Below are 144,179 nucleotides of genomic sequence, written 5' to 3' on the forward strand. Positions count from 1 at the left end.
AGGTCTGGAGAGTCAAAACCGCTGTGTCATATTGTATCATAAGGGCGTTCGATACGATACGCATAAAACTCATTCACGATGTTGATGGGTCAGGGTCTGTGACTGCCTGCTTATAGTAATTGGCATGTCTTCATTAATGGGTGTCTATGCCTGCGTGCCTCGAGTGAGGACAGTAGGGCGCCTGCCAGTGTAGCAGGAGGTGCAGAGAGAAGCATTTATGGGTGGAGCAGTAAATTAGGCAGCACTCAGGTACACATTAACTGTCAAACTGAGCACATCTAGGTTGTGATCTGTGATCATATCATTAACAATTAACAAGTGCTTTAGTAGAAAGGGATCTAATATTCGGCAAGCCAAACTTTATCAATTGTTCATTTAAGTGATCTCCAGAATCCTTGCAATAGAGAGCAACAGTCAAGTTTTGGAAGTAAAACTCTCCATAGTGAAATTGATTTTTGGCGATAACATATTGCAACTGGTATCTAAAATAATTATTTCTAAAATGACCGTGTGTAACAGCAGATTTTGTGGTGTAAAAACTACATTACCCATAATTTCAGGGTGATTTCTGTACAGAAAATTCCACCAATCAGAGAGCCGCGACAAGCAAAACACGCCTAAAGAGCTCTTTTAACTCTGCTCACTCCCATGAAGCACTATGAATGATGTAATCAAGTCAGTCTCCCTATGCCCTCAAAATACTTAAATATTTGTTCATAATGCTTCGTGGGATTGTAGTTCTTTTCCTCACTAAAGCCGTTAAGTACACGGTCTTGTACCTTTGCATTTTTGTCTAATTTTCAAATACTTTTTTGCTTTAAATCAAAGTTTGTGATGTTATGATTCACCTCATAGCTGGTTGGTTTGGTTCATTGCTTATAATACTTTAACAGAAACTTTTTAAAAATCCCAAAGGGAAAAATGAATGGAAAAAATACTTCCAGAACCAACGCCACTGAAAAAGTGGGCAGGCACTAATGCACCAAGAGAGAAAACACTGTCGGAACAACATTGTGTTCCATAAAAGGAAGATAAACTACATTTGAAGTGAATTGCTAAAAGAAAAAATTCCAAAGACAGCACAGTGAAATAAACCATCTTTATGAAGATAAGAAATTTGAGGATTGATGACACAGGAGCATCCTTTAGACACAACAGTGATACAGAACTACAACCCTTCTAATATGTTTGGATTGCACATTTCATTGCCTCTACTATAAAACTGGTTTCCTGTTTTAAAATTTGTAATGTTTTCAATATTTAGCCTAAAAATAAGGCAAAAATAGAAACAGACACAGACAAACTATTATCTCCCCTTAATCCCAAAGTACATTTAAAAGATATCAGAACATCCTTTTTCATTAAGGAACTGATAAAGCTGTCCAAGGTCCATATGGTTTCCTCTGGTAGCTTCAAAAATAGCTTCATGAAATCCAGTGAACTTGCGAAGGGAGTCAGTTCTCTCCTCTATCGAGCTGTTTTCCAAAGGGACATCCTCTCTGTGATGAAGCATAATTGTTTTCCATGTTAATACTTTCACCCTGAAAATATATTTAAAAAAATGCATCAATAATAAAAATCCGCTTTGCCATCACAGGAATATATATATTAAAATATATTTAAATATAAAAGTTATTTTAAATTGTAATATTTCATTCACAAATATTACAGTTTTTTTTAATTAAATAAATGCAGCCTTGGTGAACATAAGGGACTTTCAAAACATTAAAAAAATCTCCTTCGGACTTTGACCATTAGTTTAATATAATATAATAATTAAAAACAATTTGAAAATGAAATTAAGATTGTTTGTGTCAACCATAAAGTACGGTCAATTATTAGTTGCAGAGAACATAAAACCATCAAAATTCAAAGTTAATCTACTCTATATGAATTTGGGAGATCGCCTGTAAAACCCAACAAGTTAACTCATCTCAAACCGATTGAGGAAACTGATTGCGGCAAACCATTTAAGTTTAAAAATAAATACATATGAGTATTGAGAACTTATATATATTGAGTCATAATCACTCATAATTTAGTGTTGGTTTAGTCAATCATTTTGAGTATATGAATATTTTAAGTTCATTCCATTAAACTTTTAAAGTAATTTAAACCATTTAAACTAACTGGTTTGAGTTAATTTAATAAATCTAATCAAGTCTTAACAACTAAATAGCTACTCAAATGGTTTTAGGAAACCAACTGCCGTAAATGATTTAAGTTGATTAAACTCAAATTAATAAAGTTATATAAGACAAAGGAAAAACATTGGTATAAAGCAATGGTGAAAGAAAAGGATGCAATTATTAACAGTATTTATTGAAAAATCAGTTATTTTACAAAAAGTTCTTAGGCATGACTGAGTTGTGAAAGATGGTCAGTCAGTCTCCTCACTGTCAAATATACAAAATTGCACAGGACTTCTGTCTGCCGAACTGTGAAAAAAAATAAAAAATAAAAATAATTCCACTGACAAAACTGGTTTACTCACAGCATAAATGCTAGAATAGAGGTTATGCGTGTGATGTCACAGTCGGCCGGAGTGACTGCGGTTACGCCCACTAAGTGGCAAAAAGACAGAGCGGTATTTATTTATTTGTTTATTTGTATAGGGACAGTACAAAAAAACATGATCCCAGTCAAAACTGAAAAAAATATGTATTGCACATAGAGAGTATAGCAAAAGCTAATTTGCATCTCAGGTCCCTAGAAAGGCTTTTCTAATAAAAAAAATAAAAATAAAATAAAACTATTACTCATAGAATAAAACTACCACAATATGTCACTTATAGACATTCAAATACCTACCTAAATTATAGAATGGAGCTTTAAAAAAATTAAAATGTACCTAAACAATTGTTACATTTAAATATGCGTGCAGTTCTGGTTTATTTTAAACCACCGCTTTACCTTCAATGTAAAGGACTTTATTTCAAGTATTGCCTTAAACTTACATAGAACAGATGGTGCCTTATTGTGCAAACATTTAAAAATCAATTTTATATATGACAGATTTTTAACATTTGTAAAGCTTAGTATATTACATTTTTTTGTGATGCCATCGATTTGGCTTTTTATCCATTATTTTTAGAGCTCGATTATACAACATTTAATTTTTTTAAATTAAGGAATCACTTGTTTGAGTCCAAACTGTAATACAGTATGAAATGCGGGACAAGATCATTGCATGCATAAAAATATGTGCTGCCTCAATTGAGATATATTTTCTAATAAGTCTGAAACAATTTAGGTTAATCCTTACCATTTTTGAGAGCTTTTTTATGTTTATCAAATTTAAGTTGTGAATCTAAAACAATAACTAAAAAATTTAACTGATCTACCTCCTCTATTTCTTTATTATTTACTCTAATTATTACTTTTTCTTTTTGCTTTCTATTAGAAAAGCACATAAAGACAGTTTTCTTAACATTCAGAGTAGGATGATTTTTCTGGAGCCATATAGATATCCTTTCCATTTGTTCATTTAAAACTGCAGCAACCTTGGCAGATGACTTAGCCAATGTATAAATTACTGTGTCATCAGCATAAAGCTGACATTCAACATCTGGACAACAACATGGTAGATCATTTATAAACAAACTAAAAAGCAAGGAGCCTAAGATTGAGCCTTGTGGTAAGCCCATTTTGTTTCTCATAAACAATGATTTTGTATCCTCGATTTTAACACACTGATCTCTTAGATTTAAATAAGAGGTAAACCACTCAATTGAACGTTTACTAAAATTAAATGCACTTAATTTAGATAAAAGAATAGTGTGGTTAACTGTATCAAATGCCTTTTTTAGGTTAATGAATACTGCTCCCATCACATGTCCGTGATCCAAAGAATGTCTAGCTTTTTCCAAGAAATAACATATAGCTGTTTCTGTGGAATGCTGGGCTCTAAAACCAAATTGACGTTTATGTTGTAAGTTATTACTCTTTAGACAGTTTATTAATTGTTCAGCTACAACCTTCTCCAAAACCTTTGACATAACCAGCAAGATTGATATTGGTCGATAATTTGAAATCAGGCTTGGATCCCCTGATTTAAAGAGCGGTGTAACTACAGCCTTTTTCCATGTGTTAGGGAAAACACAGTCTCTAATTGTTTTACTCGCGTTTTCTCAGTTTCCCTGTTAACTCCAGTCATGCTGCAGCTTTTTAGCCACTCAGTCTGACTTAGGGGGGCGTGTTCCGGCAGGAAAGTGATGTCAGTGCATACCCTTTATATCTCAATTTCAAGGTACACATTTTACATTCTTATCAGTTCTCAGTTCTTGCTTTCTTTAGTTTTTGCCGTGTGAATGACAGTCGCTGGAGGATAGTCAGTCAGTCTTCTCACTGATATAGATCCAAAAATGCGCAGGACACGTTTGTCTATGCCGAACTGTGAAAAAAAAAAAAAAAAAAAAAAAACCACGCAAAAAAAAATATTAATACATTTTCCACTGACAAAATGTAAATTACTCACAGCATAATAAATAATAGAATAGGTCAGCTTATAGTACCTTTTCCTTTAGTTTTTGCCACGTGAATGACAGTCGATGTGGAGGATAGTCAGTCAGTCTCAAGCGTGCCGCACAAGCCCTGAAAAGTGAAGCCAAAACGTCTCGATCGCCCCCCGGTGACTGGTCCTAGTATAGGTCATAAGCCCCGCCTCCCCGTGTTACCCCCAATTTCCACCAGATGCGTAACGGCTGCGGAACGGCTCCGCTGCGTGACAGCTCCGTGTTCCGTCATCCGTCAATACCCACCAGGTCCGGATTTGTTGCGGAACGGCTGCGTCCATGACTGACAGCTGAAGTCACGAGGACCCACGAGATCTCGCTAATTCACGTATGATCGCGCGATATATAGTTTCTATAAACAGAACGTTATGAGGAATGGCATATTATGACTTTTTCAAGGTGTAGTGTAGGGAAATATGATCCGCCATGATCACGGTGTATTTTATTTAGAAAATTAACCGGATCTTTTATTTTGTTTTGGTTTGTTCTGTTTTTTTGCTCGACTTCCTGTCCTGCGCATTCTGCCCTGTAGTGCTGCGGAGCTCTCCGGCATCCGGCAAAAATAGAAGCTCTGCGTATCTGCTCCGGAGGGCTGCGGATCGCCGGAGTCGGAACGCAGCTGTACCGCATTCAGTGGAAATACACTCATTGACTTTAATGGAAACCTATTGCCTCCGCCGCCGTGCCGGAGCCGCAACGCAGCCGTAACGCAGCCGGTGGAAATTGGGGGTTATTCAACGGGACGTGAGACCAACTAAACAATTAAATTACACTTCAAATACCTTTTTTCCAAAGGTGGTTTCTTTCATTTGCTGTCGTTTTTATCACGCTGATGTAAGTTCAAGTGTCTGTTTCAAAAATAAGTTGGTTTTTAGTTAGTTACGTGATGCGGTGGTGTAACGTCATGATGGACAGCTGTGATTGACAGGTTCTCTGAGCGAAGTAGTCACTGAAGCACCAACGGACATTTTTTTCGGGATCTTCGGAGGACTGAGGAGATTTACTTTATTTGAACAAGCCTCTTGTCGTACTGCAATAAATTTTTAAAAAAGTGTGCAGAATCCACTCTCCCTGAGTGCATTCGGCGAGAGTGAGGGCGGAGCGTTGATTTCGCGGCTTTACTTCCTGCTCACTACTGCGCAGGTCTGGTCCCAAGATCGCTACTGCGCAGACTCAAGTTCCAATATGTCAGCGCCATATCGGGACACTGGCGGCTTAAGTTCTCATCAATGGAAGAGAGCGAAGGGGCGTCGTCCATCTTTTTTTACAGTCTATGGTCAGTCTCCTCACTGATATAAACCCTAAATTGCACGGGACACATTTGTCTATGCAAATACGTGAGAAAACACAAAAATATTAATGACTCTTCCACTGACAAAACTGTAGTTTTCCATGGTCAAAAAAATTGGTTTACTCAAAGCATAATAAATAAAGGAATAGGTCAGCTTGTATTACCTTTTTCTGTAGTTGTTGTCATGTGAATGATGGTCGGTGGATGGTAGTCTCATCACTGATCCAAAATTGCTCGGGACACTTTTGTCTAAGCAAAAATGTGAGAAAACACACAGAAATGAATTAATCTTCCACTGAAAAAAATTAAGTTTACTCACAGCATTATAAATGAAGAAATAGGTCAGCTTGTTGTATTACCTTTTTTATTTAGTTTTTGCCGGGTGAATGTCGCTTGGTGGATGATATTCTCCTCACGGATATCCAAAATTGCGCGGGTCTACGCTAAAATATGAAAACACAGAACTAAAATTTTCCACTGACGAATCTGTGGTTTACTCACAGCATAGGCTAATAAATAAAAGAGTATCTCAGCTTGTATTACCTATTTCTTTAGTTTCTGCCGTGTGAATGACGGTTAGTGGAGTCAGTCTCCTCACTGATAAATATCCAAAATTGCGCGGGACACGATTGTCTGTAAAAATATGACAAAACGCACACAAATATAAATTACTTTTCCACTGACAAAATTGTCGTGTACTCACAGCACAACTAAGTTAACGTTACTGCCCCTGATTAAAAAAAAAATCTCTGAGTAAGTTAAATGCAATTTCGCGTTGGCTTGTGTCTATGACGTGACACAAATTAACTTACTACAGTAGTAAGTACTTTAGCTAGTCGGTCTTCATAAGATGAAGAGTCACGACAATACAACGTTAAACGTATAAAAGTGCTCTAAAGAGGACGAAGCAGTTTGCCGTGCTTACCTGTTAAATCTCTTCATGGCCGCCATCCTTACTCCGTGTGAGCTGTGGGGAATGGGCAGATTGAAATAAATACGCGGGGTTTTCCGGTGCGTGAGGGAGAACGTCGTAAAGAGACCTATGCTTCGAATGAAGCTAAAAACTTTAAATGTATTTATTTATGTGTTTATTTAATGCGCTATGAAAACTATAAAAGTATAGGCCTTATACAAAAGTAATTTCTTGAAAAATAAAATTTAAAAGAAATTAGAAATTGTAAACCCACCCACTGGTTTCTAATTTAGCCTACTTTTAATATTAATTTTATTTTCAACCATAAACAAGATTAAATTAATTAAATTCAACTTAAATGCTTAGAGCTAAAATAACAAATAGGTTATTCATAACTTATTCGGTTTAAGTTCTGCTTAATACATTGCAGTTTTTGAGTTAATATCATATATTTTATTAAGTTAAATGAACTTTAAAACACTTTCACTTTCAAAAAAACACTTTCAGTGTTAGGTTTTAATTTAAGCACTTAAACATACAGTGAGGAAAATAAGTATTTGAACACCCTGCTATTTTGCAAGTTCTCCCACTTGGAAATCATGGAGGGGTCTGAAATTGTCATCGTAGGTGCATGTCCACTGTGAGAGACATAATCTAAAAAAAAAATCCAGAAATCACAATATATGATTTTTTAACTATTTATTTGTATGATACAGCTGCAAATAAGTATTTGAACACCTGTCTATCAGCTAGAATTCTGACCCTCAAAGACCTGTTAGTCTGCCTTTAAAATGTCCACCTCCACTCCATTTATTATCCTAAATTAGATGCACCTGTTTGAGGTCGTTAGCTGCATAAAGACACCTGTCCACCCCATACAATCAGTAAGAATCCAACTACTAACATGGCCAAGACCAAAGAGCTGTCCAAAGACACTAGAGACAAAATTGTACACCTCCACAAGGCTGGAAAGGGCTACGGGGAAATTGCCAAGCAGCTTGGTGAAGAAAGGTCCACTGTTGGAGCAATCATTAGAAAATGGAAGAAGCTAAACATGACTGTCAATCTCCCTCGGACTGGGGCTCCATGCAAGATCTCACCTCGTGGGGTCTCAATGATCCTAAGAAAGGTGAGAAATCAGCCCAGAACTACACGGGAGGAGCTGGTCAATGACCTGAAAAGAGCTGGGACCACCGTTTCCAAGGTTACTGTTGGTAATACACTAAGACGTCATGGTTTGAAATCATGCATGGCACGGAAGGTTCCCCTGCTTAAACCAGCACATGTCAAGGCCCGTCTTAAGTTTGCCAATGACTTTGACCAATGACCAATTGAAGATGGGTCGAGGCTGGGTCTTCCAACATGACAATGACCCGAAGCACACAGCCAGGATAACCAAGGAGTGGCTCTGTAAGAAGCATATCAAGGTTCTGGCGTGGCCTAGCCAGTCTCCAGACCTAAACCCAATAGAGAATCTTTGGAGGGAGCTCAAACTCCGTGTTTCTCAGCGACAGCCCAGAAACCTGACTGATCTAGAGAAGATCTGTGTGGAGGAGTGGGCCAAAATCCCTCCTGCAGTGTGTGCAAACCTGGTGAAAAACTACAGGAAACGTTTGACCTCTGTAATTGCAAACAAAGGCTACTGCACCAAATATTAACATTGATTTTCTCAGGTGTTCAAATACTTATTTGCAGCTGTATCATACAAATAAATAGTTAAAAAATCATACATTGTGATTTCTGGATTTTTTTTTTTTTAGATTATGTCTCTCACAGTGGACATGCACCTACAATGACAATTTCAGACCCCTTCATGATTTCCAAGTGGGAGAACTTGCAAAATAGCAGGGTGTTCAAATACTTATTTTCCTCACTGTATGTCCAAGTTCAAGAAATGTTTTATAGTCATCTAAACAGCCATGAAACACATACACACACAGGCCCCTAACATAATAAATGAGATCCTTATTTTGGACCTAACAAGTATAGTCAAACACACACAGGCACACAAACAAAACCTATTTTAAATTAGGTATTAAACTCATCTTTGGTATTTTGAGTTTGCACGTGTTCACAAAAGAGTAAGAGTAGACCCTATTGATTTGGTTTAGATTTCAATTCATACCTGGCACAGAACTCATCACAAGCAGACTGCAGACCCTCCACACACACAATACTAGGCTTTCCCGGCATACTGAACCCAGAAAGGTTCAGCTCCTTTGCCCATTCCAGAATGTTCTTCCTCTTCATCTTATTGTAGATATAATGGCTGTAGATCCAGAGTGAAGGTCTCTTTTGACTGCATTGAATAATTGCGGACAGGAGCACTTTTACTGATATATCCCTGTGCATTTTCATTGATCCACTGCACAGCCGACAGAATACACACACCACCACTGCAGTTTTCAGACAGGTAGATTTATTTATTTTTTTATATTTATATCAATTCTGTAATTGTATTATATTGTGCATTTTTTAAGGAATACTTTTTTAAGGTTAATTTTGAGGAATATTGAATCTGTTTGGTGAGTGTCAAAGAAAAAAACACTTGCAGAAAACAGCATCTGTTGTTATATTTAAGCATACACATACATTTTGCTATGAATATAATTCAAACCAATCTTTCCATGAACCCATACAGATTTTTTCTTATTCTAAAATAAAATTAACTATGCATTACTGCATTAGCTACAGTAAAACAAAGGCTATTGCTATTATTTATTCTTTTGGATATTTTTCTTTAATAAAAAGTAATTTAATGATATGACAGCAAAATAAAATCACACACATACATATTCATCAACCCATTTCAGAATGCATTGCAAATAGGCCTAGTTGTGCAAAGTAAATGAGTGTACGAAAGATTTTACAGTGTCAGTCAAGTCAAGTCACCTTCATTTATATAGCGCTTTTAACAATATAGATTGTTTCAAAGCAGCTTTACAGAGATAATTGGAAATTAAAGTAATAGATTGTTTTGGCTTTACAGCAGCTCTTGAAAAAAGTTAGTCCAGCTAAAGTTAGTTTTTGATTGATTCACTTCCATTGCAAAGATCATTAGTTATTAAAGGCACACTATGCAGTTTCCGTTTTTCTCAAACAGCGACCCCTACTAAATGTTTTATAACTACATGAATTAATCATGAATTACAGTAGGAATACGTGTTAATAAAGCATTTATTAACACACTGAACAACTATTAATATATGTCTAAATAATAAGATGTATAAATGTACATTTAAATAGTTTATTAATCATTTATTTCCACTTTTTAAATTATTTTATGAACCAATGACAACTCCTAAATAACAGGTTTGTAAATAATGTAATCATTTAAAAATGATAAATTGATCATTAATAAAGTATGAAAATACAATTATTAAAGACATTATACTTATAAATAAATATAACAAGAATAAATCATTAATAGCTGTATTCATAAACTGCTTATTAATTTCTATTAATGCTTTATAAATAATGAATTAACTATACTAATGCTTAACTAATGATTCATAGCATGCCGTTATTATAAAGTGTTACCAAATTGGGATTAAAGAGAAGTTTCAAGCCGTGAGTTCCTTGAGGAAAAAAAGCATGCCTTATTGTTTCAATAAAAAAATCATTATGTAGGATTAATGTTTTTCTCTCTTCTAAAAAGATTTCCCTCAAAATAATCAGGATGCTTGATTTGGCAAGCACCCCCAATAATGACATTTGAAACAAGTGTTATTCATTGATGCATTTAATAGAGAGGAAGGATAAACTAAACAGTGTTCAAACAGAAACCAGAATTTAATTTCCATTTTCATAAAACAGTGTGTACAGATCAAAAATAGATGTTTTTAATCTAACTTGGCCAATCTGGTTGACCAATAGAAAACAGAAAAGTACTGAATATTCAAGTTGTAGCATTCAGGAAGGGATTGTAAAGAAGTCTAGACAAAAATCAAACACTCTCAGTAAGAAGTTGTGCCTGCGGCACTGCGATTAGAGAAGCATTCCAACAGGAAATTAAGCCGTCTGTCTGTCTGTCCGACTAAGTGTCCAGAAACCTATGGGAGCTGTGTGAGGTGTTTATATTTGCCCCAGCATCTGTAAAACATAAGATCATTACAATAAAAGTTCAGGCAATATGCACCAGAAATTAACATAGAGTGCAGTGCAGAACATTGACATTCAACTTACTCCTCCCTCTTCTCAGAATGGTGTTGAAAACATCTGTGAGAGTCGTTCTGTTGGAAGAACTGCTGTGGGTATAGACTTCATAGCTCTGTGATAGGAAAGATGGCATTGTGTTTTCAATAAACATTTTTGCAGGAAAAACTTGAAGGAAACAAATGAGGAAAATGTGTTTACATGTGAGGCACGGGGTCCAGTGAGTCTAGCGAATCTCGCTTTAAGTGTCTGCCGAACCTTTTTGGAAAAAATAAAGCGTCTCAGACAACAAATAATTAGAACGTAATGTCAAGAACAACTCATAAAGCAAGAAACTCAGCTCTTACCCTCTTTTCCATCAGTAATCCAACGACCAATATTAAGAAGCCCTGAAATTAGTGAACAGGCCATACGAGTTAGTAGTTGTTTTTTTCTAATAAACTGTAATAATGTTTGAATGTGAAATGTATGAATCTTTGAAGGAATATTCCAGGTTCAGTACAAGCATTTGTGGCATAATGTTGAATTCTTTAAAGTTGCGATGAAGCGACATCTGAGTGTAATGAATTATGAAAATAGAAAAATATTTAGGGTGGGGACTCAATCTATCGGTTGTTGATTGGACGGAGGCATGCCAATTTGATTGAAGTTGTTTAAATCATTTTAGCAGTTGTTTTATGGTTTTAGGGTTTACAGCATTGTCACGTTATCATGTCAACAAAGGTGTAAACCATGATATAACGTCACACAAAATATTTTTTCACACTATCATGTTAAAGGGGTAGTTCACCCATAGTTTTTAATTGTCATCACTTACTCACCCTCAAGTTGTTCCAAACCTGTATGAATTTCTTTCTTATGTTGAACACAAAAGAATATATATAAAAAAAATGGTAACCAGACAGTTACTGGGCCCTATTGACTTCCATAGTATTTTTTTAACTACTATGGAAGTCAATGGCTACCGTCAACTCTTTGATTACCAACATTCTTTAAAATATCTTCTTTTGTGTTCAACAGAAGAAAGAAACACAAACAACTTGAGGGTGAGTAAGTGATGACAAAATGTTCATTTTTGGGCAAACTATCCCTTTAAAACTCATATTGTTTACATCTTGTAGCTATACTATTGAAACTGTGAATATTTGTACCTTTATGGATTGGTCCATTCACTTCCACAGTACATGCCTCACAGTAAGCTTGAAATGTATTTTTGTGGTAATCAACACTAGATAGATAATTGAGCTTCACTACTGAACCAAGAATATCTTAAAATGAATCGATTCTTAAGATTTATATCTAAGTGATCATTTATACCTGCAAGGAGTTGAAGATTGTAAACAAGTAGTGGAGGGCCAAAGCTTTAGGCTGTATCACAATGCCCAATCCGAGACCCCATGTGATGCCGAAGATGGGCGTCAAAATGGCCACACTTCTGAGAATGACCACCAAGATGTTCTTTTCATCTCTGGTGCTCTCTCCCACTCTTTCCCTGAGCATTTTCACCATGACTAGAATCACGACAATAATATTGACAACCACAATGACCAGAGCTGGTATGACAAAAGCCAGAAGGGTCCTGGAAATGTCCCAGTTCAGCCAGCATGTCCCATTCTGTGTGACGTATTTTTGACTTCCGGCGGTGGAGGCGACGGTAATAACTGCGATGAGGAGAGGTGCGCCATAGCCCACGACGAAGGCAACTGCCATCATTACCGATGTGGAAATCTGAGAGAAAACCGAGATGGTGCGGTAGAGGAGCAGAAGGGCTGAGACCATCATCCAGAAGAAGAGGGCCAGGTAGAAGAAGTGGGTGAAAAACACTGCAGCGCTACACGAGTTAATATAGTCCTCCCCGGGCTTTGCGATAGCAGCCGCGATAATGAAGCATATGTCAGCGATCAGGAGAGAAAGAGCAATATTGACTAAGGATACATGCCGGATATATGACGTAGAGTTTCTGGATATTTCCTTCCAGATGATCATTTCGATGATCAGGCACACAACCAAGCTGGCTATCGAAATACCAACACCAACGTACGTAATGACAGACAAGGCAAGATCTTCAGGAGCAGAAGGGGACATCAATATTGAAAATGAAGTGGTGTGATTACAATGACAAGTGACAAGTTTGTTTATCTGTTTGAGCTCACATCCTGTTGAGTCCCATCCTCCAGTCCTATTAAAAAGGTTAAATTCCCAGAAAGCACATTGAGGGTTCCCTAATTTTACTGAATTATTGTTTCGAGCTACCGTATTGCTAAGTTTTTCAAAGCTTAGCTCTATGTTGTTAATAGGTTTGCTTGTATTCACTACAACAATGAGTCCATTGATGACATTTTCAGTCTCATTTAGGTTATCTGTATAATTTCTTGCAGGCATAACATTGCGCAAGGAAGAGAAGGCCACTGCTGTGATGGTAACATTTTGACGAGTGGATGTAATATCTGGGATGAATATTTCAGCGGTCGAGTTGAGCCTCAATACATCCCTAAAGTCTACGGATGTTGTTACTTTTTTGAACAGGAATGAGTTGGATGGACTCGTTATGTTGAAATTTGTGTCGGATGTCGCTTTTATAACATTTTCAATGGAATTCAGGAGTTGAGAGCTGTTGCCTTGGCTTGCAGCATTTGAATTTAACTCTACCCATACAAGTTTAGCTGACTCTGATGAAATGACATCCACGATATTGAGGAAACTCTGGAAGATAAATGATGTAAGATTGGAAAAATGTTAAAATGCATCACATTTAGATAACCTAAAAATACCCATTAGAGGCTTATTTTTAGCTTTTGCAGTTTCTCTTCTAAAAACAAGACACCTGCATGAAATGAAAAATACTAGATTCATAGACACTTCCACTTTAAAAGCTCATGTCAACAGGTGTGTGGCCTAAATAGAACTGCAGCAATACAGTCATGCAAGTAACAAAGTATAACAGCAATAAATTTGAGCTTACCGTTAATACAACTTCATCCAGCGTAAAATTTTGGGAGACGGCTGCAACATTGTTTAGTATTCCCACAATTGTCGAAACTGTAGCTTGAGATTGAACTACATCTCTGCTATTGTCTGTGGTGGCATTTTTCACTTTAATTACAAAATCCGTTAAAGTTGCAGGATCCACAACCTTTGGAAAAAGAAAACAAAAAAAGGTTTAAGCAACAAAAAAAGGGGGTTTGCTGTATTTTGCAAGTGGAGTCTGAATTCCTGGATTGAGCGATAATTGTGTCATTAACAAATATCACTTTCCCTATTTCGTCTTTCAGATCTACTCAACATACAAGTATTTACAAAAATTGGATACACTTAAAAAATACCTTTTAGAAGTTTTAAATAAAACAATGATTATTGGAGTTTTACAAGAGAACACGATTTGTCTTTCTACTTCAGAATCTCACATTTAATGCAATGTGTTACTTGCCAATTCTTTGTAATTATTTGTAAAATGTACTAGCAATTTCTGAGTGAAAAAAACTTTCTACAACACATTTTTTTCTCAGTGAAACTATATGTATTTCTCTAATATTTTACACCAAATAACTGGTGTTGTGATGCATGGGTAATAGACTTCTTGTGCTTTATAAGTGTAACAGAGGCCAGCTAGTGAGAGCTGTGGGTGTAAACCTCACTCCCCTGATCTCAAGAGGCACACTAGTGACTGACACTAGAGACTGCAGTTTTTAGTGAACTTGTTAGCACACCCGCCAGTTCGAGTCCCGTTTGGAGCAGGTCGAGTAGGACCGGAGGTGTTACATAAGCAACATGGCAGGCAGTAAAACTGAAAAGCAAACCTTTGATTCCTGTTCCAGTGCATCAATGATACGAAGAACACAGTTGTCCTTTACAGTTTTCCAAAAGCCATTGGATTGACACACTCCTTCTCTGAAGCCAACTTTATTTTTCTCACAGTCTCCCACCACAGGCGGATCACCAAATTTTCCAAAACCATACACTTGATCAAAGCATGTGACAGCTATGAAAAGAGGCAGAAAATTATGTTTAGGCCAAGACGAATAACTGATTTATAAAACATAATATTATTGTGATACTATTATGAAAGAGTTAATAATGTGATAACATGTTGTTCCAGAGTCGTCATTGTGGGTGACTGAAAGCGAGCACCACTAAGGCACCGCATCTATGGTACTCTGGACCCTGTGAATTTCAGTGACGGCCCAGAATTGGTGGAAACAGAATTTGAACTTACTGCTGTCTGAGGGTAGAGGGTTGTAAACAAATAGTTCCACAGCCCTTGAGCTGTATGAGAATTTAAGTAGATCTGTATTGTCCAATTTGCAGGTGAATATGCTATTTTTCCCGCATGAACTTTCACTCAAGATATTAAACTGTTGTGTAATACATTTCAGTGAATCAGTTTCTGGAAATACAAGATGCAGATGAAAGACATCACAGATGTGGCTACTAACATACTTCAATTAAAATAAATAAATAAAATTGTCCCATTGCGGTTTTAAGACTGAATTTGTAAAATTACAAAAGGACTGTTTCCATTTCTGATACTTACTGCTGCTCAGCATTTTTTTGTCCTGCACCCACTTAATGGAGTAATCAGAATTCACACAGCAGACGAGCTCAACCAACTGATTTTCACATTTGTATGTCTTATTAGTAGGTACTTGCATACTAGGATATGGCTTAATGTAGTCAATCCTGTCCCAAGTAATATGCAGCCCTGTGGTTGTATTGTACACACATTCGTAACGACCTGCAAAAACAAAAACATTTAATTTCAGTTTCAAAGACGGTTAAAACAGAGTTTCTAGTAGATCTACATTTAAAAATGATTTTGAAAATCGATTAATCTGTCGATTTGTTTTTGGATTAATTGGATATTCAGATGGGAAAAAAATCAATAATTACTAATTATTAAAAATTAAACATTTTATTAAAAACAAATAATTATTTGAATTGTGCCAAGCAGAGCGGGCCGAGAGCTCTGAGAGAGAGACCAGAAGAATGAGTGCAAATGATTGACACCTGCGAAGCACACCAGAGGAGTGCCGACAGTGGAGGAAGATAGAGGGAGCTACATTTATGTTGCGGTTTCTTTTGTGATTGAGATAATATACTATATATTTCAGCAGCTTTGATCTGCCATGGGCGCAAAGACTCACCATTATCTCTGATGGTAACACTCTTGACAGTGAGGGAGAGACGATCTAATGAAAACGCATAACGCATGCTTTGCTGTACGATTTCTCCTTGAAATTTCCAAGCTATATTTCCAAGGACGTTGGTGGCAGGGCAGGAGAGTATTATATCTTGTTCAGGAAAAACAGGATCTCTTGGTCGCAGGTTTGTGTTATCTGGAACATACAAGGACAGATATGGACATGTTAGAGCTCCAAGAAAGCATATACTACAAACACTGCTGTGCTTACATGTTCAAAAAATATTATTTTGAAATATACTGGTTATTGAACAACATGTCTTTTGTCTCGCATATCTGACATCTTTTTGCATATTTGTTCTTTAGAAAAGTACAGCATAATCTTTTACCAGTTTCAGCGACTGAAGTTGGATCAACTTTGAATTTGGCATCTTTCATGTTGGTGTAAATTGCTTGGTTTATCTCCCCAGTAATCTGTATCACCTCATCTGACGTAATAAAGAAGTCTACTATCACACTTCCAGGCCTGTTCAAACACAAAAAGATACGAGAAAATGTTTATTATGCATTTGAACTAACAAAAGCCTAATGACCATTTCAAAGCAAAAATCATAGGGAGAAAAAATATCATACCTGAAACCAGTGACAGTAGCAGAAATGAAACCTTTTACACCCTTGTAGCTGCTGCCGATCTACATGAGACAAAGCCGTGTCAGAATTTAAAAAAAATAATAATTTATTTTAATATTGTGTTATCACAATGATGTTCTTACAGTTTTTGTTTATAAATGTTAAAATGTCAAGCACTTTTCTCTTTACATTCATCTAATTACAGTCTCTTGACAAATGAAACTAGAGTAAAACCCATGATAATTTTACTAAATGGCTGAATTAATACCCTAACACAAGAACATTGATTATATTTCATAATAAAATTCCAAATTGCATTTGGTACAATATGTTTTTATTTAACACTTACTGCTTTCTCAATATCTGATTTGTATTTCTTGAATTTGCCACTGTTCGGATTATTCAGGACTGCATCAAAAATCTCGTCTATTGACAGTGATATCTTACGTTTTACTGGAGTAAAAGAGAAAGAAAAAGCAATAACAAAATGTTGATACAAGCAGATTTTATAAGCATGAAAAGACCATAACCCCATTAGGCCATAAGTTATAACTGAGATTTATAACTGAGATATTTCCTGAGACAGTCAGACAACTGAGTGTGAAAATTGATATCAAATAAATATTCAATTAAAAAAAATCTCTGCACCAACAAACCACAAGCACCCAATTTTCATTTCAGAAATCTTTTTAATTTCAGGCATTATGTTTTCATGACATTCATAATAGAGTAAACTTCTTTGTCTTTAGATTTCCTTTGGTGTAATCAGTACTTACCAAAAGGTGTTGGTGTTGGTGTTGGTATTGTTGTTACCGGTGCTGCTATTGGTGGCTTTGTTGTTGCTTTTGTTGTTAGTACAGTTGTTGGTGGTTTTGTTTTGGTAGATTGACCTAAGAATAGAGGGTTTATTTTTCCATTAAAATAAGTACATTCCATATATTAAATATGTAATTACAAACTTAAAGTAAAATTTTGTCCCCCTGAAATTAAAATTGAAGTTTTCTAGCTGTTAGTATGAATATGTTTGAGGATATATGCATATATGCATTTTTGAAGTTTTAGTTTTAGCTGTTAGTATGAATATGTTTGAGGATATATGCATATATGCATTTTTGAAGTTTTCTAGCTGTTAGTATGAATATGTTTGTGCTCCAGAACAAAGACAAAATCTGCATTTAGAGGATATATGCATTTAAAATGTAAAGTCTCTCTCTACCACTAATAAGAATCAACAATGTTGACATCATTCATAGAAAATAATCATTAATCTTGAAATTAGCTGATGATAAATAAAATGCAGCTAATCTGTTGCTTTCGCTGACGTGAACTCCGCATATAGCGCGGGAATTGAAGATCGGATTTATATTTGTTTTATGTGGGAAAATGTAAATGGAACGTTTTAACAAATCATAGCTATCCGATCATTAAAAACGCATGAAATGAGCAGGTGTAAACAGGTCCAAGACACCACAATTAGATCCAAATGATTTAGCAAATTACAGACCCATTTCAAATCTTCCATTTACGTCAAAAATACTAGAAAATGTTGTGTCCACTCAATTGTGCTCCTTGCAAAAAATGATATCTATGAAAAATTTCAATCTGGATTCAGCCCCATCATAGCACATGAAAACTGTGCTCATTAAAATTACAAATGATTTCAAGCTTCTAACCAAGGCTGTATCTCAATACTAGTTTTACTTGATCTTAGTGCTGCGTTCGACACTATAGATCATAAAATACTCTTTGATCGACTACAAAATTACAGTGGTATTCAGGGACAGGCATTAAGGTGGTTTTTAGATAGTATCTATCAGACCGTTACCATTTTGTCTATTTAAACAGGGGAACATATAAGATAACACCAGTAAATGATGTAGTGCCACAAGGATCTGTGTTAGGCCCTTTGCTATTTTCAATATATATACTGCCACTTGGTAATATTATAAGAAAACATGGAATTAGTTTCCACTGTTGTGCCGATGATACTTATATTTCAGACCAGATGAAATCCCTAAATTATCCAAGTTTGCAGAGTGTGTTAAAGATATACATTATTGGATGACCTGTAATTTTCTAAATTCAGATAAGACTGAGGTTTTACTTACTGGACCAAAAACCTGTACACAGAATCTCTTAGAATACAATTTGCATTTAGAAGGATGTACTGTTACTTCATCCTCTACAGTTAAAGACCTGGGTGTTATTAGACAGCATATGATTGTCTTTCGAAAATCATGTCATATGTTACAAAAACAGCCTTCTTCCACCTCAGAAACATCGCTAAGCTACAGAACATGCTATCTGTTTCTGATGCAGAAAAGTTAGTTCACGCATTCATGACCTCAAGACTAGATTAGTGTAATGCATTACAACGTATGTGGTTGCTCTGCATCCTCAATAAACAAGCTACAATTAAACCAAAATGCAGCTGCTAGAGTTCTTACTAGGTCAAGAAAATATGATCATATAACTCCAATTTTATCATCTCTACACTGATTACCTATTAAAAGTGCTGTCTGTAAGATTGACAGCTAGTGAGCGAAATAGGTACTGCAGTCCAGATTCAAAATATCAGAGATCGTTGTTTTCCCCGCCCCCTCCTCCTCAGACTCAATGCTCACGCGGGTTGCCAGTTTGAGGGCACGCAACAGGAATGAGCGCAATTGACAATGAAAACTGAGGAGACGAGGGTGCAAGGCTGCAATACACTGCGTTTCCTGCCAACTGGCAGGAAATACTATTGGGTGAACTGACAGTGGGCGAGATCACACAGACCAAAACAAAAACCGACTGACAACACGGAAAATAATAAGTAAAATAACTGGCTGTAGAAGTGTTTTTCAGAGAAACGAGTATGTGAACTTAGCATGTTTCCTAAATATCTGCAAACATAGTATGCTTAGTAGAGAAATCCTTATCAATTACAAAATATTGCTACAGGCCTATAAGGCCCTAAACGGTTAGGTTCTGTGTATTTAACCAATCTTCTATCTCCCTAAAATCCATCATGCTGTGTAAGGTGACAAACCTCTGGGCTTTTGGTAGTACCTACGTCCACTAAAGGAGGGAGAGCGTTTTTGCATTTGGCTCCTAAACTCTGGAATAGCCTTCCTGATAATGTTTGGGGCTCAGACTCACAGTTTAAATCTAGATTAAAGACACATCTCTTTAGCTAAGCATTCACATAATGCATATTATAACCTTGTACTCCAGTTATATCAGATAATGCACATAATTATCTTTACTTAATGTTATGAATAGCAGCTACGCTAATTATTTTCCATTTGCTTTATCTCAGGATGCCCGAGGTAACTAGAGAGTATGTCAGCTCAAGTTTGTTTCCAGCCACTTATGAAGGCACGTCTCATGATCTGATCCGATTTTCACTTTTCTCAGCATTATTGCCATTTGAGTATTACTGATAACATAATAGATAGCAGCAGGTCTAATAACTTGCATTCGCATTTATGCACAGATCTATTTTAACATATCAGATGTTTTTGTGCTGTCCAACACATAATTGACTGTGTTTACATTAATTTCACAACATAAAATCATTTGGAAATGTAAGTGCATTTGTTGTGGGGAATTACCATTTTAAAAACACATTTACAAGCAATACGAATAAGAACAATAATGTGAAATAAACAAAAAATAAAACAAATAATATAAACTGGAGTCTGATTTAGCACACACAGAAACATTTGTCCTACATGAAGAGGTTTGCAGGATCACCTACTTGTTACTGTTGTTGAGGTAGACATCAGAGCACTTGTCACGGCTGTTGTGCTCTCAGTTGTGTTTGGGGTTGAAGGGATAGTAAACTCTATGAAAAGCAAAGGTTTTGATGATCAGACAAGTACAAGCTTGATAGTCAAGAATTAAGGATAGTCTGGTAACTATTGAAAGTCTCGGTTACTACTGTAACTTCCGTTCCCTGATAGAGGGAACAAGACGTTGTGTCGAGACAGGGGCATCTTTAGGTACTTGAACTTCCCTTGAACTTCCCAGGCATCAAGGGAAGTTCCTGCCTCAATCCCAGCTCTTTTAGAGCTTTGGACATGCAGGATGGACATGGCATGCAGGGCGGAGGCGGCCTCGACTGGGCGGAGCGTGCGTGACAAATAATTGGAGGTCTGTGGGGATTGACCCGGCGGAAAGGCTTCCATTGTTGCTGCCTATTGTTGTGCATAGCAGAAAGACCGGGAAGAGGAGCAACTGAGGTGACTCTCTCAAACCAGAGAAGAGAATTGTGAGCGCAACGTTGCCATGGTCATGTTCTCTCAGTGAGGACATGAACCATCAACAAACGCTGTCTCAGTGTGGGTACGGCCCAAACACTTAAGACAGCAATCATGGCCGTTTGAGGATGAGAGGTACGGGCCGCATCCAGAAACACACAGGCTTGAAGGCAACGTTTTCTGTCTGCATTTGCTCTTTTAGGGAAATCTGCTCTTTTATTGCTGAAGCGCCCAGGGGAGCTCTCTGCACTTGTCTGTGCCTTAGAGAGGGGGGAGAGAGACCGCTGCAATGCGCCATGTACACCAGCTTTGGTAGAAGATTCCCTTGTATAGATGTGAATGAAATGAACGATGGTTGTAAACACAAACACATTGCTCTGAAGAACAAGTCTGAATGAGTTGATGCACGGCATCTCCTTTTATACCCGTACATTTGGGAGAGTGGCACATGCAAATGTGTCTGTGATCAGGGTTGAAAGGCTTGTAACATCTACAAAATCAAATATCTAATTTAAACTGAAATGAGAAGTAATTAATTATCATCCAACAACTACTAAACAATATGTAAACATGGTAAGTGCTAAACACATCTCTGAAGGTTTTAGTTGTTGAGCTAAACAGCCCCGCCCAACACTCCAAAAGGCTGCTTCTTACACCTTTGTCTAGCAACACTAACAAGCTGAAACCAAAGTGTTCTTTCAAGTTTTGTTGCTGCCTGTTTAATTAGGATTGTAGGTCACTTGATATTTGTGAAAACAAGACTTTTGTTCAAATGGAAACATAGTGTTTAAGAATCTAGGCTTCTAACACTAATCTAATCTTTAAATGTGGAGCACTGCTAAACACACTGCAGCTGATTTTAGTTGTGTGAGTATGTAATACTTACTTGTTTGTATGTAATATGTATGTATTACAGTATATTAAACCAGAACTCCAGTATTTTCACACAAATTGCCGGTTTTGTTGTAGCACTAATAATTGCTGTTGATACAATTGTTCAATAAAGTCAAACCTATACTATAACCAAAGAAAACTTGTCATACATATAACAAACCTCTTGAAAGCTTTGTATGATCACATGCCTGGTGTTTTTTTGTTATTCGAGTAGATAAAGCACCTTGTATTGTTGTACTGTCAGTTGTGTTTAGGGATCAGGGTTGAAAGGCTAACATCTTTTAAGATTCTAGTTGTTGGTGACAACGCCACGTGAATAAAATGATATAATCACTTACTTGTTGTTTCTACTTTTGGAGTAAATGCTGGAGTGCTTGCTATTGTTGTACTGTCAGTTGTGTTTGGGATCAGGGTTGAACGGCTTGTAACATCTACAAAATCAAAAAGAGGTAATGTATATCTTCTGGCAACTACTGAACAATAAGTAAACATGGTAAGTGATAAACTCATCTCTAAAGGTTTTAGTTGTTGGTGATGATGCCATTTAAATACAATTATATGATTACTTGTTGTTTGTACTGTTGGAGTAGATGCTGGAGTGCTTGCTATTGTTGTACTGTCAGTTGTGTTTGGGATCAGGGTTGAACGGCTTGTAACATCTACAAAATCAAAAAGAGGTAATGTATATCTTCTGGCAACTACTGAACAATAAGTAAACATGGTAAGTGATAAACACATCTCTAAAGGCTTTAGATGTTGGTGACGATGCAATTTAAATAAAATTATATGACTGCTTACTTGTTTGTACTGTTGGAGTAGATGCTGACGCACTTGTTATTGTTGTACTGTCAGTTGTGTTCGGGATCAGGGTTGAAAGGCTTGTAACATCTACAAAATCAAAAAGAATGAATATTGTGCATGTTGTAAGATCTAGAAAAATCTAATTCAAACAGACATGAGAAGTAATTAATATTGTCTAGCAACTACTGAACAATAAGTAGACATGGTATGTGCTAAACATCTCTGAAGGCTTTAGATGTTGGTGATGATGCCATTTAAATAGAATTATATGATTACTTGTTGTTTGTACTGTTGGAGTAGATGCTGACGCACTAGTTATTGTTGTACTGTCAGTTGTGTTCGGGATCAGGGTTGAACGGCTTGTAACATCTACAAAATCAAAAATCAAAAAGGTAATGAATTTCTTCTGGCAACTACAGAACAATAAGTAAACATGGTAAGTGAATCGTGATAAACGCATCTCTGAAGGTTTTGGTTTTTGGTGACGTACCACGTAAATAACATTTTATTATCACTTACTTGTTTGTACTGTTTGTACAAAATCAAAGAGCTAATGAATATCTTCTGGCAACTACTGAACAAAAATGAATCATGGTATGTGCTAAACATCTCTGAAGGCTTTAGATGTTGGTGATGATGCCATTTAAATAAAATTATATGATTACTTGTTGTTTGTACTGTTGGAGTAGATGCTGGAGCACTTGTTATCGTTGTACTGTCAGTTGTGTTCGGGATCAGGGTTGAAAGGCTTGTAACATCTACAAAATCAAAAAGAATGAATATTGTGCATGTTGTAAGATCTAGAAAAATATCAAAAATCCAATTCAAACTGACATGAGAAGTAATTAATATTGTCTAGCAACTACTGAACAATAAGTAAACATGGTATGTGCTAAACATCTCTGAAGGCTTTAGATGTTGGTGATGATGCCATTTAAATAGAATTATATGATTACTTGTTGTTTGTACTGTTGGAGTAGATGCTGGAGCACTAGTTATTGTTGTACTGTCAGTTGTGTTCGGGATCAGGGTTGAAAGGATTGTAACATCTACAAAATCAAAAAGAATGAATATTGTGCATGTTGTAAGATCTAGAAAAATCTAATTCAAACAGACATGAGAAGTAATTAATATTGTCTAGCAACTACTGAACAATAAGTAGACATGGTATGTGCTAAACATCTCTGAAGGCTTTAGATGTTGGTGATGATGCCATTTAAATAGAATTATATGATTACTTGTTGTTTGTACTGTTGGAGTAGATGCTGACGCACTAGTTATTGTTGTACTGTCAGTTGTGTTCGGGATCAGGGTTGAACGGCTTGTAACATCTACAAAATCAAAAATAAAAAAGGTAATGAATTTCTTCTGGCAACTACAGAACAATAAGTAAACATGGTAAGTGAATCGTGATAAACGCATCTCTGAAGGTTTTGGTTTTTGGTGACGTACCACGTAAATAACATTTTATTATCACTTACTTGTTTGTACTGTTTGTACAAAATCAAAGAGCTAATGAATATCTTCTGGCAACTACTGAACAAAAATGAATCATGGTATGTGCTAAACATCTCTGAAGGCTTTAGATGTTGGTGATGATGCCATTTAAATAAAATGATATGATTACTTGTTGTTTGTACTGTTGGAGTAGATGCTGGAGCACTTGTTATCGTTGTACTGTCAGTTGTGTTCGGGATCAGGGTTGAAAGGCTTGTAACATCTACAAAATCAAAAAGAATGAATATTGTGCATGTTGTAAGATCTAGAAAAATATCAAAAATCTAATTCAAACTGACATGAGAAGTAATTAATATTGTCTAGCAACTACTGAACAATAAGTAGACATGGTATGTGCTAAACATCTCTGAAGGCTTTAGATGTTGGTGATGATGCCATTTAAATAGAATTATTTGATTACTTGTTGTTTGTACTGTTGGAGTAGATGCTGACGCACTTGTTATTGTTGTACTGTCAGTTGTGTTCGGGATCAGGGTTGAAAGGCTTGTAACATCTACAAAATCAAAAAGAATGAATATTGTGCATGTTGTAAGATCTAGAAAAATATCAAAAATCTAATTCAAACTGACATGAGAAGTAATTAATATTGTCTAGCAACTACTGAACAATAAGTAGACATGGTATGTGCTAAACATCTCTGAAGGCTTTAGATGTTGGTGATGATGCCATTTAAATAGAATTATTTGATTACTTGTTGTTTGTACTGTTGGAGTAGATGCTGACGCACTTGTTATTGTTGTACTGTCAGTTGTGTTTGGGATCAGGGTTGAACGGCTTGTAACATCTACAAAATCAAAAATAAAAAAGGTAATGAATTTCTTCTGGCAACTACAGAACAATAAGTAAACATGGTAAGTGAATCGTGATAAACGCATCTCTGAAGGTTTTGGTTTTTGGTGACGTACCACGTAAATAACATTTTATTATCACTTACTTGTTTGTACTGTTTGTACAAAATCAAAGAGCTAATGAATATCTTCTGGCAACTACTGAACAAAAATGAATCATGGTATGTGCTAAACATCTCTGAAGGCTTTAGATGTTGGTGATGATGCCATTTAAATAAAATGATATGATTACTTGTTGTTTGTACTGTTGGAGTAGATGCTGGAGCACTTGTTATCGTTGTACTGTCAGTTGTGTTCGGGATCAGGGTTGAAAGGCTTGTAACATCTACAAAATCAAAAAGAATGAATATTGTGCATGTTGTAAGATCTAGAAAAATATCAAAAATCCAATTCAAACTGACATGAGAAGTAATTAATATTGTCTAGCAACTACTGAACAATAAGTAAACATGGTATGTGCTAAACATCTCTGAAGGCTTTAGATGTTGGTGATGATGCCATTTAAATAGAATTATATAATTACTTGTTGTTTGTACTGTTGGAGTAGATGCTGGAGCACTAGTTATTGTTGTACTGTCAGTTGTGTTCGGGATCAGGGTTGAAAGGATTGTAACATCTACAAAATCAAAAAGAATGAATATTGTGCATGTTGTAAGATCTAGAAAAATCTAATTCAAACAGACATGAGAAGTAATTAATATTGTCTAGCAACTACTGAACAATAAGTAGACATGGTATGTGCTAAACATCTCTGAAGGCTTTAGATGTTGGTGATGATGCCATTTAAATAGAATTATATGATTACTTGTTGTTTGTACTGTTGGAGTAGATGCTGGAGCACTAGTTATTGTTGTACTGTCAGTTGTGTTTGTGATCAGGGTTGAACGGCTTGTAACATCTACAAAATCAAAAATAAAAAAGGTAATGAATTTCTTCTGGCAACTACAGAACAATAAGTAAACATGGTAAGTGAATCGTGATAAACGCATCTCTGAAGGTTTTGGTTTTTGGTGACGTACCACGTAAATAACATTTTATTATCACTTACTTGTTTGTACTGTTTGTACAAAATCAAAGAGCTAATGAATATCTTCTGGCAACTACTGAACAAAAATGAATCATGGTATGTGCTAAACACATCTCTAAAGGTTTTAGATGTTGGTGACGATGCAATTTAAATAAAATTATATGACTGCTTACTTGTTTGTACTGTTGGAGTAGATGCTGACGCACTTGTTACTGTTGTACTGTCAGTTGTGTTCGGGATCAGGGTTGAAAGGCTTGTAACATCTACAAAATCAAAAAGAATGAATATTGTGCATGTTGTAAGATCTAGAAAAATCTAATTCAAACAGACATGAGAAGTAATTAATATTGTCTAGCAACTACTGAACAATAAGTAAACATGGTATGTGCTAAACATCTCTGAAGGCTTTAGATGTTGGTGATGATGCCATTTAAATAAAATTATATGATTACTTGTTGTTTGTACTGTTGGAGTAGATGCTGGAGCACTAGTTATTGTTGTACTGTCAGTTGTGTTCGGGATCAGGGTTGAAAGGCTTGTAACATCTACAAAATCAAAAAGAATGAATATTGTGCATGTTGTAAGATCTAGAAAAATATCAAAAATTCAATTCAAACTGACATGAGAAGTAATTAATATTGTCTAGCAACTACTGAACAATAAGTAAACATGGTATGTGCTAAACATCTCTGAAGGCTTTAGATGTTGGTGATGATGCCATTTAAATAGAATTATTTGATTACTTGTTGTTTGTACTGTTGGAGTAGATGCTGACGCACTTGTTATTGTTGTACTGTCAGTTGTGTTCGGGATCAGGGTTGAAAGGCTTGTAACATCTACAAAATCAAAAATCAAAAAGGTAATGAATTTCTTCAGGCAACTACTGAACAATAAGTAAACATGGTAAGTGAATCGTGATAAACGCATCTCTGAAGGTTTTGGTTTTTGGTGACGTACCATGTAAATAACATTTTATGATCACTTACTTGTTTGTACTGTTGGAGTAGATGCTGATGCACTTGTTATTGTTGTACTGTCAGTTGTGTTTGGAATCAGGGTTGAAAGGCTTGTAACATCTACAAAATCAAAAAGAAGTAATGAATAACTTGCATGTTGTAAGATCTAAAAAAATACATAATCTAATTCAAACAGACATGAGAAGTAATCAATATTTTCTGGCAACTACTGAACAGTAAGTAAATATGGTATGTGCTAAACATCTCTGAAGGTTTTAGTTGTTGGTGATGATGCCATTTAAATAGAATTATATGATTACTTGTTGTTTCTACTGTTGGAGTAGATGCTGGAGCGCTTGTTATCGTTGTACTGTCAGTTGTGTTCGGGATCAGGGTTGAACGGCTTGTAACATCTACAAAATCAAAGATCTAATGAACATCTTCTGGCAACTACTGAACAAAAATGAATCATGGTATGTGCTAAACACATCTCTAAAGGCTTTAGATGTTGGTGACGATGCAATTTAAATAAAATTACATGACTGCTTACTTGTTTGTACTGTTGGAGTAGATGCTGACGCACTTGTTATTGTTGTACTGTCAGTTGTGTTTGGAATCAGGGTTGAAAGGCTTGTAACATCTACAAAATCAAAAAGAAGTAATGAATAACTTGCATGTTGTAAGATCTAAAAAAATACATAATCTAATTCAAACAGACATGAGAAGTAATCAATATTTTCTGGCAACTACTGAACAGTAAGTAAATATGGTATGTGCTAAACATCTCTGAAGGCTTTAGATGTTGGTGATGATGCCATTTAAATAGAATTATATGATTACTTGTTGTTTGTACTGTTGGAGTAGATGCTGACGCACTTGTTATTGTTGTACTGTCAGTTGTGTTTGGGATCAGGGTTGAACGGCTTGTAACATCTACAAAATCAAAAATCAAAAAGGTAATGAATTTCTTCAGGCAACTACTGAACAATAAGTAAACATGGTAAGTGAATCGTGATAAACGCATCTCTGAAGGTTTTGGTTTTTGGTGACGTACCATGTAAATAACATTTTATGATCACTTACTTGTTTGTACTGTTGGAGTAGATGCTGGAGTGCTAGTTATTGTTGTACTGTCAGTTGTGTTCGGGATAAGGATTGAACGGCTTGTAACATCTACAAAATCAAAAACAGGTAATGAATATCTTCTTCTGGAACTACTGATTAAAAATGAAACATGGTATTGTAGGTGCTAAACATCTCTGAAGATTTTAGTTGTTGGTGATGATGCCATGTAAATACAATTATATGACTGCTTAGCCTACTTGTTTGTACTGTTGGAGTAGATGCTGATGCACTTGTTATTGTTGTACTGTCAGTTGTGTTTGGAATCAGGGTTGAAAGACTTGTAACATCTACAAAATCAAAAAGAAGTAATGAATAACTTGCATGTTGTAAGATCTAAAAAAATAAATAATCTAATTCAAACAGACATGAGAAGTAATCAATATTTTCTGGCAACTACTGAACAGTAAGTAAATATGGTATGTGCTAAACATCTCTGAAGGTTTTAGTTGTTGGTGATGATGCCATTTAAATACAATTATATGGTTACTTCTTGTTTCTACTGTTGGAGTAGATGCTGGAGCACTAGTTATCATTGTACTGTCAGTTGTGTTTGGGATCAGGGTTGAACGGCTTGTAACATCTACAAAATCAAAGATCTAATGAATATCTTCTGGCAACTACTGAACAAAAATGAATCATGGTATGTGCTAAACACATCTCTAAAGGCATTAGATGTTGGTGACGATGCAATTTAAATAAAATTACATGATTGCTTACTTGTTTGTACTGTTGGAGTAGATGCTGACGCACTTGTTATTGTTGTACTGTCAGTTGTGTTCGGGATCAGGGTTGAAAGGCTTGTAACATCTACAAAATCAAAAAGAATGAATATTGTGCATGTTGTAAGATCTAGAAAAATATACAAAATCGGTAACACTTTAGAATACTGTTCCTTCATTAATGAATAACTACACAGGAACAAATGAGTAATGGATTAGTAACACTCTAGTAACTACTATTAACTAACAAGAAACTCTGGTTAACGAATTAGTAAGTAATAGTGCACAGTCGAATGTGGTAGTTCACTATTAGCTAATCAATAACTACTATTTTTCATACCTCACTGAAGACTATAAGAACTACTATATACAGGTTAATAATTAATATTTATAATGCACAATGCTTAATATAAGGTAATGGTAGCCCATTAGTAATGAATCAAGTGTTACTACATCTTTCTAAAGGAACAACTAACAATTTGGATCAGTATTCTAAAGTGACACATCTCTGAAGGCTTTAGTTGTTGGTGATGATGCAATTTAAATAAAATCATATGATTACTTGTTTCTACTGTTGGAGTAGATGCTGGAGCGCTTGTTATTGTTGTACTGTCAGTTGTGTTTGTGATCAGGGTTGAAAGGCTTGTAACATCTACAAAATCAAAAAGATGTAATGAATATCTTCTGGCAACTACTGGACAAAAATGAAACATGGTATGTGCTAAACACATCTCTGAAGATTTTAGTTGTTGGTGATAATGCCATGTAAATAACATTTTATGATCACTTACTCGTTGTTTCAACTGTTGGAGTAGACGCTGGAGCGCTTGTTATTGTTGTACTGTCAGTTGTGTTTGGGATCAGGGTTAAAAGGCTTGTGACATCTACAAAATCAAAAATCAAATTTAAACTGAGATAAGAAGGAATTCATATTGTCAGGCAACTACTAAACAATATGTAAACATGGTAAGTGCTAAAGACATCTTTAAAGATTTTATTTGTTGGTGAATATGCCAGGTAAATAGAATTGTATGATCACTTGTCGTTTCTGCAACTGGAGTGGATGATGGAAGACCTGTTATTGATGTTATTTCACGAGTTGTGTTTGGGATCAATGTTGTAAGGGTGGTAACATCTGCAAAAAAGCAAGGACTTATTAATCGGATTCAATTCATTTGAACTTTTTTTTCTTTCTTTCTTTCTTTTTTTTTAAAATACATCACTGTCTAAGAACGATACCTAAAATTGTAATAGAAAACGTTGATAAGAGTGTTAATAAGTTAATAAGCTTTTATTATAAAACGTTATTACATGGCTGGGCTGAATTCCAATGTAGAATGCGGTCTGTTATTTCTTGATAACAGACCGCTGCGAAGTATAACAGACCGTTGCCATGAAAAACAGCGCGTTGCTATGGACGCGGAACGGACTATTTTCTTTGGCGGAAGCAATACAATCGTTTTTAAATCAATAAACTCCTTTTTAAATCAATATTTCGTGGCAAATGATTTATTTATTTTGTAGGTAGCTTCGCTTCGCGTCGGGGTCTCGTTCAGCCTGTCGGGCTTGTTATTCGCTATAACGACCGCCTCTCTATACATTATCCCTTACTTAATAAGCTCTGATGTGTTTTTTACATTTACATATATAATGTGAATTTTTTTACATTTTATTAAGAAAAAATATATGTACTAGCAGACCAGTTGTAATTCTTCACGAATTATCAGTTTTCTAAGAAGTAACCATTGTGGGCACCCTACTAAAAACACTTCTGAATTGGTACATTTTAGTAAATATTACACATGACTAAAATATTTTAAAAAATTAAGTCAAATTTACAAATTAACATATTGTGTATGTTGCAAGCTCGTTGCCAAAAGTAATACCTGTATTATTTGCTGTTGGCACTGATGGTGTAGATGTTGAAGATACACTTGTGTTTGGGATTGTGGTTGAAGGTATGGGACAGCCTATGATACGCAAATATATAAATTAATCTGATTACATTACTTTGATTGTCAAATGCTATTCATCAATGTAAACACTGTTGTCTATCAAAATAAATACAAGTAATAGTAACAAAAGTAATAGTAAAAGCTGAATTAGTGATCCACTAAACAGTGAAAACTAACATAGAAATGAAAGAGTACATGAGTACATGAAAGAGAGAAAAAATACCAGATGGCTTTCATGTAATTGGATGTAAAAGCTACAAACTGCACAACACTTTACGATCACATTATTTGTCAGTTTTGAATAGTAATATAGAGAGGCTTCTTTACTAGGGGGTGACAAAAATAATAGACTGGTCAAAAACTCTACGATCACACTAATTGTCAGTATAGATTTTTTTAAACAGACTTTCAGTCCCACTTTAGAATAGGGTACAATTCTCACTATTAACTAACTATTAACTTTGACTTGTTTTGCCTCATTAATCTCCTAATTACTGCCTTATTAATAGTTAGTAAGGTAGTTTTTAAGTTTAGGTATTGGGTGACTAAGGGATGCAGAATAAGGCATTAATATGTTCTCTATAAGTACTAATAAAAAGCCAATATCCTAGTAATATGCATGTTAAAGGTGCTCTAAGCGATGTCACGCGTCACATACAGCAAACATCTCCTCACTATCCGCTAGCTGCCTGTCCCCTGAACACACTGTATAAAAACAGTAGACAGCCCAGGCTCCACAAACGGCAACAAAAACAAACTGGGCCAACCTGCACCATGAAACATAACAAACAGTGTTCCAGCTAATAACCGACAAGAATGATTTGGGGGTGGGGGTTGGGGTGGTTAGTGCGCGTGCACATGAATGGGGGTGTGGGGAGTGGAGGAGAGCGAAACATGAAGAGGGAAGTTAGCTAGAGGATAGATGTCCTAGACAACGACAACAACCACGGCTAACGTTAGAATTATATTCTCTTGAATTTAGATTTGGCCGACACACGACCAAAGAGACGACGTTCCGATGAACAAATAGCAAAGAAGAGGGAAAAGGAAGCATGGAAGGGAGGGGGTGGGGGGATGGGATGAGGAGGAGGGAGGGTCGAGCTAGCCTCCATTTTGTTTGACAATACTTTGAACGTCAACAAGAAGTGACGTCACCCAACATCGCTTAGAGCACCTATAATAAGCAACTAGTTAATTGTGAGAATTGGACCTAAACTAAAGTGTTAACAGACTTTCTTTAGTTTTGCTCAATTTTGAGAGACACACTGAAATTGAAACAAAAGATTACGATTTTGGAGCTCAAATGTAGGAATAACTAAGCAGATTTATGTAGAATGGCATTTACGATCAGACTTTCCGATCACACCAATTGTCAACTGGGATTTCAAAATAAAGAGAGTCTCTTTACCAGGTGGTGGCCGGCAGAACGCTCCTTCAGTTGGAAGAGAAGTGATGCATCCACATGTACCATTTTGACTGTGGCCGCAAACGCCATGTTTAGAGCATTGTTCATAGGGCCAAGCGTATTGATTCTCACACTTGCATTCAATTTTGCTCGAATTTGAGAGACACACTGAAAATAGAACAAATTATTACAATTTTGGAGGAAACAGAGGAATAATTGATAGGATTAATGTGAACACAAAGGTATTACTCTGCTTATACTTCTCTTACCTGTAGTGATGTTGGCACTGGAGATTTTCATGCCTTTCTTGACACACATGGGGAATTTCTGTCCACGAATCAACGCCCTCAAGCGCTCTATCACGGCTTCTTTTGAAGCATTGATTTTTATGTCAATGGTGTATTTGAACGACTTCAGCGAAGCTGCAGAAATAAGGCAAAAACAAAAATAACTGAGCAGTCAAAAACTGCATCAGACTTTACGATCACACCAATTGTCAACTGGGATTTCAAAATAAAGAGAGACTCTTTACCAGATGGTGGCCGGCAGAACGCTCCTTCAGTTGGAAGAGAAGTGATGCATCCACACGTACCATTTTGACTGTGGCCACAAACGCCATGTTTAGAGCATTGTTCAGAGGGCCAAGCGTATTGATTCTCACACTTGCATTCAGTTTTGCTCGAATTTGAGAGACACACTGAAAATTAAACAAATAATTAAAATATTAATAATTTATCTGGTGAATGATTTAATAAAGAATTTTTCTGGTGAATGTGGACAGAACAGCATTATTCCGGTTATACTTTTCTTACCTGTAGTGATGTTTGCACTGGATATTTTCATGCCTTTCTTGACACACATGGGGAATTTCTGTCCACGAATCAAGGCCCTCAAGCGCTCTATCACGGCTTCTTCTGAAGCATTGATTCTTATGTCAATGGTGTATCTAAACGACTTTAGTAGAGCTGCAAACATTAAGAAAAGACGAAAATATTCGAAAAGTCATAAACTGCATCTGACTTTAAGATCACACTAATCGTCAACTTGGATTTGAAATAAAGAGAGACTCTTTACCAGGCGGTGGCCGGCAGAATGACCCGTCAGTTGGAAGAGAAGTGATGCATCCACACGTACCATTTTGACTGTGGCCGCAAACGCCATGTTTAGAGCATTGTTCAGAGGACCAAGCGTATTGATTTTCACACTTGCATTCAGTTTTGCTCGAATTTGAGAGACACACTGAAAATTAAAGAAATAATTTAGATTTTAGAGGAAACACGAAAAAAAAAGAATTCTAATGAATGTGGACAGAACAGCATTATTCCGCTTATAATTTTCTTACCTGTAGTGATGTTTGCACTGGATATTTTCAAGCCTTTCTTGACACACATGGGGAATTTCTGTCCACGAATCAACGCCCTCAAGCGCTCTATCACAGCTTCTTTTGAAGCATTGATTTTTATGTCAATGGTGTATTTGAACGACTTTAGTGGAGCTGCAAACATTAAGAAAAGAAAAAAACAATATACTTGTCATAAACTGCATCAGACTTTAAGATCACACTAATCGTCAACTTGGATTTGAAATAAATAGAGACTCTTTACCAGGTGGTGGCCGGCAGAATGACCCGTCAGTTGGAAGAGAAGTGATGCATCCACACGTACCATTTTGACTGTGGCCACAAACACCATGTTTAGAGCATTGTTCAGAGGACCAAGAGTATTGATTCTCACACTTGCACTCGGTTTTGCTCGAATTTGACATACACACTGAAAATTAAAGAAATAATTAAGATTTTGGAGTACACACATAGGAATAATTTAAAATAATAATTGAATAATTTATTAATGTTGATTAATGCTGAATAACTGATTAATGTGGACAAAATGGTATTACTCCATTTATACTTCTCTTACCTGTAGTGATGTTTGCACTGGAGATTTTCATGCCTTTCTTGACACACATGGGGAGTTTCTGTCCACGTATCAACGCCCTCAAGCGCTCTATCACGGCTTCTTCTGAAGCATTGATTTTAATGTCAATGGTGTATTTGAATGACTTCAGTGGAGCTGCAAACATTAAGAAAAGATTAAAATAATACACCGGTCATAAACTGCATCAGACTTTACGATCACACCAATCTCCAACTTAGATTTGAAATAAAGAGAGACTCTTTACCAGGTGTTGGCCGGCAGAATGACCCGTCAGTTGGAAGAGAAGTGATGCATCCACACGTACCATTTTGACTGTGGCCGCAAACGCCATGTTTAGAGCATTGTTCAGAGGGCCAAGAGTATTGATTCTCACACTTGCATTCAGTTTTGCTCAAATTTGATAGACACACTGAAAATTAAACAAATAATTAAGATTTTGTATAATTCATCAGATTAATGTGGACAGAATGGAATTACTTCATTTATACTTCTCTTACCTGTAGTGATGTTTGCACTGGAGATTTTCATGCCTTTCTTGACACACATGGGGAATTTCTGTCCACGAATCAACGCCCTCAAGCGCTCTATCACGGCTTCTTTTGAAGCATTGATTTTTATGTCAATGGTGTATTTGAATGACTTTAGTGGAGCTGCAAACATTAAGAAAAGACAAAAATATTCGAACAGTCAAAAACTGCATCAGACTTTACGATCACACCAATTGTCAACTGGGATTTCAAAATAAAGAGAGACTCTTTACCAGGTGGTGGCCGGCAGAACGCTCCTTCAGTTGGAAGAGAAGTGATGCATCCACACGTACCATTTTGACTGTGGCCACAAACGCCATGTTTAGAGCATTGTTCAGAGGGCCAAGCGTATTGATTCTCACACTTGCATTCAGTTTTGCTCGAATTTGAGAGACACACTGAAAATTAAACAAATAATTAAAATATTAATAATTTATCTGGTGAATGATTTAATAAAGAATTTTTCTGGTGAATGTGGACAGAACAGCATTATTCCGGTTATACTTCTCTTACCTGTAGTGATGTTTGCACTGGATATTTTCATGCCTTTCTTGACACACATGGGGAATTTCTGTCCACGAATCAACGCCCTCAAGCGCTCTATCACGGCTTCTTTTGAAGCATTGATTTTAATGTCAATGGTGTATTTGAATGACTTTAGTGGAGCTGCAAACATTAAGAAAAGACGAAAATATTCGAAAAGTCATAAACTGCATCAGACTTTAAGATCAAACTAATCGTCAACTTGGATTTGAAATAAAGAGAGTCTCTTTACCAGGCGGTGGCCGGCAGAACGCTCCTTCAGTTGGAAGAGAAGTGATGCATCCACACGTACCATTTTGACTGTGGCCGCAAACGCCATGTTTAGAGCATTGTTCAGAGGGCCAAGCGTATTGATTTTCACACTTGCATTCAGTTTTGCTCGAATTTGAGAGACACACTGAAAATTAAAGAAATAATTTAGATTTTAGAGGAAACACGAAAAAAAAATAATTCTGGTGAATGTGGACAGAACAGCATTATTCCGGTTATACTTCTCTTACCTGTAGTGACGTTTGCACTGGAGATTTTCAAGCCTTTCTCGACACACATGGGGAATTTCTGTCCACGAATCAACGCCCTCAAGCGCTCTATCACGGCTTCTTTTGAAGCATTGATTTTTATGTCAATGGTGTATTTGAATGACTTTAGTGGAGCTGCAAACATTAAGAAAAGAAAAAAACAATATACTTGTCATAAACTACATCAGACTTTATGATCAAACCAGTTGTCAAGTTAGATTTGAAATAAAGAGAGACTCTTTACCAGGTGGTGGCCGGCAGAACGCTCCTTCAGTTGGAAGAGAAGTGATGCATCCACACGTACCATTTTGACTGTGGCCGCAAACGCCATGTTTAGAGCATTGTTCAGAGGGCCAAGCGTATTGATTCTCACACTTGCATTCAGTTTTGCTCGAATTTGAGAGACACACTGAAAATTAAAGAAATAATTAAGATTTTGGAGTACACACATAGGAATAATTTAAAATAATAATTGAATAATTTATTAATGTTGAATAACTGATTAATGTGGACAAAACGATATTACTCCATTTATACTTCTCTTACCTGTAGTGATGTTGGCACTGGAGATTTTCAAGCCTTTCTTGACACACATGGGGAATTTCTGTCCACGAATCAACGCCCTCAAGCGCTCTATCACGGCTTCTTCTGAAGCATTGATTTTAATGTCAATGGTGTATTTGAACGACTTTAGTGGAGCTGCAAACATTAAGAAAACACAAACATTATATACTGGTCATAAACTGCATCAGACTTTAAGATCACACTAATCGTCAACTTGGATTTCAAAATAAAGAGAGACTCTTTACCAGGTGGTGGCCGGCAGAATGACCCGTCAGTTGGAAGAGAAGTGATGCATCCACACGTACCATTTTGACTGTGGCCACAAACGCCATGTTTAGTGCATTGTTCAGAGGGCCAAGCGTATTGATTCTCACACTTGCATTCAGTTTTGCTCAAATTTGATAGACACACTGAAAATTAAACAAATAATTGTGATTTTAGAGGAAACACGAAAAAAAAAGAATTCTGGTGAATGTGGACAGAACAGCATTATTCCGGTTATACTTCTCTTACCTGTAGTGATGTTGGCACTGGATATTTTCATGCCTTTCTCGACACACATGGGGAATTTCTGTCCACGAATCAACGCCCTCAAGCGCTCTATCACGGCTTCTCTTGAAGCATTGATTTTAATGTCAATGGTATATTTGAACAATTTCAGCGAAGCTACAAAAAATAGGCAAAAATGAAAATAATCGAGCTGTCAAAAACTGCATCAGACTTTACAATCATGCCAAATGTCAACTTGGATTTGAAATAAAGAGAGACTCTTTACCAGGTGGTGGCCGGCAGAAAGCTCCTTCATTTGGAAGAGAAGTGATGCATCCACACGTACCATTTTGACTGTGGCCACAAACACCATGTTTAGAGCATTGTTCAGAGGGCCAAGAGTATTGATTCTCACACTTGCATTCAGTTTTGCTCGAATTTGAGAGACACACTGAAAATGGAACAAATTATTACAATTTTGGAGGAAACAGAGGAATAATTGATAGGATTAATATGAACACAAAGGTATTACTCTGCTTATACTTCTCTTACCTGTAGTGATGTTGGCACTGGAGATTTTCATGCCTTTCTTGACACACATGGGGAATTTCTGTCCACGAATCAACGCCCTCAAGCGCTCTATCACGGCTTCTCTTGAAGCATTGATTTTTATGTCAATGGTGTATTTGAATGACTTTAGTGGAGCTGCAAACATTAAGAAAAGACAAAAATATTCGAACAGTCATAAACTGAATCAGACTTTAAGATCACACTAATCGTCAACTTGGATTTCAAAATAAAGAGAGACTCTTTACCAGGTGGTGGCCGGCAGAATGACCCGTCAGTTGGAAGAGAAGTGATGCATCCACACGTACCATTTTGACTGTGGCCGCAAACACCATGTTTAGAGCATTGTTCAGAGGGCCAAGCGTATTGATTCTCACACTTGCACTCGGTTTTGCTCGAGTTTGACATGCACACTGAAAATTAAAGAAATAATTAAGATTTTGAAGTACACACATAGGAATAATTTAAAATAATAATTGAATAATTTATTAATGTTGATTAATGTTGAATAACTGATTAATGTGGAAAAAACGGTATTACTCCATTTATACTTCTCTTACCTGTAGTGATGTTTGCACTGGAGATTTTCATGCCTTTCTTGACACACATGGGGAATTTCTGTCCACGAATCAACGCCCTCAAGCGCTCTATCACGGCTTCTTCTGAAGCATTGATTTTTATGTCAATGGTGTATTTGAATGACTTTAGTGGAGCTGCAAAGTTTAAGAAAAGAAAAAAACAATATACTTGTCATAAACTACATCAGACTTTATGATCAAACCAGTTGTCAAGTTAGATTTGAAATAAAGAGAGACTCTTTACCAGGTGGTGGTCGGCAGAACGCTCCTTCAGTTGGAAGAGAAGTGATGCATCCACACGTACCATTTTGACTGTGGCCGCAAACGCCATGTTTAGAGCATTGTTCAGAGGACCAAGCGTATTGATTCTCACACTTGCATTCAGTTTTGCTCGAATTTGATAGACACACTGAAAATTAAAGAAATAATTAAGATTTTGGAGTACACACATAGGAATAATTTAAAATAATAATTGAATAATTTATTAATGTTGAATAACTGATTAATGTGGACAAAACGATATTACTCCATTTATACTTCTCTTACCTGTAGTGATGTTTGCACTGGAGATTTTCATGCCTTTCTTGACACACATGGGGAATTTCTGTCCACGAATCAACGCCCTCAAGCGCTCTATCACGGCTTCTTCTGAAGCATTGATTTTAATGTCAATGGTGTATTTGAACGACTTTAGTGGAGCTGCAAACATTAAGAAAACACAAACATTATATACTGGTCATAAACTGCATCAGACTTTAAGATAACACTAATCGTCAACTTGGATTTCAAAATAAAGAGAGACTCTTTACCAGGTGGTGGCCGGCAGAATGACCCGTCAGTTGGAAGAGAAGTGATGCATCCACACGTACCATTTTTACTGTGGCCGCAAACGCCATGTTTAGAGCATTGTTCAGAGGGCCAAGCGTATTGATTCTCACACTTGCATTCAGTTTTGCTCAAATTTGAGAGACACACTGAAAATTAAACAAATAATTTTAGAGGAAACACGAAAAAAAAAGAATTCTGGTGAATGTGGACAGAACAGCATTATTCCGATTATACTTCGCTTACCTGTAGTGACGTTTGCACTGGATATTTTCATGCCTTTCTCGACACACATGGGGAATTTCTGTCCACGAATCAACGCCCTCAAGCGCTCTATCACGGCTTCTCTTGAAGCATTGATTTTAATGTCAATGGTATATTTGAACAATTTCAGCGAAGCTACAAAAAATAGGCAAAAATGAAAATAATCGAGCTGTCAAAAACTGCATCAGACTTTACAATCATGCCAAATTGTCAACTTGGATTTGAAATAAAGAGAGACTCTTTACCAGGTGGTGGCTGGCAGAAAGCTCCTTCAGTTGGAAGAGAAGTGATGCATCCACACGTACCATTTTGACTGTGGCCACAAACGCCATGTTTAGAGCATTGTTCAGAGGGCCAAGAGTATTGATTCTCACACTTGCATTCAGTTTTGCTCGAATTTGAGAGACACACTGAAAATGGAACAAATTATTACAATTTTGGAGGAAACACAGAGGAATAATTGATAGGATTAATATGAACACAAAGGTATTACTCTGCTTATACTTCTCTTACCTGTAGTGATGTTGGCACTGGAGATTTTCATGCCTTTCTTGACACACATGGGGAATTTCTGTCCACGAATCAACGCCCTCAAGCGCTCTATCACGGCTTCTTTTGAAGCATTGATTTTTATGTCAATGGTGTATTTGAATGACTTTAGTGGAGCTGCAAACATTAAGAAAAGACAAAAATATTCGAACAGTCATAAACTGCATCAGACTTTAAGATCACACTAATCGTCAACTTGGATTTCAAAATAAAGAGAGACTCTTTACCAGGTGGTGGCCGGCAGAATGACCCGTCAGTTGGAAGAGAAGTGATGCATCCACACGTACCATTTTGACTGTGGCCGCAAACACCATGTTTAGAGCATTGTTCAGAGGGCCAAGCGTATTGATTCTCACATTTGCACTCAGTTTTACTCGAATTTGAGAGACACACTGAAAATTAAACAAATAATTTAAATTTTCGAGGAAACACGAAAAAAAAATTCTGGTGAATGTGGACAGAACAGCATTATTCCGGTTGTACTTCTCTTACCTGTAGTGATGTTTGCACTGGAGATTTTCAAGCCTTTCTTGACACACATGGGGAATTTCTGTCCACGAATCAACGCCCTCAAGCGCTCTATCACGGCTTCTTTTGAAGCATTGATTTTTATGTCAATAGTGTATTTGAAAGACTTTAGTAGAGCTGCAAACATTAAGAAAAGATGAAAATATTCGAACGGTCATAAACTGCATCTGACTTTAAGATCACACTAATCGTCAACTTGGATTTCAAAATAAAGAGAGACTCTTTACCAGGTGGTGGCCGGCAGAATGACCCGTCAGTTGGAAGAGAAGCGATGCATCCACATTTACTATTTTGACTGTGGCCACAAACACCATGTTTAGAGCATTGTTCAGAGGGCCAAGCGTATTGATTCTCACACTTGCACTCGGTTTTGCTCGAGTTTGACATGCACACTGAAAATTAAAGAAATAATTAAGATTTTGAAGTACACACATAGGAATAATTTAAAATAATAATTGAATAATTTATTAATGTTGATTAATGTTGAATAACTGATTAATGTGGAAAAAACGGTATTACTCCATTTATACTTCTCTTACCTGTAGTGATGTTTGCACTGGAGATTTTCAAGCCTTTCTTGACACACATGGGGAATTTCTGTCCACGAATCAACGCCCTCAAGCGCTCTATCACGGCTTCTTCTGAAGCATTGATTTTTATGTCAATGGTGTATTTGAATGACTTTAGTGGAGCTGCAAACATTAAGAAAAGACAAAAATTATATACTAGTCATAAACTGCATCAGAATTTAAGATCACACTAATCGTCAACTTGGATTTCAAAATAAAGGGAGACACTTTACCAGGTGGTGGCCGGCAGAACGCTCCTTCAGTTGGAAGAGAAGTTATGCATTCACATTTACCATTTTGACTGTGGCCACAAACACCATGTTTAGAGCATTGTTCAGAGGGCCAAGCGTATTGATTCTCACACTTGCATTCAGTTTTGCTCAAATTTGAGAGACACACTGAAAATTAAACAAATAATTATGATTTTAGAGGAAACAAAAAAAAGAATTCTGGTGAATGTGGACAGAACAGCATTATTCCGGTTATACTTCTCTTACCTGTAGTGATGTTTGCACTGGATATTTTCATGCCTTTCTTGACACACATGGGGAATTTCTGTTCACGAATCAACGCCCTCAAGCGCTCTATCACGGCTTCTTTTGAAGCATTGATTTTTATATCAATGGTGTATTTGAATGACTTTAGTGGAGCTGCAAACATTAAGAAAAGATGAAAATAATACACCGGTTATAAACTGCATCAGACTTTACAATCACACCAATCTCCAACTTAGATTTGAAATAAAGAGAGACTCTTTACCAGGTGGTGGCCGGCAGAATGACCCGTCAGTTGGAAGAGAAGTGATGCATCCACACGTACCATTTTGACTGTGGCCGCAAACGCCGTGTTTAGAGCATTGTTCAGAGGGCCAAGAGTATTGATTCTCACACCTGCATTCAATTTTGCTCGAATTTGAGAGACACACTGAAAATGGAACAAATTATTACAATTTTGGAGGAAACACAGAGGAATAATTGATAGGATTAATGTGAACACAAAGGTATTACTCTGCTTATACTTCTCTTACCTGTAGTGATGTTGGCACTGGAGATTATCATGCCTTTCTTGACACACATGGGGAATTTCTGTCCACGAATCAACGCTCTCAAGCGCTCTATCACGGCTTCTTTTGAAGCATTGATTTTAATGTCAATGGTGTATCTGAACAACTTTAGTGGAGCTACAAACATTAAGAAAACACAAAAAATGATATACTGATCATAAACTACATCAGACTTTAAGATCACACTAATCATCAACTTGGATTTCAAAATAAAGAGAGACTCTTTACCAGGTGGTGGCCGGCAGAATGACCCGTCAGTTGGAAGAGAAGCGATGCATCCACACGTACCATTTTGACTGTGGCCGCAAACGCCATGTTTAGAGCATTGTTCAGAGGGCCAAGCGTATTGATTCTCACACTGGCATTCAGTTTTGCTCGAATTTGATAGACACACTGAAAATGAAACAAATAAATTAAATTTTCGAGGAAACACGAAAAAAAAATTCTGGTGAATGTGGACAGAACAGCATTATTCCGGTTATACTTCTCTTACCTGTAGTGATGTTTGCACTGGATATTTTCATGCCTTTCTTGACACACATGGGGAATTTCTGTCCACGAATCAACGCCCTCAAGCGCTCTATCACGGCTTCTTTTGAAGCATTGATTCTTATGTCAATGGTGTATTTGAATGACTTTAGTGGAGCTGCAAACATTAAGAAAAGACAAAAATATTCGAACAGTCATAAACTGCATCAGACTTTAAGATCACACTAATCGTCAACTTGGATTTCAAAATAAAGAGAGACTCTTTACCAGGTGGTGGCCGGCAGAATGACCCGTCAGTTGGAAGAGAAGTGATGCATCCACACGTACCATTTTGACTGTGGCCACAAACGCCATGTTTAGAGCATTGTTCAGAGGGCCAAGCGTATTGATTCTCACACTTGCATTCAGTTTTGCTCAAATTTGAGAGACACACTGAAAATTAAACAAATAATTACGATTTTAGAGGAAACACGAAAAAAAAAGAATTCTGGTGAATGTGGACAGAACAGCATTATTCCGGTTATACTTCTCTTACCTGTAGTGACGTTTGCACTGGATATTTTCAAGCCTTTCTTGACACACATGGGGAATTTCTGTCCACGAATCAACGCCCTCAAGCGCTCTATCACGGCTTCTTTTGAAGCATTGATTTTAATATCAATGGTGTATTTGAATGACTTTAGTGGAGCTGCAAGCATTAAGAAAAGATGAAAATAATACACCGGTTATAAACTGCATCAGACTTTACAATCACACCAATCTCCAACTTAGATTTGAAATAAAGAGAGACTCTTTACCAGGTGGTGGCCGGCAGAATGACCCGTCAGTTGGAAGAGAAGTGATGCATCCACACGTACCATTTTGACTGTGGCCACAAACGCCATGTTTAGAGCATTGTTCAGAGGGCCAAGCGTATTGATTATCACACTTGCATTCAATTTTGCTCGAATTTGAGAGACACACTGAAAATGGAACAAATTATTACAATTTTGGAGGAAACACAGAGGAATAATTGATAGGATTAATGTGAACACAAAGGTATTACTCTGCTTATACTTCTCTTACCTGTAGTGATGTTGGCACTGGAGATTTTCATGCCTTTCTTGACACACATGGGGAATTTCTGTCCACGAATCAACGCTCTCAAGCGCTCTATCACGGCTTCTTTTGAAGCATTGATTTTAATGTCAATGGTGTATTTGAATGACTTTAGTGGAGCTGCAAACATTAAGAAAAGACAAAAATATTCGAACAGTCATAAACTGAATCAGACTTTAAGATCACACTAATCATCAACTTGGATTTCAAAATAAAGAGAGACTCTTTACCAGGTGGTGGCCGGCAGAATGACCCGTCAGTTGGAAGAGAAGCGATGCATCCACACGTACCATTTTGACTGTGGCCACAAACGCCATGTTTAGAGCATTGTTCAGAGGGCCAAGCGTATTGATTCTCACACTTGCACTCAGTTTTGCTCGAATTTGAGAGACACACTGAAAATTAAACAAATAATTCAAATATAAATTATTTTTCTGGTGAATGATTTTATAAAGAATTTTTCTAATGAATGTGGACAGAATGGCATTATTCGGCTTATACTTCTCTTACCTGTAGTGATGTTTGCACTGGAGATTTTCATGCCTTTCTTGACACACATGGGGAATTTCTGTCCACGAATCAACGCCCTCAAGCGCTCTATCACGGCTTCTTCTGAAGCATTGATTTTTATGTCAATGGTGTATTTGAATGACTTTAGTGGAGCTGCAAAGATTAAGAAAATACAAAAATTATATACTGGTCATAAACTGCATCAGACTTTAAGATCACACTAATCGTCAACTTGGACTTCAAAATAAAGGGAGACTCTTTACCAGGTGGTGGCCGGCAGAATGACCCGTCAGTTGGAAGAGAAGCGATGCATCCACACGTACCATTTTGACTGTGGCCACAAACGCCATGTTTAGAGCATTGTTCAGAGGACCAAGCGTATTGATTCTCACACTTGCATTCAGTTTTGCTCAAATTTGAGAGACACACTGAAAATTAAACAAATAATTTTAGAGGAAACACGAAAAAAAAAAAAGAATTCTGGTGAATGTGGACAGAACAGCATTATTCCGGTTATACTTCGCTTACCTGTAGTGACGTTTGCACTGGAGATTTTCAAGCCTTTCTTGACACACATGGGGAATTTCTGTCCACGAATCAACGCCCTCAAGCGCTCTATCACGGCTTCTTTTGAAGCATTGATTTTTATGTCAATGGTGTATTTGAATGACTTTAGTGGAGCTGCAAACATTAAGAAAAGATGAAAATAATACACCGGTCATAAACTGCATCAGACTTTACAATCACACCAATCTCCAACTTAGATTTGAAATAAAGAGAGACTCTTTACCAGGTGGTGGCCGGCAGAACGCTCCTTCAGTTGGAAGAGAAGTGATGCATCCACACGTACCATTTTGACTGTGGCCACAAACGCCATGTTTAGAGCATTGTTCAGAGGGCCAAGAGTATTGATTCTCACACTTGCATTCAATTTTGCTCGAATTTGAGAGACACACTGAAAATGGAACAAATTATTACAATTTTGGAGGAAACACAGAGGAATAATTGATAGGATTAATGTGAACACAAAGGTATTACTCTGCTTATACTTCTCTTACCTGTAGTGATGTTGGCACTGGAGATTATCATGCCTTTCTTGACACACATTGGGAATTTCTGTCCACGAATCAATGCCCTCAAGCGCTCTATCACGGCTTCTTTTGAAGCATTGATTTTAATGTCAATGGTGTATCTGAACAACTTTAGTGGAGCTACAAACATTAAGAAAACACAAAAATGATATACTGATCATAAACTACATCAGACTTTAAGATCACACTAATCGTCAACTTGGACTTCAAAATAAAGGGAGACTCTTTACCAGGTGGTGGCCGGCAGAATGACCCGTCAGTTGGAAGAGAAGCGATGCATCCACACGTACCATTTTGACTGTGGCCACAAACGCCATGTTTAGAGCATTGTTCAGAGGGCCAAGCGTATTGATTCTCACACTTGCATTCAGTTTTGCTCAAATTTGAGAGACACACTGAAAATTAAACAAATAATTTTAGAGGAAACACGAAAAAAAAAAAGAATTCTGGTGAATGTGGACAGAACAGCATTATTCCGGTTATACTTCGCTTACCTGTAGTGACGTTTGCACTGGAGATTTTCAAGCCTTTCTTGACACACATGGGGAATTTCTGTCCACGAATCAACGCCCTCAAGCGCTCTATCACGGCTTCTTTTGAAGCATTGATTTTTATGTCAATGGTGTATTTGAATGACTTTAGTGGAGCTGCAAACATTAAGAAAAGACAAAAATATTCGAACAGTCATAAACTGCATCAGACTTTAAGATCACACTAATCGTCAACTTGGATTTCAAAATAAAGAGAGACTCTTTACCAGGTGGTGGCCGGCAGAATGACCCGTCAGTTGGAAGAGAAGTGATGCATCCACACGTACCATTTTGACTGTGGCCACAAACGCCATGTTTAGAGCATTGTTCAGAGGGCCAAGCGTATTGATTCTCACACTTGCATTCAGTTTTGCTCAAATTTGAGAGACACACTGAAAATTAAACAAATAATTACGATTTTAGAGGAAACACGAAAAAAAAAAGAATTCTGGTGAATGTGGACAGAACAGCATTATTCCGGTTATACTTCTCTTACCTGTAGTGACGTTTGCACTGGAGATTTTCAAGCCTTTCTTGACACACATGGGGAATTTCTGTCCACGAATCAACGCCCTCAAGCGCTCTATCACGGCTTCTTTTGAAGCATTGATTTTAATATCAATGGTGTATTTGAATGACTTTAGTGGAGCTGCAAACATTAAGAAAAGATGAAAATAATACACCGGTTATAAACTGCATCAGACTTTACAATCACACCAATCTCCAACTTAGATTTGAAATAAAGAGAGACTCTTTACCAGGTGGTGGCCGGCAGAATGACCCGTCAGTTGGAAGAGAAGTGATGCATCCACACGTACCATTTTGACTGTGGCTGCAAACACCGTGTTTAGAGCATTGTTCAGAGGGCCAAGAGTATTGATTCTCACACTTGCATTCAATTTTGCTCGAATTTGAGAGACACACTGAAAATGGAACAAATTATTACAATTTTGGAGGAAACACAGAGGAATAATTGATAGGATTAATGTGAACACAAAGGTATTACTCTGCTTATACTTCTCTTACCTGTAGTGATGTTGGCACTGGAGATTTTCATGCCTTTCTTGACACACATGGGGAATTTCTGTCCACGAATCAACGCTCTCAAGCGCTCTATCACGGCTTCTTTTGAAGCATTGATTTTTATGTCAATGGTGTATTTGAATGACTTTAGTGGAGCTGCAAACATTAAGAAAAGACAAAAATATTCGAACAGTCATAAACTGCATCAGACTTTAAGATCACACTAATCATCAACTTGGATTTCAAAATAAAGAGAGACTCTTTACCAGGTGGTGGCCGGCAGAATGACCCGTCAGTTGGAAGAGAAGTGATGCATCCACACGTACCATTTTGACTGTGGCCACAAACGCCATGTTTAGAGCATTGTTCAGAGGACCAAGCGTATTGATTCTCACACTTGCACTCAGTTTTGCTCGAATTTGAGAGACACACTGAAAATTAAACAAATAATTAAAATATAAATTATTTTTCTGGTGAATGATTTTATAAAGAATTTTTCTAATGAATGTGGACAGAATGGCATTATTCGGCTTATACTTCTCTTACCTGTAGTGATGTTTGCACTGGATATTTTCATGCCTTTCTTGACACACATGGGGAATTTCTGTCCACGAATCAACGCCCTCAAGCGCTCTATCACGGCTTCTTCTGAAGCATTGCTTTTAATGTCAATGGTGTATTTGAATGACTTTAGTGGAGCTGCAAACATTAAGAAAATACAAAAATTATATACTGGTCATGAACTGCATCAGACTTTAAGATCACACTAATCGTCAACTTGGACTTCAAAATAAAGAGAGACTCTTTACCAGGTGGTGGCCGGCAGAATGACCCGTCAGTTGGAAGAGAAGTGATGCATCCACACGTACCATTTTGACTGTGGCCACAAACGCCATGTTTAGAGCATTGTTCAGAGGACCAAGCGTATTGATTCTCACACTTGCATTCAGTTTTGCTCAAATTTGAGAGACACACTGAAAATTAAACAAATAATTTTAGAGGAAACACGAAAAAAAAAGAATTCTGGTGAATGTGGACAGAACAGCATTATTCCGGTTATACTTCTCTTACCTGTAGTGACGTTTGCACTGGAGATTTTCAAGCCTTTCTTGACACACATGGGGAATTTCTGTCCACGAATCAACGCCCTCAAGCGCTCTATCACGGCTTCTTCTGAAGCATTGATTTTTATGTCAATGGTGTATTTGAATGACTTTAGTGGGGCTGCAAACATTAAGAAAAGATGAAAATAATACACCGGTCATAAACTGCATCAGACTTTACAATCACACCAATCTCCAACTTAGATTTGAAATAAAGAGAGACTCTTTACCAGGTGGTGGCCGGCAGAATGACCCGTCAGTTGGAAGAGAAGTGATGCATCCACACGTACCATTTTGACTGTGGCCACAAACGCCATGTTTAGAGCATTGTTCAGAGGACCAAGAGTATTGATTCTCACACTTGCATTCAATTTTGCTCGAATTTGAGAGACACACTGAAAATGGAACAAATTATTACAATTTTGGAGGAAACACAGAGGAATAATTGATAGGATTAATGTGAACACAAAGGTATTACTCTGCTTATACTTCTCTTACCTGTAGTGATGTTTGCACTGGATATTTTCATGCCTTTCTTGACACACATGGGGAATTTCTGTCCACGATTCAACGCCCTCAAGCGCTCTATCACGGCTTCTTTTGAAGCATTGATTTTAATGTCAATGGTGTATCTGAACAACTTTAGTGGAGCTACAAACATTAAGAAAACACAAAAATGATATACTGATCATAAACTGCATCAGACTTTAAGATCACACTAATCGTCAACTTGGATTTCAAAATAAAGAGAGACTCTTTACCAGGTGGTGGTCGGCAGAACGCTCCTTCAGTTGGAAGAGAAGTGATGCATCCACATGTACCATTTTGACTGTGGCCACAAACGCCATGTTTAGAGCATTGTTCAGAGGGCCAAGAGTATTGATTCTCACACTTGCATTCAGTTTTGCTCAAATTTGATAGACACACTGAAAATTAAAGAAATAATTATGATTTTGGAGTACACACATAGGAATAATTTAAAATAATAATTGAATAATTTATTAATGTTGATTAATGTTGAATAACTGATTAATGTGGACAAAACGGTATTACTCCATTTATACTTCTCTTACCTGTAGTGATGTTTGCACTGGAGATTTTCATGCCTTTCTTGACACACATGGGGAATTTCTGTCCACGTATCAACGCCCTCAAGCGCTCTATCACGGCTTCTTCTGAAGCATTGATTTTAATGTCAATGGTGTATTTGAACAATTTCAGCAAAGCTACAAAAAATAGGTAAAAATGAAAATAATCGAGCTGTCAAAAACTGCATCAGACTTTACAATCATGCCAAATGTCAACTTGGATTTGAAATAAAAAGAGACTCTTTACCAGGTGGTGGCCGGCAGAACGCTCCTTCAGTTGGAAGAGAAGTTATGCATTCACATTTACCATTTTGACTGTGGCCACAAACGCCATGTTTAGAGCATTGTTCAGAGGGCCAAGCGTATTGATTCTCACACTTGCATTCAATTTTGCTCGAATTTGAGAGACACACTGAAAATGGAACAAATTATTACAATTTTGGAGGAAACAGAGAGGAATAATTGATAGGATTAATGTGAACACAAAGGTATTACTCTGCTTATACTTCTCTTACCTGTAGTGATGTTGGCACTGGAGATTTTCAAGCCTTTCTTGACACACATGGGGAATTTCTGTCCACGAATCAACGCCCTCAAGCGCTCTATCACGGCTTCTTTTGAAGCATTGATTTTAATGTCAATGGTGTATTTGAATGACTTTAGTGGAGCTGCAAACATTAAGAAAAGACAAAAATATTCGAACAGTCATAAACTGCATCAGACTTTAAGATCACACTAATCGTCAACTTGGATTTCAAAATAAAGAGAGACTCTTTACCAGGCGGTGGCCGGCAGAACGCTCCTTCAGTTGTAAGAGAAGTGATGCATCCACACGTACCATTTTGACTGTGGCCACAAACGCCATGTTTAGAGCATTGTTCAGAGGGCCAAGCGTATTGATTCTCACACTTGCACTCGGTTTTGCTCGAATTTGAGAGACACACTGAAAATTAAACAAATAATTAAAATATAAATAATTTTTCTTGTGAATGATGATAGAACGGCATTATTCGGCTCATACTTCTCTTACCTGTAGTGACGTTTGCACTGGAGATTTTCATGCCTTTCTTGACACACATGGGGAATTTCTGTCCACGAATCAACGCCCTCAAGCGCTCTATAACGGCTTCTTTTGAAGCATTGATTTTTATGTCAATGGTGTATTTGAACGACTTTAGTGGAGCTGCAAACATTAAGAAAAGACGAAAATATTCGAACAGTCATAAACTGCATTAGACTTTACGATCACACTAATCGTCAACTTGGATTTGAAATAAAGAGAGTCTCTTTACCAGGTGGTGGCCGGCAGAACGCTCCTTCAGTTGTAAGAGAAGTGATGCATCCACACGTACCATTTTGACTGTGGCCACAAACGCCATGTTTAGAGCATTGTTCAGAGGACCAAGCGTATTGATTCTCACACTTGCACTCGGTTTTGCTCGAATTTGAAATACACACTGAAAATTAAAGAAATAATTACGATTTTGGTGTACACACATATGAATAATTTATAATAATAATTGAATAATTTATTAATGTTGATTAATGTTGAATAACTGATTAATGTGGACAAAACGGTTTGAGAGACACACTGAAAATTAATTAGGTATATGTAGGTATACCGTATCAGATTAATGTAGACAGAACGGTATCAGTCCACATATAAATGACTTACCTGTAGAGATATTTGCACTGGAGATTTTCATGCTTTTCTTGATGCACATAGGAAATTTCTGTTCACGCATCAGGTCCCTCAGTTGTTCTATCACTCCTTCTCTTGAAGCATTGATTTTTATGTCAGTTGTGTATTTGAACAGTTTTAGAGGAGGAGCTGTGAAATATAAATCAGTATTTAATATCCAGTATTATGGAATGCTTCCTGATAGCACACATTTAAACGTCTGTTTTTTTCTTTCTTCTGGTATACTGTACAGTATATGGTATATTTGTACACTGTATGTCATTTTTAGAGTAACTGTATTTAGTGTTAGTATTTTACTATTTTAGCATTATAATTTATAAAGAACAATATTACTGAAGAGTCTTACTTGTACTGAGATTCATATTGGTTACGATGACATTTTGGCTGACGCTATACGGAAATGAGTACCCTTGAAGAAGTGTCCTCAAGCGATCCTGTACCATTACCCTTGAAGAATTTATTTTGATGCTGATCAAGTATTTGAATGATTTCCAATTCACTGCCAAAAACCAAGAAGAAATCTTAATAAAAAGAGGCATTCATACATTTTCGTCACTCAGAACATGGCTGTCAAATTGAAATACTTTTTTGTGGTAATTAACATGCAAAATACGCTGTTAAAATTAATATTAAAGCTAAAATAAAAGTTAAAATGTTAATATTTCTTTAAAACACTGGGTTACTATAGTTCATTTACTAATATCATAGTAAAAATCAATTCACAGCATCTGTAAGTTGGATACTACATTGTGTCTCTCTCCCTTTGTCCCTCTGTCTATATTTAGGTTTACAACATGTCTAAATCTCATTTTACTTTCTTTAAGGCCCCCATCAAAATGAAATACACATCTAGTTGAAAATGTTTTCTTCCACAATTTCTGAGATTATATAAAAATCTAAATGCTTTATGTTTCTTTGCTTTTTTACCAAATATTTTTTTAAAGTGTTTTATGAAATATATTGTTCTTTCGATTAATAATTGTTTAAGAATCTAAGCACTAACTAACTATAAGCTTAACTTAGTTGGGCAACCCACCCATATCTTTCATTAACACTCACCCTGTCCTTCTTGTTTTAAGTTATTTCCACTTTCATCCATGTAAGGTGGCTGGAATTTAGAGGAAAAACACAGAATGTTTTTTTAAGTTTATCAGTAGCAAAAAGTGTCTACATCTCTATCAGTGTAATCAACACATTCTTATTCAGATAAGGAAAAGAGTGCATATGTCAAATAACTGCAAAGATGGTTTTGACTTCACCCTGATTAAAAATGTGGTTTATCAGTGCCAAATGCAAACAAAGCAGTTCTGTTGCATTCCATTAAGCATACTTACCAACATCGTATGCCACTTATCTACTCCAAGCACTTCCTCACTCACTGTCTGTGCATGACTCATGCTTTGTTTTTCCAATGAAGAAGTCACATACAACATGATTATGATTCTCAGTTTCATCATAACAGGTTCCATGCCTGTGTGGAGGAAAGAAAAAAGAATAATAATTAAAAAAAAGGGTGGATTATTTTCTTTATAAGCCTAATAACTTTATAGATCTTAATAATTTTGAGGGTGAATTAATAATTTAAATTTGGTTATAAGTTTGCCAAAAGAAAGAAAAATTATTTTAATTTTTACTTGTGTGAATCCATTCACTGCCTTCTAAAATGACTTAAAAACAAGTTCTAACTTGTTCGACCAAAGTTCTAACCTGATAGTGGCATTTAAATATGCATTATTTATTAGATTATTTCCTCTGAATAAATGGGAATGTAAACAGATTATTTTGAAGCAAACAATCTTGACAGTGATAGCTGTACTCGCACACATACACAATATGATTACCGTAAAATGATTGGGATGAAACTTATGTTGTTGATTGTTGAAGCAATTATAAGAGAACATATTTAACAGAGTCACCATATTCCTCCACCATTCATTATAATTGAAAGGTTGTTTGATTAAATTTACTGTATCTGGATGAAAAACAGCATAAACTAGGTCTTACCTTAATTTGGTGTCCAGTTTCAGCTTGTGATATTTTATTTATTAAGAGAGAAGATTCATGCTGACTGTCTGACTGCAGACACTTTTAAGTGAAGCCTCAACTTTTGTACTCTAGGAGGAAACTAATAACTCACAATACAAGTTTTATGACCTCCTTATTTGTTTCCTTGTCAGGACTTTGATCAGAAGGTAGGATAAATGACTCAGATGTTTGTAATGTTAAAAAAATAAATAATAATAATCAAACTCAAATTAGTCACAATTTATATTAGGTGTCTTTAACTGGGGTTATACTATGCACTTATAAAATTGTTAGGTAGGCTATAATGTACTTATTGTGTTGCATTGCTAATCACTTTTGCTGCTACTGATGTGGGATTCGGGACAGGTTTGGTGAAATGGGTAGGTTTAAGGTTGGTTAAGATGTAAGGGAAGGGTCAACAGTGTAATTAGATGTAATTACATAAATTAATTACACCTGTATTTTTTAAATAGAAGTAGGCCAACAATGTAAAAACATGTAATAATCACATTGTATCAAATGATTAATTTAAGCATAAAGTGAGACCCATAAATTAAAAAAGTTAAAGTACCGCCTATAACATAGTCCTGAAGGCGAGCAGAGTTGAAATGAACCCAAGTGTAGTTTTATTTAACACAGGGGACAGAGTAAACAGAATCAAACAATGACATGAGTTTAACTTAACATGACTTGACTAGAACATACTTGGACATGAACCATATACAGAAACTTACCAACAACTAGTTACATACTGTAGAACGAAGCTAGACCCAAGACAATGGAAACATGAGGGCTATAAATACACAAGGACTATGACATAAAACAAACCTGAAAGCAATGAACACAATGAAACCAATAAAACATGACACATGAAACAAAGGGACCACATGACAAGACCATGGATCATGGGCTCCTTGGCTGTAACAGGGCAGACCAAGAGTTCAGAGACACCCTCTATAGCCGTAATAGGGCAGGCAGAGATTTCACAAGCAGACGGCACAGTCTCAGGAGGAGCTGGACGCCACCGCCTCAGAAGGCGCTGTAGAGGACACCGCCACAGCCTCGGTAGGAGCTGTAGAGCATTGTGTGGCCCAAACACACAAGAAGGCAGTGGCCATCACAGGAAGCACAGCCGATGGTGAAAGGACTTCTGAGACCACTGGACTTGGAAGCACTGGGATTGCTGACTCTGGACCATCACATATGGGACCAGCGGACTTGGTAGTGCTGAGACCACCAGACTTGAGACCACTGGACTTGACAGCGCTGAGACCACTAGCAACATTTTCACAGCCGCAGGGACCGACATCATTGGATACATTGGATACCAGTCCCAAACGCCTCGAGAGTTTGCTATCGGAGGGTGAGCTAGAGTCCTCCGGGGATGAAGACTCAGCTTTCCTGGGCCGCCGAAAGCGTCGGGTTCGAGTGCATTTGTGAATGTGTTGCTATTACCTTCTGTTATTTTGCCTGTTGTATTATTATTAAACCTTGCATTTGAACTTTACCCTAATCTTCATCTGTCTGTCTGCAACCTTGCTAACAATAACAGGCCAAACTGACCTTAAAAAACATCTGTAGCCATTTAAAATTAGAGGCAGCCACTGGATTTTAATCATGATCCAAACAAAGATGCTACACACGTAGCATGGAGCAGTTGTTTTTTATTTAAATTAGATTGGATAATTTCAAGACTTAGAGCAAATACAGAATGGTCTGACTTTGTACCCTTTTTTCGGTACCGCTGTAAACAAAGCAGCTGCACTTATAAACACTTCTTTATAAGGAGGTATGAGGAAAAGTAAATGCTATCGAGACTATTCTGAAGACAGTCAGTTCCCTTCAGAAATACATTCATATAAACCCCCACCCCAATTTAATATTTATATTTTTATTCCTATATTTTGAGCATCGCGAATAGTGATCTTGCTGTGCCTGGTATTTTCTCTTCCGATTTATGGCTGGTCAATCAGTGCATCTCTAGAAAAAAGGTTGCACCACAACAATTATTTACACTCGCACAAATGCTCCCAAATAAATTTTGAGGTCGCACAGATTCAATTTCAGGAGCATATGCAGCCAAAATGGTCGCAATTTCGAGCTTTAATATATTGTGTACATTTAAGATTAATTTTTAACTGAACTCTCATTCATTGTTTTTTTATTGTTATGTTTTATTTATTGTTTTGCAGGGAGAAGCATGAGGTATACCAAGATTGACAGAACTGTGGTAGTTTGTAAGAAGGTCATCAGTGCATTCTATCACAGCTGGAAAAAGCAGCTAGCGCTCAAAGATCAAGTACAACTTGGCCTTCCTCCACACAAACTTGTGACAAATCACCAACACGATGGGGATCCAGGCTGCATTCAGCATTCAGTGGCTGCTTGAGCAAGAGAAGGACATCACCCAAGTCATGCCTGCTGACAGTTCAACCAGGCATCTGGTGCTTACATGGCAGGATATTGATATCCTGGACTCTGTCAGTATGGCACTTGGGCCACTTCTTGATTTCACAGATGCCTGTGACTATGTCACAGTGTCATGCTTGAAGCAAATTCTTCACTTATTCAATAGTGAGCTGCTGCAGGGGAAGAAGACACAGATCTTACCAAAACAACTAAAAGTTCAATACTGGACTGCATGAACACCAAATACAGTGACCCAGAGGTTCAGGAACTGAGCAACATAGCAACAATTCTTGAACCACATTTCTGCACTCAGTATATGAGTCAAGAAGAGATCCTGGTCATCAAAACCAGAGAGTTCTCAGAGAGGTGGAATCTCTTTCTGGAATCTGGCTCTGCTACCCCTGAAACATCAGCTGAATCAACAAAAGAATTCCAGTGTGCATCAAAGAAGGTTGAATTATCCACTGGCAGATGGTGAGAGCAATCCCCTCCCTCACATGGTGGAAGGTACCAACTATTGGAAGTTCAATAGGAGTTATCACATCCTGATGTCACGTGTCTTTACGGGATCTTTACGGGATGTGTGTGAACGCACTCACAGATTCTGGAAAATCACTGGCAATGTGAATGAACCAAAATCAAACGATCCCAGGACAAATCCCGGGACACATTATCCGTGCATTTTCCGGAATCTCTGTGTGAAATAATGTTGCAGTAAATACCAGAAAATATCAAGTAGTTTTAAGTCCATATCGTCCATCCCTAGTAAATAAACATTGTACATTAGGGGGGCATCTTCCCCCATTCTACCATACACTGTATCTATGGAACATCCCCATTTAGGGACCATTTACAAGACACCATTATGTATTATGCAAAAACTTTTTATGCATTTTGGCCATTCATTTACATGACGATGGCATTTTGGGGGCCTGAAAACACGAATTGGTTTCAAAGTGCAAGTTTTTGAAAATGGTGACATCATGCATATGCATATTACATGTTCAGTCGCTTCAGTTCAGCGTTTTTAGTCGTTTTCACTGATTCGTGTGAACGGGGATTGTTTTGTATATGAACATCTGTACATGAAAAATTCGAAAAACGTTTATAGCTCCCCAGACAGCAACATAATGTCGGCCCAGATCCGGCCCACATCTATGTTCCTGTCTGGCTCTGGCATGAAACTCTAGATTGTGCAGGCTGATAGGTCCTTAACGGGGTGGTATAATGCCCTTTTCAGAAGATGTAAATAAGTAAGTAAGTAAAATTTATTTATATAGCACCTTTCACAGACAAAAGGTCACAAAGTGCTTTACAAACTGTTAATTAAAAAGATCAGACATGCAAACAATAGATCTACCAAAACAACACACAAAACACAAAAACACAAGTAACCAATGCTGTCAAATAAAAGCAAGCCCAAAAAGATGCGTCTTCAGATGTTTTTTAAAAGAACTGACAGAATCCATAGTTCTCAGTGCTAATGGAAGTGAGTTCCAAAGCCTTGGTGCCACAGTACAAAAGGCACAGTCCCCTTTAGTCTTTAGACGAGTTCTAGGGACAATTAGAAGGTCCATACCAGAAGACCGTAAGAGGTGACCCGGTGAATGTTTGTGTAAAAGATCTTGAATATAGAGAGGTACCTGGCCGTGCAGGGCTCTATAAGTGATAACTAAAATTTTAAACTGCACTCTGAATTCAACTGGAAGCCAATGAAGGTCCTTGAGAACTGGTCTTATATGAGACCACTTACTGGTACCAGTCAAAAGCCTTGCTGCAGCATTTTGTACAACTTGTAGTCGCTGCATAGAAGACTTATTCAAACAAGTGTACAGAACATTACAGTAGTCCAATCTTGACGAGATGAAGGCATGAACAAGCATCTCCAACTCTTTTCTTGAGACTACCGATCTAATCTGAGCAATGTTCCTAAGATGGTAAAAACATGAGCGAACTACAGACTTTATATGACTGTTAAAACATATGGCTCTATCCAGGCAGACACCCAAATTTCTCATTTCACTACAATCTGAGGTGGCTGAAACCCCCAAAACCTGCTTAATCTTAGGTATAATATTGTCAGGAGCAAAGATCATCAATTCAGTTTTATCCTTATTAAGTTGCAAAAAATTGTTTGCCATCCATTTGTTAATGGAGACTAAACAGTCCTGTAGAACTGACAGTTTATCTAGACTATCAGGTTTGAACGAAAAAAGTAACTGAATGTCATCTGCATATAAATGATAAGATATTGTTTTAAAACTATTAATGATCTGTCAAAGAGGAAGCATATACAAATTAAACAACAAAGGGCCCAGCACAGAACCTTGTGGCACCCCACAGGACAAAAATGCAGAATCAGACATAAAGGATCCAACAGATACCGAAAAAGTCCTGTCGGACAAATAAGATGAAAACCAGTCCAGAGCCGAACCAGAAATACCTACTAAACAGCGTAATCTATTAATCAGAGTGCAGTGATCCACAGTGTCGAACGCTGCGCTAAGATCTAACATAACCAACACGGAACATTCCCCCGCATCTGTGGCCATCAAAATATCATTTGATACCCTAAGTAAAGCAGTTTCAGTAGAATGATTTTTACGAAAACCTGATTGAAATTTGTCATGAATATTATGAGTCTCCAGAATATCATTCAACTGTATTGCTACAACCTTCTCCAGAATTTTAGAAATGAAGGGCAATTTAGAAATAGGCCTATAGTTGTTTAGCGAAGTAACATCAAGATTAGGCTACTCTTTTTCAAGAGAGGTTGAACAACAGCGTGTTTAAAACACCTCGGACCTGGCCCAGCTTTAGAGAAAGGTTAATAATTGAGACTAAACATGGACCAATGGATGTAATAGTTTCTCTGACCACAGAAGCAGGCAAAACATCCACCGGACTCTGAGAAGGTTTCATCGTACAAACTATCTTAATAAGATCATTAAAGGAAATTGACTGAAAAGAGCTTAAAATTGCGGGCCGCTCTGTAATAATTACAGGGGAAATAACTAATGGTAAAATACTAGCCCTGACAGCCATATCCTTACCCACAAAATGAGATAAAAAATTATTACAATCATCATTAGAAAAAGCAGGTACAGATGATGTAACAGGCGACACAAGGCTCTTAATAGTGTCAAACAAAATCTTAGGCTTCCTTTTACAAGTTGAAATCAAATTTTTAAAATACAGCGCTCTGGCCACCTTAATCATCTCATGTAAATCAGACAGTAACTCTTTAAAATACAGACGATGAACCTGGAGCCGCGTAGATTTCCACAAGCGTTCAGTCTTCCGACACACACATCTGAGACTGCGAATGGCATCAATAAGTCTTGATGCCCCCAGAGAGTGTATGTGAAGTTTTAGCTCAAAATACCCCACATATATTTTTATATAGCATGTAAAATTGTGAGGGTGAGCAAAAATGCATCATTTTAGTGTGTGTCCCTTTAAATGCAAATGCACTGCTGCTCCCGGCACAGAGGGCGAAGCTTCAACAGCTTGTGTCCTTTTACCTCACACAGACATGCACTGAAAATTTTATGTTAATGTTTACCTTTTATGTTCAAACCAGAGTCAGACAATGGAGAGACTCAAGAAGATGTGACAACATGTCAGACATCCCAAGTCTCCCGGAAGTTCCGGGAGTCTCCCGCATGTCGATAGCGGCTCCCTGATGCCCGCAAATCAGTTAAAATCTCCCGGAACCTAGAGCGAGCGAGCAAGAGCGCGCGCACGGCAGAGAGAGGGAGCGAGAGACCTTGCGTGTGTGTGCTAGTGTGCCCCACGAACGAAGCGCATGTAAGGACCCAACTAATCAATTGTCAGTGCGGGGGGGCTTTTATCTATACTATCGAACCGAATTAATCCAACACGAACCACCCCCCGTTGGAGATTTCTGAACTCCCGAATGCACTTATAACAATAAGTGCATTTATTATAGAGCATACTTTACCCTATTATAATTAGTTTCAAGCCTAAATAATTATACAATAGGCCTAATTGATTGTCATTTTAAATATGTGACCCTGGACAACAATACCAGTCACAAGTAGCACGGTATATTTGTGGCAATAGCCAACAATACATTGTATGGGTCAAAATGATCGATTTTTATTTTTTGCCAAAAATCATTAGGATATTAAGTAAAGATCATATTTCATGAAGATATTTTGTAAGTTTTCATTATTTATTGCAAAACACTTTTTTATTCAATGCAGTTAAACACATAGTGTGACCACATTAAAGGGATAGTTCACCCAAAAATGAAAATTCTGCCGAGTTCTCCTTTAAGTGTGCAATATCAGAGTTTTTTTTTCGTTTAAGGGCAAAACAGGTTTAACTGGCAGGAGGCGCTGTCGGGACAACGCCTCCTACCAGTTAAACCTGGTCATAGGAAATATAAAACCGCTGTTAAAGGGATAGTTCACCCAAAAATGAAAATTCTGTCATCATTTACTCACCCTCAAGTTGTTTCAAACCTGTATGAATTTCTTTTTTCTGCTGAACACAAAAGAAGATATTTTGAAAAATGTCTGTAACCAAACAGTTGATGGACCCCATTGACTTCCATAGTATTTTTTTTTTCCTAAGTATGGAAGTCAGTGGAGTCCATCAACTGTTTGGTTACAGACATTTTTCAAAATATCTTCTTTTGTGTTCAGCAGAAAAAAGAAATTCATACAGGTTTGAAACAACTTGAGGGTGAGTAAATGATGACAGAATTTTCATTTTTGGGTGAACTATCCCTTTAACAGCGGTTTTATATTTCCTATGACCAGGTTTAACTGGTAGGAGGCGTTGTCCCGACAGCGCCTCCTGCCAGTTAAACCTGTTTTGCCCTTAAACGAAAAAAAAAACTCTGATATTGCACACTTAAAGGAGAACTCGGCAACTCTTGCGAACTCTAGTCACTTCTTCGCTGATTTTCCCTTTTGTTGTCGCATGTTTTCCCCACGAGCTCCCCCTACAGCTGTGGGGGGCGTATATTTCACAACACGGACGTAAAAAACTGCAAGGTTGGTTTTCCACCTGGGAACGCTGGGGGGAGCAGGGAAAGTCATCAATATCACCAGAATAGGTTGTTTAACCATCCAAATGATTTCTAGACAGTTTTATTAAGTTAAAAAAGTTACCAAGTTCTCCTTTAAGGGTGTGTTTCGGTACTAATACACCTGCCGTATTATCATTACAACGGCACATGAAACAATAAATACAACTTGTCAGTCAAAAAAAAAAAAAAGTACCGCATGAAAGAATTCACTTACTGAGTGGTTTTCAAGGAAATCTCAATGTTTCATCCGTCCCGGCTCTCCCCTACTTTGTGACGGCCCGAGCGGTGGCCGCACAAGAGTGGTAGTGGATGTATCATCTCACACACACATAGATTTACACGAAGGACATGCATTAATGTAAGAATAATCTTTATTTAAATTTTTCTTTTATCATTCATTCATTTGTTTCAGTATAATGATAGCTCATAATAACCACACAAACAAACAATATTCATTACTACTTTGTTAGGTTTGCGTATGTTTACATTTACAACCCATTTTATTTACATTGTTACTGATTTGAAGTGCACACAAATTAGTTACGTTGCATCTGTTACTTGTATTTGTTTCTATTTTGAGTTTAAGTATACCGGTGATGTTTGCAGACAAGGTCCGCTGCAACTGCACATAGACAGGGGGGGTCGGGCCAAGATGGCCGTGGGTGCAGACTGTGATAAGGTAAGAGAGGACTCAAAAGCAAAAGTGACAATCACAGTTCTTTAATAGAAGCAGTAGTCTGACCACAGGTATTTTCAACAGAGAGTTCCAAACAGCAAACTGAAGATGCCAGCATCAGCTGGTAATAACGAGAACACAATCCTCCTCTGCGGCAGATGAACAGAGAGCAGGTAAAATAGCAGACCTCGTGAATGAAGCAGAACAGGATGAACTGATGACAAAAAAAATATTTTACATGAACTTTGTGTCGAATTTTTGAAAGCGATCAACTTTTATCCCGTGTTATTCATCAAGAAGTGTTTTGACTTGAACTGCGCATAGTCGGCCTAGTCATGGCGGGGAAAGGAGAAAAGCGCACACAAAGTGAAGTACATTCTTACTCCAAGAATTCTAATGCTGAGAAAAGTAAGAGTGATGGAACGAGTAGCCCCGAAAGTAAGAAAAAAAAGGAGTTTTCCTTGATTGATTTATATAATTTAATAAACGAGAGATCGGACAGAATTGAATCAAAGGTGTCTGAAAATGCTGTGCTCGTCGAAGATCTGCGGGAGAAAGTAGACTGCATATACAACGAAGTGGGCGGCTTTCGCATCGAAATGGACGTTCTCAAGCAGAAACATGAAGCTTATGAACAGAAAATTGCGATGTTAGAAGAGAGGTTGTCCGATGCGGAGCGTTATGGAAGGAGGTGGAATTTACGGCTTTACGGGCTATCGGAGAACAGCAAGGACGACGTCAAGGCCAGAGTCAAGGAGGTGTGTCGTGCGGTCGTTCCAGAATTCAACACGAGCACAGTTGATGTGGCTCATCGCCTGGGCAAGATCAACAGTGAGAACCAGCAAGCCAGGCCTGTGATCATTCGATTCATTTCACGATCTGAGAAAGATATTCTCTGGAGGGCAGCCAAAACCAGCGAGTACTTGAAGACTAACAAGTTGCAATTCAAGGAAGATTTGACGCCCGCTGATCGAGCAGCGAGACAGCGGCTGTGGCCAGAGGTGGAGCGCGCCAGGAAAGCTGGAAAGTCGTCCTACTTTGTGGGAGCGAAGGCGTATGTGGATGGGATCCAGATTCGACCAAAAGATGGAAAAATGGAGATCTTGTAACGATCGTTACTGTGTATTCATGTTTATCACATTATAGTGCAGTGTGCCCTTTAAGAGAGATGGTTACGTCACTCATGACGTGTACTATGCGTGATGACGTTGTTGGGGGTGAGAGGAGATGAGTTGAGACCATTGTAGATGCTAGACGTGCTCTACCCTTTTCCCTGTATATTTTATTTGTTGACTAAGTTTTGTGACGCTAAGAAAGAGCAGCTCTCATGTATGAGAGGATTGCATTGCCTGTGCACTTATCATTAAATGTGCGTGATACAGTCTTTTCCGCCTTCAAGCTCTTTCTTCCCTCGATTTCTCTCGAGTTATCTGGTCCAAGTGTTACAATTGGCGCCCGAACAACTTGAAGCTGGATCCGTCATCTACGTGGAACCTGGTATTTCTACATCTCCAGTCGTGTGTGGAGGTCGTTGGAACGATCCGACTGGTACGACAGAGACTGGTGGGATTAGCTTGCTAATGCTGGACGACACGTGCGCGGACCGCGTGCTATGCTGTGTGAGCGGAAAATTTTCCACTTCAGTCTGATTGTTTTTGTTTTGTTTTTTTCTTTGAAATAACCGTGTGCTACGTTTTTCTCTCTCTTCCTAACTGGTCCCAAACGCAGATTGACATTTTTGCTCGTAATTTTTGTGAAAATTTCAGAAGAAATATATATACATATATATTTTTTTTTTTCCTCTTTTTGGTTGGGGTGTGGGAACATTGACTATGTTTCATGCACAAACGGACAGTGCGGCCTATTCGCTTTCATCTGAACTGTATTTGTGAGCACGGAAGAAACGGACCATTTTTGAACTGTTTTCTTGTTTTTTCTATTTTCTCCAAATCCATCGTGAACTGAACTTGCTGATGTGAACTGGATGATTTCTAACTTTTGAACTCAATTGCGAGGTCGAGTGACTTTGAGAGCTTTCAATTCACTCTGAGGCAGCGTGTTCTTTGCTTTGAATACACTGAAGGACAATATAATAACTGAAAAAAGGTTCATCTGTATGGTTTTGGTGACGTTTTTTTTCTCTTCCCTACACAGTTTGCTAAATTTTGTTTGAGATTCTATTGATGCTGTGCATATTAATGTCAATTTACATGTTCTGGGTTACATTGTGAATGTTACGGTGTTGTACTGTTGTTTGTGCAAATGCGCATTTACTGTGATGGCTTACTACCCAGACTTTAAGACTGACTTAACCTACTCATTACCAGATTCTGTTCCCAGACAGAGACACAAGTCAGCTCGGCGTGCTGTCGTGGGTCTGGAGACTCAAGTGGAACGTCTACAGGGTGAAGTATCTGTGCTTCAGAAATGTCTAAATGACTCTCTCGAGTTACAGCAGAGAATATTAAGACAGTGGGGACCACCTGATGTGGACACCCTTGCAGCGCCACATGATCAGCTACCTCCGATGGCTAGTTCTACGCCACATATCCGTGTCTCCACAGGCCAAGTGCCATCACAAGGTATGACTGCTGCTAATGTTTCCCATAGACACTTGACATGCTCACCACAGGCAAATTGTTGCGATGTGAGTAATACCAGTAGAATCCTTGCATCTGTACTGCACCAGTCAAGGCTCGAGCCACCTGTATTCACGGGTGATGGACATGTAAGCCCAGAGGACTGGCTCCAATCAGTAAATGTTTACAGAACCTCGCTTGACTTAACTGATGCCCAAATTCTTCTAGAGCTGCCACGATTCTTGTCAAAGGAACCAAAGAAATGGTTCACTGTCCTTGACTCACATGTTGTCACATGGTCACAGTTCTGTGATTTCTTCAGGACAGTCTTTCTTCCTTCCAACAGTCAGGAGCAGATATTAAGAGGCATTTTAGATCGCATACAGAGCCCTGAAGAGCCCCTACCTACCTTTGTGGCCCACATGCTAAGTGAGTTCAAGAAGCTAAAAACACCCCCGCCAGAGCAAGAACAAATTGACCTCATTACTAAACATGCCCTTGAAAAATACAGAGTTGCACTCTATGGAACTTCTGTCTCCTCAGTCATGGATCTCCTTCTGAGAGCTCATGAGCTCCATGTAGTCATTGGACCAAGTGGTTGTTCCCCAACTTCAGCGCAGAGTAAAGCTAAGTTTGTTAAAGACACTTACTGTTACAGGTGCTCACGTCCTGGCTTCACTTCACGCACATGTCCAGACTGCAACCTACTTCCAGGAAAGAGCTCACGACGACGAAGTGAGGCTCCTGATGTGCGTTCAGGACCTTTTCCTGATACAAGAGACAGAAACAGATTTGACAGCTGTGATGCAGGTGAAAATACCCCCTTTGTCGCGCATGAGGGAAACTACAAAGGGGGGAGGATGATTCGCGGAGGCAATCCTCCCTCCAGCAAATAAATTCGCCTCAATTGACTTACTGCGCTGTTCCCGCACAACCTGTCCTTGGTCATGTGGAGGATCCCACATCCTCTTCCTATTGGAGAACCCCATTTACTGTTAAAGTTAACCTACGTGGCCAGGTGCTGGATGCTACAATTGATACTGGCGCATCACTTTCTGCGGTGCAGGCAGACATTATTCAGAATCATGGCGGATTGAAGGGTAGAGTTCAGCCATGGACTTCTCCCCCTATACAGATGGTGGGGTATGCCAGCCAGTGGGGCTTACATGGTTGGCTTTTGGCTTCATGGGTCAGCGGTTTTATCATCGGTTTGCTATTGTGCCACGCCTTTCCTCTACATTGGTCCTAGGGATGGACTTCATGTTGCGTGCTTCCATTTCCATTCACGTCCCATCTAGAACTGTCGTAATGGGCGATAATCCTTTATTCATGGAGAATTTGGATAGCGGAGCAAACCATGAGTCGGATGACAGTTTAATGTTCATGGAAGTTCCTTCGTCAGCACTCCATGATAAAATTGAGGAAGCGTGTCTGAGTACTGCCGAAAAAAAACAGTTGGCTGACCTAATTGGAAGATTTCCAGATCTCTTCGACGGTCATCTAGGCCAGTGGTTCCCAAACCTGTCCTGAAGGCACCCCAACACTGCACATTTTCTTTGTCTCCCTTATCAAACACACCTGATTCAACTCATCAGCTCATTAACCCATGTGATAATGAGCTGATGAGTTGAATCAGGTGTGTTTGATTAGGGAGACAAAGAAAACGTGCAGTGTTGGGGTGCCTTCAGGACAGGTTTGGGAACCACTGATCTAGGCCACACCACTCTAGCTGAGCACTCCATTGACAGGGGAAATGCAAAACCTGTTCACCTTCCTCCTTATCGTACTTCGCCAGCTAAAAAGCAATTGATCGAGGACCAGATAAAGAAAATGTTACATGAAGGCATTATTGAACCGGCTACGGGCCCTTGGGCTGCTCCAGTGGTGATGGTGCAAAAACATTGTGGCGAACCACGGTTTTGTGTGGATTATCGTGGGTTAAACCAGCTCACTACTAAAGACTCTTACCCATTACCGAGAGTTGACGAGTCCCTTGACTTCCTATCACGTGGGAAATTCTTGACGACTATTGACCTCGCTCGGGGTTACTGGCAAGTCTCCATGGCAGAAGACTCGAGACAGAAGACTGCTTTTGTTTCTCATTGTGGACTGTTTCAGTTCCGAGTGCTTCCATTTGGTTTGTGCAATGCACCGGCGACCTTTCAAAGGCTTATGAACAGCGTTTTGGCGGGACTCATCTATAAGTCCTGTGCGGTTTACCTGGACGACATTGTCGTGGCGTCGCCCACGTTCAAGCAGCATCTTGTGGATCTGAAGGAAGTGTTTTCGAGGCTCCAGTCTGCCGGATTGTCCATTAAACCAGCCAAATGCCAGTTCTGTCGCAGTGAACTTACATTTTTGGGGTATCGGGTCTGTCCGAGTGGCATCTTACCGGAAGAAGGCAAAGTGAGGGCCGTAACGGATTTTAAACCACCTATAAACGTGAAGCAAGTGAGACAGTTCCTAGGCTTGACGGGTTACTACCGCAGATTTATGCAAGACTACGCCCGCCTTGCCGAACCACTCTTCAACCTCACAAAAGCCGACGTACCTTTCGTCTGGGACAGTGCTTGTCAGGATGCTATGGACACTCTAAAAGGAAAGTTAACTTCAGCACCTGTGTTAAGTTTTCCCGATTTCAATCTCCCATTTTTCATCCATGCAGATGCCTGTGATGCGGGCCTGGGAGCTGCGTTGATGCAGAAAGATGAAAATGGTAGAGATGTTGCTGTGGCCTACGCGAGTTGAGCCTTACATAAAGCCGAGAAGCCTTATTCCACGCCTGAAAAGGAGTGCCTTGCTGTTATTTGGGCCCTTGAGCACTTTAGACCTTACGTTGAGGGTCTCCACGTCACTATCTTCACTGACCACAGTGGACTTCAGTGGTTAATGTCACGTCCAAATCCCACTGGACGTCTCGCTCGTTGGTCTCTCCGCCTTCAGGATTTCGATTTCGACATTGTTCACAAGCCTGGTGATCGAAACAAAGTGCCGGATGCCTTGTCTAGATATCCACTAGATGTTGAGGAGTCGCCGATGGATATACTCCCTGAGTACGCTGTGATTGGTGGTCTTGATCTTCGAACACTCTCTTCTGTGACTCTTACAGATCGTTCTCATATCAGACAGCTCCAACTGGATGATCCAGTCACAGGTGAACTTCTCCGTAAAATGGAGGCTGCGCTTGAAAAAGATGACACTGATGAATGCTCAGAGTATTCCATTCAGGATGGTCTGTTATACTTCAATGATCCAAAACATGCTTGCGGTATTCACCCTTTGAAAGAGTTGAAGTTGTATGCTCCAGAGTTGCTCAAAGGTACCTTGCTAAAGTATTATCATGATCATCCTACGGCAGGTCATCTGGGAATTACTAAGACTTTAGCCCGACTGAGAATGAGATTCTTCTGGCCCAAATTGGCATCAGAAGTAAAGAAATATGTGACATCCTGTACGGTTTGCCAACTGACGAAACCAAGCCAAAGAAGGCCTTCCGGTCTGATGATTCCGATTCAGCCTCAAAAGCCTTGGGAGTATGTGGGTGTGGACTTCGTTGGCCCTTTACCTCGTACATCCAGAGGAAACGCTCACATCTTGGTGTTTGTTGACTACTTTTCGAAGTGGGTCGAGATAGTTGCTGTACGAGAAGCCACGGCTCAAGTAGCTGCCAGTAAACTACTGAGTGAAGTTTTCTCCCGTCACGGGGCCCCCACACTTGATTTCGGATAGAGGTTCCCCTTTTGTGAGTGAACTGTTTGGACGGATGCTTACTGCCTTGGGAACTGAACATCGACTGACTACTGCGTATCACCCGCAGACTAATGCAACAGAGAGGGTGAACTGTACTCTCAAAACAGCCATTAGAGCGTACGTGGATGAGAAACACACCTCCTGGGACAGATATATCCCACAAATTTGCTTTGCACTAAGGACTGCACCTCACGAAAGCACGGGTGAAACTCCGGCCATGATGTTATATGGGAGAGAGTTGGACACTTCACTAGATCTGGGGCCTCATTTATAAAGCTTGTGTACGCACAAAACGGGGCTGAAAACATGCGTACGCCAGTTCCTGCGCAAAAGGTGGGATTTATAAAGAAAAACTTGACGGGAAAATTTGCGCACCTGCACGCAAACTCTGACCCATGCGTACGAACGTTTTGGAGATGGAGCACTTTGGCGACACCGATGGTGAGCTGGAGTTAAATGTATTTTTGGTCACTTTTATACAGAAAATCTAAAGAAAATTAAACATATACAGAAAGATTATACAAATACAATTTCAATCACCAAGCCTGTCTGTCACTTGAAGCAAATATCCATTCCTTCTTAAATGTCCGCGGCAGCGAGCGTGTTGAGCCGTTTAGTGAAACTGACGCAAATAACAGTTTAAATAAATAAAATACTTCTGATATAAACATTTATATTAAATATGCCATTCAAATTAATGGAGTTAAACACTTAAACATGAAATCATTACTGAAGTTACAACATTTTTTTAAATTCAATCATTAGAAATATTTGTTGTGGATGCGATTGTTTTTGAACACTTTTCCTGTGGCGTGCTTTAATGTTTTAACCACAGAGATAATTGCTTATCATGATAATACCAGATTGTCTGAGAAAATAGTTTCGTGCAAATAATGCCCAAGGCCTATCTGTTTCCATTAAAAATATAAATCAATTAAAAATACAATTCGGCAAGTGGAAAAGATTGAGAAAAACTTTCTCTGAAATGTATTTTACACTATTTGATTTATGTAGGCTATTCAAAAACAAGGCAAGGATAGACAACTACTTGATTTGTATTAATGTAATGTTTCTTGTACCGTTTATATCATTTGCATATGATTATTCATCCACGTGATAACGTTTAAGTTATCACGTGGATGAATAATCATATGCAAATGATATGTAGATGAGGATCTGCATAGTAAAACTAGGCGTTGTAAGCTCCATATATGGTTATTTCGGGTGGAGACGCATGTACGCACAATCTTCCGCTGACTGGGATTTATAAAGTGAATTCTGCGCAGGTTCTGGCGTACGCACGGTTTTATAAGTCTGAATATTTTTTTGCGTACGCCATTTTTGGCTTTCGGGCGCACGTACACTTTTAGTAAGGTTCCTTCGCACAGTTTTATAAATGAGGCTCCTGGTCACTCAACCAGCCTGGATTGGGATGGAGGAGACTGAAATCCCGTACTCTGAACGCTTGAGGTTGTCGCTGAAAGAAGCGCATGATCATGCCAAGTTAGCTCTGGACACGAAAAAAGAAAGCTGCACTATGATAAGAGGCGCAGATCAGCTTCTTATAACGTTGGTGACCTTGTCAGAGTGAGAACTCACCCTAAGGCAGACGCTTTAGCCAACTTTACCGCTAAACTAGCGCCCTTGTACTCTGGTCCATACCGTGTCACTAAAGTTTTGTCTGACGTGAACTATAGGCTTACAAAGCTGAACACTGGTGAGGATGCTGGAGTCTTTCATGTTGTAAACATGCAGCCTTTCCACACTCGAAACTTGTGTGACAGTAACATGGTGGATGTGCCTCAGTTTGCATCTGAAACGCCCTTTGATGCATCTGATGAATGTCAGCAAACAACTCAGTTGAATGGGGACATATCTCAAGAGACATACACTGCTCTACCCGATGAGAACTTTGATTGTGACGACTTCACTGACACTGTTCATGACATTGACAGTTGTGAGTCTATAGGTAGTACATACCACCCTGACTTTGACTTTGCCCCAGAGAGTCCTTGTTACAATCTCAGGCCTAGGTTAGCCCCTAGAATTACTTCTGGTTGGTCAGACAGTGGATGGACTAATGAGTATCATACTGACAGATTGGACTTTAAGTAGTATTGTGTTTGATGGTTTGAATGCGATGTTTGAAATGTATCTTCTGAAATGTTTGGTGCAATAAGGAAATATAAACATGTACATTTGAAGGTGGTTCCTAAGTTCAGGTTATGTTCAAAAGAAAAAGGAAAATTGTATTTTGCACATGGTATATTGTCACAGGTTTTTTTTGTTTTCTGTGAGAATGCTTTTGGAGGGTATACTGTGTAATGTGTTGCTCATGCTGACATGTATGCCAGTTATGTACTTATGTTGTGTACGGCTGGGGACAGCCTTTTCTTGCCGGGGGGAATCTGTAACGATTGTTACTGTGTATTCATGTTTATCACATTATAGTGCAGTGTGCCCTTTAAGAGAGATGGTTACGTCACTCATGACGTGTACTATGCGTGATGACGTTGTTGGGGGTGAGAGGAGATGAGTTGAGACCATTGTAGATGCTAGACTTGCTCTACCCTTTTCCCTGTATATTTTATTTGTTGACTAAGTTTTGTGACGCTAAGAAAGAGCAGCTCTCATGTATGAGAGGATTGCATTGCCTGTGCACTTATCATTAAATGTGCGTGATACAGTCTTTTCCGCCTTCAAGCTCTTTCTTCCCTCGATTTCTCTCGAGTTATCCGGTCCAAGCGTTACAATCTGATGATTTTTTTTCTTTTAGAGACCCAAAACAAGCAGCAGAAGAGAGAAATGAGTGAAAACAAATTTCTCCATTGAAGTTTGACAGCTGACAATCTTCGTGAAATTTCTGATGTGTTCAGGTAAAGGGGAAAAAGAAGGAAGAAATAACTAATTTGTTCAGACTGTTATATATGTTATATACTCAGGGAGGTGCTGAACAGTTAAACCAGTTCCATGGACAGTTTTTCCCCCCCTCCCTCCAACGTCTCATTTGTATATATTTTTCTCTCTTTCCCTTCTTACTCCTCATCAATACATGAAATATATAGAAAGTTCTTTTTTTTGAATAAGTTTTTGTTCATTTTAACACAGAAGGGTTGTCCGGGTATTGTTCTACTTAGTAAACCAGGACTTAAAGTTGTTCAAGTTTTCTTCTTATGTCTTTTTCTTTAGTTTCTCTTAATGTTAGGGGTATCCGCGATATAAATAAAAGAAAAGCTGTATTTTTATTTTTGAAAGACAAAAGGGCCGATTTTTATTTATTACAAGAAACGCATAGTTCAAAGGCTGATTACAATTTTTGGAAGAGTCAGTGGGGTCAGGACATTTGGTTGAGTCATGGTACAAATAGATCTGCAGGGGTCGCTATTCTCAGAGGGAATTTCAGGGGCAAAATTCTTCATCATGAGAGTAATAATAATGGAAAGTGGCTAATAATCATATTAGAGGACTCTCATAAACAATATATTATTGCTAATATTTATGGTACTAATTGCAAATCTACAAATTTGATTCTACTCCATGAATTAGAAAAACGAATTATAGACCTATCAACCAAATACATGAATGCAAAATGTATTCTCGGGGGTGATTTTAATGTAGTCCCAGATAGTAACATAGATAGATGGCCTCCCAGAGGTGTAAAAGATGATAGTAGCAAGATTATCTCTGGGTTATGCAGTAACTTAGGTCTTGTTGATATCTGGCGGAAAATGAACCCCCAGAAACTCATGTATACATGGCAAAATAATTATTTGTCTTTGCAGTCTCGAATAGATTTATGGTTAATATCAGAGGAGTTGACATCATTGATAGACAACGTTACATTTGATACTGCAGTTTTTACTGACCATAAATCTATTCACATTTTTATCATCACTAATGACAACAGAAAGAACCTGGGCAGAAGTGGATACTGGATATTAAACATTTATTATTAAATGATGAATTTAAATGTGAAGTCTTAAAATTAATTGATAAATACTGCAGGGTGTAATTACTAACCAATATGGGCTGCAGTGGGAGTTTATGAAATATAAAGTGAGGAGTTTAGCCATTAAAATGAGTAAAACAATTGCCAAAAATAAACGGGCCAAAATGCAAGCCATCATCCAAGAGTTTGGTGCCCTGTGTGATAAAACAGATTTAACAGAGGAACAAGCTCAAAATCTCATAAAAATACAAGAGAATTTAAATAAACATTATGAGGAAAAGGCAAAATCTGCTTTCATACGTTCTAGAAGAAAGTGGCTCGAACATGGTGAAAAAAACACCAGATACTTTTATTCTTTGGAAAAAAGAAATGGTGAAAGATTATCAATTAATAAATTACGCATAAATAATTCTGTCACAGATGACTTATCTACAATTTCAAAACATACAGCAGAATTTTATAAAACTTTGTATTCTAGCTCTGAAATACAGTACTCCTTAATGGAGTCCTTTTTAGAAAAATTGGATAATACTAGTACTTTTGTTAATGATGAATTTGGCAGCATTTGTGAGTATTACAGAAATTATCGACAATATTAAGAAACTCAAGGACAACAAATCTCCTGGAAATGATGGGCTTACGAATGAATTTTTCAAAACTTTCAGAGATGCCCTTTCCCCGTTTATTTTAGCTATGTTTAATGAATCTATAAATAATGGAATCTTACCTCCATCTCTCATACAGGGGGAAATTACCTTAATACCAAAGGCAAATAAGGATACCTTATCTTTAGATGGATGGAGACCCATAACTTTATTGAATACTGATGCCAAACTGTTTTCTCTTATTTTTGCTAGCAGGCTGAAATTAGGATTGGACTCCTTAATTGATCAGTCTCAGTCTGGCTTCATGAAAGGGAGGCATATCTGTAATAATATCCGTCTTATTCTTGATTTTATTGATTATAGTCACCTTCTTAATGATGACAATCTAATACTATTTGTTGATTTTAATAAAGCGTTCGATACAGTAGAACACAATTTCATGTTTGCAACATTAGAATACTTTAAATTTGGGAATTTTTTTAGAAAGGCAATTACAACCCTGTACACCGAATGTAACAGCTCTGTTAAAATGGTTAATGGGACTTCTAGTAGATTTTTTCTTTCTAGGGGCATCAGACAAGGCTGCCCAATCTCACCGTTTCTTTTTCTGCTCGTCACACAGGTTCTTTTTTGCTATGTAAATATGAATTTCTTTCAAGGTATTAACGTTTTTGGGAATGAATTAAAAATATGTCAGCTAGCTGATGACACAACACTATTTTTAAAAAATTCTACAGAGGTTAGCAAAGCAATTCGTACCATAAGTAATTTCTCTAAAGTATCTGGTCTCAACCTTAATATAAGCAAATGTGAGATTTTTCCACTTAGGAGTGTTAACCTTGAAGAAATTGATGGAATCCCTGTCAAGGAGGTTGTCACATATCTTGGTGTAAAACTTTGCAAAGATGAATCATATCGTGCTTCTCTTAACTTTAATCCGATTATCAACAGTACAAAAAGAAAGTTTGACTCTTGGTTGCAGAGAGATTTATCCATTTATGGTCGTGTCTTATTGTCTAATTCTGAAGGTTTGTCAAGATCTGCATATATCTCCCAAGCTCTATTTGTACCCAAGTCATTTACCAAAGAGTTTGACAAGTTGTTATTTGATTTTGTTTGGAAAAAAAAAAACCCTCATTATTTAAAGAAAAATATATTATGCAATCCATATGATCAGGGTGGTTTGAATGTTGTGGATTTTACAACTTTGAACAGCACTTTTAAAATAAATTGGCTAAAATGTTTTATTAAAAATAATTGCTCTATGTGGAATATTTTCCCTAACCATTTAATTAATCAACTTGCTGGTATAAATTTTTTCCTTAGATGCAGTTTTGATATCAACAAAATACCTCTTTGTTTATCTAATTTTCACAAGCAAGTCTTTTTGACATGGTGTTTGGCTTTTAAACATAACTTCTCTCCTCACTCCTTTTTTATTTGGAATAATAAGTATATTACACACCGAAGAAAAACACTATTTTTAAGACATTGGTTTGAGTCTGATATACTATTAGTTAGTCAGTTGTTGAATTCTGATGGTCAGTTTTTGAGTATTACTGAACTATGTCTGAAATTTAAGTGTCATATTTCTGTTAAAGAATATTGTATTGTCATGAATTCTATTTCTGCCAAAATTTTATCTCTATTCAGAAATCAGGGCTCTAGGGGTAACACTGCAAGTAAAGTCGCCAAACATTTGTTTTTAGATAAACTTGATTTAATTAATGATAAATGCACTAACCAATTGATTAGATCTCTTTTTGTCAATATCTCTTCTCCTCCATCTAAATTTGTTTGGGTTAATATGTTTCCCTCATTTGAGTGGGAAAATGTTTGGGGAGTTCTTAGTCGGTATTGTGTATCAAATAAAACCAAAGAAGTGTCTTTTAAAATTGCTCACAGAATATATCCTGTGAAAGACACATTAGAGCGTTTTCATCTGGATATTGATTACAACTGCTGTTTTTGTAATTGTGAAAGAGAGTCTATTGTGCACTTATTTTTTTCATGTCCCTGTTCTTCAACCTTTTGGTATGAGATGTCTCAATTTCTAAGTGTTAAAATGAACTGCAATCTAGTCTTAAATTTGTCATCTGTCTTGCTTCATACAAATGAATTTGACTTTTCTAAAAGAAAAATGTTATCGATTTGTTTCTATTATTAGGAAAATTTCATATTCATCAAACTAAATGGAGTAACTCTAAACCCAATTTTGCTCATTTTAAAGCAGCCTTTAAAATGTATTTTGAGTCTGTAAAGTTTTTAAAAAATCGAAAAGCCCAAAGATCTGTATCGCTGCTAAATTAATTTAATATATGTTTGTGATGCCCTTTATCTTTTGTTTGTTTCTTTTCTTTTTTCAAATTATTGTTGTTTCAAGTTATACTTACCAAATGTGAAAATGTGTAAAAGAATTGTGTCAAGAACTTGATATCAAACTCTGTAATTTTGAAAATTTCAAAAAAACAAAAAAAAAAAAAAAAAAAAACTGCACATAGACAGTATAAGAGCAACTGCATCCTGGCGTGACGCAAATTAGAGTCCGGGCAGGAACAGAGAATTTAAGCATTATTGGTTCCGCCTGGACACCATTCGCTGGGAGTTGCCCTGGGAGTTGCCCGGGGGAGGAAGAAAGTTGATGTCTTTATTCATTGATTCCTTTAGTTGGACATTTGTGGTATTTAATTACAATTTGCTGTTCTCTATCTTTATTTAATATATAATTCTGTTTGACTCGATTTTGATTTACTTAAGGTTATATGTTGAATGTAAAGCTGAATTGTTTTCCCTCTTAATTTGTAATGGGCCCATACTTTCTGTCTGTCTGTCTAATAAAGACCCATTTCTTTCGTACAAAGCTTGTGTTCCTTGTTCCTGACTTCTCGGCCCCTCACATACCTCATTCCAGCAATCTGTGATAACCTTGTTTTGCGTCATCTCTAAACTGCACATCTGTCAGTATATTCTGGTTCATTTTCCAGTACGTAAAAGTTTTTACATCTTTGGATTTAGTTGTATTTAATGAGAGACTAATAGCTTTGTGGTCTGTAAGAACAGGTGGCTCTATAGAGACCTCATTAACATAATCCATTGCATTCCTTAAGATTAACCAATAGTCTGTGACTGTTGGGAAAGATTTTTTTTTTACACCATATATACTGAATTTTTTATGGATACTTATGTCAAGTCAAAAGTAGAACATAAATTATTCAATTGAAGAACAGACCTGTTACTTGGACTTGGTAGAAAACTATCCTTTTCAGAATCCGATATTGTATTGAAATCCCCTCCAAGTACTGATTTTGCATTGCTATTTTGTTCCACTATTTTTTCAATCTGGTCTTCAAAATTAAAAAATGAAGTTTTATTTTGTGTGGTAAAATTACCTGCATAGATATTCCCCAAAATAAAAATAAAAATCTGCATTCTTTTCTAATACCAATATCACCCATCGACCAGAATAATGCATTTTTGTTTGAATTATTTTCCCCTTGAATGTACCTTTCAAGATTACAACACCAGCTGCCCGATTCCTCGCATATGACATCCATAAATGATCACCCTGCAACTGACTGTCATAAAACTTTGAACTGCCATTACACGACAGGCTAATACCTCACATGATCAAAGTTAGCCATTACCTTTCTCCAATGGTAAGAGATACAGATCTCTGCTAAGGCTACAGGTGAGGGTTTTTTCAGTGTTGGAGACAAACTCCGCAGGATAGCAGCTCTCTAGGACAGAAGTTGCCTACCCTAGAGGCCTATGGTAAGCAGATGCATATGTAAAATAATAACGATCATCAACATCAAACAGCATATAAATTAAAACTTCTTAATGTTACCAAATGAAATGTTGACACAGGACGAGCTATGGGACTGTGAAGCTTTGGGGTTGTTTACTCATGTTGTTTCGATCATGGTTCTGAATCCCATCCATGTGGCCTAGGCAAGTTTTTGACAAAAACGCGATTTTCTCAGATTTTTGCTGAAATGAAACACCCACATTCAAGTGTTGATAAAAAAACGGAATGCATGAAGCTAGAATAAGACTATAAAATAAGGTTATTTGTTTAAAAGTAGAGGCTGTTTTTTCTTTTCATATTGCATGGTCAGATATTCATACAACAAAATATTCTGGAGGCCATGAAAGTTTTGTGAAAATGATCAAAACATCTGGCTGTGGCTGGCAACTTAAAATAAAAATGTTAAAAAAACTCACGGGGAGAGAGTTAAATAAATAATGATACAGCAATGTTCAGTGGCAGTAGCGCCGGCAAACATTCAGTTAACAACACAGTAGAATCAAGCCACAACACAACTGAATTGGCGCTTTGTCTTTTTTTATATTTTTTTTAACTATAAGTGCTTGAGTTAAAGAGCTAAAGAGTTTGAAGTTTTTACAGTTTACAGTGGCCTACCAATATATTTCCATGAACCCTTGACGTTCCTGTGGGCCAATAGTTGGTCATTTTGCGGTGCAGTTTCTATGGACTCTGAGGCTGATAGGCTTTGTAAGCGGCAATGGAATAATGAAACCCACATTTTGAACAGTTACAGACAGTTAGGGCAATCCTGTAGGCTACCAATATAGTTTTATGAGCGCAATCAACTTTGTGAACTTTGCACTTGCACATCCTATTGTTGTGAACTTTGCACGTCATACTGTTGAATCAGCCATGAGTCTCACAACGGCGTTTCTCGGCCACTTAAACGATAAAGCTAACATGAAAATGCATGATGAGCTAATACCGATATTTAAAGGGTGAATTTATGGTTGGTGTCTCAATGATTCATGTTCCTAACATTAATTTTAGTGCTTCCAATGGGGTTGAATGATCTGTAGGCCCTATACAAATAAGTAGCCTACAATGTAAAAAATATTAAGCACTCAAAAAAGCTCTCTCTCTATATGTATATATATATGTATACATATATATATATATACATATACATACATACATATATATACATATGTGTGTGTGTACGGTGTATAATTATTTTCTATATATAAATACACACACATGCATGTATATATTTAAGAAATATTTGCATGTATATACTGTGTATATATATTTATATTATATATAATTTATATTATATATAAATATTTTACATGTAAATAACACATTTTTCTTAAATATATATGCATGTGTGTGTATTTATATATAGAAAATAATTATACTCCATACACACACATATATTATGTAAACACAAATTTTTATTTTGGATGCGATTAATCGCGATTAATCGTTTGACAGCCCTAATATACATACATACATATATACATATATATATATATAGGCTATTAGGTCATTTATTAAAAAAAAATATTGTGGAAAAAGGGAAGGTCGGAATGTGTTCACACCATTGACTGTAAAAGGTTCACACATGGCTTAGCTTCAAGTATGGCATTGAAGAGCTGGGCTGTCCTCAGTGTAAATGCAAGCTGGGCACATCATATTCAGAACAGTCAGACTGAACTTCACCGCTGCACCGTCATTTACTTGGACTCCAGCCATATCTATAGGGAAATAATTTAACGTGTTAAAAGTAGCACACAATTTCTCCAATGGTAAGAGATACAGACCCTCTCACTTCCCTATACAATCTCTGCTAAGGCTACAGGGTTGTAGCCAAAACTCTGCAGGATAGCAGCTCTCTAGGACAGAAGTTGCCTACCCTAGAGGCCTATGTAAGCAGCAGTCTATGGTAAGCAGATGCATGTAAAATAAGAACGATCATCAACATCAATCAGCATATAAATCCAAACTTTCTAATGTTACCAAATTAAATGTTGACCCAGGACGAGCTATGGGACTGTGAAGCTTTGGGGTTGTTTATCGACTCGGTTACCAACGTAACCTCGGTTCCCTGAGATAAGGGAACGAGTATTGTGTAGCTATACGCTATGGGGAAAATGTCAATGAGAGCATATGACGTAATTTTCGAGATATATTTTTAAGATGGAAAAATGTGGTTTTACAGATACTAGACACGTGACTTTCAAATGAAAGATTGGTATCAAAGAGCACACCCAGGTTCCTAACTGATGACGAAGACTTGACAGAGCAGCCATCAAGTGTTAGACAGTATTCTGTTATTATTATTCTGTTATAAGTTATTACTTGAAGTTTTTTGTCCAGTAATTAGAATATGTCATGGTTCTGCCCTCTTGTCATTATCTTTTTCTAGTCTGAGGCAGGATCATGACAGACCCATGTTTTGTGTGCAAGCACATGGCCTTTTGTTTGGGCCATGTGTATGAAAGGTAAAAGAGTAGCAAAACTCGAGAGCACGTAGATGTGAATTTGAGAACTTGTACAATAAATATTCGTACTTGTACATGAACATTTACACTCACAGCTCCAAAGTGAAAACCTGTAAAATAAAAATCTGAAGTTGAATGTTGAAATTTGCACTCGCATACAATAGTCACAAACCTGTATTCTGAATCTGAAGCTGCAGACAAGTAGTCACAAATGTGTAAAATGCCATTCACAGAAATACAACGACAGACACAAATTTGTAATATATATTTTGCGTTTAATCTTACGTTCACATTCGCAGTACTACCTCAATTAGGCACTTGCAACTTCTCAAATCTGTCACTGCAATTTCAAATTTCACGCCTTGACTTTTGCTACTCTTTTCGCGATATATCAGGTGCAAAACTAACTTGTGCACTTGAAACTCAGAGGCGGTGAGAGAGAAAGGGGGGCGGGAGCGGGGGGTTCAAAGGAGCCGTTTTATTGGTTGGCACCTAGCCAATGAAATGGGACTTCGATGATGTCACGAAACCTGCGTGCATTGAAATGCTAACATGGCTTAATGCAATAGACTGATATTAAAATAAATAAACGATATTATCAAACTCAGTAAACTCAATGCTAATAATGCATACTACAGAAAAGCAGATGAGCACAGAATATGAACACAACGCGTTTAATTGGGACAGAGGTATTAAAAGACCAAACTCAGGAAACACCATACAAATAAAGCATACAAGCAATTGAGCACATAATATGAAGGCAACGCGTTTAATTGTATGTTTTCCTCCCATAGAAAACCAAGAAAATGCTTAATGGGGCATAATGGACCAACAGTAATAAAATAACAAAAAACAATAAAAAAAACCACATAATTCGTTACATTATTAATAAAACACAGGCAGCAAGTTTATTTGCACTGAACACACATTTGCTTTCTATCGTCATATTTTGTGCTCATCTGCTTTTCTGTAGTATGCATTATTAGCATTGTGTTTACTGAGTTTGATAATATCGTTTATTTATTTTAATATCAGTCTATTGCATTAAGCCATGTTAGCGTTTCAGTGCACACGGGTTTCGTGACATCATCGCGTACAATAGAAGTCCCATTTCATTGGCTAGGTGCCAACCAATAAAACGGCTCATTTGAACCCCCCGCTCCCGCCCCCTTTCTCTCTCACCGCCTCTGAGTTTCAAGTGCACAAGTTAGTTTTGCACCTGATATATCGCGAAAAGAGTAGCAAAAGTCAAGGCGTGAAATTTGAAATTGCAGTGACAGATTTGAGAAGTTGCAAGTGCCTAATTGAGGTAGTACTGCGAATGTGAACGTAAGATTAAACGCAAAATGTATATTACAAGTTTGTGTCTGTCGTTGTATTTCTGTGAATGGCATTTTACACATTTGTGTCTACTTGTCTGCAGCTTCAGATTCAGAATACAGGTTTGTGACTATTGTATGCGAGTGCAAATTTCAACATTCAACTTCAGATTTTTATTTTACAGGTTTTCACATTGGAGCTGTGAGTGTAAATGTTCATGTACAAGTACGAATATTTATTGTAGGCTACAAGTTCTCAAATTCACATCTACGTACTCTCGAGTTTTGCTACTATTTTACCTTCATATATGTGCTTGTGTTGTCTCGTTACCTTACCCCGCCCCCTTGTTCTCCTCGTCAGTCATTATTGTTTCATCTGTGTCACCTGTCTTCATTAGTTTCTCCCCCCCTTGTGTTTGCTGTCCTGGGTTGGTTCATTGTGATTCCTACATGAGTGTTATTCATTATCACTGCAAATCATACCAGTGAGTACCTTGTGGAAAGTCTTGTCATTGTGAGTATTTATTAGAAGTATTGTTTGTTTATTGTCTAGTCATAGTTTAGTCTTGTCAGCCTAAGATTCCTTGTCCTGTCCATGTTTTGCCCCCTCGTGGGTTTTGTTTTCCTGTTTTTGTACCAATAAACCTAGTGTTCATTGTACACTGTCTGCATTTGGGTTCATCTCCTTGCATCTTCATGACAGAATCTCTGTTTTTTCAGAATTAAGTAGTAGGAAATTACTAGTCATCCAATTTTTTTATATCAGCTATGCATTTTGTTAATTTTGTGAATTGGTTTTGTGAATTTTCGAGTCTATTTAAAAGAATGCTATGGTCAATAGTATCAAATACAGCACTAAGATCGAGTAACACTAATAACGAGATACAACCACGATCGGATGATAAGAGCAAATCATTTGTAACTCTAATGAGAGCAGTCTCAGTACTATGGTACGGTCTAAATCCTGACTGAAAATCCTCGCAGATACCATTTCTTTCTAAAAAGGAACATAGTTGTGAGGATACTGCCTTTTCTAGTATCTTTGACAGAAAAGGTAGATTCGAGATTGGCCTGTAATTGACTAATTCTGTACGATCAAGGTGAGTTTTTTTTAACAAGCGGTTTAATCACAGTCAGCTTAAAAGTTTTTGGTACGTATAATGACAAAGATGAATTAATGATATTACGAATAGGATCTATGACCTCTGGAAGCATTTCTTTCAGTAGCTTATGCTGGGTACACACCAAAAGATTTTTTACATCTTATAAGATTTTCAAAATGTGATAGACCACAAACATGAGGACAAAAAATCCTAGATTTAAGCATTTTGCTCCTATAGTGTGTGGTGTGCCATGATGTGACAAAGACAGCACACCACACACAAACAGATTTTCAACCAGATTCTCGACTGTGAACACAGGAAATCTCACAAAAGCTCGCGAGACTTCAGAATAAGCATGTCGGATGATATGCAGGAAGAAATTATGATGATAGTGTTTGATGAATGATTTTCACAGAAAATTCACATTAAAAAAAAAAAAAAAAAAAAAAAAAAAAACATTGTACCCACCATTATATATAACCTTTTATACAGAAATATATTCATTCTTTATTGTCTTAATTTATTCTTTATTGTATTTATTTTCTCTTTAGAAAAAGTTAGCCTATTTAATCCCTCACTGAACCCTTAGCCTATAACACTCAGCTTCCTGCGTGTGTGCGTGTGTGTGAGAATGACCGTCTTCCATCATCTCACTTTCTGATTGGATATTGTTTCGCTTCACGTGATAATCTCCAGAACGTTCGCACGTTTGTCCTCGGGGTTCCCCCCACACATCAGGATTTCTGATCGTAAATATTAAACATGTTTAATATTTACGATTCGCGATCGGGGCGGCTCCGACGTTCTTCCGAGCAGGTTCGGACACTCTTAACACACCTCACACCAAGGGAAAATCTGATAAGATAATCTGTTGAACCATCAAGATAATCGGGACATAGCTAGGATTGTCGGAAGGGGGGAAATCGGCCCAAAATCAGCCCGATTATCTTTTGGTGTGTACCCAGCATTAGTCGGTATAGGTTCTAACATGTTGTCGATTTAGATGATTAAACGAGTTTAGAAGATTCTTCTTCTCCTATAGCAATGAATGAATCGAATTTTTCCTTAGGGAGACTACAATGCACTCCCTGATGCGATACTGTAGTAGACAGATCTGAGATGTAGATTGTAGTACTGTAGTAGACTGATCTGAGATGTCATCGCTCTGCTGCAGAATTTCAAAAGCATCAATATCGATTCCGTGTGATAATATTAGATCTAGAGTATGATTCCGACAATGAGTAGGTCCTGACACATGTAGTCTAACTCCAATAGAGTTAAGAATGTCTTTAAATGCCAATCCCAATGCATCTTTTTCGTTATCTAAATGTATATTAAAATCAACAATTAAGACTTTATCTGCAGCCAGTACTAACTCTCATAGAAAATCAGCAAATCTTTGATAAAGTCTGTATGGTGCCCTGGTGGCCTCTATACAGTAGCCAGCACAAATCTCAAACGTGATTTATCATTTACACTAAGCACCAACACTTCAAAAGAATTATATTTGAAACTAGACCTCTTAGTAATTTTGAAAATATTACTATAAATTACAGCAACACCTCCCCCTTTGTCTTTCAGACGCGGTTCAAGTTTATAACCGTAATCTTGTGGGGTGGACTCATTTAAAGTAATGTAATCGTTTGGTTTTAGCCAGGTTTCTGTCAAACACAGCACATCTAGATTATAGTCTGTAATCATATCATTAACAATAAGTGCTTTTGGAGTAAGGGATATAATATTCAGCAACCCAAGTTTTATCATTTGCTCATTTGTATTATATCTGTTTTTTATTTGTTGAACATCAATTACATTTTTACCCTTAGATGGGTTTGGAAGTTTTTTTGTATTTCTTAATTCGGGGAACAGACACAGTCTCTATATGATAATATCTAGGTGAAAGAGGCTCTATGTGATGGGATTTATCTGACCTTGGTCACGTGAGACTGCTGGCAGGCGGTCGGTTTAGCCAGTCTGTCTGCTTCCTGACCTGAGCCCCAATTCATGTTTGAGCTCTAGGACTATGTGACATATTACTAGAGAGAAGAGCAGCACCATCCCAGGAGGGATGAATACCATTTCTTTTCAATAGGTCAGGTCTGCCCCAAAAACTTTTCCAATTGTCTATGAATTCTATATTAATTTGCAGACACCACTTAGACAGCCAGCCATTGAGTGAGGACAATCTACTAAGTATCTCATCAATCCTGCAAACTGGAAGGGGGCCAGAGCAAATTACAGTGCCTGACATCGTACTTGCGAGTTCACACACCTCTTTAACATTAATTTTGGTGATCTCCGTCTGGTTGAGTCGAACATGCTAGCGATGTCAGGTTAATGTGTGATGTTGAGTAAGCTATATTTAGCAGTATAAACAAGGAATGAAAGTAAATAATGATTCAAAACAGAAAGATATACGAAGCTTACAGACGCAAGCCAACTCAGCAGCAGCAACGAGGCAGACAGGAGCAGAACAACACGGCCGTCTACACAATACTCGTTCCCTTATGTCTGGGAACCGAGGTTACGTTAGTAACCGAGTCATTCCCTTTCGAATGGTCAGTCGTATTGCGTAGCTATACGCTATGGGGAACCAATCCAATCACGCCGTGCTATGATGAGCGCAACAAAATGTTCTATTACCCAAGTTGGGACGCTTAAAAAAGGGTCCAAGGCAAGGGCTTATTTGACATGACGTGTTGAATGAGCAAAGGCCCTAATGATGATGGGCCTGCCTCATACAGAGGCCGGCTCCAATCATACAGAAAGGACATGTGCCTGCAGCGCAGGGACATCCAAATTATAGAACCTGGTGAAGGTAGATGGCGAGGACCAGCTGGCCGCCATACATATATCATCCATGCCCCTAGTGGAGTGAGCCCTGACGCCTATGGGGCATTGCAGGCCCATAGAAGCGTATGCTAGAGCGATAGCATCCACCAGCCATCGGGATAATCTTTGCTTCGTGATCGGAAGCCCTTTGGTGCGACCACCAAAGCTCACAAAGAGCTGCTCCGACTGTCTGTTCTGGGCGGAACGCTCCACATATGTTCTCAGAGCCTGGACCGGGCAGAGCAGGTGTAACTGCTGCTCGTCTTCCAATGTGTGAAGAGCAGAGAGTGTGATTACTTGTGCTTTAAATGGGGTTGAAAGCACCTTGGGTATGTAGCCATGTCTTGGTTTGAGGATGACTTTAAAGTCGCCCAGACCAAACTCCAGACAGGAAGCACTGACAGAGAGCGCCTGAAGGTCCCCCACTTGCTTGACTGATGCTAAGGCTAGCAGTAGTGCAGTCTTGAGCGAGAGCGGTTTTAATTCAACTGATTGTACCGGCTCGAATGGAGGCCCCTTGAGGGCCCTCAGTACTGCAGGGGGCGCATTTGGAGCATACCCTGCAGAAGTACTGATGATGGAGAGGCCATGAGGCCTAGCATTCTGTGGAAGGTTTAGAAGGGCTCTTGGATCCCACTCTGAACGAGCTCGCAAGATGCTGAATAGTCAGAATGCGCTCGTGGCTGCATCCAGGAAGGAGATCCTCTGACTGGGAAGCAGAGAGCTCTTGGCTGTGTTTATTCGGAGTCCCAGGCATTCTAAATAGCTGAGGAACACAGATCTGTGAGAGTTCAGTTCCGTCTCCGACTGGGCCAGAATGAGCCAGTTGTCGAGGTAATTCAAGATGCGCATTCCCTTTTGTCTCAATGGGGAAAGTGCCGCATCCATGCACTTTGTAAAAGTGTGTGGGGCCAGAGACAGTCCGAACGGTAGGACTGTATACTGGTAGGCCATCTCCTCGAACGCGAACCTCAAGAATGGTCTGTGACGGGTATGAAAGTAGGCATCTTTCAGATCCACTGAGAAGAACCAATCCATTGGGTGAACCTGCGCGAGGATTTGTTTCAGAGTTAACATCTTGATAGGCCGTTTGATAAGGGCTTTGTTCAGATGTCATAGTTTGCATAGGAATGAAAGCCTTACTGAAGCAGTGTCTAAGTATATTGACCATTTCATTAAACCTTTTCTACCTTCACTTCCTGCATATGTCCAGGATACTACTGATGTTTTAAACAAGAACAAAGAGCTACAAGATATAGGCTCTGAAACCTTCCTTGTAACTATGGATGTGGAAGCATTATATACAAATATCGACCATCAACAGGGCCTTGCAGCACTCAGGCATTTTTTGAGTGGGCATCCTGAACATGAAATGCCACTGATTTCTTGCTGTCACTAACAGAATGGACCTTGACTAATAACATTTTTGTCTTCCAGGATAAGATCTAAGATGTGCCATGGGGGCATGCTATAGCCCTTCCTATGCAGGTCTGTACCTGGGCAAATGGGAGGAGGACTTTGTTTTGAACCAAGAAAATAATGTGTTTCACAAGTTTATTATCTGGTGGGGGCGCTATGTTGATGATATATGTCTTTTTTGGTTTGGCTCGGAAACAGAGTTGAATGAATTTCATGGTTATCTGAATAGCATTAACCCAAACATCAAGTTGTCTTTAGAATATAGCAAAGTGTGTATTCATTTTCTTGATTTGACAATTTCAAAAGATAACCAAGGAACCTTGCATACATCAGTGTATAGAAAACCGACAGACAGAAACACAATTTTGCATGCCAAGAGCTTCCATCCAAATTGGCTTAAAGAGAATGTCCCATATGGGCAGTTCCAGAGAGTGAAGAGGATCTGTGACCAAGATCATGTTTTTGAGAGTAAATCACTAGAGATGATGCCACGATTTAAGGAAAGGGGATATAGAAGCTCTACTCTCCAAAAAGCTTACACCAGAGCCAAACATGTAGCTAGGTCATCACTACTACAAAGGAATACACCGAAACAAACAAAAGAGAGGCCTGTTTTTGTCACTACATACAGTACAGAGGCTGAACAGATAAGGCAAATCATACAAAAAAACTGGGGTATTATTGAAAGTGATGAGGTACTAAGTCAGGTCTTTCCTGAACCACCTCTCATTAGTTTTAGAAGATGTCCCACCCTACAAGATAGACTGGTTCACAGTTATCTTAAACCAGAAGTAAAACAAACATGGTTAGGCCCTAGGCCCATAGGTTTTTACAAATGCCATCACTGCAACCATTGTGCTAATGTAAGACAAACCAAAATTTTTCATGATGTTGGTTCCCAAAAGGAATTCACTATTAACCATTTCATAAACTGTCAAACTACCTTTGTCATTTATAGATTGGAATGTCCTATGTGTGAAGTCTTTTATGTAGGAAGAACTAAGCAGCGTTTACTGGAAAGACTGGCTGAACACAAATACGCAATTTGCACAGGAAACACCAACTATCCCATGGCAAAACACTATGGAACATCACAATAGTGACCAATCCACCTTACAGGCCTGTGGGATTGACCACATTCCTTTGTCCTTAAGAGAAAGGCAATAGCCAAAGGCAGCTGAATCAACGGGAAGCTTTCTGGATATATCGCCTGCAGGCTACTAAATATCCAGGCTTGAATGAGGAACTTGACCTTAGTGTATATCTTTGATGTTCTGTTGTCTTATGGTGGTTTGAAATTCATATACTATGCTTGTATTTTAACTTTTATGTGTCACCGTGTTGTGTACTGGTATGTTCCTTTCATGAAGTCAGTTTTTGTGTGTACTTAATTGATTTGTTTAGAAGTGGAAATGATGACATCTGCTGTCTCTTGTGTGTACTAACAATTGTAACCTGAGCACCTCAGTTGACAGATGGAGACTTCTGATTGGTGGACTGTTAGTTCATAAGAAACAATAGGCTTGTTTGAGATGCGCCTCGCCTCGCCTGAAATGTATGCGAGAGTAGGCGGCTGCAGTGAGAGGAGGAGTGAAAAAAGCGCAGGCAAGCCGGACAGTTCTCTCTTCTCGCAGTGGATCTGACACCTGCGAGATCAAAGACGGATATCGCGGGATTCACCGGATTCACGCTCGTGCACAGTGTTGCTAATAAACTGAGTGGAATTTAAGTTCTGTTGCTTTTATATGAAAATAAATATAATGAACAAGACACCAAAAGTAGCATAGCCTACTTATTTAATTCCATTCCAAATACATGTTTTTCAGTCTTTTTTCTTTTTTTTTTTTTTTTTTCTTTTCTTTTTTTTTAAATAAAAATTACATTGCATAACCCATCGCACTGAGGTAGTTTGGGAATATTACCACATAACGTACACATAAAACATGATATCAGAGTTTTAAAATCAAACATTTTAAATAAGAGCAATACATCACGGTTGTTTAAACCAATGAACATCAAGCTGTGTCGTCAGCAAGTCGTTTCCCATCATGCTTCTGATCAGCGCAGTCAGTGGAGAGCAACTGCGCTCGACTGCAGAATCCGACATGGCCGCCTTGCGCTCGCGAGAGATTTTTGACATACGTCAGCATGACATCAGAGCAAGGCGGACCGCACTCGGACACATTTCTAACCGGCATGCATCTCGCGCTGATCACCGGTGATCGATTCTGCGCAGATTTTGCTCATCTCAAACAAGCCTTTTGTTTGTTTGAGATCTGTTTAACTCCCAGAAGAAGGCATGTAGCCGAAACACGTTGGAGTTTTTTAGAAGGTTAATTTGACCAAGCCATAATAATAAAGGCTTTTTAACTTTGTCAATTGAGAGTGCCTTGAAGTTATTTTTTGATTTTTGGCATTTAGTTTCCCATCCAAAGAGCACCTCTATCTTAACCAAATTTTGGAGTCCAGGAAGCGCTCCTCTACCCCTCCTTTTTTCAACTTCCAGATTTTGTTTATGCTCAAGCAGCAACATTACACTAACTAAAGTTAGAAAAGTGAAACCATAATCAACCACCCCTATATAGAGACAGCTCACACAATGGGTCCAAGTAAAGTCGTTTACAACTGTGTATTACAACTGCAACTATGCAACAATTGAAGATATTAGAAGACATGTTTGTCGTAAGAGTTTTATAGTAAAAATATAGCATATCAACAATGATAAGCAATAATGATGAGCCTACTACTCACAATAAAAATAATAAGGTCATAGATCATAACACAGTGTCGGAGGTAAGAAGTCCTTCACCTGAAATGTTTGTCTTTTCATCCTGAAATGCGAGGCAAATGTTGGATCACAATAATTAGGAACCACAGTTTCCACACATCCCTTCACTGGATTGGGATGTTTTCTTTTATTCTGGACGGTCAGCAAGGGCAGTGACTGTAACATTGAGCATATTTTGCAGTATAAAATATGTATTTAGAACAATTTCATCAGGCTACTAAAAATCTTCAAAAAGAACACAAAGAATGGACTTATCAGCTGCCATAGTTGCAACTCTTGCGTCATCAGAACAGGGTGTTCAAAGCACGACTGTTTCTGTTTAAAAAAACTTTTTTCAACTTTTTGTCGGGGCTGAACGCAGCCCTGATGAAATGGGCTTAGCACGCTGATATGAAGCTTACGTGACGTATTCTCGGGGCGGTGCTAAGCGCCACTGGCCAATAAAATGGCGTGATGGTATAAGGGCGTCAGACATTCGTCACACCGAAGGTGTTCCCTTAGCGACGGCTATTGCAGTGTTGACAGAACCTATATGATTATTCACAAGACCAACGGCTAAAACAGTAAATTCATCAGATCTCCATCTTTTCATCTTTTGGTTGAATCTGGATCCCATCCACATACGCCTTCGCTCCAATAAATTACGCCGTCTTTCCAGCCTTCCTGGCACGCTCCACCTCTGGCCACAGCCGCTCTCTCGCTGCTCTATCAGCGGGCGTCAAATCTTCCTTGAATTGCAACTTGTTAGTCTTCAAGTACTCGCTGGTTTTGGCTGCCCTCCAGAGAATAACTTTATCAGATCGTGAAATGAATCAAATGATCACAGGCCTGGTTCGCTGGTTCTCACTGTTGAGCCTGCCCAGTCGATGAACCACATCAACTGTGCTCGTGTTGAATGTTGGATCGACCGCACGACACGCCTCCTTGACGTCCTCTTTGCTGTTCTCCGATAGCCCGTAGAGTCGTAAATTTCACCTCCTTCCATAATGCTCCGCATCGGACAGCCTCTCTTCTAACACCGCAATTTTCTGTTCATAAGCTTCATGTTTCTGCTTGAGAACGTCCATTTCAATGCGAAAGCTGGCCACTTCATTGTATATGCAGTCCACTTTCTCCCGCAGGTCTTCGACGAGCACAGCATTTTCAGACACCTTTGATTCAATTCTGTCCGATCTCTCGTTAATTAAATTATATAAATCAATCAAGGAAAACTCCTTTTTTTCTTTCTCTCTGGGCTACTTGTTCCATCACTCTTACTTTTCTCAGCATTAGAATTCTTTGAGTAGGAATGTACTTCACTTTGTGCGGACATTTCTCCTTTGACTAGGCCATGACTAGGCCAACGCTGCACGGTTCAGTCAAAACACTTGATGAATAACACGGCGTAAAAGTTGATAGAGTTAAAAAATTCGACACAAAGTTGTAATATAATTTTTGTAGGCTTTGAGATGCGCCTTGCCTCGCCTGAAATGTAGTCGAGAGTAGGCGGCTGCAGTGAGGGGAGGAGTAATTTTTGTCGCCAGTTCATAATAAGAAATAATTTTAGAAGGGAAAACCCAGGAAAATTAACTCCACTTAGAAAAGATTGTCTGCACCCACCGCCATCTTCACCAGCAGAACTCGTAACGTCTTGTCTGTGCTTTTTTCACTCCTCCCATCACTGCAGCCCCCTACTCTCGACTACATTTCAGGCGAGGCAAGGCGCTTCTCAAACAAGCCTATGTAGTCGAGAGTAGGCGGCTGCAGTGAGGGGAGGAGTGAAAAAAGCGCAGGCAAGCCGGACAGTTCTCTCTTCTCGCAGTTGATCTGACACCTGTGAGATCAAAGATGGATATCGCGGGATTCACGCTTGTGCACGGTGTTGCTAATAAACTGGATGTAATTTAAGTTCTGTTGCTTTTATATGAAAATAAATATAACGAAGAAGACACCCAAAGTACTTATTTAATTCCATTCCAAATACTGTATGCGTTTATCAATATTTTTTTCTTTAATACAGACATACATACACACATATATATATACAGTGAGGAAAATAAGTATTTGAACACCCTGCTATTTTGCAATTTCTCCCACTTAGAAATCATGGAGGGGTCTGAAATTGTCATCGTAGGTGCATGTCCACTGTGAGAGACATAATCTAAAAAAAAAAAATCCAGAAATCACAATGTATGATTTTTTAACTATTTATTTGTATGATACAGCTGCAAATAAGTATTTGAACACCTGAGAAAATCAATGTTAATATTTGGTACAGTAGCCTTTGTTTGCAATTACAGAGGTCAAATGTTTCCTGTAGTTTTTCACCAGGTTTGCACACACTGCAGGAGGGATTTTGGCCCACTCCTCCACACAGATCTTCTCTAGATCAGTCAGGTTTCTGGGCTGTCGCTGAGAAACACGGAGTTTGAGCTCCCTCCAAAGATTCTCTATTGGGTTTAGGTCTGGAGACTGGCTAGGCCACGCCAGAACCTTGATATGCTTCTTACAGAGCCACTCCTTGTTTATCCTGGCTGTGTGCTTCGGGTCATTGTCATGTTGGAAGACCCAGCCTCGACCCATCTTCAATGCTCTAACTGAGGGAAGGAGGTTGTTCCCCAAAATCTCGCAATACATGGCCCCGGTCATCCTCTCCTTAATACAGTGCAGTCGCCCTGTCCCATGTGCAGAAAAACACCCCCAAAGCATGATGCTACCACCCCCATGCTTCACAGTAGGGATGGTGTTCTTGGGATGGTACTCATCATTCTTCTTCCTCCAAACACGTTTAGTGGAATTATGACCAAAAAGTTCTATCTTGGTCTCATCTGACCACATGACTTTCTCCCATGACTCCTCTGGATCATCCAAATGGTCATTGGCCAACTTAAGACGGGCCTTGACATGTGCTGGTTTAAGCAGGGGAACCTTCCGTGCCATGCATGATTTCAAACCATGACGTCTTAGTGTATTACCAACAGTAACCTTGGAAACGGTGGTCCCAGCTCTTTTCAGGTCATTGACCAGCTCCTCCCGTGTAGTTCTGGGCTGATTTCTCAACTTTCTTAGGATCATTGAGACCCCACGAGGTGAGATCTTGCATGGAGCCCAGTCAGAGGGAGATTGACAGTCATGTTTAGCTTCTTCCATTTTCTAATGATTGCTCCAACAGTGGACCTTTTTTCACCAAGCTGCTTGGCAATTTCCCTGTAGCCCTTTCCAGCCTTGTGGAGGTGTACAATTTTGTCTCTAGTGTCTTTGGACAGCTCTTTGGTCTTGGCCATGTTAGTAGTTGGATTCTTACTGATTGTATGGGGTGGACAGGTGTCTTTATGCAGCTAACGACCTCAAACAGGTGCATCTAATTTAGGATAATAAATGAAGTGGAGGTGGACATTTTAAAGGCAGACTAACAGGTCTTTGAGGGTCAGAATTCTAGCTGATAGACAGGTGTTCAAATACTTATTTGCAGCTATATCATACAAATAAATAGTTAAAAAATCATATATTGTGATTTCTGGATTTTTTTTTTTAGATTATGTCTCTCACAGTGGACATGCACCTACGGTGACAATTTCAGACCCCTCCATGATTTCCAAGTGGGAGAACTTGCAAAATAGCAGGGTGTTCAAATACTTATTTTCCTCACTGTATATATATATATATATATATATTTATTTTTATATAAAAGCAACAGAACTTAAATTACTTACATTTTATCATCAACACGGCACATCCCGCGATATCCGCCTTTGATCTCGTATGTGTCAGATCCACTAAGAGAAGAGATAAGGTATGTTCGACATCGGCTGCGGCTGGATGCAACAGAACGGCGAAAGTTGCCATGTGCAGGCGGTGAGGAGCTGCAAACGGAGACGTGAAGTCGGACACTTTGTGCTTCCCATAGTGACGCTCGCACTGTGTTTGCATACTTTACCACAACTGAAGTGAAATAAATGAAACATTTGCCAAATACACAGATGTTTCAGAGACATTTTCATTCAATACTTTATGTAGGCTACTGCTTCATACAGTGTATGTTTGAACAAGAATAAAGTTTAACATAAGCCTATAGCTATCAATGAAGTGGAGTCTACGTTTTTTAATCAGTTTTATTTTGATAAACATGACAATATAACATCGAGACTACATGAAAAGAGTTTTGAGCTTTAGTGGAACTTTAGTTCTCCGGCTTCTCTCGAATCGCTCTCATGCTACTTTGATGACATACCGCATATGTCACAGTCACGTGGCGTCGGTGCTGTGTCAAGTCGGACAAAATTTCTAACCGTCATGCACTGCTTCAAGTCAGCCACCAATCGGTCTATGCAGAGCTATGCAGAGTGTTACGTCTTAACACAATTTACGCGTTAACACATCATTTACGCGTTAATACGTAATTACGTGTTAACGCGTAAATGGCGTGTTAACACATAAATCACATGTTATCGCGTAAGTTATTGGACATTAGCACCACCTACTGGTGTGGTGCTTTTGCTCAAACACACAGAACCTAACTAGATTAGGCTTGTAAATAGCAGTTTTAATGTGAAAATACATGTTGAACAATGTATTTTCAGATTATAGGCTACAACTACATATAATATTTACAGCATCAAAGCAAATAATGCAAAAAAAGTGCTGCACAGGGTGTGAATTGCTTATCTCGGTGCTCTTTGGATGTAAAGGATAGTTCAGCTCAAAAAATAAAGATATTCCAAGGCACTCGATATTCCAAGGCACCCCTATCATTTAAAAACTGGTGACAAGTACACACCTACGCGTTGCGGCTTACAAGCCTTCGTCAGGGAGTAACAAACACAACCTTTTCCAAAGTCAAATTCAAGCACTTTTCAAGCACTTTCAAGGTCCATTTTAAAGCTTTTTCCAGCACTTTATACCACCGTAAATTAGATACCAATACATAGTCAAAATTATTATTTAGTGTTTTTATCACATTAAAATAGATAATGCTATAAATGGCCAAAATTGTGTTTCGATATTTTAAAGCAAATCACAAGTTTTATTTTTAGATAAGTAGATAATGCCTATGAATAATACTTTTCATTATATTAATGTCCAAATATTGTGATTTTCAGGCTGTAAAACTGAAGTAATTTCAAGGGCTGAAAATATGAAGACAGGATTTGAACAGAAATATTTTACAGGCCTTGGTATTGGGACACATTCTTGATATAGACAAGGTTTGAACAAAATCTGAGACAGTGCAACAACAACCTGTAATTCCATTTTAACCCAGAAGACTCTGACAGTGCATAGGCACCTGCCTGATAAATAGCCCATATTAACTGAAAGAAAAATTAATCACAAATTAATAATTAATTATAAAAATTTATAAATCACAAATGAATAATGTGCCTAATTCAAAGTGACGTTAATATTTTTTATTCCAAAACCTTATTACAAAAAAGGTACAAAATCGAATTCTCAGTTTAAGCCTGGACATGTAGTTGCTCTCAGTGTATAAATCCAGAAGGACTCTCTCTGTAAAAGCCTGTTAACCCTATCTCCTCCTCTTATTGACTTAGGGACATGTTCTATGCCGATTATCTTCAATGTACTCGGGCTACCATGATTTTTATCTCTATAATGTAGGTCCATAGGGTATAGAGGGTTGCAGACTCGAATGGCATTTTTATGATCTGATAATCTGATCTTTAATTTCCTTAGTCATCCCTATATAGAAGCAACCACATGGACACTCTACATGGACACCTATATACTACAAATGAGGTATTGCAATTAAAAAATTATCTTATTTTCAATTCGAGGCCTGAGGTTACATCTTTAAACATATTAGTCTTAACCATATTGTCACAGTGATTGCAGTTGCCACATCTGTAATTTCCTGCACTGGAACGTAACCAGGTATTTGGGCTGCATTTCCCGAAATCTTCTTAACGATACGTCGTTCTTAAGTTATACCTTAAGCTGTACCTTATTATTAATACGCGTTTCCCAAAACATTCTTAGTTAAGTATACCTTCTGTAAGTCAAACGTTCGGAAGGTTGGTCTGGACCACTCTTAGCTTTGCCTTATCACTGTTAACAGGTGGCCACTACTGCAAAAAAAAACATCTTTACATCTCTAAGTTAATCTAAATTAATACACACAGTGTTCAATTAGGCAAATTCAAGTGTTTTCATGCACAGAATAAAATTGTAATTACACTGGTTGTTGTTAACTTTTTAATTTAACCAAAGGTACATCAGCTGGGCAAACCATTAGGCAGTAAAGGCTTAGGAGTCTATTTAAAGGGAATGATTGTGAATGATTGCTCAAACTATGGCAGCGATACAGCGAATAGGCTAGTTGTGCTAAATGAAAGATGGCGCTGTCCGCGGAGCCCTTTCAAAGGCCAGTGAAAGCATAGTGTCACTTTAGCCCTATTCGGACGCTAATTGTTTCTCATGTGGTCGTATGGTAATTTAAACATTTAAAGGGGTTAGTCGGTGATTTTATTGCCGTCCGAATCCAGAATGTCAGTGTTTTTCTCCCACCACCCGCGTAAAAATCTACGGCCAAATTACCTACTGTTTTTTGAAGAACACTGCCGAGCACTGTACGTACGATGTACACTTTTATTAGGCTACTGAAGTGAAAGTATTTACAAGAACAATATTTCATCACAGCTTCATCTCAGCAAACAAAAAGGAGAAAGAAGAGAGCACGTAAACATTTCTAATGGGCCATTATTGTGGCAGCAATATATGATACAATTTTAAAATATGTAGGCTAGGCTATAGTTTGGATTAGGCTATTTTTTATAATATCCCATTAATCCTAATAAATGCAATTTCTACTATTTCTGAAGTGATTATTTTATAAAGAACACTGCTTTCTCATGTAAGGGTGGATTTCCTGCCATGGTTCAAGCTGCAAGACTGCCGAATGACTAAAGAAATGTTATTAGCAAGATGGTAGAAAACTGTACATTTCTTGTCTATTCCACCCACTGCCACCAACGGCGGAAATAAGCGCAGTTACAATAGCATAATATGTGGGAGAGCGTTGCTATAGAGAGTGACAATATTGTATTGCAATAGGTAGCACTTCAACGTCAATACCAAATCAAAACTAGTTATCACATTATTTGTAATTGAAAAGGTTTAATGACAAAATATGGTTATGCATAAAATAGTTACAAAATAGATGTATGAGATGATAACTTATACCATTAATCTTTCTTAACCAGCATGTAAAATGTTACCTGAGAGATAGAGAGAGAGAGAGAGAGAGAGAGAGGGAAAGAGAAAGAAAAGAGGAGGTAAAGAGAGAAATTCCTAAGAAAGGGACCCAGAGAATAAGAGAGCCAGAGCACCAAAAGAGACAGAGCAACAGTTTCAATCTTCTTTTATCCTTTCCTGATCATGTGACATTCAAACTGACCAATCAGATAATTACAACTTCCTCCATTGAACTAAAGGTGTAACAATTCATCGACTTGAATTGAAACTCGACTTGAAAAGCAGCCCCTGCATGAGTGAATAATTGATTCTCGAGCCATTGATATCAATCAATTCAGCACCATCGCCATGGACAGTACCTGGTAACATCGCACTGTTGTAAAGTTTTTCTTTCTTCAAAGCAGAGACCAGGAGACAGTTGGGATCACGTTCAACAGAAGTTATTCTTTATTGAGAACTCCACTGTACGCGGCTGTAGAAACTTCCAACATGATCTCTCTAATACAGTATGCATTGTAGTTATATACATTCCAAGGGGGAGGGATTACATAGAGGTGGAGACTCTGAACAAAGCATGCAAATGAAGTAGGAACACACCCTACTCTGAGTCCAATTGAATCAGCATGACTATTCACATGCTGATACTGGCCAGGAGCTCCAATTCCAAGGGCCATCCCAGAGCCATTAAAGAGAAAAGGTGAAAGTAAATCAACCTAACGATTCAACGTCTGGGCTCCGAAAGGTGAGAATCAAGTGATCTGACTCATTTAAAACACAATAGAGAAAACAGGTCTGGCAGGAAAGGAGACTCTTTGCTGGAGACTCAATAATCATCTGAAATCAGTCTACTAAACTTTATCAGGTTATATACTATTGCAGTGGAAAAACTAAATTAAACCTTTAATAAAAATGTAATCCAACAGCACGTAAGAAGGTATATCTTAAGCAACTTCCTAAGGCACCTTCCACACTATTAATGTGGTGATTAACACCTTCGTTTTATTGTACTTATTCATGAGATTGTGAACGAGCGCTTTCCTAATGGATACGATGAGCCTATACGTCACCTGGCATCTTCGGTTGGGTGCGCGCCCGTGATGCACTTCGAATTCGTACATAATAAATACAGAGAGAGACTGGAATCCATAACATCATTCTTTCCAAATTATATATTACACTTCTAAACTACTGGATAGTTTTTTTGTTTATTGAAAGTATGGTTTATGTCAGGTGAAGAGCGGAATGCATTTCAGAGAATAAGGCAAGGTTTTTTTTTTTTTTTTTTAGCTGAATTCACACCCAGTGGTAATTCAGGACAGAAAATTCCGAATGCTCCACGTGAAATCTCTCTCTCTCTCTTTTCAGGAGGGGCTTGACAACTGCAGTTTTAAGGGAGTTTGGAAAACTCCCAGAGAGAAGTGAGGAGTTTACCACTTCTAGGAGATCTGCTTCTAAACAGTTTAACACACTTTTGAAAAAAGGGCGCATCTTGATGTTTTAAGGTGCTGTACGGTTTCTTCCAAAATTTTGCCATCAAGACATAGTGACTACTTTCTCAGGTTGTGGTCTGATCTATCTGATCCCAGTGCAACTCATGGATGTTCTGATCACCATTCTGATATTATTGATTTTCTCAGAGAAGAAGGAAGCAAACTCAATGCACTTGCTGTCTGAGAGCAATTCATTGGGTGTGACTTGGGGAGTTTGTCAGTGTGTTAAGTTGCCGTTTATAATATTTGAGAAGAAAGTCTGTCTAGCTTTGCCTAGTTCCATATTGAAAGCAGGAAGGCTGTCTTTGTAGATGTTATAATGGACTACAAGTTTTGTCTTCCGCCACATGCGCTCTGCTTTTCTGCATCGTCTTTTCATATTTTGCACTGCTGTTGAGTTTCTCCAAGGTGCTTTTTGTCTGCCACTCTTCTTCCTGACTTTCACAGGAGCAATATCATCAATTACACTTTTAACTTTTGAGTTAAAAGAATCAAGGAGAAAATCAGCAAAGTCAGCAGATATGCTTGGTGTTAAAGAAATAGCCTTCATAAATAGCACACTAGTGTTCTCATTTAAGCATCTGTTCTTGACAGACAGACTAGCTTCAATGGCAGGAGAGATCAATAGAGATCAATATCAAAGAAAATACAGAAACGATCGATCAGACAGTGCTACATCCTTAATTAAGGGCTGGTTGATTATGATTTCACTTTTCTAACTTTAGTTAGTGTGTAATGTTGCTGTTTGAGCATAAACAACATCTTCAAAGTTACGAAACTCAAAATTCAAAGGGAGATATTTAGATATTTTTAAAGAAATTGCTTTTTAAGGACTACAACAAACGGCTGGTAGGGACTACAGGACATTCCTCCTGGGTTAGTGACATCACCAACCCTAGAATTTATATAAATCCTGCCCCCGGAACACGATTTATAGATTATCAAGACAGAATATGCTAATCAGTGACTAGAAGATAACTACACATAAGCTATACATAAATTCACCAGCTTACACTTCAGAAATGTTGTCTACATGTTGTCACTTCTTCTTGAGTCTCTCCATCTTTCTGACTCTGATTTGAACATAAAAGGCTAAAAGTTTTTGAAATTTTCAGTGCATGTCTGTGAGAGGGAAAAGCACACAAGCTCCACCCCCTATGCTGGGAGCAGCAGCTCATTTGCATTTAAAGGGACAGACACAAAAATGGTGTGTTTTTACTGACCCTCAAAAAGTGACAACTTTAACATGCTATATAAAAAAATATCTGTGGGGTATTTTGAGCTAAACCTTCACATACACACTCTGGGGACATCAGATACTTATTTTACATCTTGTGAAAAGGGCATTATACCACCCCTTTAACACGTGAGCGCGGTGATTAAAGGCCTGTGCACAGACGTTGGATGGCATTAACCACGTGAGCAGGGTGATCATGGGCATGTTCACAAGTGTGCTTTTTAGCTTCGATGTTTTTAACACCACACATGGCTAATTCAGGTTCTTAAACATCGATTTAGTTTATCACTCATCACTTCTCATCTCATATTTTCTTCTCAATCGTGGTATTTTTCAAAACTTACATTTTCGGTCATACTGAAATTTACGATCTTTTCTATCGTCCGCCATTTTAGGTGCAAACACTCTTAACCACCATAAAGTTCGACATCTCAATCTCTGTGGCACAAACTACAGTTCTATGAACATATAATACTGTTGTGTCTTACTAGGACTAATTATTGTCAGCTTACCTGAAAAATAATTAATAAACACAGGTTATGTTGGGAACACGCTCTGTTGCGTGTACACCAGAGCTCACTCATTCCGTACTTAATAGGGATGGGCGTCTGGGATGGGATACGGACGTCGAGTATCGAAAGTAACGATACTCAAAAATATCGATACAGTTTTTTGTTTTTTTTCAAAAATAATGTTAAGTGGGTGTCATTACCCATTTTAATCTTAGTAATTCAATAATTTAAGAAATTTTCTAATTTAAAAGTTCAGTTTAGAGGTATAGTATCGGTATCGGCGATTAATGGCCTTGAAAATATCGGTATCGCATCGAAAACAAAATAAGTGGTATTGCCCATCCCTAGTACTGACTGAGCGCTCTTTCACTCTACTAGCGTCAGTGACCAATCTACGGCCTAGCATAATGCTGAGGGTGCCCTCTATTGGTGAAGCCAAATTTAACAAACATAACACTCTTTCAAAAATATATTGCAACAGTATTATCAGGAAATTGAAAAAATATAATTGCAAACAAGTATATTAAATACCGGTAAATAAAACAAAAATGTGTTTAGTTGGGCGCTGGGCATGATGATTTTACAGCGGACCATATTTAAAATTGAGCAAAGTAATTTTTCTTTTTAGTTGACTGGATTTTAGTTTGATGATGAATGGCTGAAATGTCAAGTTAGCAACACTACAATACTATATGATATGTTGTGTGTGTGCGCGCGAGGCGCCTGCGCAATCACTTGGATTTAATAAAGTAGTCTAGCCTCTTTAGTCTAAAGAAGACTACCCTACAATGCGTTAGTGTTACAAAAAGGTGCGCAGCCTATACTACTTGTCGCATAGATGTTATTTTATTTTGTTAATCTGTTAATTATTTCAGTGCAACATATTCCGTGTAGTCCTATTTATTTTATATAGGCCTACTTAAGTTCTGTTTTTCTTGGTTAACAGAAGCGCAGCAGTTGCGTGATGTGGGAGAATCCTCATGTTCTGTTGTTTATGCTATTTGCCCATATAAAGCTAAAGCCCTGGAAAAAATGGGTTACAGAAACCCATATATTCTAATTTAATTAAATTTTAATTTGACGTTCTAATCTTAACGGTTAATGATCGATTGAGCTTCGGTTGTCGGTCAGGAAAATAATCTAAATGAATAATGCTTTCATTACAATCCTCCACCATTTACTATGCTGCATCAGCTTGCATGCAAGTTCGCGATAACTTAAAAAACTTGCATAGCCTGCACGAGCTGAGACCCAATGCGAGATTTGATCGTAGCCACCACTCACGTCCATATTGATAAATGTCAAGTTTTGCTTGGAAACGGCCGTACACACAGTTTTCTGTCATATGTTCGTTTCTTAAATACATCCCATTATCTTTATATCTTTATTCATATTCTTTATGTATTTAAGTTAAGAAATCAGTCGGATGCACCTATGAAATGATCAATATATATAGTTGCATTGGTGAAAATAAAACTTTAAATGGATGTTGCTTAATTGACGCCCATTGTGATGCTCCTCCTGCAAATCAGCAGTATAACTTATGAGTTTTTTTGTTTGTTTTTTACAATCTGAGAATGTTGCATTGTTATTGACAAATTTCTTTGCTTTTTTTTTCTACAGATGGAAAAATGCAGATTTAAGGCACTTCTTTCACTATCATTTATTTTCATTGTTTTTGGCATGGTGGTTTTGGTGTGCATGGACAGTCCTACAAATTACATACACTACACTCATCCAAAAATAAGAGCTCCTCCGACAAATAACAAATTCAAAATCCCAGAGGGTTCAAATTCGATAACGCCCATCAATGGCTCAAAGCATTTCATGGTGTCTGCGTTTATCGACCACAGACTGGACGGGGTCATTCGAGTCATCAGCATAATCAACAGAAACAGTCTTCAGCCACTTTACTGTGTTTACTGCAGCACTGAACATGACTGCAGAACTGTTCAGACAGATGTCCAGATACACACAGATCATTTTAGCTTTCCGTTTGGTGCATCAGATGTGATTTGTAAAGGTAAACACATGCAAAATGCAACACGCGTCCTCATAACAGCTGACAAGAAAGATTCACTTGACCCCAAGATGGAGTATCTGCCAATTCGAAATAAAGTGGCAAGAGAGACTTTCAAGTTTAACTTCACGATTTGCATCTCCAACCTTTTTGGTGACTACAACAATGTACTGCAGTTTGCTCAAACTATGGAGATGTACAAGCTTCTGGGTGTACAGCATGTGGTCATTTATAAAACAACATGTGGACCAGACCTGGAAAAGCTCTTAAAACATTATGAAACAGAGGGGATACTGGAGATTGTTTCATGGCCTATCGACAAGTTTCTAAACCCGTCCTCAGGCTGGAACATCACGACGCACAAGGGCGATGTCCATTATTATGGTCAGATAGTAACACTCAACGAGTGCATTTACAGGCACATGTATCAATCCAGGTACGTTCTCCTGAACGATATTGATGAGATCATCATGCCATACAAACACACCAATTTACCATCTCTTATAGAGGATCTTCAGTCTGCTCATCCCAATGTTGGGGTGTTCCTCATAGAGAACCACATATTCCCCAAAACACAGTTTGAGGACAGTGGGAAGTTCAAACGAGCAGAATGGAATAATATTCCTGGTGTCAATATCATGGAGCACATTTACAGAGAACCTGATCGAAAGGACATTTACAATCGCAAAAAGATGATTGTCAACCCAAGGAAGGTGCAGCAAACCTCAGTGCATTCCACTTTGAAAGAAATTGGAGGTTGTTACCAGGTACCATTTAATGTATGTAGGATTGTTCATGTGAGAGACCCACTGCAGGGCAATCTTACCAAAGACCAACTGTTTGTAGACAAAAGAGTCTGGGACTTTGAGCAAGAACTGATACCGAACGTTGACCAGACGTTGAAGCTGTCTGGCCTTCCTGTAGGCCTATTGAAATGTTTTACTTAACCCTAAAACTGGCAATGTGATCTGGGTGTAACATAGTTTTTGGGGCGTAAGAATGATTTTTTCATCAAATCCTTTTATCATTTATCACAGCCTGGTCTGTCTTGAGTATGCTGGTCACATGATTTGTTTAAAATTTTTTGTGATTAATTAGTCAGCCTGACCTAAATCCAACATGGCTGCCAGTGGTGCAGGACATTCAGATTTTGAGATAAGTAAATATATATTAAACTTACTTTTCTTTTGAAAAAATAATACTAACACTGCTAACATTAATTATGAACATTGTTTTAAGGTGCTGAAAAAGAAAATTTATAAAAATGTTGTTCATGTTATTTAGCACGGTTTGAAATATATGTTACACCTGAGTCACATTGCCACTTTTGGGTATAAAAAAGGGATTAACTTTGTATTCATTTTTGTAACAATATTTGTATGGTGAGTTTTTACAAATTATAAAATGTACAGGTTAAACTGATACAGCCTGTCTGTCTTGAGTATGCTGGTCACATGATTTGCTTCAAGTTATCTGTGATCAATTAGTCAGCCTGACCTAAATCCAACATTTTTTTGCCATTTTACCAATTTTTTTTTTTACCATTTTTATGGTAACGCAAGGTCCGATTTCAAAACGGTTTTCACAGGCTGAATCTTTGTAAGCTTTCCAATGATATATAATATGTCAACATTATATGAGTTGAAGTATAGGATATAATTGTTTTAAACATGCAATGGCAGTTACAGTTATAGATTTGGTCCTTTTTTTATACCCTAAACAGGCAATGTGATCTGGGAGTCACAACTCATAAAATCCTAAATGCATAACATTTTTCAAAAATTCTTTTGGATATGATTTACTTAAGTCCAGATGATATAAAAAATGACATGACATTATTTGTTGCTTATCATTTTCTACTCTTGCCTGTTTAAGGGTTAAAGTACCCCTGTGGTGAAAATAAAGCTTTTAATGTTGTTTATATGTCTATGTGGTGTTTTTAATATGCTTTAAGACAAACCATGTGCAAATACATAGGTCAACATCATTCATGAGTATTTTCTCCTTAAAACTGCAGTGAACCAAAGACAGTCTCAAAAACGTGGTTTGAAATCGCTTGTGTTTCCTACATCACAAACTACCTTGTAACCAATCACGTCAACGCGTGATCTTCAAGGAGTGGATCTATGAGCTGGTGTGAGTGATTGGGGGCGGGGCTAATTTGCAGATTCATAGAACCACGTATACTAAATGAGGCAAGGGTGTAGAGCTACATTCAAGCTATTTTAAATCATTAAGAATTTTTTTCAAGGAAAAAACGTTTACATATGTCATTTTGGTGATCAAAGAGGAGTTTTAAGGGATACAATTATTGACTACCCATTATTGACTACCCATTATTGACTACCCAGTCACATGACATTCAAAAACATTTTTCTCTTTCATGTCAACTAGCTACTCATGGTGAAGCAACAACAAGAATATGTTTATATGTTTATGTTTATGTTTATATGTTTATGAATATGAATATGTTTATAGCAACATACATAATAACACATGATTTGTTGCCGCCTGCCCACGACAAGATTGTATTCAAAGTCGTGCTTGTGACAAATAACTTATTATTCGAAAAAATAAAAATAAATAAACTGGTGACTGCGATACGAAAGATTATTGCATTTGTCAAGCTAATGCTATAAGCATAAATCACTGAATTTGGGGGAAATTAAAATGTTATATGGATTTGTCAAAAGAAAATATTTTGATACTCTGATACCAGATCTCGATAAAAAAAATTATTTAAAAAAATAAAATGAAAAAGTATCTAAATGGAGAGTCTTTCTGTACATTTTAACCAATGGTTTTTAAGGCTTATGTTCCTAAAAAGTTCATGTTCATAATGCTAGATGACTTTTTCTCTTTTTTGAAATGCCCTGTGTGATCAAGGCCATGGAAAATACAAATAGAAACCAGTGCAACACTGGATACATAACCTATTGATATCATATTTGTTTAGACAAAACAAACGTTGTAGTGTGGATCTCTATGTTTCGGCATAACTTATTTATGCACAAGCTCTTTGTGAAATTACTTTTTTTTTTTTAGGTAGATACACATTAAGTTGGCTTTGAAAAGCCAACTTATTGATATTGTACTTAAGATTATTAAGTTGTCTTGAGAGAGCCAACTTACTGAAATCCTATTTAAATAAATTAGTGGTTCTTGCCAAAGGCAAGGCACCAACTATTGCTATTGCTCATTCCACTTTTTTTTCGGCACGCTACTCTTCCCGCAGTTTTTGTCACAGACCCATGAATACAATACAATACAATACAATACAAACTTTATTTCTAAAGCACATTTAAAAACAACCATGTTGACCAAAGTGCTGTACATTTACAAGAAACAGTAAATAGACAGGATACAAGTAACACCAGACAATACAACAATTCTCATGCCGGATTAAAAGCCAAGAAATAAAAATGTGTTTTAAGCCGCGATTTAAAAACCGTAAGGCTGGGGGCCAATCTAACATGAGGAGGCAATTCATTCCATAGTCTCGGGGCTGCGAATGAGAAAGCTCGATCCCCTCTGCTCTTTAGCCATGTTTTAGGGACAACAAGAAGAGACTGGTTTGCAGACCTCAAAGACCTTGAAGGAGCATGTGGCTTCAACAGAGCAGTGATATAGACAGGAGCTAGTCCATGAAGGGCTTTAAAAACAAACAACAGAATCTTAAAATCAATCCTAAAATTAACAGGTAGCCAGTGAAGAGAGACAAGGACAGGGGTGATATGATCTCGCTTACGAGTTCCAGTAAGGAGACGAGCGGCAGCATTTTGAACCAGTTGTAGACGAGAAAGGGAGGCCTGGCTAACACCTACATACAGAGCATTACAATAATCAATGCGTGTTGTGATAAATGCATGTATAACCCTCTCAAAGTCTGTGAAAGATAAAAAGGGCTTAAGCTTAGTAAGAAGCCTAAGTTGAAAGAAACTGGCTTTCACAACAGAATTGATCTGCTTCTCCATTTTAAAATCACAATCCATTTGGACTCCCAGGTCTGTTACAACAGACTTAACATAAGGTTGCAAAATGGCCAGATCTATTTGTGAGACATCAGAGGTGCCACTGGGTCTAAGAATCATGACCTCAGTTTTACTCTCGTTAAAGTTTAAAAAATGTACAGCCATCCAGGCTTTAATATCATTAAAACAGTCAACCAATCTTGCTAGAGAATTACCATAATTTCTTTTGATGGGCAGGTAGATTTGCAAATCATCTGCATAGAGATGGAAACTGATGTTGTGTCTTTTTAAAGGTCCCATTGCATGGATTATTTTATTATTTTAGAATGTTTCCTGGGGTGCCCTTATAATGTTAGTATGTTTTTTAGATCAAAAATTGTAATAATTTAGAAATAAAAGGCATTTTTCCTAGCCTGATTTCATCCCCTGATTTGAACGCTCTGTTTGAAGGGGCGTGTCTGCTGAGAGACTTCAGCGTAAACGCCCACTGCTGTGATTGGCTGACATGCTTGCATATGAAATATCTGGCATTACATGTGGAACTATCTGGAAAACGCCTCGGTTACGACTGTAACCTCGGTTCCCTGAAGAGGGAACGAGCGTTGCGTCGAGAATGACGCTATGGGGAACGCTTTGCGTGATGACGTCTTGAAGCACATGTAAAATCAGTCCAATGGTGTAGCGGGACGTCAGAGGCGGGTGACGTCACGTACCAGGAAGCTATAAAAGCCGGCCCGAAACAGAAAACGAAAGCTTCGTAAAAGTCTGAAGTCGAGCTGACAGGCATGAAGGAGATATGGCAAGGCGACGCAACGCTCGTTCCCTCTTCAGGGAACCGAGGTTACAGTCGTAACCGAGGCGTTCCCTTTCAAGGGAACTCCCGTTGCGTCGAGAATGACGCTATGGGGAACGTCTATACCAACGCCTCCATAGCTACGAATGTCTGTCCTGTGTGTAATCTAATAGAGCAGCACTAGGATGACAAAACATGAGACCCTGGAGCAGAGTCTAGATCCAAAGAGTAAAACCTGACGAAAGTGTGCGGTGAGGACCAGCCTGCCGCATCACAGACATCCTGTAGTGAAACTCCTGAAAAAAGGGCCTTAGAGGCCGCCATACTCCTTGTAGAGTGCGACCGGACAGCCAAAGGAGAAGGCTGCCCAGCCGCCTCATAAGCAAGTGAGATAGCCTCGACCACCCACTTGCTCATTCTTTGCTTAGACACCGGCCCTCCCTTGTTAGGGGAGCCAAAGCAAACAAACAACTGATCACTTCTGCGCCACAGGGCAGCTCTGTGGACGTAGGCGTCTAACGCCCGAACTGGGCAAAGCAAATTATTAGCCTCCTGGTCCGCATTCTGGAAGGGAGGAGGACAGAAGGCCTGCAGAATAATAGGTCTGGCCACATTAGTGGGGACCTTGGGGACATAACCCGGTCTGGGATGGAGAAAAGCTTTCACCATACCCGGAGCAAACTCTAAGCAGGACGGAGCAACCGACAATGCTTGAATATCCCCAATTCTCTTAAGAGAAGAAATGGCAAGAAGGAAAATAGCTTTCAAAGTCAGAAACTTTTCCGAAACCTCCTCAATGGGCTCAAAGGGGGCCAGGGACAGGCCTTGTAGAGCAATGGACAAGTCCCATGGCGGCACCCTAGAGCGGACTGCAGGCCTCAGCCTCCAAGTGCCACGAAGGAAACGAGATACCAGAGGGTCCTTCCCCACAGACATTCCACCCAAAGGAATGTGGTAAGCACCTATGGCCGCCACATAAACCTTTAAAGTGGACGGGGTCAGACCTGCAGTGAACCGGTCCTGCAGGAACTCCAGCACTGTACCAATTGGGCAGTGGACTGGGTCCAACCGACGGTCACTACACCAAGAAGTGAAAACTCTCCACTTCAGGGCATAAAGTTTCCTCGTGGAGGGAGCTCTGGACTGTAGAATGGTCTCAACAACCTCAGTTGAGAGACCTGACTCTATGAGCTGGGCCCCCTCAGAGGCCAAGCCCACAGGTTCCACAGTTCTGGGCGGGGGTGAAATATTGAGCCCCCTGCCTGGGACAGAAGGTCTCTCCTGACGGGTAACTCCAGAGGATGCCCGTCGAGGAGGGAGACCAGATCGGGAAACCATACTCTGCCCGGCCAACGCGGGGCTATAAGAAGCAGGCAAACCCGGTCCCTGCGAACTCTCTCCAGAACTCCCGGGAGCAGAGCAACTGGGGGAAAGGCGTACAGACGTAGCCTCGGCCACGTCTGAACCATAGCATCCAGTCCCAGAGGAGCTGGATGCGTGAGGGAGAACCAAAGTGGACAGTGAGACATCTCTCGAGACGCAAACAGATCCACTTGTGCTTGGCCGAACTCCCTCCATATAAGCTCCACCACCTCGGGGTGGAGCCTCCATTCCCCGGGCCTCGGCCCCTGCCTCGACAGAGTGTCTGCTCCTATATTCTGGACCCCGGGGATGTAAGCTGCCCTGAGTGACAGTAACTTCCCCTGGGACCACAAGAGGATATGGCGTGCCAAGTTGGATAACGGGCGCGAGCGCAAACCCCCTTGGTGGTTGATATAGGCGACTACCGACGTGTTGTCCGTATGCACTAGCACATGGTGTCCCCTGAGATCTGTGATAAAGCTCCTCAGAGCCCGGAAGACAGCTAACATCTCTAGGCGATTGATATGCCAGGAACGATGATGGTCTTCCCACAGACCTTGAGCTGAGCGACCCTCCAGGATCGCTCCCCAACCCGTGAGGGAAGCATCCGTCGTTAGCAGTTTGCAACGACAAGGAGCTCCCAACACTGGGCCCTGGGACAGGAACCAAGGTTTCTTCCACATAACTAGGGCACGTAAGCATCGCCGCGTGACCCTGATTGTGCGAAATGGGTTGCCCCTCGGGGAAAACCCCCTGGTCCTGAGCCACCACTGCAGGGGCCTCATGTGTAGCAGTCCAAAAGGTATCACGTTGGAAGCTGCTGCCATGAGACCCAACAGTCTCTGAAACTGTTTGACAGTGAGTAGCTGGCCTAGCTTTACACTTTTCACAGCTGCAAGGATGGACTCTATACGTGGCGGTGACAGGCGCGCCTGCATAGACACTGAGTCCCAAACCACGCCTAGGAAAGTGGTTCTCTGGAGTGGAGAAAGCACACTCTTCTTGGCGTTCAGCCGTAACCCCAGCTCTTTCATGTGGGCGAGAACAACATCTCGATGTTGAACCGCCAACTGATGCGACTGAGCTAAAATCAACCAATCGTCGATGTAGTTCATGATGCGAATCCCCTGAAGGCGCAGAGGCGCCAGAGCTGCATCCATACATTTCGTGAAAGTGCGGGGTGATAAAGCTAGGCCGAATGGAAGAACACGATATTGGTATGCTTTGCCCCCGAAAGCAAACCTCAGGAACTTCCAATGACACGGACGGATGGAAATATGGAAATATGCGTCCTTGAGATCTATCGTGACAAACCAGTCCTCGGACCTGATCTGTGGCACGATCTGTCTCAATGTCAACATTTTGAACTTGAGCTGCATGACTGACTCGTTCAGAACTCGAAGATCCAAAATGGGACGCAATCCCCCGTCCTTTTTTGGAACTATGAAGTACCGGCTGTAAAACCCGGTTTCCCTGTCGGAGGGAGGTACATATTCTATGGCCCCTTTCTCTAACAGAGTGTTTACTTCCTGTTCCATAACCAGAACCTGCTCGGGGCCCACCACTGTGGGTAGGACCCCCATAAACCGAGGTGGGCGTTTCTTGAATTGTATCTGATACCCTTTTTCTACGGTCTGCAGGACCCAACGAGAAACATTTGACAGTAGCTTCCACGCTGTCAAAGATTCTACTAGAGGTACCAGCCTCTCGAGACTGGTTTCTGGATTTTGTTGTTGTTGAGCAGTCAATTCGACGCCCTGTAACGGCGCACCGGCAGGGAGCGACCGAACAGACTGCTCTAACACCCTCCTCGGAGGGGGCGGGCATCCCGAGGCCACTACGTTTCCGGGTGGTCCTTGAGATATGTGCTCGCCGGAGACCGCTGCGCCCTGTAACACCGATGGTGGCAGGGTTGGCAGAACGGTCCCCTGAGGGTACCGAAGAGAGACGGGCACCGTAAAAAGAGGTGTTAACCGCTCTGCTTCGGGGGGGACTACCCTCCTTAATCCTGAGCCCTCGGACGTCAGGATTTCTTCCCAGCAGCCTTCTTGGCGGTAATAACGGTCCGCAGATCCGTTCTACCCCTCGAAGACTGCTGGGTTTGAGCGCGCCCTCCGTGTCCCCGAGATTTTTGTGGGGGAGCACGGGAGGACACGCTCTGCTTCTGAGTGGCACGATGCTCAGCACCCTTTTTAGAGGAGTGAGGCTGCTCCCGCTCAGCAGCCTCATAGAAAGAACGGCGGGGAAGAAGCTTTTGAAGAGCAGATGCTTGTTTAGCGGCTTCTTGTGATTTTGCAACCGCAATATTTACTGCATCCCCAAATAACCCGGCAGTGGAAACCGGAGCGTCTAACAGAACATGCTTTTCTTTGTCCTTAATATCGCTCAGGTTGAGCCACAGATGCCTCTCAGTGGCCACCAGGGCTGCCATAGACCGCCCGATAGATTTAGCGGTCTCCTTGGTGGCTCTGAGAGAAACATCCGTGGCTCTGCGCAGTTCAGCCACAGTGTCGGGACCGATTCCCCCGCCCTCCTCTAAATCCCTCAATAATTCTGCCTGATAGGCTTGTAAAATGGACATCGTATGCAGACACGCTGCAGCTTGACCAGCGGCTGCATACGACTTATTAATCAGGGTAGATGTCAACTTTACTGGCTTTGAGGGAAGTGTAGGAGCCTTCAGGGAAGATGCCGTTGCTGGAGAGAGATAGCCCGCGAGCGTCTCTTCCACCTTCGGCATCTCCCCATAACCATGCTCTTTATATTGTGAAATGGTGGAATATAGAGAGGTGTGTGGTGTGTAAACTCTGTAAGAGACTGGTCTCCCCCACGATCTCGACACCTCGGTGTGGAGATCGGGAAAAAACGGCAGGCTCCTACGCTGGGGCTGAGCACGAGATGGCAGGAAGCGTTCGTCGAGTTTGCTTTTTGAACGAACGTCCTGCCTATCCTCTGGCCACTCAATAGACAATCTGTCAACTGCTCTCGTGATCACATCGAGCAGTTCTTCAAAAGCATGAGACTGAGGTGGCGAATCCTCAGACTCAGCATCAATACTTACAACATCCAACTCCTCAGAGCTGGATAGTTGCAGTACTGGTGCCTCTATCGGGGGGGAAGTAACCGCAACGCGTGCTTCCACACCCTGATGAGAGGCACTGGATCTATCAGAAGGAGGCTGAGATAAGGCAGAGCCCGTCTCAACATCCACTGATAGATCCATCTGCGAACCCCAGGTCTGAGATCGACGCCGTGCCTCGGCAGCAGCGGGACCAAAGCCCTGGGGAACGTGGTCGGGATTGAACCGAGCCAAGCGGGATCGGAGCGTCCGCAATGGAAGCGCACAGCAATGCTCACAGTCACCACCCTCGAGTGCTGACTGGGCATGCTCCTCTCCCAAACAAACAACACAAAGAGTGTGTGTGTCACCTCCCGTTAAATAACGCGGGCAGGGATGGACACACACTCTAAACTGCTGCTTGCTCGCCATACTGAATATAATATATATATATACAGACAACACCAAATAAGACAGACAGATTTCAACACAGAGCGCTACTGAAGACTCAGAAAGCTTTCGTTTTCTGTTTCGGGCCGGCTTTTATAGCTTCCTGGTACGTGACGTCACCCGCCTCTGACGTCCCGCTACACCATTGGACTGATTTTACATGTGCTTCAAGACGTCATCACGCAAAGCGTTCCCCATAGCGTCATTCTCGACGCAACGGGAGTTCCCTTGAAAGGGAACTTTTACTATTACAGCTATTATACGTTTTTACTATTACAGCTATCGGGATTAACGAATCGTGAGAAGTTTTTTTAAGTATTTAGATCTATTCCCATCACATAAAAGGTTGCAGTGATGAGCATTGAGCAGATGCCTGTTGATCGCATGAAAAAAGATCTTATCATTGCAACGCAGTTTCTGCACGCTCACTAATGATTTCACCAATGCAAACATGAGGTATATAAATAAAGTAAGAGCTTCGTTGTGCAGTGTAACAGCGTCATTGATTTCATAACGAGTTTTGGCAAGTGTCCAGATAAACTCGCGCTGTGTGATTGACAGCTTGGGCGATTGGAAAGGGATTGTTCTTTGATCGCTTTCTGTATATTAATCACAGTTTAAGTAAGATTATTTTCATCCTACTAAGAGAAACGATGTGAAGTTGATCGCTACTTCCATAGTAAATCACTACTTACCGCTTGCTGGAATATAGTTGAAATTGCCCCCTTTGTCAGTATGAAACGCTGAGAGAAGCCTGCTTGATATTATCCCAGGTTAGAAAAACAGTCCGTGGTGAAATGGACAGAGAAAACTAACAACTTCGAATTAAACTTTTGCGGTATCCGATTATAGATAAACATCAACCACGGCTGTTGACATTTCGCCATCAATACGCCTGTATTCCTGTGGGCGGAGGTTAGTCAAAACACGGTTCTAGTGACGTCATTAAAGAAGGAAGTAGAGGGATGTAGTCCAAACTGGGCGTTCGATGTAGTCGACTTCTGTTAAATAAAATATCTCGCTTGGCATTGAACTTTGAGCTTTATAATTTTACAGATATTATTTATACTCTAACAACAACATTACACACTAACTAAAGTTTGAAACATGGGATCACGAAGAACGGGACCTTTAATATTAATCCAAGGGGGAGCAAATAGAGTGAAAACAGAATTGGCCCGAGGATCGAACCCTGGGTAACTCCACATGTGAGAGACACAGAAGGTGAAATAGAGCCACCAAAACTGACTCTAAAATCTCTGTCTGATAAGTATGACCTAAACCATTCTAAGGCAGTGCCCTTAATCCCCACGGCATGCTCGAGGCGAGAAATAAGGATACTGTGGTCAACTGTGTCAAATGCTGCTGTGAGATCTAAAAGCATAAGAATTGCACAATCTCCAGAGTCAGTTGAGATTAAAAGATCATTAAAAACTCTCAAAAGTGCGGATTCAGTGCTATGAAATGTCTTAAAACCCGATTGGAACACCTCAAGAACACCATGTGTATCTAAAAAGGACTGCAACTGTAGAAGAACTGCCTTCTCTAAAATCTTCGAAAGAAATGGAAGTTTAGAGATAGGACGATAGTTTGAAAGTACTGATGTGTCCAAATTAGTTTTTTTGATGAGTGGCTGCACCACTGCTTGTTTAAAATAGGCTGGTACAAAAACTGAAGCAAGGCTGCTATTTATAATTTCTTGGATGTTAGGTCCAATAGTGTCCCACACCTCTTTAAAAAGGCGAGGTGAGACAATATCAGTGGGACAAACTGAGGGTTTCAAATGTGTAACAATATTTGTAAGAGTAGAGATGGACACAGACTCAAATTGGGTGAAAACAGCTGCACACTCTATGGGAATGGAGGGGTCAAAAGCAGGAAGTGAGATGCTTGCTCTAATTGAAAATCGAGAAATTTTTCACAGGCCTCAGAGGATGCTACATGATAAACGGATTGGGGAGCATTAAGAACAGAGTTAATTGTTTTAAAAAGAACATGAGGTTTGTGACAATTATTTGAAATAAAATCTGAGAGATACTTGGTCTTCTCAGCTTTAACAGTTCTCTGATAACTGTGCAAACTTTCTCTCAGAATCTCATAAGAAACCTGCAAATTATCTTTTTTCCACTTGCGCTCAGCTTTTCTACACTTTTTTCTAGCAGCCCGAGTAGAATCATTAATCCAAGGTTCAGATTTAGGTTTTGAACACATGGATTTAAATGGGGCAATGGTGTCAAGAATGTTGCAACAAGTGGATAGAAAAGAAGATAGATACCGCTGTATTTTGACAATCAGAGGATCCCATAGCCTCCCTAGCAATATTAAAAGCACCAGAGAATTGCACAGCAGTGGTGGGTTTGATCATCCTGCAGATACGAGGTGGAGCGTATTGCTTAGCGGTTTGATAGGGAAGAGAAACGTCAAATAAAACAGGCGCGTGATCAGAGAAGACAGCTTCAAATACGTCTACAAAGAGCTGGCTCTCCCTAAGCGAACTAAGCGGCTGCTTAGGGCCCCGCCGCCACTAGGGGGCCCCCTAACTACAGATGGTACTCGTCGGTGTCGCCACGGTTTAACAGTCAACCAACCATGTAAAATCGTTTTCTTCCCTGGACTTGGAAATTTGACCGCAAAAATGAAATCTGGTGCAGAAAAAAGAAGAAAAAAATCCCATTATAGTAGAGCTACTACTCTAACGAAATCCACATTTTAAGAAGTTTTTACTGTAGAATTATTTTTGCATGAATTTTTGAACTTGGCACATTACACAATGCACAAAGAGCTGCCTATTGCATTTTTCTGCACAATTTGCGGTGCTATTTCACAGCAGCTTCGGAGGGTGCGTTAAATTGGACATTACCCCATTATAGTAGAGCTACTACTCTAACGAAATCCAAATTTTAATAAGTTTTTACTGTAGAATTATTTTTGCATTAATTTTTTAACTTGGCACATTACACAATGCACAAAGAGCTGCCTACTGCATTTTCTGCACAATTCGCGGTGCTATTTCACAGCAGCCTCGGAGGGTGCGTTAAATTGGACATTATCCCATTATAGTAGAACTACTACTCTAACGAAATCCAAATTTTAAGCAGTTTTTACTGTAGAATTCTTTTTGTATGAATTTTTGAACTTGGCACATTACACAATGCACAAAGAGCGGCCTATTGCATTTTCTGCACAATTCGCGGCGCTGTTTCTCGGCAACCAGACGGTGCGTTAAAGTGGACATTATCCCATTATAGTAGAGGCACTTCAACGAAATCCACATTTTAAGCAGTTTTAACTGTAGAATTATTTTTGTATGAACTACATGTAATGTGCAACAATGACTCTGTAAAATGTAAAAAGTGTTACCTAGAGTTTTTATTAGATTTATGTAGCCTATATATTTTATAACTAAACATTTTATATTTAAATTTACATTTGGCTAATGATTGTTCGCTGAAGTAGTGTTTTTGTAGTTGGAATATATATAAAAATAAATACCAACTCAAATTAGAATCTTTTGCAGAATTTTTAATCTCTTTGATACATCAAGAATATGTTTAAATCACTTTAGAAGGAAGCAAAGAAATTAGCCTACTGGTCCAACTTCTCCCTCTTTTTAAAGTGTGGAAAAGGGAAAAGAAGTTCAAAGATCGAGACTCCGGCAACACCTGTAGTAGGCCTATATGCAACAACTTTATTGAAGATTTTTTAATACTAAAGGGTTAAATCTGTAATCTTTACTTTTACTGTTTCAGTGAGTGTACTTTAATAAGCAGTAAAGTAATTGTGGGCAATCATGTTAAAAGAGGTACAGATGAAATGTGTAAGGGTTAGATACAGTTGCTGGTTTGCGGTGGCAATACTCCATTATTCACTGCAAGGCAGGGCCCCAAAATTAGGGCCCCCAGATTTACAGACCCGGCCCTGCGTCTACATTACAAATAGGTACACCGTATGACAGAACAAGGTCTAATGTGTGACCATGGACCTGAGTCGGACCAGAAACAAACTGTGTAAGATTAAAAGCATCGATAAGATTTAAAAAGTCTTTCGCCAACGGATTTGTAGGACAACACACATGATATTCATATCACCTACAATTAAAATCCGATCATATTTCGGCATAATTTCAGACAAAAAATCAGAAAAGTCACTGATGAAGTTCTTATTATACTTAGGAGGTCGATATATAACTGCACATAATACCGGCTGAGCTTGACCCAATTCAAACATGGTTAGTTCAAAACTTGAGAAGGAGACCAGTAACAGCTGTCTACAGCTGAACTTTTTCTTGAAGATAGTAGCAAGTCCACCTCCTCGACCAGTAGCTGCTAGTCCTCGGAGAGTTAAAATAAGAGCAATCAGCCGGTAAAAGTTCAGAAAAAACGCTCGACTCACCAACATTCAGCCAGGTTTCAGTCACGAATAAGAAATCCAAATCATAACAGGTAAAGAAGTCATTCAGGATGAAGGTCTTATTCGCCAGCGATCTGGCATTTACCAAGGCAGCTCTGACAGGAGCGGCCTGTGTTGCCAGACTGGCCGTCTGAGGTACACGACTCAGTGGCCGAAGACATCCATGGTTGATGCCACCTCTGCGGGGCCGAGGTGAAACTCGGCCAGGAAGCTGAGCCTCCACGTCTGTGCCGACAACAGGCACCAGCCAGGTATCCGCAGAGTCCAAGACTCGAAAGGAAACATTGCGACAATAACTTGATCCGTATTCTGCCAAGAAGCCACAAGGAGTCCGACTCGATCCAGGATAGAACACCAGGCATGCTTTAAGCTTCACCAGCTGTCCGCTGCGCTTCCCCCGCCGCTTGGAGCGAGTTCTCCGGGGCCGAGCCGGCGGATTGTACAGGAGGTGAGCAGGTATCTCAGACAGTAAAGGAGGGAGACAAGTTTTCTGTCCACCCTGATCATATTTGATCAATGATCCCACAGAGAATCTAAGATCAAACAGCGTTTGGCGATCGTAGACCAGCAGAGAGTCAATATTTTGTATAAACAGTGACAAAAACAGAAAAAATACAAACAAATTTGACAGGGATGGACGGCCGGCCACACACACTGGCGCCATCTTCCAATTTCCCATTTTTGTTCTCATTTTTGTTATCTGAGTGAGGTGTCAAATCGTGTGGCCTATTTAGGAGAGGTGTGCTATGACTTTTATAAGAGATCAGGGTACGATGTTCACCCCAGGGGCGAAAAAGTGGGCAAAAAAAACGCATAGACTTAACATTGCGAAAATTTTGAAGAGTCATAGCTCCGAGCGGGGATTGCAGAAATGTGTACTTTACCACATTTGAAGAGGCTGGCAGGGTCTGCGCAACACATATTGATTATTCACTGCACGTTATACGTTATTCTATTTATAACAAAACGAAATTTAAAACACAACCCTAACGTTACCTCTTTTCGTTTAAAAAAATAAATAAAATAAACGTATTCCAGGCAATATATGCATTTGTACAAATGTTGCAATAAACATCAGTGATAATCTTGTAATAAAAATGACAAGAAACCCTATTTATTTTTGTAAAATTTCAGTTTTATCAATAATAGCCTATATAAAAGTTTAAGTAAAGTACAAGAAGCTATACAATAAGAAATAAAGCAAACAATTCAGTCAAATATCCAAATGCAGCGCTCTATAGTCTAACATTACAAGTAAAGTTAAACACAAATAATGTTAACTAAACTTAGCCCTCAGCCAAAACGATTGACAGGGAACTCATTATATATTCACGGGACCAAAGATCGCCCGTTAGGTCTACACAAAACGAATTATATCTTATGTTTAACCACTACCGTCGGAGTCAGCGACGAACGCCGAGGACTAGCCGAGGAAAGGCTCATCCAGCCGGGAAACATGAGCGCCGAGCGCCCGCTGAACGCATGGATCTCACAACCGGGGGAAAAAATAATCATCTTTATAAATAAACCACAGATTTGAGCTTTAAACAACTACATTCTCGCCTGAAAAACTCTTAAAATTACATTTCGTGATACAGTAACAGTAACTTTATATTAAAAAATGGCGCTTCTTATGTTGTCATTCCTCTTGTAGCACGCGCAAGTGACGATTCTCTGTCAACCAATCAACGTCCTGCAGTGAGTCTAGCTCCACCTTTTAGTACCGTTCCACTGTGCTAGGTACCCCAATGGAAGGGTACCTAAAAAGTGGTACGGTACGGTTCGGCATTTTGGTACCATTCACAACTTTTGATAGTGGAAACGCAAATAAATGCGTACCGTTCCGTACCGTACCGTACCGTACCGCTCAGTGGAAACGAGCCATAAGAACATACCTCACAATGGGGTAAAAAATGTACCCCTGGGGTTCAAGAGCTGCCAAAAATTTTCCTTTGTTTAAAAATAACACGATTTACATGCAAACAGGACAGTTATCAGCAGTGTAACTGATCTGATTATGACAAAATAATCGAATAACTGATGTCATGTGACAAGTCAAATTAGCTTTTCCACTCTTGCAAACAGAGGAAGGTTATGAGGTGTGGAGAAACATCATGTATCATTGGAACGTGAACAGACAGGGTCCAATTTGTAATAATTTTAAAGAATACAATGCAATTAATATAAACTTTCTGAAAGTGTGTGGGACATCCGACTTCTTTCCAAAAAGGGGCGCAACTGATTTACAAATATCGCAATAAATATGTACAGGAATTGAGGCAGTAGCCAATGACAGCAGTAGGAGTAAAAGATGCAGGATTATGTACGAGTATACAAATTATGTACTAGTATCGTATGAATTTGAAAACTTGTTAAATCTTGTGAATTATTAAGACTTTGAGACTATGTTCGTTCTGATTGGGCTATGGGGGTTTTGTAAGAAAATGTTTAAGAAACAACAAATGCTTGATAAAATGTTTGAACCAACACATACATACCATTGCGAATATTTGCCTTTGTAGCTTTTCATCTCCTCCGTTTACTTGTCCTCAAACAAATGGGCTGACTGAGTCTGAAAGGTCCTTTTGGTCTTTTCAGCTGAAAAAGGAGAAAAGAAAATATCATTATAATATAGGCCCCTATAGGATTATTTAAAGTAAAAAGTACTGATTTACCTAACAAATATTGGATTTTACAAATATAAACCCAAGGGGAGAAATGCCGGGCGTGGATCAAGCAGTGTGGGAGGCCCCATTCACAACTAAATGTTGACATTAATTATTAGATTATTTTCAAATTTCACTTACCCTGCTGTGCATGAACATGTCCTCAATTTGTGTGTTTCCCATTTGAATGGTCAGCGTATGAGGCGGCTGCTGTTTGCACTGGGACCTTAGGCTTTAGCTTCAATTTTGATTAAAGTCAACATCAAAATTTACCCTATTTACTTTGTTAGCGCATATTACTAGTCTTGTGGTGAACAATTAATCCGTGCAAGTTAATACACAGAAAAAAATTGTTTGCCATGGTAATCTTTAATCAAAATCTGAAAAGTTACTTCTGGTTTGGAATGGCGTTGCTTTTCTGATGACGTCAGTTTGACGGCTTGGGTTGAAAACGCTTAAAGGAGGGTGGGCCTTAGCGAAGGGTCAGTTCGTCCATAGATAGACACAGAGCCTTTGTAATTTGCTGATTTATGATATAAATGTTTGGCATAATCAGCGATCTCAAATCTAGTCAGCTATGGGTGATTTTTTTAGCGCGCTCGCGCCCGCGCCCATCTATAATATGCAGGCTAGCGATAAAGGAAAGCTTTTGGAGCTGGTACACTAGAAAAGCCTGGCTAGCTAGATGCGGTCATGTTAATGCCTTATTGTGATTCCCGTGATTACTTTTTAAAACAACAGGGACAGATCCATGCAGTTACCGGAGTGAGGGATATGAAGCTGTCTGAGAAAGTAACCTCATAACCTCAGTCAGGATTTTTTTCCTATGTGTTTTTATTGCTCTTAGGGCATGAAAAACAAGAATTGATTTTTATTTTATTTTTTTACAAATTTTTCAAAGAGATCTTCAGATGTCCACTTGAGTGGACAGCATGCGGTTATGGTTTAAACTTAAGATATACTATATTAAATATAAGACAATAATCAAACAGATAAAGTATGTGAATTTAACAAACTAATCAATACAATTATATCAAATCATGTGAAAACTATAAAATATACACAAAAAATATAAATGCTAAATATTGCAAAGGCTTCATACAACTTCATACAAGTTGTACTTCGCGTATCTTTGATATCAGAACATGAGGACGTGATTCCATCAGAATTTTCTACAGCCTGTCAAGGTACAACTGTGGAAACCACTCAGATGCTCCCTCCAGTGCACCAGAGTATGGAGATTTACCCTTATTAGCTGATAATTCTGATTATGTTCAAGATGGACATGCACATTTCTATCATAGCCCTCCTCTGAGAAAACCTAGCGATACGTTTTTTCAATCTCATCTGAAATGATCAGTGTTGGGGGTAATGCATTACAAGTAACATGCATAACACATTCAGATGACTTTTTTGATGTTACAAGTAAAGTAATGTGTTACAAGTAACATGCATTACGTAATCAGATTAGCCTACTTTTTGATCAAACAAGTAATTGACTACAAGTAATGTGCATTACCTAATCAGATTACTTTTTGATGTAACGAGTAAAGAAACACATTACAAGTAACATGCATTACGTAATCAGATTACTTTTTGATGTTATGAGTAAAGAAACGCATTACAATAACGCACATTACATAATCAGATTACTTTTTGATGTTATGAGTAAGGAAACGCATTACAAGTAACATGCATTACGTAATCAGATTACTTTTTGATGTTATGAGTAAAAAAAACGCATTACAATAACGTGCATTACGAAATCAGATTACTTTTTGATCTAACAAGTAAAGTAATGCATTACAAGTGTCATACATTATGTAATCACATGACTTTTTTCGATTTCAATGAAAATTACATTCTAATAATACAAATACATGTATTTACAGTAAAAAAAGTCACTGCAGATTAAGTTTTAAGTTTCAAAAACAATATTCACATTATAATTATGAATTGTAGCTGAAATATAGCAATTTATGCATGACGTCCACTACAGTGGACATGTGATTAATCAGAGTTTTCTCCAAATCTAAAATCAAAACTTGGAAAATTTTACTGTGATATGACTCATTAGATATTGCTTGATGCTGCAATTTTTTTTTTTTACCTACAAGAGTCTCCTAGGATAGAAGGAATGGGTGGATATTCCAGAGCAACTTGGCATGTCTGACTGACCCTTGGCCATCTTGGTTTGGAGGGGGAAAAAATCTAAACACAAAGTCACTTGGTTGCAATGTATAGGATGATGCACCAGGGTCCAATGAATAGGCTGATGTGCAACTTTGCCATAAAAACCCGTGCAAATTCAAGAAAATGCTTTTTTAATAACTGTCCACTGTAGTGACCACTATGCGTGAAAGGGTTAAAGACTGATCTTATGGGGACACTCGACAAAATGGACATTTTGGCATAATTGTGTGTTTATATTTTACACCAAACAATCAAATCATATGCCGGGGCCATAGCCTAACTTTTTCATGAAAAATGATTAGATGATCACTGGTGCTAGCTGGCTTCATATGAATGTGACCGTAAACAGTTCTCATTACTGCTATATATCTTGGTATAATAAAAATTAACATAAATAGTCACAAACTTACCTTAGATGAAGAAGTTCTCACTTAAGTAGTAAAAAATTATGGGTGTATTGTTTTCAGAGAAACACGTGATCAACGAAAAACGAAGCCTCACTTTTTTCCATTTACGTGAATGCTTCACTTTGCGTGTCGGAATGTTTTTTGTTTTTTTTCACAGGTTTTTTGAAGTTTAAATATAGTTTTTAAATATAAATATGCCTATAGCCTATGTTACATGATCATATATTCTGACACATAAACAGCATAGAAACCATAAAATAATTAGACCAACATACTTGCATCAAGCAACTCTGTGGGAATTTTTATAATTAGTATTAATATAATTGTTACATTTATTTTATTGCCACACTTTAATATGTTAATTATATTATAAGAAAACGTTTCGGTTACTAACGTAACCTCTGTTCTCTCTAGAAGAGGGAACGAGTATTGCGTAGTTACTACGCTACGGGAAAGCCTTTCTTTCTCGAGATACTGAAGCCAAAAATGATCCTTAATTTTTATAATCTTGTCAACGCAGTGCGGCAGCCTGCAGACCTAGGGCAGGCTTACTAGCGTGCCCATTGGCTGCCCTGCGGCAACTGCAGCAGCCTACCGCTGAGCCCTTGGCGTGACGTCACGACCAATGAGCGCGCTTGGCGCGCTTAATGCGTCACAGCCCGCGAAAAGGGGTGTGGCTTAGCGTATAAAAGCGGGGCTCGGAGGCTGCTTCTCTGGTTTCTGTCGCATGAAGCGAATGAGCTCGTGGCGCGAGCACGGCGGGCTACGCAATACTCGTTCCCTCTTCTAGAGAGAACAGAGGTTACGTTAGTAACCGAAACGTTCTCTTACGAGAGGTTCTCTCGTATTGCGTAGTTACTACGCTACGGGAACACCCTTGTCAACGCCGTGCGCGCCCAGCATCCACTGAATGAGTCCCAGGGAGAGCCCGGGGAACGTGATAGCAGAGAGCCGGGCGGCCCACAGAGGGCTAGCGCCGTACATAAGCACACACTAGGGGGTTAGGAGCGGCACGGCCGGTCCGAACTGACAATTCCCTGTATAGTGCAGCTCAACCAGTAGAGCTAAATCACACAACGTAGCCCGCGCACAGATAGTGGGCTGGCATACGCGAGACTTAGACTGATAACACTTTCGCCTGCAAGGCGGGAACATCCAGGTTGTAAAACCTAACAAATGTGGAGGGGGAGGCCCAGCCTGCCGCTGCACAAATGTCATGAATGGGAATCCCGCTGGACCACGCCCACGACGAGGCCATGCCTCTGGTGGAGTGAGCTTGAATGCCCAATGGGCACTGCAGGTCTTTAGACGCATAAGCAGCAGCAATAGCGTCCACTATCCATCTGGACAGGCTGTGTTTCGAGGCGGCGAGACCCTTGGTGCGCCCGCCAAACGAAACAAAGAGCTGTTCCACCACTCGTTTGACTGAAGACAGTGCTATCAGAAAAACGGTTTTGAGCGTGAGGTATTTCATATCCACAGTTTCCAAGGGTTCGAAGGGATGCGCTTTCAGGGCCTCCAAGACCAGTGAAAGATCCCACATAGGAACCGAGGGGGGTCGCGGGGGGTTCATCCTCCTGGCTCCTCTAAGGAAGCGGATGACGAACTCGTTCCTTCCTAATGCGCGGCCCAGCTCTGAACAGAGAGCGCTGAAATGGCCGTGACATAGACTTTGAGCGTGGAGGGGGACCTGCCCGCGTCCAGTAACTCTTGAAGGAAACACAGTACTCGCGATACCCCACATGTCTGTGGATCGAGCCCCTTAGCAGTGCACCATCTGTTAAACACTGACCATTTCGACATGTAGAGCCGCCTCGTAGAGGGGGCTCTAGATTGTATGATCGTGTTCATGACCCCGTCTGGCAGATCAGCGTGTAATCGTTGAGGCTTCACGCATGCAGAGACAGCGCTCTGGATGGGGATGCCATATCGAGCCGCGGGCTTGAGAGAGAAGGTCTCTCTTCACCGGTATCGGCCAGGGGGCTGAGTCTGCCAGCTGTATTAGATCCGGGAACCAAGCTTGGTTCTCCCAGTATGGGGCTAAGAGGAGCACTGTGTGGCGCGCTTCCCTGATTCTCTTGATGACCTGAGGCAGCAGAGAGACCGGGGGAAAAGCATACAGCGGGCCGCTGGGCCAGGTCTGGGCCAGCGCGTCCTCGTTCTTCGAGAAGAACTCTGGGCAATGAGCGTTGTCTTTTGACGCAAAAAGGTCGACTTTCGCTTTGCCGAAACGGCGCCACAGTGACTGGACTGTTTGGGGGTGTAGAGACCACTCCCCAGGGGGAACGTTGTCCTTGGACAGTCTGTCGGGGCCCTCGTTCAGGTGGCCAGGCACATGCGCGGCTCTCAGCGAGCGCAGAGTGCTGAGCCCACACGAGGAGGCGTTCCGCCAGGGTGCAGAGCGTCTTTGATCTGACACCGCCCTGGCGATTCACATAGGCCACTACCGATGTATTGTCCGTGCGGACTAGAACATGGTGACCGTGGAGGAATGGGAGGAAGTGTTTGAGCGCTTTCTCGACCGCGAGCATCTCTAGACAGTTTATGTGTAGGAGATTCTCCTGGTCTGACCAGCGGCCATAGACCGGTCTGCCTTCGAAGAGCGCTCCCCAACCTAGGTTGGAAGCGTCTGTCGAGACAACTTTCCGGTGTGAAATCACTCCCATAGACACTCCTGTGTGATACCATACGGCTGCCAGCCAGGGCTGCAGGGCTGAAATGCAGCTCTGATTCACTTTGACTCGCAAGCCGCCGGCCGCCCAGGCTCGGTGGGGCACGCGCGCTTTCAGCCAGCGTTGAAGCGGGCGCATGCGCAGTAAGCCCAGCTGGAGCGCTGCTGCAGCTGAGGCAATATGCCCCAGGATACGCTGGAATGTCCTCAGCGGAACCCGGCTGCCTATTTGGAGGGATGCGGCGAGGAGGCGGATGCGGCGCGCGCGCTGCTCCGACAGTCTGGCCGTCATAGCCACCGAGTCCAGTTCTATTCCAAGAAGGAAATTGACTGACGGGGCGATAGCGAGCTCTTGGTCCAGTGACCGAGAGACCCAGATCCTCCAGATGGCTGAGAAGCGCTGTTCTGTGAGACACAAGTTCCGTCTCTGACAGCGCTAGAATAAGCCAATCATCCAGATAATTCAGTATTCGCATTCCCTGTTTTCTCAGGGGAGCGAGAGCCGTGTCCATGCATTTCGTAATGTACGGGGTGCCAAAGACAGGCCGAAGGGCAGGATTGTGTACTGATATACTCAACCGTTGAAGGCGAATCTCAAGAATGGCCTGTGACGGGGAGTTATCTGGATCTGAAAATATGCGTCTTTTAGATCGAGAGAGATAAACCAGTCTCCTGGGCGAATCTGCGCGAGGATTTTTCTGGTTGTGATCATTTTGAACGGCCGTCTCATGAGGGCTTTGTTCAGATGTCTCAGATCTAAAATAGGTCTTAACGCTCCGTCCTTCTTGGGTACGAGGAAGTAGCGGCTGTAAAAGCTCGACTCGCTCAGAGAAGGATGAACCTGTTCTATAGCCCTTTTGCGCAGCAGCTTCGCTATTTCAGCTTGAAGCAGGTGCGCAGCTTCTGAACTCACTTTCGTCTCCGTCTGTGCTTGAAAGCGCGGAGGGCGACGAGCGAATTGAAGCGAATAGCCGTGTTTTATAGTACTCAGCACCCATTCTGACGCGCCCTGAATAGCTTCCCATGCTTCCGCATGCATAGCTAGGGGTCGAATGGTCTCTGGGTTCAGATCGCCGCGCTGCGCGGGATTGGGGAACCTGTATCAGAGAGGATGGAGCGGCGTGCGCGCCGCTGGTGCTCGAACACGGGGGCTGGTAAACAGTATTGGCCGGCTGTACAGCGTTCGGTAGCTCGGTCCCAGAGGATGGAGCGCGATTTGCTGACAAACACCCCTGGCGCGAAAGCGGCGTGGGGATTGTAATGTCTAAAAGTGAGTGCGCGTGCACGTGAGCGGGCGCAGAGTTTACACTTATGACACGGCCAGTGTTTGGGAGCTTAGAGGGTGTGCGACCCGAGGTAACTGAATGGCAGAACGAGCAGCGGGTAGGTGTGAGCACAAAGTTGTGGGCACATTTACTACACTTAGTACTCGAGCGGCTTGTGTCCGCTTTATGAGAGAGCGCTCTATGCGCGTTACCATGGGGACCATGTTTGTGTGAAGCAGTGAGCACATGGGAGTGGGCACATTTTCTACACTTATGACACCTTCGGCCAGAGCCGGAATGTTTGTGAGCTTTAGAGGATCTGCAACCCGGGTAACTGTGTGATAGAGCGGGCAGCAGCTAGGTGTGAGCACAGAGTTGTGGGCACATTTACTACACTTAGTACTCAAGCGGCATGTGTCCGCTTTATGAGAGTGCGCTCTGTGAGCGTTACCGGGGAGACCGTGTTTTGTGTGTAGCAGTGAGCACATGGGAGTGGGCACATTTTCTACACTTGTAACACCATCGGCGTTATAGAGCAAATGCTTTGATGGCTCATATGTTTAGACGCTCATAAATACTCAAGCACCATCCTGTGAGATGCGGGTTCGCTTTCTGAATGTAAGAAAGCTGGCCGCGAGCTCGGAGAAGCCAGCAGAAAAAAATATTTTTCTGCCGCCAGAGCCGGATTTGAACACGGTTCTCCAGTGCAGAAGCGTAATATTCTGCCACTGAGCCACAGGGGCACACATGAGCTTCCAGTTGGTGCGAGCATATGACCGAGCGTCGTGTTTCGGCGTTTGTTTGCAGGCGCGCGTGTATTAAAACAGGCCCGTTTACTGCAGTATTAGTATTTCCAGCCGCCTGAACTTAGAGGGGACTGAGAAATATGTATCCCGTGAGATGCGGGTTTGCTTTCTGTATGTAAGAAAGCTGGCCGCGAACTCGGAGAAGCAAGCAGAAAAAAGTTTTTCTGCTGCCAGAGCCGGATTCGAACACGGATCTCTGGTGCGGAAGCCTAATGTTCTGCCACTGAGCCACAGGGGCACACATGAGCTTCCAGTCAGTGCGAGCATATGACCGAGCGTTTGTTTGCAGGCGCGCGTGTATTAAAACAGGCTCGTTTACTGCAGTATTAGTATTTCCAGCCGCCTGAACTTAGAGGGGACTGAGAAATATGCGAGGATTGGAGGAAGTCCGGCCTAAGCGGGACGAAATCACTCTCTCTTCCTCCTTTCGCCGGTGCTCGTGACGTCCGCTCTGATATCCCTTGAGAACGGCGCAGTTGCGCGGCTCGAACAAAGGGAGAGAGAGCGGGAAGATGTCATTATGTGCTGTGACATCGTTTGTTTGCAGGCGTGCGTGTATAACAACAGGCTCGTTTACTGCAATATAGATATTTCTAGTCGCCTGAGCTAGGAGGGGACTGAGAAATGTGTGAGAAACGGAGGTGGCCGGAGAGTGACGCGCGCGACCGAGACGCGGGGTAGCTTTCTTATAACGTAAAGGAAGCCAGCCCGTGACCGTCTACTTCTGACATCCCTTGTGAGCGGCGCCTTGCGCGGCTCGAACAGAGGGGGAGAGGGCGTGCGTCATCCGGGGGGGGGGTAGCTTCCTTGTAACGTAAAGGAAGCTATAGCCCGTGACCGTCCGTTCTGACATCCCTTGTGAGCGGCGCCGTTTGCGCGGCTTGACAGAGGGGAGTAACCAGCTGGTCTGCTTCACCCCCTGATGCGACGGCAGTGCGGGCAGAGGCCGGCCGCTGCGCGTCGGTGAAGGGCGGGGGAGAAGGAGAGAGCGAGGCTCGCGGGAGGGGCTCCGGCGAGCGCTCAGCTATAACCACCGGCTCGGAAGGCCTTTGAGAGCGGCGTTTTTTCTTACGCGGCCCGGAAGAGGCAGCCGGAGAAGGTGGAGGATCGTGAAACATGGCGAGTCGAGCCCGCAGGGTCGACATCGGCAAGTCCTCACACTGTTCGCAGCCGCCCGTGAAGGGCGCGGGCTGCGTGGTCGAAACCCAGGCAGAGAGCGCAGATCACGTGGCGGTCTCCGTCGCTGAGCGCGGCTCTGCACGAGCCACAGGATGAGCGAGGCATTTGCAACAACGCCTCGCGCTCTTTTAGATGCAAAGTGTGTCGCGGGGCGAACACACAAACACATACAACACAGAGCAGTAAAAGGATATATTCGCCGGATAGCGAAGCAGGCAGGGAAAGCTGAAGGCGGCGAAGGCGGCCGGCGTCCTCAGGCTGAGATCCTCGGCGTGCTGGTCGCTTGTTTCGACGGCGGCTTCCTCAGAGAGCAGCGATGCGTAGAGCTTCGCTGAAAAGACAGAAATCAGAGAAGCAGCCTCCGAGCCCCGCTTTTATACGCTAAGCCACACCCCTTTTCGCGGGCTGTGACGCATTAAGCGCGCCAAGCACGCTCATTGGTCGTGACGTCACGCCAAGGGCTCAGCGGTAGGCTGCTGCAGTTGCCGCAGGGCAGCCAATGGGCACGCTAGTAAGCCTGCCCTAGGTCTGCAGGCTGCCGCACTGCGTTGACAAGATTATAAAAATTAAGGATAATTTTTGGCTTCAGTATCTCGAGAAAGAAAGGCTTTCCCGTAGCGTAGTAACTACGCAATACGAGAGAACCTCTCGTAAGAGAACTAAACATTTAGCTGTCAGGCTTTTATTTGTGCTTAAAGGAGACATATCATGCTTTTAAATCGTTTCTTTTAACATATAAATCATACATTTGTAGTCTATATAAAGCGGAACTGCAATGCTTGGGTCTGAATTCCTCATTATTATAGCTCCACAGGCCCCTTTTCTACCCCTTTTCTGATGTGCGTCTGAGAGCAACTCGTTTTGGTGCGGTCTCTTTAAATACAATTGAGACACTTCATACCCCGCCCCCTCTCCAGTTTGCAGAGGTTCAACTCCACCCCGTTCGGCCATTTTTGTAGTTTGATGGCAGAGATACGATTATAGCGGCACAGAAACTTTTTATTCACACGTTATTAACAAAATGTCAACAACGGAAGACTTGTCCAGCCAGCCTTACATGTTCGAGCCAGAGTAGGAGCCGGAGCGAGATGAAAATGAAGACGACGAACCTGCAGAACAACGTCTTCATATGGATGTATATCGCAATGGTGTGTTACTGTATTTACACATGAAACTTTGGTCTTCCGACCTTTTACCACCGTGTCGATTTATTTTGATTAATATGTGCGAGGGAGAGAGAGCAAGACAGCGTCTAGTTTGGAGACGGTGTCTTGTTTACACTTTCGCCTGGCTCCGAAGAGAGAGAGAGTGCGTGCGCGTGACCGGGTCTCTCTCTCTCTGCTCGTTCTTTCAGTTAAACATGCGCCCTGTCCACAGTCTATGGCCCTGTCACAAGCGCGGCAGTTCATCTACATTAGACGGTGTAATGAAGCGTGTGGGTTACTACATCCAACAACCGAACATTTTAACTTACCCTCTCGTAACTTCTGCATCTTTTAGCTTGGACTACAAAATTGCAGCGAGAAATAAAAATGGCGGATTGCTCGAAGTGTTGGGCTGGAAGTCAATGTCCTTGGCAGTTCCGCTGCAAATACTGTGACGTAATAGTTCACAAAACGTCATAGATAACAGAAAAATCTGAACAGGTTGAAAAATAAGGCCAAAACAGAATATAAAGATATCAACGAAGCACCTGAAGAGAATAATTTCAACTTTTCTGTACTTATAAACACTCCAAATATACAACAAAATGCATTTAAGGGCTAAAAAAGTGGATTTAGCATGATATGTCCCCTTTAATGGATAAAACAACGGCGCTGCGCACTCAGTTGCTCATAAGCATGGCTGCTATAAATTTGACCTGCCACAAGATGGCGCTGTTTTCGACACTCTTGATGCTTCGAATCTTTTCCCGAAACATTCAGGGAAAGCCTCAGTGCGTCATGAGGCTTCATTTACCCATCCCTCTGACGGGTAGGATGGAATATCAGGACATCAGGGGTACCCTGCACGTGCTTCTCAATTCAAATTTGTGCAATCCTTGCTCCTTTCCTCGTGTCTAAGCTCCACCCCCTGTAGGATGCGAGGGAAGGCTGCAAGGAAAGAAAATTAGCCTGGTTAAAACCAGACCATTCTCAGTAGTAACTCAGTAGTTACTTGCAGAACAAATCTAAATTTGCAGGAAATTGTCTGGGTTTTTCCCAGGCTAATTGATCACTCGAGCGTCACTTCACAGTGTCGCAGCAGCGCTCAAAGGATCTGTCCTTGTTTTAGTTTGGTTATTTAAGAAATTCATAATAAATAATAATAAAGCAAGATACCCTGTTGAAATATGTGAGATGTGTGGTTTATATAAACTGTAAAAGTAAAGTATAAATTAAAATGATTGTGACCGATGTGAAGAGGGAGGAGAATTGAAATACGTGAGTCACGTTTAGTCGATAAAACACTTCCGCATAGTATCCTCGCTCATGACTCTTCAGGAAGCCTCCTCACTCCTCGATCCTCGTGGTGCAATTAGAGAACTGAGATGTCCTTCAAGATGGCTGAGCTCGATCTGTTCCCGGGTCATAGCAGGATGGATGGATGGATATTGAGAAGCAACCCGGGCCGTCTGCTCTCTTATCGCTCTCGCGGTACTTTGATGTCATTCACCGATCGGTATGTGCAGCGCCGGTTCAAGTCGAACAAGCCTTTTAGTAGATACAGAATTGATTAGTTCACGTTTCGAGTCATCGACTTCGGGTTCGAGTCATTCGTTCATCACGTGATAGTCCATATAGGCTGAGCTATTTAGTCAGTACCAGATACAGAATTGATTAGGTTCAGGTTCGAGTCGTTCGTTCATCAACGTGACGAAAGAACGAAAGACTCAGACCAGAAGACTCAAGAGGTGAACATTTCTCTTTCCGGTACTGACAGCATTGTATGGGACTGACAGGAAGAACGAAAGACTCGGAGTCGGACCCGAACCCGAAGACTCGAGATGAATCATTCGGTTTCCTGTACAGAACCCATAGTATGTTGCGCATTCGCAGTCAACACAAAATGAACGAATCACTCTCAGTCTCAGAGACAACTCGGTAGTCCAGAGTCATATTAAAGATTCGTTCAAAATGAACGTTCATGACCTATTCATCACTAGCGGGAACGGGAATTGCTGCTGCTCCAATCCATCCTCTGGAATTAACCATAATTGTCTCCATGAAGAATTATAATACTGCTAACTTTCCACCAAAATGTCCCCCTTGTTTTTGCTGGTGTTTTTGTTTAACAATTAAATAATTATTATAATTTATTGAGTTTTTCTTTAATAATTACATAGATTCTATTTACATTTCAAACATTTACCATGAAATAAAGGCGATTGAGTGGATTTCACTTCAAATGACAGTTGGGAAAAGTTTACCATGGGCCCTCTTGTCATTACTCTTATAAATGGGCAGTTTTCATTAATTTACCTTAATTGGATAATGTGTCTTTAAAATGTATTGACCTGATAGACAAACTAATGTGCATCCCCAGTAGCTCAAGGGTTATTTTGCTTCACTTTCTGTCAAGATTTTGCATCCCATACAGTTTCAATAGGTGCATGACATATTTAATTTGTATTTACTAAATGCATACAACAATTTTTTTCAAACTCCCTTTATTTTGTCATTTGGAGAAAGGCACATGTGAATGGTTGAGGGGGCACAGAAGATGTGGTGATGGTATAGTATGAAATTGTGCTCTATTGAGGAAGCACTCCATTCCAAATCGCTTTATCAAATTAAACAAATACAACTAGTATTCATTCTCCATTACAAAATTATCCAAGTAGAAACATAGAAATTTGCAACACCCCTTCATTTTACTTTACTAAGTATGCAAATTTACTGTACATGCATATGGAAACTGAAGAATATTAGAAGCTCGGAAAAACTCCACCAGCGAAGAACAGCCACACAACCTTGTCATATTTTAGATGACGATCAGCACATTAAGGCACTTTGCAATGTTTCATGATGTTTCAGCCAACTGTAAAACAAAGACAACAGATGTTTTATTGTTCCCTTGGCTCATGAACCTTATTTCATTTGTTCATGTTTAAATTGATTCAAATTATTTAAGAGCTTCTCATCCTCACCATAGGCATTTTAACCTTCAATTGCAACTTCAGTAGCTCCCAGACATCCATTGATGGCTTCCACAGTTAGGCTACCAGTCACTGCCAAGTCCTATGTAAATAAGAAACAACATTAACTAAAACAAATATTACAGTATGTATTGGTGTAGTGGTGGTAACATAGTATTTTAAACAAAAAAAAGATAACTACTGAGGGAAGAATACCTTTATGGTTTCAGTTTCTACTTGTGCCATGAATTCATCTTGAGCCTGAAATGTATATATATATACACAGTATATATTGAATTTTATAGTCATAGAACACTAAAATACAAAAAGCTTCAAATTATGTTTATCAGAAATTTAGAGTGATTGCATTCAATAATGTCCTTTGAGCTCATTAGGAAAATTCTCTCCCCTAATATTCAGGTCTTTTTTCTTCAACTTGTTTTTAAATTTTCATCCTCAAATTATGCACACTAACATTCAAATGTTTGGGGCCAGTAAATTATTATTTTTTTTAAAGAAATTAATAGTTTTATTCAGCAAGGATACGTTAAATTGATCAAAAACGACAGTAAAGAAGTTGATAATGTTACAGAAGATTCCTATTTCAAATAAATGATGTTCTTTTGGACTTTCTATTAATTAAAGAATCCTTAAACTAAAAATATCAGGGGTTCCCCAAAATTATTAAGCAGCACAACCACTTTCAACATTGCTAGCTAATAACAAGTTTCATGATTTGTTTCATGATCACCAAATCAGCATATTAGAATGAGTTTTATTTTATAATTTTTATAATATTTCACAATATTTCTGTTTTTACTTAAAAAAAATTCTTACAGATCCCAAACTTATATATATATATATTTATGTGTGTTTGTGTGTGTGCAGTCATGTTAACCATTTTAAAAGTTAAAAGCTCACTTGTATAATCTCCTTTGCTACAGGCACAGGCAGAGGCTCAGGAGCAGGAATCGTTTCTGCCAGTGTCTCTGATGGAACCTCAGGGGCATCTGTTGTTGTTTCAGGAATCTATGGGAAAAGGCCATATTTTCTATTTAGATCCATCCAAGTAGCTAATAGAATTTAACGCCTGATGTGCACGTTGTAGGTGTGTCCAACTGCTCACCTGTTCCTCTGTAACAGTTGTGGCAACAGCTACGACTGTCTCGTTCACAACAAATTCTTCAGCGATGGGGTCACTAGTGGACTCGACCAAAGGCTTCAGCATGTGAAAACCCGAGGGCAAAAGACCATGTTTAAAATTAAACTTCAATCTAAAAGGATTTTGAGCAGAAATGCTTGAGATGATCCCACAAAAGGAGTTAATAAAAAGTAATTTTATACCGTAGGTTCCTCCAATGGGAGTGTGTGCTGCTGCTCAGGCTCTGGTTCCACTAAAGCTTCTGTAGGTACTGCAGCTTCCTAATGAAAGGAATGCAAGTTATTGTTTATGCCCCTTGGCATGCATTGCAAATGTTATTGAAGTGAATTCTTCACCACTACAAAGGAACATTTTACTTTATGGATAGTTCAAAAAATCTGGCATTTTTAATCATCATCATGTGACTTGTTCCAAAGCTATATGACTGAATTTCTTCTGCAGAACAGAAAATAAGATATTTTGAAAAATGTTTCAGAAGAATGTTCTGAGGAATGCTTTTTGTCCATACAGTAAAAGTCAATGTGGTCCAAAACAACATAGGCCCCTTTGACTTTCACTGTATAGACAAAAACAATGAGCCACATCTACTTTTATGTTCCACAGAAGAGAGAAAGTTATACAGGTATGACTTTCTTGTTTCAAAGTAAGATATTTTGAAGAATGTTTTAGCTGTTTTTGTCCCTAGAGTGAAAGTCGGTTGGGACCAAAACAACATTGAGCCCCTCTGACTTTTATTATGCAGACACAAGCACTGAGATACATCTGTGTTTGTGTTCCATAGAAGAAAGAAAGCCCTACACTGCAAAAACAAAAAAACCTTCCTCAGTGTTTTTGTCGTATTTTCCAGTATAAATATCAATGTCAGAAAATTAAACTTAATTCAAAGGTAAAACGATTATTTTTCTGACCCCATTGGCAGATTTTTTTCTTGTTTTAAGCAAAAACTCACTTAATTTTGATACATTTGATATAGAAAATATCATTGGGTGTCATTTTGCTTCTTAAGTTAACGCATCTTGATTTAAGAATGTTAAAAACGATTATACAACCATAATGATAACTTTATTAGAGTCCAAACCAATAAATGATAATTCTCGTTTTATTCCAAGCATGCGCTGCAGGTTTGACGTCTGCTGCTTTAAATGCCAAAGTTCTCTTAAGTGGAATGGATTCTGATTGGCTTTCGATGTTGTTATCATTCATCGGCTGAAAAAAATATCAATCTGAAAGTGATTCCAACGATATCTTTTCTCTGTGCCGTTATCGTTATAGTTGTGGTGTGGACTCTGCGATTCTTTTATATCTAGATTTTTTTTTTAGAACCATATCTTTATCATTATAGTTAGCGTCATTGGTGTGAACGGGCCTTTAGATATTTGTACTGGAAAACAAGACAAAAATACTGAGTAAGAAGTCTAGTGTGCAGTAGGGCTACATGATTAATCGCAATGAAACCGCACGCGATTTGGCAAAGGCTGCGATTATTTTATGCGCAGCTTGTCAGTGCAGCACGGCTGATCGATAGTAAATGCTGATCCATCTGAACGCCAGAGGGCGCTCTCACACAGACACGCCAAATATGGCCCGCCGCAGAAGTACAATAACACACATCATTCCAGGAATTCCCTATCGGCATCATACTATTGCTGTAGCTGAATAAACAGAAGATTGAAACGCTTTGATTGACTAAACATGACTAATAAACACACGACTGCCTTATTCTGTGTAAGAAGCCACATCATCTCACAGAAGGATGCTCAACTGTCATTATGAAGTAAGTTTGGAGTAAAAGCATGATATTAAATGTTGTCTTTTGTTGGACAAGAGGTTCATAAATGCTTCTAGAGAGATGTTTTTTATGCGTGTTGCTTTTTCAAATGCACGTTATAAGTGACTCAAACTCGCAGTGCTTTCAGATGGAGCAGCATTTAGAGCCGTACATCAATGACAAGCTGCGCATTAAAAAAAAAAAATCGCAGCCTTTGTGATTTCATAATTGCGATAAGCCAAATCGGTTTAAGTGCGATTTCATGTAAATTGCGATTAATCACGCAGCCCTAGTGCACAGTGTAATGTACAGGTTTAGAACGACATGAGGGGTCATTCAGCCGGCCACCAGAGGGAGCCCTCTCACGAATACTGACCATGTACCATTTATTCTATGCCTCCTGTTTGTCATTAAAGGCCCACTGAAGTGCCTTGGAAGGCGCAGCTTTGTATGTGTTGACGTAATTTCCACTGAAACAGGAAGCTAAGGCAGGACATATTGAATGGCTCCTCCCCCTTTTCACATAGCCAATAGCGTTTAGTTTACCTCACAGACTTCAAGTCGTACTTGACAGCACCATGGAAGCGAATCTGAGCGCTGAAGATACGTTGGATTCAATAGTAGAGGTGTGAATAAATTATAGCCACTTCATTCTTAACCACAGTTTATAAACGTAATAAAACTCGATAGTTTGAGCAACCGAACACACATCTCCAATCCATTTTGCCCTGTGACGTGTCAACGGCTGATTTGGCCAAGTGGTATTTATAGCATAGGGGGCGGGACGCTTTAGATTCTAGAGAGCATTTGATTGGACAGAAGATGTGATGAGAAGCTGAAGTCCGTGGAGATGTCATAAAAATCTGAGATCCATTTTAGCAGAAATGAGAGACTGTAAGTTTTGAACGCTTATATCTCCTAAATGCGAATTTTGTCATTGTTTTGGAACACACCAGCTTGTTCATAACCTTAAAGGGGGGGTGAAATGCTATTTCATGCATAATGAGTTTTTTACACTGGTAAAGAGTTGGATTCCCATGCTAAACATGGACAAAGTTTCAAAAACTAAGTTGTACGTTTGAAGGAGTATTTTTGTTCCAAAAATACTCCTTCCGGTTTGTCACAAGTTTCGGAAAGTTTTTTTCGAGTATGGCTCTGTCTTACGTAAGATAGGGCGGAATTTCCTTATATGGGTCCTAAGGGCACTTCTCCGGTAAGATCGCGGCCGCGCGCGCACTCGTAGACTAGAGCAAGAGAGTGAAAGCAGTTCGCCATCAAAGCGCCCTGCCCGGCTTTTGGGAAGTCAGTGTCACCAAAGAAGTGTGTTTTTGGTTGCCAGGGCAAGACAACCCTGCACAGATTCCCAAAGAACCCAGCGTTAAGGAACCCGTGGATGGAGTTTGTTTTCCTGAGCATAAACGGAGTTGTGTAAGACATTTCGACGATGATTGTTTTATAAACAAAGCCCAGATCCACGGATTTGCAGATCGTCTAATGCTTAAGGATCGAGCAGTCACAATGATAAAGGTTCGCGGTCGTGCGTTGGAACCGGACGGTGAGTAAAAACTCGGTACAGCCTATCTTTCTGTTAAAAATTTAATAAAACAAAAGACTTTTTGGAGATATGAAGGATGCAATATTACTCTATAGGTACTCAAGATTAACAGGAGATTGAGTGAAAATGAGCATTTGACCCCCCCTTTAAGGCTAACATATTCATACTAAAAGCTAAAAAACTTACATTTTGATTTCAGGGGGCCTTTAAAGCCTTGCCTTGCCTGAATTCAGTGGGAAGTATTGCCAGTTTTCACACTGCCTTACCAAGCGTTTTCATTGCCTGCTGTTTTGATTCTCGTTACATTACCTTTGTGCCTGTTTTGTGGATTATTGTTCTGTTTTGTTTGCCTGGTTGGACTGTTCCACACGTTACTGGACTTTTGCCTGCCTCGGTGACTATTCCGCTCTGTCTCACTGTTTGGATTTACATTTACATTTATTCATTTTGCAGACACTTTAATAGAGCCCTGCATTTCAGCCCGAGCCCGACGGGCCCCGACTTTTTTACGCCCCTAGGGCCGGGCTTCGGGCCAATTTTCACGTCATAGTTCACATGCGGGCCGGGCCTCGGGCCTTTTTTGAGTTATCCTTCTTTTTATATTTTTAGACATTAATAAAAAAAAATATGAGAAATTGACGTCGACGATAGAAAAACAAACATAGAAAGACATTTAATAACCTCATAACTTTAATAATCTTATAATTATTTACACTGACATATGATTGACATGACAGTCGCACGCACGCACGCGCACACACAAGTGGTTTCCCGTCAGCGCAACCAACGATTCACCTCATGTGCAAATAATGGAGAATATTAAGAGAAAAATCGCGAGTGATAGAAGAGAGGACTGGGTTAAAATCTTCCACTGTGGATGCTATTCTTTTTCTCCACGATGCTCTGTAAGAGACTATTCTAACTTTTCGTTTGATTGGACTTTATTTTCGTTTAACTGTTGGAAACTTCTGATGTTTTTCGTTTTTCATTCGATTGGACTTTATTTTCGTTTAACTGTTGGAAACTACTGGAAAAAAGAATGGCCATGTTCTGTGGTGCATTTTTGAGGTAAGATAACCTGCAAGTTTGTTTTTTATTTATTTTATTTAATTTGTTTAGATTGACTATTGCTCATTTCGTTTGCGAGCGCTGTTGCGAGCAGCCTGAGCCTGCCTCAGTATTTAAAAAAAAAATTACTCACTGTGGTTTAATAAATAAACATTAAACTAACTGTCTGTGTGATATGCTTGAAGTGTTTTACATCTATGGATTTTATTGTAGCCAAGTAAAGTATTAGCGTTGATTTGAGAGGCTAAATTGATCAAACATGTTTTACTCGCTGTTGGCTCGGCTGCTTGGTCGTCTTTTTTTTTTTTTTTATGCTCCCAACATTTGTCTAAATTAGCTTAATAAAGAAATGAAAAGAAAAGAAACATAACTAACAAAACGAAAATATTTTAATGGCAGTCTGCCGCTGTGAAGAAAAAAAAAAAAAAAAAAAAAAAACGGGCTCGGGTCGGACTCGGGCTGATAATTCTGATGAGCTGTCGGACACGGGTCGGGCTAGGGCCTGAGCGTCTCGGGCCAGGGCCGGGCTCGGGCCTAGATTTGAGGCCCGTGCAGGGCTCTACACTTTAATCCATACTGTGGATTTGTCTTTGTTTGTTTAATAAACTTCCCGTAAATGTATTCTGAAACCGCCCCCACTTCTGGTTCCTCACAGTTAACAATGACATAATTTGCAATATTTTTGGCTGAACTATTCCCAAAAATGCAGAAAAAAAAAATCAAATCAAATGAACTTACCATTGGAAACTCTTCTGGTTCAGGCTCTACATGTACATCCTGTAGGAAAGGAGGAGAAATCATATAAAAAAAATGCTATTTGCTAGCACTAGTTAGTTTAGTGTGCCTAAAAAACATGGACCGAACTGTCCAAGGGAATTTAAAAAAGAATGGGAAGAGTGAGGCTCATGTCATGCCCAATTATCCAAACAAGTGCACAGAACTGACAAGACAAAGTCACCTGTTGTGCATGCAAATTAACTCATGCAAAGGGTCCATTGCAATGTGCCAAGAAGATGTATTGTGTCAGGCACCTCCGTGACTTCTGCGAGTCTGTGGACTTCAGCAGGCTCAGTTTCAACAGTTATGGCTTCAGCTTCGATGGCAGGCTCTCCCACGACCCCGACAACATGCCCGTCGACTTCCACTGCGACATCGGCAACAGGCTCAACTTCGGTTACAACTGTTTCTGTCACAGTTTCAACTGCAGCAACAGTTTCAGCTGTAGTCTCCGTCTCCTCTGGCACTGGCACCTCTACCACAGGATCCTTAGCTGGCACTGGCACCTCTACCACAGGATCCTTAGCTGGCACTGGCACTGGCACATCTACCACAGGATCCTTAGATGGCACTGGCACTGGCACCTCTACCACAGGATCCTTAGCTGGCACTGGCACTGGCACCTCTACCACAGGATCCTTAGCTGGCACTGGCACTGGCACCTCTACCACAGGATCCTTAGCAGGAAGCTCAGCTTCAACTTCACGCTCGGTGTCAACCGTCTCGACAAGTTGAGCTAAAACATGCGTCTGTACCAGAACATCATATAAAGACAAGAAAACATGCAATGCATAATGTACAAACAAGCACAATGGTCACATGTTTACAATTCCTGCACTTTAAATAGTACAATACATCAAGGTTTTACACTACCATTAAAAAGTAGTTTTTAAAAGAAGTCTCTTATGTTCAATAAAGCCGCATTTAATTAATAACCCCCCCCCCCCTGTAAAAACAGTAATATTGTGAAATATTAAGATTTAAACTGACTGTTTTTATAGGCCTATTTTTTAACATGCAATTTATTCCTGTGATCCCTCAGAAATAATTTGCTAATTTGGTGCTTAAGAAACATTTCTTATTATTGTTTATTTTATTTGAAATAGATTTTTTGTAACAATCTAAAAGTCTTTACTGTCTCTTTTGATCAATTTAAAACATTCTTGCTGAATAAAAGTATTCATTTATTAAAATAAAAATCTTACTGAACCCAAACTTTTGAACGGTAGTGTAAGATAATTTGTTGAACACAACAGAAATGTATTTAGCATAGCACTTACAATCTTTGAAGCATTTCTATTGATTTAATAACATTTTGTTAATAAAGGAACATTTTAATTTTGCTTTGTGGTAGTCACAAAAATATAGTATGAAACCAACAAAGAATGATTATCATCACACACACACACATATATATATATATATATATATATACCTCTGTGGCTACAGGTGTAGTGTCCTCAAACTGGATCTGTGAATAGCGTGTTTTGAAAAGGTCATAGTAAAAAAAAGAAAAGAAAAGAAAGAACAGATTCCTTTAGTAAATTCCTTTAATACTTAATTCAAAAACGTCATTTAAAAGTTCTAACCCAATACAAAGCCTCATTTATATCTGCATTCTATATGCATGGATATTTGTGTAAAGCTAGTGTCTTAGTAAAAAAAAAAAAAAAGATGTGGCTAAGTTTTCTTTACACCTCATAAAGCAAAGTTATGAGAAAAAGCACATAAATGCACCCTGAAAGGTAAGGTGTGGCGCTGGAGGCCTAGTAATTAGGAAAAACACCTTTACCAGCCCATTAGTGTGAATGGCCAAAGGCAAAGGTGTTGATAGATATACAGTGGTTGAATTTCTGAGGACTGATGGGATATAGCATATTACCATACCTCAGTTTCTGCAGGGCTGGACACTGGCTCAACTATAGATGATATGGTCTGAAAAAGACAGTAATCACAAAATGTAAAGCTCCACGTCACACTAAAGATTAATTGTGTTACAATTGTCTCAATAAAGTATCTTAAATTATATTATAATACTTAATAATGAAGATAATAATACTTGCGATGGCAGTTCCACCACTCCAACAAGACTCTCTAACCAAAAATTTGTTTTAGACGAAGTGACACTACCATATGGTGAGAAACGGGGATAATTTATATGTAAAATATATGTTAATTATGCATGTTTATTGCAGAGAAAAGTGTAACATGTGAGTACAACATATGCCATGTTGTTGAAATATTGAGTAAGGTTTAATATTGATGCGCTCTACATACACAGTGCTCCATGTGATTCAAACGCCCCCTGTGGTAGCAGAACAAAATCTTCCAGGGCAAATTTAAGAAACAAAGTGAGCCAGATTATTCTGAGTTCTCCCACTGTTTTGATTTGAAATGTATGCAACTGTACAGTGCATGTTTCTATGGAAGTCATGTTTGGGAAATCATAATTATGACATAATAAGTCTAAATAATGAATTAAAAGGCATTTTTATGACATTCAATTCTAATCCCATATATTAAGTAGTCAATACTCATATACTAAGTAGTCATATTTATGACATTAACCCTTAAACACATACCTGGACGTCATTCACTACTCTGCTCCTCATTCATTTTTTAAAGTTAGACATCAACCTTCTTAGTATTCCTCAATCAATTAATTATAAACAATATATAAAAAAAAAACAATGTTTACTCATTCTTTGTGTTACCTGGACAGAATTTCACGTTTATTTGTCAGCAAAAATCTGCCGGCTCGGGTGACGCAAAACTCCAGGGCTTTCGTGAAAAACTACAGAATTATACTTCCGCATTTTTGAATCCCTGCCCACATACAACTGTTAAACAAAGAAAGTTAAACAAAGTTAACTTTGTTAACAAAGGGTTGTTAACAGAACAGTTTTTGTAAGGGTAGGTTTATCACTGAAAACTGTATTGTACTTTGTCAACTCTTTAAACAGCATTATGGTACAATGGAACACTTTGGCAATAGTTTCTTTCTTGTATGCGACAGCGTTTTTTCCTTCAGGGGGTTGGGCGGAACAGACAGATCGGCAGTTTTTTCCCCTCCATTTTGGCATAAAACTCTGTTCATCATCCAGTTTAAAATGTTGACTATAAACACTAAGGTTTTTCAGATTTTCTGTCGTGCCGTTCTTTCCTTTTTTACGATTCTTTGCAGCCTTTAGCCACTGCCTACAAAGTGCTGGATCCTTCACTGGAAAGTAACCCGCTAAATGTTTACTCTTTGAATTCTTGCAACCAGGTACAAGTCGACAGACACCATTATGACTAAAAGTTTGCTAAGGAGTATTTTCTACAAAAGCAAGGCGGTATTTGACTCTGGTAAGCATATCCATAACAGACTGGTGGGAGTGGCCTTAGAAAGCAACATGCCCAGTGCGTTATGGATGTTGAAGTTTTTCTACCTATTTGGCAAAAGGGAAGACCACTGCCTTTTTTCTCTAGTCAGGTAGCACTGATTTATTTAAAAAAAAAAAAAAAAATCGATTTTCTAAGCCTTAAGCCTTTTCTAAGTCTTATTGAAAGCTCATTTTGCCAGTGGTGAAGTACCTCTTTAAGGTTGTAATGAGATCAAATTGAAGAACAATGAGCAAAAATGGATGAAAATGAATGCAGTTGTGCAAATCTTTCAATGCCATCGCAAACATTTAAGTCACAAAAAGTGTTCTATATAGTTTAATTTATTACATACAGTATACACATATTGTATTATTTCATATAAACAATTTTTGAGATATAAATATAAATTATATTAATTTATATATATAAAGCAGTGTATTAATGAAAACTAAATAAAAACTTCTTAACTGAAATGGAAATAAAAGCTACTAAATGCATAACTAAATGCAAGTGAATAATGTATTTTTGTTTAGTTTCGTGCATAAAATATGCATAAAAATAAGCATGAAAATGCCACTAGACAGCAATAACACCAGACCCAGCTGAGAATGTGTTACGGCATTAACTCTGGCAGCCCTAAAAATACTAGAAAACTATGAAAAAAATAAAACCAACAGAGACAGAGGGAAAATTAAAACTAAATAAACTCAAAACTATAATAACCATGGTAAAGCATTACAAAATTCTGTTTAATGTATGCTCACATCATAGATTCTCCATCTGCAGCATGACATTTAACTTAAAAGTATTGTGTAAACCACACAAAGACTTACACAGTAACACATACAACTGTTGTCATAAAAGATTGTTGTTAAAAAAGACAAAGGAGATTCTGTTGGCCACCACGCCTCCTCAGAGCTGACCATGTGTGCACGTGGTTATAAATGAGCCCTCATTCAGATATCTGTTTCACATTCTCTTTCTTCAACAGATTAAATAACAATTAAACAAAACAATGCCAATTATTAATAACTAAAAAATTGCTTTTACAGTTCTAATTTCACTAGGCAATCCCTACACTCAACAATTTATCAACAAATAAGAAAAACGTGCCACAACCCCTCATTAGCACGCACGACTAGGCCATGTACCCGACCTAAGCACATTCCTCGACTCCACCCACCTATGTGCATTCAGAAAAACTCACATAAAATATTTAAGCTCCTCCTCCACAATGTCTAACACACCAGCCAATGCAACGCCCACATGACCCCTACAAAAATACAAAGAGAAAGAAAGCTAGAAGGGGGAGGGGGAGGCGGGGGGGTTGACACACACAGTACAAAATGTTCTTTCTCCCTCAGCTAAACCCCTTCAACAAGCCTCCATCCATTGAGGTGGGAGCTCACCTGCGTTTCCACAGAGACATCCAGCAAGTCAAAGGGCTCCCGAGGGCCTCGAAGCCAACTGAGAATGAGCCCCATGGCGACACAGACCTGACACTCCAGTAAAAACTCAGACCTTAACCTGACACTCACTGCAAGGGTATGTGTCTTTCTCACTCGCCCTGCCCCTGTGCCACTCTCAGTGTGTGGATGTCCAACCCAAGCACTTGTGATGTCTGTGAAGGGAGAGGAGAGGCTGAAGCAGAGCTCACAGGAAAAGAAGGGTGGGCTTTAAGGGCTTGGCTTCTCTTCAAAAAACAGGGGGAGGGTGAGGCGCAGGAGGTTGAGGAGTGACTATATATTAAAGTTTTGTTTGGGGAGAGTGTCAGCTTGGATATTTGTACATGTATGCATGCACAATAATGTCAGAAAACAGACATCTACTGATGTCACACTTCGCACATGAGCCATCACAGATGCAACATAGAAAGTAGAGACATGTTAAGGAGAACTTGCTTAACTTATAAGTAAACATGTTGAAAACGCAATTTAAAAGAATGTATTTAATATATAAAACATATATTAATATAATGTATTTAATTTATAAAATAATATACTTTTAAATATTTATATTTTAGAAAATCTAACTGAGTAAAGATGATTTAAGCAGTTTATAGCTACATTTGCAGTTTGGGTTCGGTTAGATTACACTTCTATTTGAAAATAAATGTGGTTCCACTCCTCAGGTAAATTGGATTTCATGAGCATCAAGTTTTTAATAATTCTCAGTGGCACTCTCCCAATAACATTTTTTTAATTTATGGCCATTATCAAAGAAAATATGCAATGTAGTAATGCTAAAATCTCTTTATTTAAGAGGTGCAGCTCTGTTTATGCAGCAGAAAATCTGTCAGTGTAAAAGTGCGAGCCTGTTAGCAGTTGCAGTCACTTCAGTAAATGTTGTCCATTGTCTGTCGTTAATGTAGCAATGATGCACAACTCAAACAGAAGTCACATTTTTAAACCAAGCAGCTTTCTGTTGGTCAAAGAGGAAAAATTAATATGACCAACTTGAAACGGTTGCAAAATCTAGATGGGGAAATATTTGCCCCCACGTGAAATTCCTGATTGAGTGGATTCTTATGGAAACGACTGGATTTTAGTCACGAAAATTCGCCGAACAACGGTAAACATGACCTTTACGTAATTGTTGGGCTTGGTACAAAAACTTTATTATCATTCTACTCAGCACAATTACTTTCCAGGGTTTCATTGGTTGAATCGTGTTCCCTTGTCGTCTTCGGTTAAAACTACAATCGCTTTATAGCCCCCCCCCCCCCCCCCCCAACTGTGCCCAGGACAAAAGGTCTAGTTGTCCCCCCTTATCGGCAGCCCTGCTCACATACAGCAGAGTCTCTTCAGACACAGTATGTGTGGATATCTAATCTCAAATATTCAACACAGGCCACCAGTTAAAATCCTACTGAACCAACTGGTGTTCAATGACAAGAAGTTTAAATACTGTTCCTAAAAAGGAAGCAGGATTCAGAAAAGCTTATGATCTCATTTTCAATAAAACAGCAGTTTGGAACAGTCTGCTGTGGCTCCAGGCATGCTGTACACTATGTTTACTTACTAAAATATCCCCCCCCCACCCCCCCACATTGCATACGTGACCACACCCCCATCTTCCATCCAGGCTGTAAGAAGCCATTACTGTCAGGCCCATACCTTAATATCGGTCACAACAGTAACATCTGCATGATGAATTACATACTCCTTGAGTCCACTGTAATGATTAGTAATTCCCACAAATTTCTCTGTGCACTTAATAATTAACAAATATAAATAACCTCAAAAAAGGCGGTTCACATTACCTCTGATACTGGAACGGTGATACTTTCATCTTCCTCAATAACAGCTGGCTCTTCTGCAGGGGGTTCCACTAGGCTTTGTCCTAGGTCCTCTGCAGCTTTTACCACTTCGTCTTTAACAGCATCCGTTACTGGGACCTCTAACACAGCCGGTTCTAAAGGAGGAACTTCAGCGGGAACATCAACTGGAGCGATCACCGCCAGGGGAATTGGAACCGAAATAGGACTCTCTGGAGTTTTAGCAACTGGAACCCTTGCAGGAACTGGGGCAGAGACAGCACACACTCCTGGGGTTCCCTTTCCAGAGGAGGCATATTGTTCCTCCAGGGCCCTTCTCTGGGCCTGCTGCTCAAAACAAATGAAGTAATGAGAAATAGTTGAGATTTGAAATCAGAACCTATTTATTTTTATCTTTAGTTCAGCTGAGCACATAATGGTATTAGACAGGGTTTAACGACTTCCCTGAGAGCTTACATAAGTTAACAAAAGTTGGCTGTGTAATGGCAAAAAATGGCTGAATCCAATTGATTCTGACATGTCTAGTCAAGCGAGCTGAAAGAGTCAGCACCCCTCGGAGCTCTGGATGGGGCTAAACAGAACAGACAAAAATGCTAATCACATCATAATGGAACCATAATCGCATTATAATCACACTCACAGCTTCATTATCCAAAAGCAGGGGCTGGCCAGTGCAGTTTACATAGGCCTCAAAAGAATTTAAGCACCCATTGTGCACGTATGGGGTGTACAGTTGCCAGCACAGTTAAGGCCAAATTATGCAACCATGTGTGAAGATCAGCATCAGCACTGACAAAGCCAAATCAGGCAAAACTTGGGCCCAAGTTCATGAAACAGGCCAGCATAACAGAATAAACAGTCTGGCGTTTGGGGGAACAGAGGAGGTGTTTAGGAAAAAAGCACATTTTAGGTTGTCCATTCTAACGCAAACAGAAAAAAACCTGAAAGATGCATTTGCATGAGCCTACAGCTGCAAAAATTGAGTTAATTGGCTCTGGCAGCTGACTTTAAAAAGACGTTTCTTCTGTTTTGAAGTGCTGGCAAGCAACAAACAGAGTGTTGGAATGTGCTCACCCCCCAGTACTCACCATTTCTTATTTGACTGCATGATTAGAGACAGTGAAATGTGCCCTGTTTAGGACCAGCTGTATCCAGCTGGGGGGGCTTAACAGCTAGAGAGATAATAGATACCCCTCTATTTCTGTACTTGTGTGAAACGCAGTTCTGTTGATATGACTGCATCTTTTGGGACAGCAACTAAGCATTAATCGGTTACATGTTCAGCTAAGCAGATTGAAAAGGGTGAGATTTTAATGATATGCACTTAAAAAAACTGCTGTAAAATTCAAACAAAGAGTTCAGTGTTCAGATGCACAAACTGTGTGTATTTCATTATGTCACTGGCCACAGAGGATAAATATGTCTTAGAGTGGTGAGGCATGGTCAATATTGTGCAACATTCCTTTGCAATGACAGAATGTAAACTAAATCACCTTTCAAAAATACACTTATTAAAAATCAATGGATTTATAACGGGACAGTTAAAATCAAAACCAATCGGTGCAAAAAAAATAAATAAAAAATAAATAAATAAAAAATTCTGGTGGTCTCTGGACCAACTGTCTTTGTAGGAATGTGCCTTCAACCATGTTTGGAATCAGACTGGCCCAAGGGATATGCCAAAATCAACAAAGTCCTTATAAGTTTTTGGGGGTGGGGTCAAAAGGCATGATTTGGTTTGTTGCACGGAACAAAGAAAAAAGGACCACAAAACAAACCAATAATACTCTATATGTGAAACAGATATTAATTATGATTCTGGTATTATTATTATCAGGCAAAGTGTAGAAGGGGCAATACAATCTGAAAATTATAATTCTAATACACAATCCAAGCAACATTTTTTCAGGACAATATGTTTATTAATACGTACACCTGTTAGTGCAGTTATCCCTAAAGTAGACCAAAAAATCTATCTATCTATCTATCTATCTATCTATCTATCTATCTATCTATCTATCTATCTATTATTAGAGATAGTACAAAGTGGGATGTGAGCAATTCGGCTTCATCTCTACTGGTTCCTATATGGGACACACCCCCTACTATAAAATATACCCCCGCTCAATGTGTTGCATTTATCGATAGTTCAAATTAATCAACTAAAAGTAAATTAATGTCAGAAAAAAATCTAAATCAACTAATTCTTCATATGGACATGAACCAATGGTCTGAGAACAGAAAATGATAAACCTATGGCGTCATCTTACTAAATGTAACTCCTCTAGGCAACGATAGTAATAATATGATAAATAAACAACATAATTGGAGAAACTCT

At 39.3% G+C, this 144,179-nt stretch overlaps 4 protein-coding genes across 7 annotated transcripts in view; 1 reads left to right on the forward strand and 3 right to left on the reverse strand.

The window, feature by feature from the left end:
• Positions 1–1,306: 1,306 nt before the first annotated feature.
• LOC307173159 (RWD domain-containing protein 2B-like) lies at positions 1,307–9,137 on the reverse strand (the record flags this gene model as incomplete). Its single annotated transcript, XM_079896047.1, is given in 4 exon segments — positions 1,307–1,333; positions 1,337–1,541; positions 8,844–8,999; positions 9,001–9,137. Coding segments are annotated over 4 exon segments (525 nt in total), but the record flags the coding sequence as incomplete, so codon positions are not given.
• A 1,312-nt stretch (positions 9,138–10,449) lies between these two features.
• LOC307173160 (uncharacterized protein) lies at positions 10,450–45,155 on the reverse strand (the record flags this gene model as incomplete). The annotated part of the gene is made up of 78 exons (XM_079896048.1): positions 10,450–10,810; positions 10,904–10,988; positions 11,075–11,131; positions 11,221–11,262; positions 12,191–13,576; positions 13,836–14,006; positions 14,671–14,852; positions 15,087–15,257; positions 15,405–15,605; positions 16,015–16,206; positions 16,400–16,536; positions 16,644–16,702; positions 16,990–17,093; positions 17,417–17,530; positions 20,383–20,469; positions 22,117–22,209; positions 22,345–22,437; positions 22,577–22,666; positions 22,856–22,948; positions 23,245–23,337; positions 23,536–23,628; positions 23,818–23,910; positions 24,207–24,299; positions 24,498–24,590; positions 24,789–24,881; positions 25,178–25,270; positions 25,469–25,561; positions 25,751–25,843; positions 26,146–26,235; positions 26,425–26,517; positions 26,716–26,808; positions 26,959–27,048; positions 27,249–27,341; positions 27,479–27,568; positions 27,769–27,861; positions 28,012–28,101; positions 28,251–28,340; positions 28,771–28,860; positions 29,335–29,424; positions 29,564–29,656; positions 29,812–29,907; positions 30,659–30,742; positions 32,136–32,300; positions 32,402–32,554; positions 32,665–32,829; positions 32,945–33,097; positions 33,207–33,371; positions 33,475–33,627; positions 33,737–33,901; positions 34,049–34,201; positions 34,311–34,475; positions 34,564–34,716; positions 34,827–34,991; positions 35,107–35,259; positions 35,369–35,533; positions 35,637–35,789; positions 35,899–36,063; positions 36,201–36,353; positions 36,464–36,628; positions 36,732–36,884; positions 36,994–37,158; positions 38,924–39,076; positions 39,187–39,351; positions 39,455–39,607; positions 39,983–40,135; positions 40,558–40,710; positions 41,085–41,237; positions 41,347–41,511; positions 41,615–41,767; positions 41,879–42,043; positions 42,144–42,296; positions 42,675–42,827; positions 43,205–43,357; positions 43,748–43,900; positions 44,276–44,428; positions 44,538–44,702; positions 44,806–44,958; positions 45,062–45,155. 78 exons carry the CDS (start codon positions 45,153–45,155, stop codon positions 10,755–10,757), a joined length of 11,142 nt encoding a protein of 3,713 aa, XP_079752174.1. The 3' UTR covers positions 10,450–10,754.
• A 54,028-nt stretch (positions 45,156–99,183) lies between these two features.
• Positions 99,184–100,467, forward strand: LOC307173161 (beta-1,4-galactosyltransferase galt-1-like; the record flags this gene model as incomplete). The annotated part of the gene is made up of 1 exon (XM_079896049.1): positions 99,184–100,467. The coding sequence occupies one exon, from the start codon at positions 99,184–99,186 to the stop codon at positions 100,465–100,467; it is 1,284 nt and encodes a 427-aa protein (XP_079752175.1).
• A 28,080-nt stretch (positions 100,468–128,547) lies between these two features.
• LOC307173219 (uncharacterized protein) overlaps positions 128,548–144,179 on the reverse strand; it is a 16,073-nt gene continuing 441 nt past the window's right edge. The window contains exons 2-13 of one of the 4 annotated variants that reach the window (XM_079896167.1): positions 141,827–142,168; positions 137,086–137,133; positions 136,634–136,669; positions 135,705–135,947; positions 135,453–135,671; positions 135,160–135,198; positions 130,213–130,290; positions 129,995–130,087; positions 129,790–129,897; positions 129,085–129,129; positions 128,881–128,971; positions 128,548–128,771 (exon numbers count right to left, since the gene is read on the reverse strand). In XM_079896167.1, the coding sequence (XP_079752293.1) occupies positions 128,891–128,971; positions 129,085–129,129; positions 129,790–129,897; positions 129,995–130,087; positions 130,213–130,290; positions 135,160–135,198; positions 135,453–135,671; positions 135,705–135,947; positions 136,634–136,669; positions 137,086–137,133; positions 141,827–142,168 (1,332 nt within the window). In that variant the 3' untranslated portion in view covers positions 128,548–128,771; positions 128,881–128,890. Of the gene's footprint in view, positions 128,772–128,880; positions 128,972–129,084; positions 129,130–129,789; positions 129,898–129,994; positions 130,088–130,212; positions 130,291–135,159; positions 135,199–135,452; positions 135,948–136,633; positions 136,670–137,085; positions 137,134–141,826; positions 142,169–144,179 lie in introns of all 4 variants that reach the window. The other 3 variants (XM_079896166.1, XM_079896168.1, XM_079896169.1) reach the window with 3 other exon arrangements.

This window comes from Squalius cephalus, assembly GCF_949319135.1.
Source record: "Squalius cephalus genome assembly, chromosome: 16".
Taxonomy (NCBI): domain Eukaryota; kingdom Metazoa; phylum Chordata; class Actinopteri; order Cypriniformes; family Leuciscidae; genus Squalius; species Squalius cephalus.